We start from the raw sequence: 123383 nt of genomic DNA on the forward strand, positions 1-123383 counted from the left end.
CTACGATAGTCAGAAAGTTTATTTAAGAGCGCGCTCGTTAGTTGTACAAAACCATTCATTTTATACTAGCTCCTTACGCACATACTCTTGCACACAAACAGTAGATATCCTATGCACATACATACACACACAAACAGACTCTTTCCGCACATACTTTCACACACAAACATTAGGTATCCTACGCACATACTGTCTCACTACCCAGCCGACAGAGATTAGGGAGACCTTGGGACGTACTCCCTGTCCTCTCCCAATCTCTAGTCAGGTCGGCACCGAATTTTGCTCAGACAGTCTGTGTTTAAGATACTGTAGAGACATATTGTTTTACTGACTAAAACTACACACATCATTAATTATAACTTTATGATTCTAGTCAATTTCATACAATTATATGGTTTCAGGGTGGAGTATTCTAATCATTCATTTAAACATATAAATTCCAACAACAATAAGGGGGTGCTCCCTCTGCTGTTTCCTGAAGTCCACGATCATCTCCTTTTGTTTTGTTGACATTGAGTGAGAGGTTGTTTTCCTGACACCACACTCCGAGTGACCCAACCTCCTCCTTGTAGGCTGTCTCGTCGTTGTTGGTAATCAAGCCTGCTACTGTTGTGTCGTCTGCAAACTTGATGATTGAGTTGGAGGCGTGCATGGCCACGCAGTCGTGGGTGAATAGGGAGTACAGCAGAGGGCTGAGCACGCACCCTTGTGGAGCCCCACTGTTGTGTCAACGAAGTGGAGATGTTGTTTCCTACCTTCCCCACCTGGGGGCGGCCCATCAGAAACCCAATTTGCATAGAGCGGGGTTGAGACCCAGGGCCTCCAGCTTGATGATGAGCTTGGAGGGTACTATGGTGTTGAATGCTGAGCTGTAGTCAATGAACTGCATTCTTACATAGGTATTCTTTTTGTCCAGATGGGATAGGGCATTGTGCAGTGTGCTGGCGATTGCGTCATCTGTGGACCTGTTGGGGCAGTATACAAACTGAAGTGGGTCTAGGGTGGTCGGTAAGGTGATATGATCCTTGACTAGCCTCTCAAAGCACTTCATGATGACAAGTGAGTGATACGGGGCAGTAGTAATTTAGTTCAGTTATCTTTGCCTTGGGTACAGGAACAATGGTAGCCATCTTGAAGAATGTGGGGACAACAGACTGGGATAGGGAGCGATTGAATATGTCCGTAAACACACCAGCCAGCTGGTCTGCGCACGCGGCTAGAAATGCCGTCTGGGCCAGCAGCCTTGCGAGGGTTAACACGTTTAAATGTTTTACTCACATCAGCCACTGAGAAGGAGGGGGGGGCAGTCCTTGTTAGCAAGCCGCGATGGTGGCACTGTATTATCCTCAAAGCGGGTAAAGAAGGTGTTTAGTTTGTCTGGAAGCGTGACGTCGCTGTCCGTGGCTGGTTTTCTTTTTGTAGTCCGCAATTTCCTGTAGACCCTGCCACATACGTCTTGTGTCTGAGCCGTTGAATTGCGACTCCACCTTGTCCCTGTACCGGCATTTCGCTTGTTTGATTGCCTTGCGGAGGGAATAACTACCCTGTTTATATTCAGCCATATTTCTAGACCTCTTTCCATGGTTAAATGCTGTGGTCGCGCTTTCAGTTTTGCGCAAATGCCGCCATCCATCCACGGTTTCTGGTTAGGGTAGGTTTTAATAGTCACAGTCGGTACAACATCTCCCATGCGCTTCTTTATAAACTCACTCACTGAGTCAGCGTATAGGTAGATGTTGTTTTCTGAGAGTGACTGGAACATATTCGTGATCTTCCTGTCTGGGTTGGCGCCCCCCCTTGGGTTGTGCCGTGGCGGAGATCTTTGTGGGCTATACTCGGCCTTGTCTCAGGATGGTAAGTTGGTGGTTGAAGATATCCCTCTAGTGGTATGGGGGCTGTGCTTTGGCAAAGTGGGTGGGGTTATAGTGTCTCCTGACCCCTCCTGTCTCAGCCTCCAGTATTTATGCTGCAGTAGTTTGTGTCGGGGGGCTAGGGTCAGTTTGTTATATCTGGAGTACTTCTCCTGTCTTATCCGGTGTCCTGTATGAATTTAAGTATGCTCTCTCTAATTCTCTCTTTCTCTCTTTCTTTCTCTCTCTTGGAGGACCTGAGCCCTAGGCATGATGACTCCTTGCTGTCCCCAGTCCACCTGGCCGTGCTCCTGCTCCAGTTTTAACTGTTCTGCCTGCGGCTATGGAACCCTGACCTGTTCATCGGACGTGCTACCTGTCCCAGACCTGCTGTTTTCAACTCTCTAGAGACCGCAGGAGCGGTAGAGATACTATTAATGATCGGCTATGAAAAGCCAACTGACATTTACTCCTGAGGTGCTGACTTGCTGCACCCTCGACAACTACTGTGATTATTATTATTTGACCATGCTGGTCATTTATGAACATTTGAACATCTTGGCCATGTTCTGTTATAATCTCCACCCGGCACAGCCAGAAGAGGACTGGCCACCCCTCATAACCTGGTTCCTCTCTATGTTTCTTCCTAGGTTTTGGCCTTTCTAGGGAGTTTTTCCTAGCCACCGTGTTTCTACACCTGCATTGCTTGCTGTTTGGGGTTTTAGGCTGGGTTTCTGTACAGCACTTTGAGATATCAGCTGATGTAAGAAGGGCTATATAAATAAATTTGATTTGATTTGATATTCCAGTCTGTGTGATCAAAACAATCTTGAAGCGTGGCTTCCGATAGGTCAGACCAGCGTTGAATGGTTCTCGTCACTGGTACTTCCTGTCTGAGTTTCTGCCTATAAGACGGTAGGAGCAAGATGGCGTCGTGGTCGGATTTGCCGAAGGGAGGCCGGGGGAAGGCTTTGTAAGCATCGCGGAAGTTAGAGTAGCAGTCGTCGAGAGTATTACCCCTGCGCGTAGCGCAATCAATATACTGATAGAATTTAGGTAGCCTTGTTCTTAAATTTGCTTTGTTAAAATCCCCAGTGACAATAAATGCAGCCTCAGGATATATGGTTTCCAGTTTACATAGAGCCCAGTGAAGTACCTTGAGGGGGAATGTACACAGCTGTGACTATAACTGACGAGATTTCTCCTAGTAGATAAAATGGCCAGCATTTGATTGTAAGGAATTCTAGGTCGGGTGAGCAGAAGGACTTGAGTTCCTGTATGTTGTTATAATTACACCATGAGTCATTAATCATAAAGCATACACCGCCCTTCTTCTTCCAAGAGAGGTGTTTATCTCTGTCGGCGCGATGCATGGAGAAGCCCGGTGGCTGAACCGATTCCGACAACATATCCCAAGACAGCCATGTTTCCGTGAAACAGAGAATGTCACAATCTCCGATGTCTCTCTGGAAGGCAGCCCATGTCCGAATTTCGTCTACCTTGTTGTTAAGAGACTTGACATAGGCGAGTAGTATACTCGGGAGCGGTTGCCGATGTGCACGTCTACGGAGCCTGACCAGGAGGCCGCTCCTTCTGCGGCGCCATTGTTTTAGGTAGGCTACTGGGATTAGATCCATTGTCCTGGGTGGTGGTCCGAACAGAGGATCCGTTTTGAGAAAGTGGCATTCCTGGTCATAATGTTGGTAAGTTGACGTTGCTCTTATATCCAATAGTTCTTCCCGGCTGTATGTAATAACACTTAAGATTTCCTGGGGTAACAATGTATGGAATAATACATAAAAAAACTAAATATGCATATTTTCCTCAGAACTCGAAGCGAGGCGACCATCTCTGTCGGCACCATCTTGCCTATCATGACAATAAAAGAACTGGGAATAGAACAAAATTGAGACTTTAGAGGAAAGGATTAAAATAAGCAGATACTCCTTAAACATTGATAAAATACCTTAGAGTTGGGTAGTTTGCAGTCACATCAACTTCTGTCAATCATGTGTTGCTGAGAAATTACTTTGGATTGAGTCTCCGAACCGAACAAAGCCAAAACCCTTTGAGTTCCCAGTCTTAACATCTCTTTTGATCTGCGTGCAGAGAGAGAGAGCGAGAGAGAGGTATGATTATTGACATACATGCTACCTCCATGAAGTACATCAACCATTAAACAAAATGTTGATTAGGTTGGGTTACCTGCACCATGATGACTTCTCCAAAAGTGGCGAAGTAGTCTTTCAAATCTTGCTCAGATGTTTTCCAAGGCAAACCAAGAATAATGAGGTCTGATGTTTATCTCGATACTCCTCTTCATTTAACCGCAGAGGCAGCAGCAGCGGGACTCTAACCCGGAAGCTTACAAGAAATCCTGCTATGCCCTGCGACGAACCATCAAACAGGCAAAGCGTCAATACGGGGCTAAGATTGAATCATACTACACTGGCTCCGACGCTCGTTTTATGTGGCAGGGCTTGCAAACCATTACAGACTACAAAGGGAAGCACAGCCGTGAGCTGCCCAGTGACACGAGCCTACCAGACGAGCTAAATCACTTCTATGCTCGCTTCGAGGCAAGCAACACTGAGGCATGCATGAGAGCATCAGCTGTTCCGGACGACTGTGTGATCACGCTCTCCGTAGCCGACGTGAGTAAGACCTTTAACCTCTCTAGGGTGCGTGAGACGGTAGCGTCCCACCTCTTCAACAGCCAGTGAAACTGCAGGGCGCCAAATTCAAAACAATAGAAATCCCATAATTAAAATTCCTCAAACATACATGTATTTTACACCATTTTAAAGATACACTTGTTATAAATCCAGCCACAGTGTCCGATTTCAAAAAGGCTTTACGACGAAAGCAAACAAAACGATTATGTTAGGTGAGTGCCTATTCACAGAATAACACAGCCATTTTTCCAGCCAAAGAGAGGATTCACAAAAAGCAGAAATATAGATAAAATTAATCACTAACCTTTGATAATCTTCATCAGATGACACTCATAGGACTTCATGTTACACAATACATGTATGTTTTGTTCGGTAAAGTTCATATTTATATCCAAAAATCTGAGTTTACATTGGCGCGTTACGTTCACAAGTTCCAAAACATCCTTTGATTTAGCAGAGAGCCACATCAATTTACAGGAATACTCATAATAAACATTGCTAAAAGATACAACTGTTATGCGTGGAATTTTAGATGCACTTCTCCTTAATGCAACAGCTGTGTCAGATTTCAAAAAAGCTTTACGGAAAAAGCAAACCATGCAATAATCTGAGTCGGCGCTCAGAGCCCAATCAAGACACAAATATATGCGCCATATTGTGCAGTCAACAGAAGTCAGAAATAACATTATAAACATTAACTTACCTTTGATGATCTTCATCAGAATGCACTCCCAGGAATCCCAGTTCCACAATAAATGTTTGATTTGTTCCATAAAGTCCATCATTTATGTCCAAATTATTCCTTGTTGTTCTAGCGTTCAGTACACTTTCCAAACTCACGACGCGCGGGCAAATCCAGCGGAAAGTACGGACGAAAAGTTTTAAAAGTTATATTACAATCCGTAAAAACATGACAAACGAAGTATTGAATCAATCTTTAGGATGTTTTTAACATAATTCTTCAATAATGTTCCAACCGGAGAACTCTTGTCTTCAGAAGTGCGATGGAACAGAGCTTGCGCTCACATTGAACGCGCATGGTCAGCGCATGTTCAGGTCATGGTAGACCTTACTCAATCCACTCTCATTCGGCCCCACTTCACAGTAGAAGCATCAGACGAGGTTCTAAAGACTGTTGACATCTAGTGGAAGCCTTACCAACATTATCAATATCCCACTGTATTTTCAATAGGAGCTGAGTTGAAAATAGACCAACCTCAGATTTCCCACTTCCTGGTTGGATTTGTTCTCAGGTTTTTGCCTGCCATTTGAGTTCTGTTACACTCACAGACATCATTCAAACAGTTTTAGAAACTTCAGAGTATTTTACATCCAAATCTACTAATAATATGCATATTCTAGCTTTTATGGCTTTGTAGCAGGCCGTTTACTCTGGGCATGCTTTTCATCCGGACGTGAAAATACTGCCCCCTACCCCAAATAAGTTAAACAGGTCAACATACACAAGGCTGCAGGGCCAGACGGATTACCAGGACGTGTGCTCTGTGCATGTGCTGACCAACAGGCAGGTGTCTTCACTGACATTTTCAACATGTCTCTGATTGAGTCTGTAATACTAACATGTTTCAAGCAGACCACCATGGTCCCTATGCCCAAGAACACAAAGGCAACCTGCCTAAATGACTACAGACCCGTAGCACTCAGGTCCGTAGCCATGACGTGCTTTGAAAGGTTGGTAATGGCTCACATCAACACCATTATCCTAGAAACCCTAGACCCACTCCAATTTGCATACCACCCAAACAGATCCACAGATGATGCAATCTCTATTGCACTCATCACTGCCCTTTCCCACCTGGACAAAAGGAACACTTATGTGAGAATGCTATTCATTGACTACAGCTCAGCTTTCAACACCATAGTACCCTCAAAGCTCATCACTAAGCTAAGGATCCTGGGACTAAACACCTCCCTCTGCAACTGGATCCTGGACTTCCTGACGGGCCGCCCCCAGGTGGTGAGGGTAGGTAGCAACACGTCTGCCACGGTGATCCTCAACACTGGAGCTCCCCAGGGGTGCGTGCTCAGTCCCCTCCTGTACTCCCTGTTCACCCATGACTGCATGGCCAGGCACAACTCCAACACCATCATTAAGTTTGCAGAAGTCACAACAGTGGTAGGCCTGATCACCGACAACGACGAGACAGCCTATAGGGAGGAGGTCAGAGACCTGGCCGAGTGGTGCCAGAATAACAACCTATCCCTCAACGTAACCAAGACTAAGGAGATTATTGTGGACTACAGGAAAAGGAGGGCCGAGCACGCCCCCATTCTCATCGACAGGGCTGTAGTGGAGCAGGTTGAGAGCTTCAAGTTCCTTGGTGTCCACATCAACAACTAACTAGAATGGTCCAAACACACCAAGACAGTCGTGAAGAGGGCACGACAAAGCCAATTCCCTCTCAGGGAACTAAAAAGATTTGGCATGGGTCCTGAGATCCTCAAAAGGTTCTACAGCTGCAACATCGAGAGCATCCTGACTGGTTGCATCACTGCCTGGTACGGCAATTGCTTGGCCTCTGACCACAACGCACTACAGAGGGTAGTGCGTACGGCCCAGTACCTTACTGGGGCTAAGCTGCCTGCCATCCAGGACCTCTACACCAGGCGGTGTCAGAGGAAGGCCCTAAAAATTGTCAAAGACCCCAGCCACCCCAGTAATAGACTGTTCTCTCTACTACCGCATGGCAAGCGGTACCGGAGTGCCAAGTCTAGGACAAAAAGGCTTCTCAACAGTTTTTACCCCCAAGCCATAAGACTCCTGAACAGGTAATCAAATGGCTACCCGAACTATTTGCCTTGTGTGCCCCCCCAACCCCTCTTTTTACGCTGCTGCTACTCTCTGTTTATCATATATGCATAGTCACTTTAACTATACATTCATGTACATACTACCTCAATTGAGCCGACCAACCAGTGCTCCCGCGCATTGGCTAACCTGACCATGCATTGATGCACCTGAGTTTGCTGATGCAGTGGCACTGGACTCTGACCCTGATTAATAGTCTGGGTCAGCACAGAGATGAGGCTGTGTGCAGCCGAAACCACCTCTGAATACTCTCTCTGCTGAACACAAAGTAAACATTAGCTGGATATAGGGGAAAAGCGTCAAATGACTTGACCACATTTGAATGCATCTAGCTTAAATAGCCAGCTAGTCCAGAGGGAAATTGAGAAACAATCAGATATATTTCAACGTATGCTTTCCGTTAACCAAGTAGCTGTTCATAAAAGGCGAAATGTGATTTCAATCTCATGATGTAAGAGTATCGTTGTGTCATGGTGGATACATGTAAGCTAGCTAACTGGAGACATTCGTGAGGGTCTAAAATCACAATGGCCTATTTCGACGTGACTTGGTTTAGGACAACCCTACCACCTGGCAGTGGCTAGCTACAGCCTGGTAGCGAGTAGTTACGGGCACGCAGTGTCTTGCGATTTATTCAATTTGGCTAGCTAGTCAGACAACTTAAGCCAGCCGACTAAACTAGTTAAGTAACGTACTTCAAAATTGTAACGGGTCAATATATGAAGTGTATCTTTATACAATACATTTCAGGCAAGATTGAGTCTAGGCTTCATGTATTGTTATGGGAAAAGCTATTTAGGGTTTTAGCCGGGGGGGGTTTTCTCTCTCTCTCACACACCTTTCAATACGGCTGGCAGTGACTAGCTGTAACTTAACGTTACAGGCATGCAGCCTTGCGATTTAATTCCATTTCCATTTGGCTAGCTAGTCCGACACCAAAGCCTGCCAACTAAGCTAACGTAATTCACAATTGCAAGTCACGGGTAAATAATGTAGGGATATTAGAAGCGTGTCTATCTAATACATTTAATGACAAGCCATCTAACTACTTAAGTAAACATATAAATTACCTGTTGCCCAAAGTTTGGGTAACTGGTTCGCCATGTTTAGAACATGCGGGCACAGGGGTGAAAGATTTGGCGAGTAGTGGTGATGTCAGACCGTCTGGTTAAGTAGCCAATAGAAAAAAGGCCTGTCTATCATGTTCATTGATGGGGTTAAGATGAACCGTCACTCCAAAACTAGTGGACCAATGGACACTCATTGTCTCCGCCTCCCTCTAAACCTCGCCCTTCACGGAAAAATGGCAAAACTCGCAATTGAAAATACTGGCAGTGAAAGCAAAGTAACCCTTATTTTACCAGGTAAATTGACTGAGAACACATTCTCATTTACAGCAACGACCTGGGGAATAGTTACAGGGGAGAGGAGGGAGGATGAAAGAGACAATTGTAAGCTGGGGATGATTCGGCGGCCATGATGGTATGAAGGCCAGATTGGGAATTTAGCCAGGACACCGGGGAAAAAACACCTACTCTTACAATAAGTGCCATTGGATCTTTAGCGACCACAGAGAGTCAGGACACCTGTTTAACTTCCCATCCGAAAGACACAGGGCAATGTCCCCAATCACTGACCTGGGACATTGTGATATTTCTTTAGACTAGAGGAAAGGGTGCTTTCTACTAGCCCTCCAACACAACTTCCAGCAGCATCTAGTCTCCCATCCAGGGACTGATCAGGACCAACCCTGCTTGGCATCAGAAGCAAGCCAGCAGTGGGATGCAGGGTGGTATGTGGCTGGCAATACAAGTAGGTTAACCAAAAGGTAGCAAATGCAGGCAAGAGGGTAAGCAAAATGGATTTAATAGAATTGGTTACTGGGAAAGTTTAACCAAAAACTATTTTTGTATTTGTTTACAGTACAGTAGGCCATTCGTGAACTTCAACATGACTGATTCAATTCAGAAATCACTTAGATCTTAAATTAGTGTTAAATACAAGTAAAGCCAAGCTCAAGCTGTTCTCTAGGTCACGAAATGTTGACCCTGAGGACCTGCATATTTGGCCTACAAATGGAAGCCAAATTGAGCTTGTTTCTCAATATAAGTACCTGGGTGTCTGGATTGATGACAAGTTGTCCTTTGTAACGCATATAGAAAATCTGACTAAGCTAAGATCCAAGATTGTTTGGATCTTACATGCCTCAGTATTGAAAAACAATGCTTCTCCCTGTATTGGATTTTGGTAATATTGTTTACATGCATGCGGCAACCTCTGTTTTAAAACCCTTGGACGCAGTCTTCCATTCCACAATACGTTTTATCACGGGGGACAATTTTAGGACTCATCATTGTAGTCTGTATAAAATGTGGGACGGACCTCTCCGTCTGTAAGAAGAGAGCTGCATTCTCTTTTATTTATTTACAAAGCAATCTGACAGAAACTCCCTGCATATGTAACTTCATTAATTAAGTTAAGAATCATAACTTACCAAACCCGTTCTCAGGAATGGATAACACTAGAGATCCCTTCAGTCTCCACAGATTTGGGAAAATCTGCATTTAGTTTTTTGCCCCTAATTTGTGGAACAATCTGCAGAGTTCACTGCAGTTACATGTGCTGGTGCCACTCAGGCAGTTTACATTATTGATTGAGGACCTCTATGTGATTGGTTTTATTAAACATATTTTGGTTTATTGTGTGCTGAATTATATTGTTTTATTATTATGTTTTTATTGTAAAATAGATTTTTAATCTCAATGTGACTCCCTGTTTAAATAAAGGTGAAATAAAATAAATACAATTACAACTGTAGCAGGCCAATCCTTCTTCTGGAAGTATGCTGTAGGCTTTTGTTTCAGCCCAGCGCTAACACACCTGATTCATCTTATCAAACCTAATGATTTGATAATAATGTGTATAATTGCTGGGCTGGAATAGAATGCCCAGCCAGTAGATCAGGGAGTGGAGCAGGGTTGGCCACCCCTGGACTTTTTTGTTCACTCGAAATTATGCTTTAATAATAACAGCTTACTTTTACTAAGATGTCTAACATTTACAAACAACTTCGATTATTTGTACATTTAAAAAGAAAAATGATATTTTCATTCAATGTTGATTCATTGAAATATTTAAACTTGTATTAATTGTTAAATTATAAACATTATTCAAGATGAACTAGTGTCCATATTCATTAATTAGAGATCACAATTCTGCAATAAAAAGGTGTGAAGGATATCTGTCTCTAATTTGTCTGTTTCCGTGTTGCTTTCTCAAATGAACATGACCTTTTCATCCAGTTGTGAGCTCTTCAAATCGGTTTTATTTGATTATCACTGTCTCAGAATATCAGCCATGTGAACAAAATTTGCAAGTTAACATAATGTATCACCAATGCAGCCATAGGCCAGCAGTATGATGGCCTAACTGGCATGTACAATCAATGTGCCCCTTGTCATTCTACATCTGAAGAAGAGTATAGCTAAACTCACATACTTAGCATATTTATGAGCTGGCTATATGTTCTCAATTTAAAATGAGAGTGGATAAACAGCGAACAGTGCTTTCTTAATATGTGCATGAGGGGGCACACATTAAGTGTGTGGAAGAGCTGGTCATGTCTAATAGTTATCTATGGGACTGATACCAGTGTGGAGGAGCTGGTCATGTCTAATGGTTATCTATGGGACTGATACCAGTGTGGAGGAGCTGGTCATGTCTAATAGTTATCTATGGGACTGATACCAGTGTGGAGGAGCTGGTCATGTCTAATAGTTATCTATGGGACTGATACCAGTGTAGAAGAGCTGGTCATGTCTAATAGTTATCTATGTGGGACTGATACCAGTGTAGAAGAGCTGGTCATGTCTAATAGTTATCTATGGGACTGATACCAGTGTGAAGAGCTGGTCATGTCTAATAGTTATCTATGGGACTGATACCAGTGTGAAGAGCTGGTCATGTCTACTAGTTATCTATGGGACTGATACCAGTGTGGAAGAGCTGGTCATGTCTAATAGTTATCTATGGGACTGATACCAGTGTAGAAGACCTGGTCATGTCTAATGGTGATCTATGGGACTGATACCAGTGTGGAAGACCTGGTCATGTCTAATGGTGATCTATGGTACTGATATCAGTGTGGAAGAGCTGGTCATGTCTAATAGTGATCTATGGGACTGATACCAGTGTGGAAGAGCTGGTCATGTCTAATAGTGATCTATGGGACTGATACCAGTGTGGAAGAGCTGGTCATGTCTAATAGTGATCTATGGGACTGATACCAGTGTGGAAGAGCTGGTCATGTCTAATAGTGATCTATGGGACTGATACCAGTGTGGAAGAGCTGGTCATGTCTAATAGTGATCTATGGGACTGATACCAGTGTGGAAGAGCTGGTCATGTCTAATAGTTATCTATGGGACTGATACCAGTGTGGAAGAGCTGGTCATGTCTAATAGTGATCTATGGGACTGATACCAGTGTGGAAGAGCTGGTCATGTCTAATAGTTATCTATGGGACTGATACCAGTGTAGAAGAGCTGGTCATGTCTAATAGTTATCTATGGGACTGATACCAGTGTGGAAGAGCTGGTCATGTCTAATAGTGATCTATGGGACTGATACCAGTGTGGAAGAGCTGGTCATGTCTAATAGTTATCTATGGGACTGATACCAGTGTAGAAGAGCTGGTCATGTCTAATAGTTATCTATGGGACTGATACCAGTGTGGAAGAGCTGGTCACTTTTAAAGGACTTTGTGAATGATTACCTTGACAATAGGATGATTTAATATTGTCTTGCAGAGAAGTGAAAGATGTTTGTAATGATTTTCCCTGTGAGTTTCCTCCTAATACAGGATTTGTGTGGTATTTCCAACACAGAGATGCATCAGCAGGATGAGGGACACTCGGGCGTCAATACATTAAGCTCTCTCTCTACACTATGCCACAATCAAAGTAGTTGTTGGTTTTGTACGTCTGCTCCATTCACATCAAGGGCAGGTATTCCATTAGAGTATTCCTTTTAACCAGAGTGACATGTTGGGTATATGGAGAGATGTTATTGGTACTAATTGGGGTAAGAATGTTGAGTATCAACATGCGAGAGTACCTACAAGCTGAGAATGCCGACGGATTATTTCACTTAAGTGAAAAGCTGAGGACAGGGGAGACTGAAGATCTGACTCCAAGCATAACATTTTGATTTGTTCTCTGAATAAACCTATTTTCCTCTCCCTGATTTGGAGTTTGTGTTATTGAAGAACAACATAAATTGCTGACAGTGGCTTGTCATTGTTGATAGACAAAAATATTTTTTATGAACTGTTGCGTTTATATTTTTGTCCAGTGAAAGTTTTACTACTTAACCAAAATGGATCTCCATTCCCATATCCTAAATGTATCACCCTCCCTAACAAAGTATACATAAAGGCTTACAAAACTCAGGAAAAATTAACAATGAAGAAGGCGATTGATTGCATTTTGCTGCTCAAACCTGTAGGCTGTGACAACTGCTTATCCTTGTAGCGTTATATGCATTCACTCTGTTAAATATATGCATATGTAGATATATACACACACAAAGTCATGAGAAAAAATGTTTAAAAGTCGTAATTTTATTATGTTTCATTTTTAGAGCCAAGGGCCTTTATCCTTATTTTCTCAGATCGTCATCTAAAGGGAGAAAAATCACAGGTTTCTTTTTTTCTTGATGGTATTGAATTCAGTCGTGGTGATAACATCCTTTACCCCCGGAGTTGGGGGTGTCACTAGAGGAAACGTCCCTGGCCTTGCTTCTCTCTCATCCATGCCTGGATCCTCTCCTTCAGTTCAGGGACTGTGAATAAAGACACAGCAAAACGTGACCACAAACCCCTGAGGACCTTAACAGTTAATAAGGTGTACTAGTAGGACATGTTGCCTAAAAGAAAATGGAAAATAAACAGACTTAAATTGCAGTTAGATTGCTGGTCCCCTTCTTTCATTCTTATGTGACCAGCTCTTGACTGGAAGACCATGCTGTGTGTGTACATACGTGACTCCAGCATGCTTTCGTTGAGAGGCTGTCTGTTAAAGGGGTCAGTTGGGGAGTTGAGAAGGTGGCGGAGGATGATGGCTCGGTCCATGATGTTCCCAGAGGGCAGTATCACAGGGTCAGTCATTAATGTGTCCATCAGAGGGTCTGTGGACACACACGTACACAGACAAAAACAAAAGATAAAATGACATTTTATCTTCAATTAAAATTAAATTCATAAAATCAACATATACTTTCCTCTCTTCAGACATTGTTATTACGCTCTCTGCAATTATTTTTGCATGCAAGTTTCTATGCTAAAAATAAAGCAGACTAGAAATGCAAAAATAAATCTTAATTAAGATAAGGCAATTATCTTTAAATTAAAAGTTGGGTCCTATATTTAGAGGTTGCTGTACTGTAGTAGAGGGTTTTATATGTTACACGTGAGGACGGTCATGACTGGCCTGTTCAGGTCATGTTACCATGGATCACCGTCCTACAGAGACATTTCTCACTGCCGCAGAGGTGGGGGTTTATGACACCTAACGCCCACTGTAAATCTTAAGGCAACAGACGAATCCTTTGTCCTCTCAGTATGGAGGATTGGAATGTGTGAGTGGGTCCTATGGAGAACCTACCTCAGGACGGTAACATGCAATAAATGGACTCCGGGACAATATATTCCATCAGACAAAATGTTGGTAACAACGATAGATGGAATATGAAAATGAATGTCGTTTTTGTTATGTTATTAAAAGTTAAGACGACATTATAACAAAAACTTAACTTGAAGAGTTTATAATAGTACCCAATGTTTGCATACTGTGCATTGTGTGGAAAGTTTCCAGATCAAATATGTTTTTGGTAAAGATGAAATGTGAAGTTAGTTGTCTAAACCGGATCTGAGTAAAATCCATACCTTGCCTCGTAACTAGATACGCCATAAAGACGGAAACGCCCCTTTGTGACCCGGGGGTATAAAACATGTGAACAGACTAGGTGACCACGCGCTGCAGCCAAGGTCCACGAGTTGTCGCAACCCCAAAACGCAACACGAGAAGATGAGATGAAAGACGGCGCAAAGTACAGAGAGATCCTTGATGAAGTCCTGAGCGCTCTGGAGCAGGTTTTCAAGACAATGACCCTAAGCACAGAGCCAAAACAACGCAGGAGGGGCTTCTGGACAAGCCTCAATGTCCTTGAGTGGGCCAGCCAGAGCTCGGACTTGAACCCGATTGAGCCTCTCTGGAGAGAACTGAAAATAGCTGTGCAGCAACACTCCCCATCCAACCTGACAGAGCTTGAGAGGCTCTGCAGAGAAGAATGGGAGAAATTCCACAAATCCAAGCTTGTAGCATCATACCCAAGAAGACCCAAGTCTGTAAATCGCTGCCAGAGGTGCTTCAACAAAGTACTGAGTAAAGGGTCTGAATACATATGTAAATGTTTAATTTTTAAAATATATTTGCAATAATGTCTAAAAATCTGTTTTTGCTTTGTCATTAATGGGTTTTGTGTGTAGATTGATGAGGGGGGAAAAAAACAATTGAATCCATTTTAGAATAAGTCTAACGTAACAAAATGTGGAAAAAGTCAATGGGTCTGAAAACTTTGAATGCACTGTAATTTATAGTATTCCGAGTGATGCAAGGCTCGCTACCTTGGCTAGACCCATGGAATAAGCTTATGGGCCTATAGCATTCATATGACAATGGAGTCGGATTGAATATTATGGTCGTATTACTCTTATAGTAATTTCGGATATCCTCAGTCGGAGTGGATTTTCACTGTATTACAACGGCACACTCCATTCGAGCACTGCGGATAGTGAGGCATATTTATAAAATGTTTTATTTAACCTATATTTAACTAGGCAAGTTAGTTAAGAACAAATTTTTATTTACAATGGTGGCCTCCCCCGGCCAAACCCGGACCACGCTTGGCTAATTGTGCGCCACCCTATAGGACTCCCAATCACTGCCGGGTGTGATACAGCCTGGATACGAACCAGGGACTGTAGTGACGCCTCTTGCACTGAGCTGCACTGCAAACTGACTTGAAGTCAGCTCATTTGACCGAAGTCCTGGACTCATGGAAAAATCCTACGGACATTCAGAACATTGCGGACAGATATGTAAGGTACAGAACAGACACAGTGCTGTAGCAGGCCTAATGTGGAATAGAGGACTGTGACCAGTCTTAGTAATTTAAGTCTTACTACGACGTTGCATCCAAATGAACATGCCACTGCGGTCAGGGGCAATTAGTAACACAATAAATAAAATCTATATGTTTTGTTCCAAAACTTGCCAGTTTGAACACTAGAAAGTGAATTTAAACACTTGCGAGTTTGAACACTGGAAAAGTTGAACACTTGCCTTTAAACTCGTCAGGTGCGTCACTGTAGTCCATTTCGGACTGCGAGTTCCTGGCGACTATCTCCTCCACCTTCTCCGATAGCAGCTTGAATTTTTCAATGGTGATGGTGGACTTGATGCCGGCTTTCTTCATCTTGGAAATCACTTCCTCAAAGAGCTCTCGGCTGTATGACCGCTGGAAAGGGGGAGAGAAAGAACACCATGTAAGCCTGTGGAGTATGTATTACTACACACCATAGCAAAACGTTCTGCAACAGTAGATCCCTCCACGCTTTGGCCTGTTTGGTTCCTAGTGAATACATCCCTGAAAAGGGGGGGGGGAAGGGGAGCAAACAAACAGCCTTTCGGGGGAATTTTCCGTGAGAGGCCTAAGGATGTTCCAAATTATAACTACATTGAGATGTCAGCATGGTCGGTACTGACAGAACAGTCACTAGCACTGCTATTTCTTCCCCAGGCTTTGTATTGTGCTAACAACCATGTGCCTTGAATTTCATAATCAATTAAGTACTTTACCCAAACCTGGTATAATGACATACACTCCCCTCCATATGTATTTGAACAGTGAAGCAACATTTTTTTTACATTCGGCTCTACACTCCAGCATTTTGGATTTGAGTTCAAATGTTTCATTCGAGGCAATACAGAATGTCAACTTTAATTTCAGGGTATTTTCATACATATCCGTTTTAATGTTTAGAAATTAAAGCACTTTATGTATCCAGTCCCCCAGATGAAGAAGTATTTGGACAAATTCACTTACTGTATTAGTCAAAAGCTTAGTATTTGGTCCCATACTCCTTGCTTGTGACTACAAACTCGGATGCATTTGCGGTCTGTTTTGGGTTATGTATTGCCCAATAGTAACAATGGTGAATGGAGTATTTTTTTTAAATAAGTGAGTAGATAAGACATTTCTGAACACTTCCAAATGAATCCTGATAATACCAAAATCCTGAATAATGAGTGAGATGCCGTTCAGAGGCTACAACAAAACACACTAAACTCTCAGCATTACCAATAACAGGGGAGAGGTAAGCACTTTTTGGGGGTATGATCTTTGTGCCTCTAACTTTCTCACTCATCATTATCCATGTGTTCAGAAATACACTACCGTTCAAAAGTTTGGGGTCACTTAGAAATGCCCTTGTTTTTGAAAGAAAAGCTCATTTTTTGTCCATTAAAATAACCTCAAATTGATCAGAAATACAGTGTAGACATTGTTAATGTTGTAAATGACTATTGTAGCTGGAAACGGCTGATTTTTAATGGAATATCTACATAGGTGTACAGAGGCCCATTATCAGCAACCATCACTCCTGTGTTCCAATGGCACTTTGAGTTAGCTAATCCAAGTTGATCATTTTAAAAGGCTAATTGACCATTAGAAAATCATTTTGCAATTTTGTTAACACAGCTGAAAACTGTTCTGATTAAAGAAGCAATAAAACTGGCCTTCTTTAGACTAGTTGAGTATCTGGAGCATCAGCATTTGTGGGTTTGATTTCAGGCTCAAAGTGGCCAGAAACAAAGACCTTTCTTCTGAAACTCGTCAGTCTATTATTGATCTGAGAAATGAAGGCTATTCCATGTGAGAAATTGTCAAGAAACTGAAGATCTCGTACAACGCTGAGTACTATTCCCTTCACAGAACAGTGCAAACTGGCTCTAACCAGAATAGAAAGAAGAGTGGGAGGCCCCGGTGCACAACTGAGCAAGAGGACAAGTACATTAGAGTGTCTAGTTTGAGAAACAGACGCCTGCCATGTCCTTAGCTGGCAGCTTCATTAATAGTACCGCAAAACACCAGTCTCAACGTCAACAGTGAAGAGGCAACTCCGGGATGCTGGCCTTCTAGGCAGAGTTCCTCTGTCCAGTGTCTGTGTTCTTTTGTCCATCTTAATCTTTTATTTTTATTGGCCAGTCTGAGATATGGCTTTTTATTTGATTAGTCCACATTTTAAGTTTTTGGTTTCAACCGCCGTGTCTTTGTGAGATGCAGAGTAGGTGAACGGGTGATCTCTGCAGAAGCATGAGGAGGTGTTATGGTGTGGGGGTGCTTTGCTGGTGACACTGTCTGTGATTTATTTAGAATTCAAGGCACATTTAACCAGTATGGCAACCACAGTATTCTGCAGTGACAGAATACTGGGGTTCTGGGGTTAATGGGACTATCAATTGTTTTTCAACAGGACATTGACCCAACACACCTCCAGGCTGTGTAAGGGCTATTTGACCAAGAAGGAGAGTGATGGAGTGCTGCATCAGATGACCTGGCCTCCACAATCACCCAACCTCAACCCAATGGAGATGGTTTGGGATGAGTTGGACCGCAGAGTGAAGGAAAAGCAGCCAACAAGTGCTCAGCATATGTGGGAACTCCTTCAAGACTGTTGGAAAAGCATTCCAGGTGAAGCTGGTTGAGAGAATGCCAAGATGGTGCAAAGCTGTCATCAAGGCAAAGGGTGTCTATTTGAATTAACTCAAATATAAAATATATTTTTGGTTACTACATGATTCCATATGTGTTATTTCATAGGTTTGATGTTCTCTCTATGAAAACAGTAAAATAAAAACCCTAAATGAGTAGGTGTGTCAAACTTTTCACTGGTACTGTTGTACCCAACATCCGACCATTGAGCAAGACGTGGAATAGAATCAAATTGTGAAAAGCCACCCACGGAACCCCACCCCAACAACCGGTATACAGTATCAGTTCTCTGTCTGACAAGTAGTATGGAGCTGCGGCTTTGAGTATTGCTTCTTTATCCTATGGGATGTACTGCCTTGTGAATCTGGTGATGTTTTTTTTTCTGCCTGTTCAGAGAAAATAGCCATTGAAGTTAATTGCATTATTTACCATGAATTAGTGTTAAAGTACCAGGTTTTGCCCACTAACTAGATGCCAATGTTCCTGCTACTGCCATACCCTTTTATCAATTTAGCTGGTCTAGTGTTTATTAAATGGATCACAACATTTTCTTTGGAACTTGGGGTCGAAAACCAATGGCTTTTGCTCATGATGAAAATACATTGTGTGGTCATCCTCACAAGTCAAGCCAGTCCTCAATGAAAGCAATTCAGTTTGCCCCTTTCTGAAGCTGGGTGTACACTACACGACTTTGGCACCGATTTAGCAGTCCCGACAAGATTTTGAGATGGGAGACAACATCCCTGTCTTTGCCTACTCAGGGAGCACGGCCTTCACAGACACTCGTTTAATGTGAGCAGGTCAGAGACGCAATCGGAGGGCTACCGATCTCGTCTTTGAGCAGTCCCAGACGTCCGAATATTTTCAAACATTTGATTTTATCGGCACCAAATCTGCAATTCTCTTGTAGTGTGAGATGTGCAACGACAAACTGGTACTGGAGTAAAACGTGCTTTTATAAGCCCAGTCATTGCGCAACAAATAACCATTCTAAATGCAAACAAGTGACAAACATTTGAGGGATGGCCACGATTTAAAAAAGCGAATATTTTTGGTTCTCAATCTCAACTCGTAATTCAAGCGTCTTAGTCAACAGTAGGCAGGCTAACAGCACATCACCCACTACTTTGCAACGTGAGCTTGAGGCAGTAGAATTGCTTGAAAGCTGAACGTTTTACTTTAAATTTCTTTGCTTCAAAGTAGCCTAGCGAAAATCCAACCATAGATACGTGAAGGCAATTTCTTTTATAAAGACCCTCATGCCATTAACCATAAATGTTTCTTTAGTTGTCCAGAAGACAAAGCCACAATCCTAGTCATATTAGCAACCCATCCTAGTTGTTGCTATTAGATTCCCCACCTTTTAAAATTCGAATAGAGATTTCTCTCTCACATATGGAACCACGTACTGTGCGCTGTTTAGAACTGCATTTTCCCACCAACTGCCTTTTGGTAAATGTGAAACGTATGTTTTATTAGCAGCTTCATTACAGGAGTTGCATGTTCAACAATTGGCTATAGCCATTTGACTAAGATGACAGGCTTGCTATTGTTGCATGTTTCCATTAAGCTCTTAATTAAAAATGTCAGTTCCTTGTATGCATGGATAGTAGGCCATTTTCTGTTGGTCACATCATTTTACTGTTCGAAATTTTGTTGACCAGTTAATGAGGGTTGGTTAGTCGGCGGCAAATTGACCGACATTTTCATCTCTAATTATAAAGCATTGCATGGCAGTCATTTTTATCAATAAAACTATTCTAAAACATAGCGATATGTAGTGTGATTAGTGACATTTACCATTAAACCCAACATTACAAAACACTATACTGTGGGTGTTTGGGACTTTTACCATTATTCAAGACCATAATATTGAAACCATTAGAACTGCTGTAGCCTAACGGTTTGCTTTAAACACACACAGATGGGCCGTTTCCTGGAGACAGATTAAGCCTAAGAGAAGGACAAACTGAATTGCCTTCATGGAGGAATGGCTTGAACTGTCCAGAACAGAATACGGGAGGCGCACAGTACTACATAGAGCCATGACTACATGGAACTCTATTCCACATCAAGTAACTGATGCAAGCAGTAAAATTAGATTTAAAAAAACAGATAAAAATACACCTTATGGAACAGCGGGGACTGTGAAGCAACACAAACAAAAGCACAGACACACACATACAAACGGATTTTGTGTTGTAGATATGTGGTAGTAGAGTAGGGGCCTGAGGGCACACACTTAATGTGTTGTGAATAGTATTGTAATGTTTTTAAAATTGTATAAACTGCATTAATTTTGCTGGACCCCGGGAAGAGTAGCTGCTGCCTTGGAAGCAGCTAATGGGGATACATAATAAAACACAAAAAAAATGAGGATGACCACACAATGCATTTTCATCATGAACAAAAGCAATTGGTTTTCTATCCAAAGTTTAAAAGAAAATGTTGTGATCCATTTTAAACCCAAGAGACCAGCAACATAGATAAAATGGTGTGGCAGTAGCAGGAACAGAGGCATTTAGTGGGCAAAACCTGATACTTAACATTCATTTATGGTAAATAATGCAAGCAAGTTCAATGGTAAATTTCTCTGAACAGGGGGGGGAAAAACATCCCCAGATGCAGAGGGAATACATTACATAGGATGAAGAAGCAATACTCCAAACCTCAGCTCCATACTACGTGTCAGACAGAGAACTGTTACTGTATACTGTTGGGGTATCTGTGGTCTTTGATCATTTTCCTGGATTCCTCATATCTTACTCATTGTTAGGAAGAATTATGGTCCAAATCGGATGTTAGGTACTATAATTATTGAACATTATATTATGAATCCTATAAATTAAAAAAGTCAAATTTGGGTGCAATCAATTAGCTTAATCAGAGATCAAATTCAATATAAACAAAACAATGTTTCATGAATGTTAATCTTATCGGTTTCTAAATACAGAAACTATTTCAGAAAAATCTGAGATGGTGGGTGTTGAGATCCTGTTTGAGGTGTAACGACCCTTGGGGGACTATATACAGTGCCTTCAGAAAGTATTCATAACCCTTGACTCATTCCACATTTTGTTGTGTTACTGCCCAAATTCTAAATTTATTAAATATATTTTCTCACCCATCTACACACAATAACCCCCTAATGACAAAGTGAAAACATGTTTAGACATTTTTGCAAATATATAGGAAATTAAATACACAAATATCTAATTTACATACGTATTCACGCTCCTGAGTCAATACTTTGTAGAAGCACCTTGGCAGCGATAACAGCGGAGTCTTTCTAGGTAAGACTAAGAGCTTTCCACACCTGGATTGTGCAATATTTGCCCATAATTCTTCAAAACATTATTCAAGCTTTTTCAAAAATCGGTTGTTGATCATTGCTAGACAACCATGTTCAGGTCATAGATTTTCAAGTAGATCAAAACTATAAACTCAGACACTCAGGGACATTCACTGTCTTCTTGGTAAGCAACTCCAGTGTAGATTTGGCCTTTTGATTAGGCTATTGTCCTTCCAGTGCCTTGTGGAAAGCAGACTGAACCAGGTATTCTTCTAGGATTTTGCTTAGCTCCATTAAGTTTATTTTTTATCCTGAAAAACTTCCCAGTCCTTAACGATTACAAGCATACCCATAACATGATGCAGACACCACTACGCTTGAAAATATAGAGAGCGGTACTCAGTAATGTGTTGTATTGGATTTACCCCCAAAATACACTTTGTATTCAGGAAAAAAAGTAAATTGCATCTTTGTAGTGACTGGGTGAATGGATACACCATCCAAAGTGCAATTAATAACTTCACCATGCTCAAAAGGATATTCAATATCAGTTTATTATTTTACCCATCTACCAATAGGTGCTCTTATTTGTGAGGCATTGGAAAACCTCCCTGGTCTTTGTGGATGAATCTGTGTTTGAAATTCTCTGCTCGATTGAGGGACCTTACAGAAAATTGTATATGTGGGATACAGAGATGAGGTAGTCAATCAAAAATGTTGTTAAACACTATTATTGCACACCGAGTGAGGCCATGCAACTTATGTGACTTGTTAAGCACATTTTTACTCCTGAACTTATTTATGCTACCCATAAAAAGGGTTTGAACACTATACATATTAGCTCAAGACAAACTTTTCATTTTGAATTAATTAAATGAATTACTAAAAACACAATTCCACTTAGGCATAATGGGGTATTGTGTTTAGGCCAGTGACAAAACATCTCAATTTAATCTATTTTAAATTCAGACTAACACAGATTTTGGGGGGGAATAAGTCAAAGGGGTATGAATACTTTCTGAAGGCACTGTACATGAAGTGCTTTCATTTCTAAAGTTTTTATTTAATTTAAACTTTATATAACTAGGCAAGTCAATTAAGAACAAATTCTTATTTACAATGATGGCCTACCCCGGCCAAACCCTCCCCTAACCCGGATGACACTGAGCCAATTGTGACTCCCGATAATGGCTGGCTGTGATACAGCCCAGTTGTGATACAGCACGGGATCGAACCAGGGTCTGTAGTGATGCCTCTAGCACTGAGATGCAGTGCCTAATTCATACACCACATTATGTGTTACATCCTGAATTCTAAATGTTTTACACACAATACACATAAAATAAATCTAATTTACATAAGTATTCACACCCCTTTGCTATATGACACAACAAATTGTTATTTTTATAAATTTGCAAAAACTTCTAAAAATCTGTTTTCACTCTGTCATTATGGGGTATTGTGTGTAGATTACTGAGAAGTTTTTATTTATATAATCAATTATAGAATAAGGCTGTAACGTAACAAAATGTGGAAAAAGTGAAGTGGTCTGAATACTTTCCTTAGGCACTGTACTGTATCTGTGGAAGGGTCTAAACAATTTTTAGAGTGTTGGAAGTTTCCAAGAGCACAGTGGTCTCCATCATTGGAACTAGCCAGACTCTGCCTAGAGCTAGCCATTCGACCAAACTGAGCAACCAGGCAAGGAGGACCTTGGTCAGGAAGGTGACCAAGAACCCAATGACCACTCTGACAGAATTACAGATTTCATTGGCTGAAATAGGAGAACCTGCCAGAAGGACTACAGTCCTTTACCAATCTGGGCTTTATGGGAGAGTAGCTGTCGTATAGAGCCAAATAAAAAAATATATACTTTACTGTGGGAGGGGAGTGTAGGTAGGTGTGTAACTATAGAAATTTGAGTCAGTAGAACTGTTTTTACTTCCTGATTCACTGCTATGGGTACACTCAATATACAGTCAGGCTGCAGTAAGGTCTTTCCTGCAGAGTTATTTTAATGTATAAAGCTCTTTATTTATCAATGCTTAGGGTTTAGTTTAGATGAGATTAATGTATTCGTCATAAATGTTAAATCTTTCTGGTCATACATATATACATAAAGTTATACAGTATATAAAATACAGCAGAGCATCCATACAAAAATGTATTGGGGCCTACTTCTACTCAGACATGGGTTCAAATACTTAATTTTTTTTGCCAGATGGGTGGGGTTTGCAGTTTTGGGACTTTTCTATTTGAAAACCCAGATATGCGACTACTACAGTTTACCTGGTCGTCGGCGATGGCCTTGGCGAAGCGGGCACAGTCAAGTTGCAGGTAAATGTCAGTAAGCTGGTCTAGGAGCTTCTTGGGCTCAAAACCGTACTTCTCTGGGTTCTCCACCTTCAGGTCCCGGCACTTGGGCCCGCATAGCTGCTGGAGGTTAAAGTTCAGCATGGCCGCCAGACGAGGCCCCAACTCCTGGAACGCACAAAGCAGGAAGTTCAGTCACCAGGAATAATATTTGTGTATCTACGTCGATGAATAGGAATGGTTTAAGGTTACTATTGAAGTAGGCTTTACACCGTACAGACCTTGACATTAAGGTAAATTTGCCAGTGGCACACCGGGCCAGTACCTAGTGAAAAATCCTGGCTAACTAGGTTGTCTCTTCTTTCTTCAGTCGGGTGCTGCGCTATATTCTGTTGTGTGAACGATAAGCTGAGCCCTGGATACAGCAGCCACTATTACTCCAAACGCGCATCACTCGTTCGCTTACAGCCAGTAGTGATCCGACCCCACCCCCAAAAAACTTTTCTAATCGGATCTACATGATTCACGTAGGTCACCAATTTTGGATTCAAAATGGAGAATTTCTCAGAAAGGTGACTAGCTTGCATCCCTGTTATTGCGTCAGACATTGGGAAGATTGAGAAGGATTAAATACAAATACCTTTTCTCTGTTTTGGAGTTTGAAAATGTGCTGGCCAAAGCTTGATTAACTGGCCCGGCGAGCTTGGCAGATGTGGAGCACTGCAGTAATATTTTTTCACAGTGCAATTTGTCCCATGTACAGTTGAAGTCGGAAGTTCACATAACGTTTTAATGACCCCAACCTGAGTGTTTCAACCACTCCACAAATTTATTTTTAACTTCTTATGGCTGGTGGCACTATTGAGTAGCTTGGATGAATAAGGTGCCCAGAGTAAACTGCCTGCTACTCAGGCCCAGTTGCTAATATATGCATATTATTAGTAGATTTTGATAGAAAACCCTCTGAAGTTTCTAAAACCGTTTGAATGATGTCTGTGAGTATAACAGAACTCATATGGCAGGCAAAAACCTAAGAAAAAATCCAACCAGGAAGTGGGAAATCTGAGGTTTGTAGTATTTCAACTCATTGCCTATCAAAGACACAGTGTCAATGGGGTCATATTGCACTTCCTAAGGCTTCCACTAGATGTCAGCAGTCTTTAGAACCTTGTTTGATGCTTCTACTGTGAAGAATGAGGGAAAGAGAGCTCTTTGAGTCAGGTGTCTGGCATGAGCTGATCACGAGCTCTCCCGTGAGTGACCTGCGTTCCATTGCATTTCTGAAGACAAAGGAATTCTCCGGTTGAAACATTATTGAAGATTTATGTTTTATGTTATGTTAAAAACATCCTAAAGATTGATTCTGTACATCGTTTGACATGTTTCTACGAACTGTAATGGAATCAAGGCGCGAACAAAAAACAAAACAGTTGTATCTTTTAGCAATGTTTATTATGATTATTTCTGTAAATTGATGTGGCTCTCTGCAAAATCACCGGATGTTTTGGAACTACAGAACATAACGCAACAATGTAAACTGAGATTTTTGGATATAAATATGAACTTTATCAAATAAAACATACATGTAATGTGTAACATGAAGTCCTATGAGTGTCATCTGATGAAAATCATCAAAGGTTAGTGATTAATTTTATCTATATTTCTGCTTTTTGTGACTCCTCTCTTTGGCTGGAAAAATGGCTGTGTTTTTCTGTGACTTGGCTCTGACCTAACAATCGTTTGGTGTGCTTTCGTCGTAAAGCCTTTTTGAAATCGGACACTGTGGCTGGATTTACAACAAGTGTATCTTTAAAATGGTGTAAAATACTTGTATGTTTGAGGAATTTTAATTATGGGATTTCTGTTGTTTTGAATTTGTCGCAGTGCAGTTTCACTGGCTGTTGACGAGGTGGGATGCTAGCGTCTCACATACCCTAGTGAGGTTAAGGACAGCAAAGTCGAGGTATTGGAGTGGCCATCACAAAGCCCCGCAATCCTATAGAAAATATGTGGGCAGAACTGAAAAAGCGTGTGCGAGCAAGGAGGCCTACAAACCTGACTCAGTTACACCAACTCTGTCAGGAGGAATGGGCCAAAATGTGGGAAGCTTGTGGAAGGCTACCCGAAACGTTTGCCACAAGTTAAACAATTTAAAGGCAATGCTACCAAATACTAATTGAGTACATGTAAACTTCTGACCCACTGGGAATTTGATGAAAGAAATAAAAGCTGAAATAAATCACTCTACTATTATTCTGACATTTCGCATTCTTAAAATAAAGTGGTGATCCTAAATGACCTAAGACAGGAATTTTTTACTGGGATTAAATGTCAGGAATTGTGAAAAACTGAGTTTAAATGTATTTGCCTGGTGTTTGTAAACTTCCGACTTCAACTATATTTTGTGCTGCTGCACAGCAATGTTCTATTCTCGGAAGAAAAACAAAGGGGATGATTGCGACCACTTAGTAAACAAAAAATGTAGACAAATGAATGTTGGGCCTTACTTTTCCCATCACGGCACTCTTGAAGAAAACGGATGAAGGCACATACCAGGCCAAAACCCTTTGGCGTTTGTTTTTCAGGTTATTTATATTTCTACCGTAATGCCAAGACAATAAACACTTTTTAAATCAAGAAGTTATTCCCTGCGTTTTCTTCAAGAGTGCCTTGATAGTGAAAAGTAAACCACACAATACATTTTTCTACATTTTCCGTTTACTAAGTGGTGGCCATCATCCCCTTTGTTTTCCCGCCAGTCATAGGATACCCTTTTCAAAGAGGCCTTAAAATGTTTCATTCATTCGAGTAGAACAGCACATCGTTTCTTCTTCTCAATGTTCTATTGTTGTTGTCGGCTGCTGTATGTGGCTATGTTGACAGCCAGTAAAAGTCATGCAAACCTCATCTTTGTCAAAAACAACATTTGTAAATGGGGTGTTCTAGAGCCCCTCTCTGCCTTTGTAGCCTGGAAAAAGAGCATGATTCAAATGTGTATTTTTTGTCCTGGTCAGAGTGGTACTCACGGGCCGGAGGAAGGGCTTCTGGACCTGCTTGGTGAGGATGTGGAACATGTCGACCGTCTCTGTAGCCAGGGCCAGGTAGGAGCGTGACACCCGCTCATCCTGGGTCAACTGGGACTGGCGGCTCTGCTGCTGCTCCTGAGGGAGAAATGGAGGAACTCAGTGTTTCAGTCTTAAGGCACTACAAATGAGCTTCGTAACACATTTATAAGCACTTCACAACCCATTTGTTTACTCCCCAGAAATTCCGTACTGACCCTGGGAAGCTGATCCCACTGCTCCTTGTTTTTAACCTCCTCCTGGACCTCGTGGATGCGCTTCAGGGACTCCAGGCTCTCGTCCAGCAGGAAGGTGGTGTCGTTGATCAGCATGTTGATGTAACGCACAAACTGTTTCCCGGAGCTACAGGGGAACAAACAGATGTATTGATTGACTGGGAGGCCTGTGGAAGCCACACAGAAAATTCAATATGAGTCTGAACTATTTCCGAGAACATTTTACACGCAGCATACAACCATGACCGGACGGTGGACACCTATTTAGACCAGGCCGTCACCATAAAAGTAATTCATGAGATGAATACTAAGCTTTGATTTTAGCCCACTTACTTGAACTCTTCCAGGAAAGTGCCATGGTGGCCCATGTTCTGCCAGAGGCTCTTGAAGATGGTGCTGATGTGGTAGCGGATGGTGAACTTGTCATAGAACTCGCTGGTGGCACCGGTGTGCTCCACGTCTGCGGGAGGGAGGATTTACTCAGTCAGTTGCCTGTGAGAATCAGTCCACTTAACATTTTCAGACAACTGAGTCGAGCCAAACCGTACTACACATCCACTGTAGTTGATGGAACCAAGACCAAATGTGAAAAATAAAAAAATCCAAGCCAGCACAGTTTATTGCCGCATAAACTGGATCCCCCCCGCACCAAGTGGTCTCACCAGTGTAGAACTTCATGAGGGCCGGGACCAAATGTTTGACGGACAGTGGGTGGTTCTCCATCATCTCAGAGATGCGCTGGGTGCGCGGCTGCACAGCTGGGTTGGTGACAAACAGAACCTCCACCAGCTTGGCGATCAGGTAGGGGTTCCGGATGTAGTTCTGACTGCAGATGAACACCACCAGGAAGGTGACAATGTTCTGGACGCAGGGCTCATACAGAACCTGAGGGGAATACCTGGCAGGGCATAGAAAATGGATGCTGACTTTCAGTCAAAATCCATTTCTCAGAAGATGCATTATTTTACATAAAAAAAAAAAGGTAATTTCTATATGACCCCCATTCAAACACCCTCTTATTTAAAAGTGTTCTGCAGATATACCCTTGTTAATTCATAATGTGTAAGCAGCAATTTGGGAGGGGTGTTAATTAAAATGTATGTAATTAATCTTTCCTTGATTTCTTGCTTCCTCTCTGCTCACCACCTACTCATAACGCACTGGAGAAGAAGGTCTGGGGGGAGGGACCTTTGAACTTCTCCTGCAATGCGGTTTGAGAAGGTGCAGAGAGGATGCGAGGAAATGAGGGGAGACTAACTGAGAAAAAGTCAAACAGAGGAAACTTGTCCAGGGAGGAAGAGGGTCCCCCTCATGCATGTATCAATACAAGGAAAGAGAATGTCCGCTGCATGTCAGGGCCAGGAGTTTCTCTGGTTGGGTCAGATCGTTAGGAAATCCTTCTGGCCCTACTTATATCACATCCCTTTGAAGTGACCATTTATACAATACTCCAATAAATGTTTTAAAGATAAGACTGAAACATTTGCTTCAGGTAAAACAGGGTAAATTAACACGATCAATCCCACTCTGGTGGTCCCCATTATAGTCTGTTGGTCAGGATTGGCTAAAGCTCCAATGAAGTTGTTTTAGGAGCCAATCAAAACGAAGGATACAGCAGCCCAGTTTTTATGACATAAAAGAAAAACTTTTAACACCCAAGTTTGTAGAAATGTTTTTGTCTTTGTCTGGCTCTGCACTATGTAATAATTATGAGCATCGATCTGTCGACTTACTGCACAACAAAAAGCAGGAACTCAGCCACATCTTCAATGTAAAACTCTGGCAGAGCAGCAAAGCTTTTGGGGATCTCGGGATTCAGTGGTAGAGTTATGCTGCAAAAAGGAAAGAAGGAATATAAGGGAGCGTTATTGACCTACTTAATGCAAGTCACAAACAATACAAACAATAGCTCAATTGCTCAGTTGTGCACCAGGGCCTCCCACTCCTCTTTCTATTCTGGTTTATTCTGGTTAGTTTACGCTGGTTTTGTGAAGGGAGTAGTACACAGCGGTGTACAGGATCTTAAGTTTCTTGGCAATTTCTCGCATGGAATAGCCTTAATTTCTCAGAACAAGAATATACTGATGAGTTTCAGAAGAAAGGATTTTGTTTCTGGCCATTTTGAGCCTGCAATCGAACCCACAAATGCTAATGCTCCAGATACTCAACTAGTCTAAAGAAGGCCAGTTTTATTGCTTCTTTAATCAGAACAACAGTTTTCAGCTGTGCTAACATAATTGCAAAAAGTTTTTTTTTTTTAATGATAAACTTGGATTAGCTAAAAACGTGCTATTGGAACACAGGAGTGATGGTTGCTGATAATGGGCCTCTGTACACCTATGTAGATATTCCATAAAAAAATCTGCCGTTTCCAGCTACAATAGTCATTTACAACATTAACAATGTCTACACTGTATTTATGATCAATTTGATGTTATTTTAAAAATGGACAAAACATTTACTTTTCTTTAAAAAACAGGGACATTTCTAAGTGACCCCAAACTTTTGAACGGTAGTACACACACAGAGCAAAAAAAGAAACGTCCTCTCACTGTCAGCTGCGCTTATTTTCAGCAAACTTAACATGTGTAAATATTTGTATGAACATAAAATTCAACAACTGAAACAAACTGAACAAGTTCCACAGAGATGTGACTAACATAAATGGAATAATGTGTCCCTGAACAAAGGGGGGGGGGGGGGGGTTCTTGCTGTGACGTTACCCCACTCTTTCACCAAGGCACCTGCAAGTTCGCGGACATTTCTGGGGAGAATGGCCCTCACCCTCCGATCCAACAGGTCCCAGATGTGCTCAATGCTCTTCGCTGGCCATGGCAGAACACTGACATTCATGACTTGCTGGAAATCACGCACAGAACGAGCAGTATGGCTGGTGGCATTGTCATGCTGGAGGGTCATGTCAGGATGAGCCTGCAGGAAGGGTACCACATGAGGGAGGAGGATGTCTTCCCAGTAACGCACAGAGTTGAGATTGCCTGCAATGACAACAAGCTCAGTCCGATGATGCTGTGACACACTGCCCCAGACCATGACGGACCCTCCACCTCCAAATCGATCCCACTCCAGAGTACAGGCCTCGATGTAACACTCATTCCTTCGACGATTAACGCGAATCCAACCATCACCCCTGGTGAGACAAAACCGCGACTCGTCAGTGAAGAGCACTTTTTGCCAGTCGTGTCTGGTCCAGTGACGGTGGGTTTGTGCCCATAGGCGACGTTGTTGCCGGTGATGTCTGGTGAGGACCTGCCTTACAACAGGCCTACAAGCCCTCAGTCCAGCCTCTCTCAGCCTATTGCGGATAGTCTGAGCACTGATGGAGGGATTGTGCGTTCCTGGTGTAACTCAGGCAGTTGTTGCCATCCTGTACCTGTCCCGCAGGTGTGATGTTCAGATGTACCGATCCTGTGCAGGTGTTGTTACACGTGGTCTGCCACTGCGAAGACGATCAGCTGTCCGTCCTGTCTCCCTGTAGCACGGTCTTAGGCGTCTCACAGTACGGACATTGCAATTTATTGCCCTGGCCACATCTGCAGTCCTCATGCCTCCTTGCAGCATGCCTAAGGCACATACACGCAGATGAGCAGGGACCCTGGGCATCTTTCTTTTTGTGTTTTTCCAGAGTCAGCAGAAAGGCCTCTTTAGTGTCCTGAGTTTTCATAACTTTGACCTTAATTGCCTACCGTCTGTAAGCGTCTTAATGACCGTTCCACAGGTGCATGTTCATGAATTGTTTATGGTTCATTGAACAAGCATGGGAAACCGTGTTTCAACCTTTTACAATGAAGATCTGTGAAGTTATTTGGATTTTTTACAAATTATCTTTGAAAGACAAGGTCCTGAAAAAGGGAGTTTATACACACAAAATATATGGGGAATTGGGATGATGCAGACTATTACATTGATGAAGCCACAATCTGCAATATTAAAGCTGATCTATAAAAAAATAAAATACAAACTTACAAAGATGAGGAAGTTGATTCTAATATAAAAATAAACATCTTTGAATTCTTAGGTTAGTAAGAATCATTTCTCCAGGTAGCCTACTTTACTTCGTAATATAACCTTATATTACAGCATTAAAACAGTTCCCGATTGTGGCATAGTAACTTACTGTGGGTAGGCAGGATCCACCATGCGTAGGATGAGCTGAATGACCATACTGTAGAACTGCAGACATCTGCGTAACAGGTTCTCATCCAGAAGACCCGCATCGGCACAGGCTTTGGAGCACACCAGTTTCTGTCAGGGCCAAAGATCACAAGATCGACGGTTTCTACTGAATATTGTCCTTCACTCGTTGTGACAAGTTAAGATGTTGAATTTTCCTGTCTGCAATACTAATTTCAGCATAAAGCATGTATCAAACAACACAAAATGGAAGAACATTTGGAAAGAAACTATGACGCACTGGATAAATGTTGCGTTTTCTATTGTTTTTGCAATTCGAATTCACCAAAGATGTATCACGTATGAAAAGTAGAACACAAGCATATGGGAGAATTGGTAAAGTTCCATACGACTGAAAAACAAAACAAAAAAACCACACATTTTTTTCAGTTAAAGTTACCAAACCTTGAGCTGGGTTTTGCATCTCTTCAGCATCTCTCGGTGTCGGCTGGCCAGGGGAGAGTCCTTCCACTGGCTCTCACTATTCTTCAGCTCTTCCACCGTCCTGCCACGTCAAACAACAGGGTCATCTTCATTAGGGCACATCATAGCAAAACTGATAACGAAAAAAAGCCTCTCTATTGGACCACTTCAAACTGACTGTGTGTGTGTGTGTACCTGTTGAGCTCGCGAATGGCTCTCAGCCTGCGGATGTAGCGTCGGCAGCCTGGTAGGATGGACAGGTGGTGGGTGTGCAGCGTCAGAAAGAAACACTCTGTGGGGAACTTGGGATCATAGAACTTGGAGGGGTCATCTGTCGATAAAAACAATTAGGACAACATATAGGACAATTTCAGGTAGGTGAATGGCACATCCAGTTAGTCAATTTTGCAGGTAATAATAATTATAATGAATCCCAATTAGCAGACACTTATCCAAAGCGACCTACAGTCATGAGTGCATACATTAACAGGGCATATACAGTTGAAGTCGGAAGATTACTGTGTTAACGAGAGAATCACTGTCATGTCAGCTGGTCCTTTTGTGGCAGGGCTGAAATGCAGTGGAAATATTTTTGGGGGATTCAGTTCACTTGCATGGCAAAGAGGGACTTTGCAATTAATTGCAATTCATCTGATCACTCTTCATAACATTCTGGAATATATGCAAATTGCCATCATACAAACTGAGGCAGCAGACTTTGTGAAAAATAATATTTGTGTCATTCTCAAAACTTTGGCCACGACTGTAGACTAGGGTTCGTGCAGATAGATCTTACGACTTTCAGATGAGACTGATAGAAGGTAAAGAATAATTAATGACTGATTGATAACTGAAATGTAACAGATCTTTAGATCTCTAAGAGTTCATTGGGAAGACGGAACTCCTTAAATAAACTTCTCCGTGGTGCCCCAGGTTGAGTTAATTGTTGCATTATTTTATTCAATCACGTAATCAATTAAACGTTAGGTAATCAATTTGATAAAATATGCCATCACATTAATTATACTAAAGACACATCCCAGAATTAGTTCCATATGGATTGATTTGAGACTGGTTCAGCCAGCAAGCAGACACCAGCTAGCTAACGTTTGCTAGCCAATTTCCGTGCACATTTCGAATTTCATTAATACTGATTCTACCACTGCTAGATGTACAATTAGGTAGTGAAGACCTGCTCATGAAATAAACATCAAATATTTGTTACAGGTTTAGTTTTAAGGTGAGATTAACTCAGACTTGAGGATGTAAGGGGGTTCAGTGGACGATGTCATCTTGATGACATTTTCTAATGTTAAGAAAGCATATTGTAACCAAAGTTCTTTTTCGCTATCCCAGGAGTATTTGCAAGTTAGACAGATCAGTGCAGACGGCTGTCGCGCTGATCTGACATGAGACCATGGCGCTTATTAGACTTGGTTTCAATGAGAAAGACAGATCTGTAACTCACATTCCTATGTGCATTTGGTTGGGTCGTGAACAAAGCTACATATCGCGCCTTTAAAGATGCATTATTGCTTATTGCAGTTAACCACAGAAATACTTTGTTTTATGCAAACAATAGGCCTATAAGCTTTTGTTCATGTGTGGAGAGGTGTGCCCTTTCCCCTATCCATTTAGGAGACCTATGTTGGCTCAAGAGAACCCCTAGAGGCAAACGTTCTGTATAGCCATTAGCAGTGTGCCTACAAATCTTCAGTGTTTCTTTGCATAATCTCAACCAGACCTGTGTTCAAATGGCATTTGTTTTCTTTCAAATGCTTAGCTGTGCTCGATTGAGCTTGCCTGGCACAACAGAACCAATTGAATAGTTCCAATCTTTTGGTACTCTGGGCCGACTCAATCCAATGCTAAAGCATTTGAAAGGAAACAAATACCAATTGAACCCAGCTGTGATCTCAATGAAATACATTCCCCATCATCATCATCATCGTTGTGAGGGCCCTCAAATCCTCAAAAAGTTCAGCACTGCCCTCGATCGCATGGCGCTACAGAGGGTGGTGCGGACAACCCAATACATAATTTGGCCGAGCTCCCAGCCATCCAGGACCTCTATATCAAGCTGTGTGAAAGGAAGGACCGGAAAATCGTTAAAGACTCCAACCACCCAAGCCAGACTGTTCTCTCTGCTTCCGCACGGGAAGCGGTACTGGTGCATCAATTCTGACACCCAACAGGCTCCTGAACAGCTTCTATCCCCAAGCCATAAGATTGCTAAATAGCAAAAAGAATGGCTTCACGGACTATCGGAGTTTACCCTTGTTATATTTTTGCACTCACAGGACTCTACACACACACACACAACATGCACTCACATAATTTATGCTGCTGCTACTCCGTTTATCATATCTTCTGATGCCTAGTCACCTTACGTTTACACATATCTACCTCTATTACTCCAGTATCCCTGCACATTGTTAATATGGTACTGAACTGACCCTGTATATATATTCAGAGATTCAGATTGTTTAATAGTCACATGCACAGGGTTGCAGGTGCGACTGCAGGGTACAATGAAAATCGTTAGGGGGAGTAGCGGGGGGGGATTGTCCATAGGGGGAGTAGCAGGGCGAGGGTGGAGCAGGTAGCCAACTATTCAGCAGCCTGATGATCTGAGGGTAGAAGCCATTGGACAGTCAGTTTTTGCCATGATGTTCCTGTACTGCCCGTGTCTAAATGATTGAAGCGAGGAGAACAAGGTGGCTGGTGATCTTCTTGGCCTTCCTGTGACACCTGGTGTTGTCGGTGTCCTGTAGGCCAGGCAGCGTGCACCCACCCAACCCATCGGCTGCACGTATCACCCTCTGGAGAGCCTTGCGTGGAGGTGTAGTTGCCGTATCAGGCTGTGATGCAGACCGACAGTGTTCTCTCCATGGTGCTCCTGTAGAAGACCGTTTGGGCCTTCGGGGACAGGCCAAATTTCTTCAGCATCCTGAGGTTGAGGAGTCGCTGTCGTGCCTTCTTCACTACGGTGTCCGTGAGGTCAGACTATTTCAGCTTCTCCGAGATGTGTACGCCAAGGAATTTGAAGTTATTGACCATCTCCACAGCGGCCCCGTTGATGAGGATCAGTGTGCTCAAATCTTGAGGAAAAAGGTGTCGTCTGGTAGGTTGACGTTGGTGACCGTGATTCTCTCGTGTTCTTATTTCTATTTCTGGTGTGTTTTTGTTCTACCTTGTCATTTTTTTGTGCTACATTGATATTGATTACTACATTGTTGGGTTTGGAGCTTGAAAGAAAAGGCATTTCACTGTACACTTGAAACATTATTATGACGACAACGGTGGTGTCCACATAGATAGAACAGAAAAATGGAGCTGACAAATTGTTCCATTCTGATGCATAGGAAATCTATGACATCGGGCATATTTACTGTTATATTATCTGTGTGTGTCCACTCACGTATCTCGGCCAGCCAGGTGTTGAGCTCTTCCATGGTGGCCTTGAGCCGGGTCTCCTCACGGCTGACCTGCAGGCGGCAGCGTGGGTCGAAAATGTAGTACGGGTCCACCGTCTCCAGCTTGATCTTCATGCTCAGCTGTTGCAGCACCGACAGGAAGTTAATCATGAAGCCGTCCGTGGACACCAGCTTGTCGTCTGTCTGCGAGAGTATGGGAGGAGGTGGGAGGGGAACATATGACATATAATATGAAATAAAGAACTGCTCAATAACTCCCTTAATAGTTCTGTTATTTAAGGAGTGGGGCAGTCCCACTCCTTTCATATGTATTTGTATCCGATATGACAGTGAAAGAATTACAGCAAAGGTGGGGGGGGGGGGGGGGGATTGCAGTGTGTGCTAGAATAGCAGTGGGTCTCTTCAGACATTCTAGCTTGAAATGGTCACATTAGAAACCCTCAATACAGATGCTTTACAGATTAAATTAAAATAGGATCAATAAGCCTTTTACCTGCATCTGGGCTTTCTTCACATTGCGGTTGACCAGAGCTGCCATATAGTTGAGCACTACCTCTCTTGTCTCTCCATTTAGTAGGATGTTGTGGAGAATCTTAAACAAGTCACCCTGACAAAGAAAAAAAATGTAGGGTCACAACCAAACTTAGGAGCACAATGAAAAATATTTGAGTTAACAAAGCTAGAATCCTGAATTGTTCTCGGCACACTGGTGCTCCTAAATAAAAATTCCAGGTCGCACAGTAAAATATTTAGCCGCATATGCAAGTACAATGGTCGCACTGTACAGCCCTGCCAGGTGGGTGGGACTTACCCGGGCTGACTCCAGGTAGTGCTGCAGGGTTTGGCTACCCACGCGAATGTTCTCCATGGTGATGGCTGGGCCCGAGAAGTACTTGTCACTCACTTTGGTCTGAGTAGGAAAAGACCCCAAACAAAGTAATTTTTTTGCTGGTAAAATACAATGGCAACATAATATAAACTTGTCATGGTCATTTGTATATCTGTGAGCAATTAATAAAAATAAAAAAAAGCATTTTGTGAAGTAAACTTAGGCAACACAACAGGAACCACCAAAAAGATGTTAATCAGCAAAATTGGTGAATTCACAAAATTCCAAGGGACAAGCACTGCTGCTGGGCTACATTCCTTTTCGTCTTTTGGCCAAATTACATTGAGTCACACAAGCACACATTCATCTAGCTCCAGGGTGAAGTTTCCTCAATGTACAGATTTAGGATCAGCTTCCTCTCCCACAATTCCAACCTTAACCATTAGAGTAGAAACTCAATACTGACCCAGGATCAGCATCTAGGGGCAACTTCACTCTACCCCTATTACTCACGTCATCTTCTGCAAAGACCGACAGGCTGAAGAATGCTCCCAGGAAGGACAGTCTCTGAACCTCTCGGCCCATCCCCGGGCCCAGAGACTTGGGACACCACAGGGACAGAGATGTCATCTGGACAGGACACACACGAGACAGGCACATAAACTCAGCAAAAAAAATAAACTCACTTTTTCAGGACCCTGTCTTTCAAAGACAATTCGTAAAAATCAAAATAACTTCACAGATCTTCATTGTAAAGGGTTTAAACACTGTTTCTCATGCTTGATCAATGAACAATAAATAATTAATGAACATGTGTAGGAGTACATGAGATACATATATAACATATATACGTATAGGACAGCACATAGATGTATAAGCTAGCTGAACATTAAAAATAGACAATTGGACACTGGGGATAGGGGAGAACTGAACAAGGTGTACATTGACACATTGATGGAGGGAGGTGACACATTATGCTGACACGCTAAATAGTAGAGGGACCCATGGTCAGTTGCTTCTAAAAACCTATAGGACAGAATCTGCTGATTCCAATAAAGGCAAGCTGAACAGGGAGTACATTGACACATTAATGAAGGGAAGTGAGACTTTATGCTGACAAACTAAAAAGATAGAGGGTCCAGCCACCATTATAATCTAACTGAAAACAGATATGGGCGTTATAGGGCATGAACCAGTAGGAAGCTTGAACTAAAAGATAATGGTGGTGAAGGACTTGGGAAATGAAGGGTCATTTGCATAAGGGATGGACATAGTACTATGTGTGTATAAATAGAGTAGCTGGAGTTCTGAGAAAGGGTGTGTTCCGCGGGACATTCCAGCTGGCTATACAATTGTATTAAAAAGCATGTTTGATTTTACAAGTTCTTGTAAGCGTTATATTTGAACTGATTTTCCACGACACATGCACCTGTGGAATGGTCGTTAAGACACTAACAGCTTACAGACGGTAGGCAATTAAGGTCACAGTTATGAAAACGAGGGACACTAAAGAGGCCTTTCTACTGACTCTGAAAAACACCAAAAGAAAGATGCCCAGGGTCCCTGCTCATCTGCGTGAACGTGCCTTAGGCATGCATGAGGACTGCAGATGTGAGGAGGCATGAGGACTGCAGATGTGGCCAGGGCAATACATTGCAATGTCCGTACTAAGACAGCGCTACAGGGAGACAGGACGGACAGCTGATCGTCCTTGCAGTGGCAGACCACGTGTAACAACATCTGCACAGGATCGGTACAGCCGAACATCACACCTGCGGGACAGGTACAGGATGGCAGCAACTGCCCGATTTACACCAGGAAAGCGCAATCCCTCTCACATCCCTCTAACATCTCACAGCAAGAACTGGTAAATCTGGTACAGTCCATGAAGAGGTGATGCACTGCAGTACTTAATGCAGCTGGTGGCCACACCAGATACTGACTGTTACTTTTGATTTTGACCCCACCTTTGTTCAGGGACACATTATTCCATTTATATTAGTCACATGTCTGTGGAACTTGTTCATTTTATGTCTCAGTTGTTGAATCTTGTTAAGTTTGCTGAAAATAAACGCAGTTGACAGTGAGGACGTTTCTTTTTTTGCTGAGCTAACATGGTGACTATTACATTACTAAGGCATACTTGATTGGTAACGGCAGTCACCAATACCACTACCCTGACAATTCAAATTGCATGTGACCTGTACAACACCCCTTCACAATGTGAAACAATGTTTGTGTCTTCTGCCTATTGTAGATCTTTGTAACGCAACCCAGCTCAAGCTCATGAGGACACCACCTATGCTTTTTTCTCACCAAGGCACTATTACGAATGGAATTGCCTTACATCATGGTTCGCACTGATTTCAAACTCTGATGGGCACGATTCTAGTGTCGCTAAAAACAGTATAAGCTTAGTGCCGTCGGAAAGTATTCCGACACCTTGACTTTTCACATTTTTTTTAGGTTAAAGCCTTAAAAATTATAATCCCTCAGCAATCTACAAAAACAACATATTTACATAAGTTTTCAGACCATTTTCTGTGAGACTCGAAATTGAGCTCAGGTGCATCCTGTTTCCATTGATCGTTCTTGAGATGTTTCTACAACTTGACTGGAGTCCACCTGTGGTAAATTCAATTGATCGGACATTATTTGGAAAGGCACACATCTGTCTATATAAGGTCCCACAGTTGACAGTGCATGTCAGAGCAAAAACCAAGCCATGAAGTCGAAGGAATTGTCCGTAGAGCTCCGAGACAGGATTGTGAGAAACAAGATTCTCTGGTCTGATGAAACCAAGATTGAACTCTTTGGCCTGAATGACAAGCGTCACATCTGGAGGAAACCTGGCTCCATCCCTACGGTGACGCATGGTGGTGGCAGCATCATACTGTGGGGATGTTTTTCAGCAACAGTGACTGGGAGACTAGTCAGGATGGAGGAAAAGATGAACGGAGCAAAGTACAAAGAGATCCTTGATTAAAACCTGCTTCAGAGCGCTCAGGACCTCCGACTGGGGCAAAGGTTCACCTTCCAACAGGACAACGAACCTAAGCACACAGCCAAGACAACGCTTCGTGGCTTCGGGACAAGTCTCTGAATATCCTTGAGTGGCCCAGCCAGAGCCCGGAGTTTAACCCAATCGAACATCTCTGGAGAGACCTGAAAATAGCTGTGCAGGAACACTACCCATCCAACCTGACAGAACATGAGAAGATCTGCAGAGAAGAATGGGAGAAACTCCACACATACAGGTGTGCCAAGCTTGTAGCATCATACCCAAGAAGACTCGAGGCTGTAATCGCTGCCAAAGGTGCTTCAACAAAGTACTAGTAAAGGGTATAAATACCCAATAAATTAGCAAAAAAATTATGAAAAACCTATTTCTGCTTTGTCATTATGGGGTATTGTGTGTAGATTATGTTTAAAAAAAAGATATACATGTTAGAATAAGGCTGTAACCTAAAAATGTGGAAAAAGTCAAGGTGTCTGAACACTTTCTGAAGGCATATATTCCTTATTTACGCATAAGGGGATTTTGTCTATGTCCCAAAGGGCACCCAATTTCCTTTATGGTGCAATACTTTTGACCACAGCACCACGGGACCTAGTGAAAAGTAGTGCACTACAAAGGGAATAGGGTTCCATTTGGGACGCATCCTTTGTCTTCCCATGGGGAAGAAGAGAGGAACTATGGAGGAGATTGTTAGCTAATTCTAAGGGGTGTAACGGTGAACCTATAGTTCGGGTACGTATTGTGGTTTTGGGGTCATGGTTCGGTTTCGGTACAGCGGGAAAATTAAATGTCAACAGTTACTGTAGTTAACTTATGTTTATTTAAGAAAATACAAAGTGTTGATAATCCTAATTCTATATGGTTACGAGTCATAATGCCTGATGAGAGCACAATCAAAAATCCCAACACTTTGTATATTTTTACATGAAAAAACAAACAATTACTCAACACTAAAATAAAGTGCAATATGCATGTGAAATCAATGTAAACATGGCTATGACATTGTATTGGCCTGTGCTAGAACGTTTTCTAACAAAGAAAAATCATAAAGGGGGTGATTCTTTTGCACCGTACTTCTACTTTCCCACTCTGGGGTAATGAGATGTCACTTAAGTAGCACTGTAGCCCTGGAGGGCCATCCATCTGTAGTAAGCTCAACACACGGTGCATTGGCCAATTCATCGATTTTGCTTGATTATATAGAGCGGGTAGTACCAGTTTGCTGAAATGGGTGCGAGAGGGCGAAGTTTGTATCGTGGCTCGCGCACTTTCACGAGGTGCTGAAACCCCCTATTCTTCTCAACCACTGAGAATGGGCGCATATCCACGGCTATAAACATACCTATCGCTCTTGTAATTTCTTTGACCCGGTCAGAATCAGCTGCAAAGGGCTGCTTAAATGTATGGGGAATATGTGGTTGTGTGGTTGTTTTGCATTTCTGTCTTGGTAGGAATACTGGGGTGATGTCGGCGTAAATGTGACAACATGTTTGAGGTCTCTCTGTCCATCGCCGTAGTAATCTACTGGGAAGCCAAAATGTTCCCAAACGGAAGATTCTCCTGGTTTATCTACCTCACCACTCGCCATCGTACAGAACAAGTTCCCGGCTGCACCTCACGAAAGGCCAGCTTGAAGTGCCACAATTAAGATTTAAATGTTGATTACAACGTGCGCATAGGCTCTAGTTGTTTTAACGGAAAAGCCTGAAATTTATTTTAGATCAGATTTACTCAAGTAGCATACAATGCAGCGAAGGCATAGCCTCTAGGCCTAGTGTTTAATGTTTTTATGTATTAATTCATGTTCAGTGTGGACCGAACCGAGGTCCCTGTACTGAATGGTTTAGTACGAAAAAAAGTACCTTTAAACGCCTACAAATTATGTAATAGATGAAGAGATAAGAACGATGTCTCAGTCTCTACGAACATACTCACCAAATTGCACATGGGGTGAGTCTTCCCAAACTTGATCTCACAGAGCTCAGCTAAAGCCTGTAGAAAACAAAACACGTCGTAAGTGAACGTAAATAAACACCCATCCAAAATAGCCTCATAACATTGACCATTGACTGTTAAATGACCATATTCAAATGTGACCTTCAATTAAGTTTCCGTCACCTGGTGTAAAAAAATAAATAAATACCCGATGTCATCTTATGGCACGTGTGTTGTTACCCAGCCTTGAGTTTGAGTACTGGGAGCCATAGAAATGTAATTACTAGCCACTCAGACCACGGCAATTTGAATGGAACCCACGTGCACACTCAATATTGCAACCGGTCCACCAATAACAGAACCATTGACTTCAATGGGAAAATTCCCATTCTTGAATATATATTTCTATGGTGGGAGCCTATAAGGTTCGCTCAGGGTTTACTGGCTCGTCACGCTAGCAGAGGTTCAGCCATACCGGGAACATAATCCATTTGGCACATCTCAAACTCCCCCCCCCCCCATCAGTTAAATAGACAGGCTCTCTCACAGGCTGCACTACTTCTCCGCTGCCACCTTACCATGAGGGGGAACTTAAAGTTGTCACTGTCGAAGGAACATTCTTTCACAGCCAGAGCCAGCCCTTGAAGGATTGGAACGAAGATCTGAAAGACACATAAGAGCAGGTGAGCAAATGAGGATTGCACCACAGTAAAGATAGCTGAAAATCAACATGGTGAAATGTACAGGATAACTTGGTATAATAGGGGGGAAAATCGTCTGCATTTCACATGGATTTTTCTCAAGTGTTTGATCGAATTCTCAATTACCAAATGTTTTCTAATTGACCTTTAAATGATTGGTCTTACCTATTACTAGCTTGGACAACGTCACACTAATAAAAGCATAGTCTGTGTGTCATTCAGTCTGTCGGTTGAGCCCACCTGTCTAAAGACCTCCTCCTGGTGGGTCATGCAGGCCAGCTCCTGGATAAAGCCATACGGCAGGTTTCGGCACAGCATGTAGGGCACCAGCAGGGACTGCTGCAGGGGGCTCCTGAGTGGAGGGGCAAGGGGAGGAGGAACGCTTTTACTCAGACACACAACCTGAACCATGTCACCTGGCCAAATACTAGTTTGAGACCAAATTAGGAGCGTATTTTGAATAAGAAAATGTGCATTGTATTCTTGTTTTCTACCATTTAACAATTGGCAGAAGAGGCATTCTTACAAAAGCCTATTTTATACTGTACGTATGTTTGCGCCGAGTTACTAAAAGCGTTGAGTTACTATAACGAACATATTAAAAATATTTCAAGAGCAGCTTTTTCCATCTTCATAACACTGCAAAACAAATCTGAAACTTTGTCAGAAACTAATCCATGCTTTTGTCACTTCAAGATTAAACACTGCAATGCTCTACTCTCCAGCTAGCACTAAATAAACTTCCGCTAGTGCTAAATACATCTGCTAGAATCTTGACTAGAACCCCAAAATGATAATCTAAATATATCATTTTACTCCAGGGCTAGCCACTCTACACTGGCTTGATGTTAAGGCTAGGGCTGATTAAGGTTTTACTGATAATCTCATTACATTGACAAGCTCTTACCCATCTCTCCGATTTTGTCCTGCCGTACATACCTACATGTATGTGTATGCTGCAGTCACAAAACGCAGGCCTTATTGTCCCTAGAATTTCTAAGCAAACAGCTGGAGGCAGGGCTTTCTCCGAGAGATCGCCATTCTACTTATCCATGTGAGAGACGCAGACTCGGTCTCAATCGATAAGTCTTTACTGAAGACTCATCTCTTCAGTAGGTCCAATGACTGAGCAGTCTGGCCAAAAGGTGCTAATGTGAACGGCAAGGCATTGGAGTGACGAACCACCCTTGCAGTCTTTGCCTGGCCGGCTCCTCCTCTCTCCACTGGGATTCTCTGGTTTGCTAGTGCTCTCTCATGCCGTCCCTAGAAGGAGTGCATCACGTCTTGCCCAGCTTTTTTCACTATACTCGACTTGAGTGGGTAGTCACTGACATCTTCCTGTTCGGTCACGCGCCCCCTCGGGCTCGTGTGGTGGGGGAGATCATCGAGGGCTGTACGATGCCTCATCTCAGGGTAGTAAGTTTGTCTGTTGATATCTCTCTGGTGGTGGGAGGCTGTGCTTCGGCAAAGTGAGTGGGGTTATATTCTGCCTGGTTTGTCCTGTCCAGGGGAATTGTCAGACGGGACCACGGTGTCCCCCGACCCCCGTCTCAGTATGTATGCTGCAATAGTCTACACAATATATACAAAAGTATGTGGACACCCCTTCAAATTAGTGGATTCGGCTATTTCAGCCACACCCGTTGCTGACTTGAATGAAATTGAGCAACAACACAGAGCTTAAAAATAGTCTGTCCTCGTTTGCAACACTCACTACGGTGTTCCAAACTGCTTCTGGAAGTAACATCAGCACAATAAATGTTCGCTGGGACGTTCATGAAATGGGTTTCTTTCGCAGAGCAGCCGACAGAAAGCTAAGATCACCATGCGCAATGCCAAGCGTCGGCTGGAGTGGCGTAAAACTCGCTGCCATTGGACTCTGGAGCAGTAAAAACACGTTCTCTGGAGTGATGAATAACGCTTCACCATCTGGTAGTGCGACAGGCGAATCTGGGTTTGGCGGATGCCAGGAGAACGCTACCTGCCCCAATACATAGTGCCAACTGTAAAGTTTGGTGAAGGAGGAATAATGGTCTGGGGCTGTATTTCATGGTTCAGGCTAGGCCCCTTAGTTCCAGTGAAGGGAAATTTTAACGCTACAGCATACAATGACATTCTAGACAATTCTGTGCTTACAATTTTGCGGCAACTGTATGGGGAAGACTCTTTCCTGTTTCAGCATGACAATGCCCCTGTGCACAAAGCAAGGTCCATACAGAAATGGTTTGTCATGATCGGTGTGGAAGAACTTGACTGGCCTGCACAGAGCCCTGACCTCAACCCCATCAAACACCTTTGGGATGAATTGAAATGTCAACTGCGAGCCAGGCCTAATCGCCCAACATCAGTGCCCGACCTAACTAATGCTCGTGGCTGAATGGAAGCAAGTCCCCATAGCAATGTTCCAACATGTGGTGGAAAGCCTTCCCAGTAGAATGGAGGCTGTTATAGCAGCAAAGGGAGGACCAAATCTATATCAATGCACATGATTTTGGAATGAGATGTTCAACAAGCAGGTGACCGCATACTTTTGGTCATGTAGTGTATGTGCCGAGGGGCTACGGTCAATCAGTCATCTCTGATGTATTTCTCCTGTGTGATCTTAAGGATGCTACCTCGATTTCTCCAGACTTTCGCTCTTCCTTCCCGGAGGACCATACCTCAGAACTACCTGGCCACTCCTGACTGTCTTAGTCCCCAATCCACCTGGTTGGGCTGCTGACCCAGTTTCTGCTGTTCTGACTGCAGCTATGGAACCCTGACCTGCTTCTGCCTCTCACTATACTATGAAACAAAGATAAATTATATAAAGGATGATAGTAAAAAAAGCATTGGAGCACCTTCAATGAAATTTTGGGCAAAAAGGCAAACTCAGCTCCAACATTCATTGAATCAGATGGCTCATTCGTTACAAAACCCACTGATATTGCCAACTATTTTAATGATTTTTTAAATTGGCATGATTAGCAAAATTGGGCATAACATGCCAGCAACAAATGCAGACACTACACATCTAAGTACAGCACCAGTCAAAAGTTTGGACACAGCTACTCATTCAAGGGTTTTTGGTTATTTGTATTATTTTCTACACTGTAAAATAATAGTGAAGACATCACAACTATGAAATAACAAATAAGTAATCATGTAGTAACCCCAAAAAAGTGTCAAATCAAAATATATTTTTGATTCTTCAAAGTAGCCACCCTTCGCCTTGACAGCTTTGCGCACACTTGGCATTCTCTCAACCAGCTTCACCTGGAATGCTTTTCCAACAGTCTTGGAGTTCCCACATATGCGGAGCACTTGTTTGCTGCTTTTCCTTCACTCTGCGGTCCAACTTACCCCAAACCATCTCAATTGGGTTGAGGTCGGGGGATTGTACAGGCCAGGTCATCTGATGCAGCACTCCATCACTCTCCTTCTTGGTCAAATAGCCCTTACACAGCCTGGAGGTGTGTTGGGTCATTGTCCTGTTGAAAAACAAATGATAGTGGGACTAAGCGCAAACCAGATGGGATGGCGTATTGCTGCAGAATCCTGTTGTAGCCATGCTTGTTAAGTATGCCTGAATTTGAAATAAATCAGAGAGATGTCAGCAGCAAAGCACCCCCACACAATTACACCTCCTCCATGCTTCAAGGTGGGAACGACACATGCGGAGATCATCCGTTCACTTACTCTGCGTCTTACAAAGACACGGCGGTGGTAAGCAAAAAGCTCAAAGGACAGATTTCCACCAGTCTAATTTCCATTGCTCGTGTTTCTTGGCCCAAGCAAGTCTCTTCTTCTTATTGGTGTCCTTTGGTAATGGTTTCTTTGCAGCAACTCGACCATGAAGGCCTGATTCATGCAGTCTCCTCTGAACAGTTGATGTGTGTCTGTTACTTCCACTCTGTGAAGCATTTATTTGGGCTGCAATCTGAGGTGCAGTTAACTCGAATGAACGTATCCTCTGCAGCAGAGGTAACTCGGTCTTCCTTTCCGGTGGCGGTCCTCATGAGAGCCAGTTTCATAGCGCTTGATGGTTTTTGCGACTGCACTTGAAGAAACTATCAAAGTTGTTGACATTTTCCGGATTGACTGACCTTCATGTCTTAAAGTAATGATGGACTGTCGTTTCTCTTTGCTTATTTGAGCTGTTCTTGCCATAATATGGACTTGGTCTTTTACCAAATAGGGCTATCTTCTGTATACCACCCCTACCTTGCCACAACAACTGATTGGCTCAAACACATTAAGAAGTAAAGAAATTCCACAAATTAACTTTTAACAAGGCACACCTGTTAACTGAAATGGATTCCAGGTGACTCATGAAGCTGGTTGAGAGAATGCCCAAAGTGTGCAAAGCTGTCATCAAGTCAAAGGGTGGCTACTTTGAAGAATCTCAAATATAAAATACATTTTGATTTGTTTAACACTTTTTTGGTTACTACATGATTCCATATGTGTTATTTCATAGATTTGATGTCTTCACGAATATTCTACAATGTAGAAAATAGTAAAAATAAACCCCTTGAATGAGTAAGTGTGTCCAAACGTTTGACTGGTATATCTGACCAAATTATGAAAGACAAGCATTGTACATTTGAATTCCTTCAAATGAGTTTAAAAGACTTTTTTAAAAAGTATTGTCTATCAACTATGACAAGCCACCGGTGTCTGACAACTTGGATGGAAAATTACTGAGGATAATAATGGATGATATTGCCCCTCCTATTTTGCCTTAACTTCAATGTAAGTCTTCTAGAAAGTGTGCGCCCTCAGGCCTGGAGGGAAGCAAAAGTAATTCCGCTACCTAAGAATAGTAAAGCGCACTTTACTGGCTCAAAAAGCCGACCAATCAGCCTTTAACCAACCCTTATTAAACTTTTGGAAAACATTTTGTTCGACCAGATGCAATGCTATTTTACAGTAAACAAATTGACAGACTTTCAGCATGCTTATAGGGAAGGGCATTCAACAAGCACAGCACTTACACAAATGAATGATGATTGGCTGAGAGAAATGAATGATAAAAAGATGCATGTAAATGGCTCAAAGTGGAGGAGAGATTGACTTCATTACTACTTGTTTTTGTAAGAAATGTTGACATGCTGAATGCACCGAGGTGTTTGTTTAAACTACTAGCACACAGCTCGGACACCCATGCATATGTCACCAGAGGTCTCTTCACAATCCACAAGTCCAGAACAGACTATAGGAGGCGCACAATACTACATAGAGTCATGACACAGGAGCTAGCACACAAACTCTAAACACACGGTGTAATATTGTTGTATGATGGTATTCTACATTTTAGATATGAAGTGGTAAACTAATGTTATGTTTAATCTGTAATTATGTGTTGGATCCCTAATAGATACAAATACTCTGTCTGAATGCTCGGCTATGAAAAGCCAACTGACTCCTGAGGTGCTGACCTGTTGCACCCTCTACAACCACTATGATTATTATTTCACCCTGCTGGTTATATATGAACGTTTCAACATCTTGAACAACAATCTTCACTGACATAACCAGAAGAAGACTGGCGACTCCTCAGACCCTGACTGCTCTAAGTTTCTTCCTAGGTTTGCGCCTTTCTAGGGAGTTTTTCCTAGCCACCATGCTTCTACATCTGCATTGCTTGCTCTTCTGAGTTTTAGGCTGGGTTTCTGTATAAGCACTTTGTGACATCTGCTGATGTAAAAAGGGCTTTATAAATAAATTGTACTGATTGACTGCGTCGATCTACTAAACTGAGGCTACACACGCTTGCGACTATGCAAGCTGGCCATTTTGCGTAGCTAATTTTCTTTCTTGCAATGCGTATTGCGTAGGATATAACTTAGGCTTTACTCAGACACACAACATACCTGGAACGAGTCTCCTGGCCAATACTATTTGGAGGAACAAACTTATTATTGACCAAATCCTTGCGTCATATACTTGTATTCTGCCCTTTAACAAGTGGTAGCATGCATGCTAACTAACTTGCTCAGAGAATGGTGAGAGGAAACTCTAGAGTGTGGGAGCAAAGGTGTAAAAGGCATGGCAAAATAATGTGTATATGTGAACCCAATGATAAATGAGTTGCTATGGTGCTCGAACAGTAGCTCCTGCTAGGGGTGATGAAATAGCAGACAAAAAGAACAAAACATGTATTTTCCATAGTTTAATTGCTGTTTTCTTCCATGTGTCTACGAGTAGATAATTGGGCTGTAAAAAAATATCTATTTGAAATAAATGGGTCATCTGAAACGAACATGCAACAGACCTAGACAGCTAGACACTCCTATTCAATGGCAGGGGAAACACTGATGAACAGAATAATAGAAATGACTGTATTATGACCACAGTATTGGAAGAGGTCACATGTGACAAGGAAGGTGTCAGACTGACCTGGGCTGCGTGAGGGCGCCCTGAAGGACAAGAGCGGCATGGGAAATGCACTGTGAGCGTATGTTGCTGAGGAGCTGGCTGACACCGGGGTGGCTGCAAATCTGAGAAGACAAGAGGAGGAGAGAGAAGTACAAGTTCAGTTTGTTTCGACACCATCAGGGCTGCTCATGTCAAGGTGACACTGTCTCCACATTCTTCTGCAGAATCATAATTTGGTCACAGAGGAGTGGCGCTTCCTCTCATCGTGAGCGGCATTGTGGTTAGGGCTGTTACGGTGACCGCATTACCACCACACCGCTGGTCACAAGTCATGACCGCAGTCAAATTCCATCTCACTGTTTAGTCATGTAACTAGTGTTAGGTTCTTATTTTTCTGAGTAAATAACTCACGGACACTAGAGAAGCTTAACCAAGTTGAATTCTTTTAACATTTCTCTCCATCCCAGTTATATACATCCCACTTTAGGACACTCCTCCTTCTCTCTCCAATCCTTACATCTTATGGTTCAACAGAAAGAAGGTAACCAGATACTAAACCCTGATCACTCCCCTAGGGGAATTGACCTCAACCCCTCCTTCCCCCAGTCCACAGATGTCTATCTGTCTCCCCTATCTCAACCGTTCGTTGCTCTACTCCCTTCCACCCAACGCATTCCAAAGCTATCCGTCTTCCCACAGAGAACCATTCACTTGACACACAAACCAGTCTCTTCCTATTCAAGGCTCGATCATTTATTTAATATCTCAATGTTCAAAGTTTAGCCGATTACAACACTAGGCTTCTCCAAAACTGTGCTCTGATGCTGCTGGTGGTCATTAGTAGCCTACCAAACTTGCTAACTGCCTGGTACTCAGCACTCTATTGTCTCTCTAATCACTGTGACATCAATGCAAATGTTTTCGAAAATCTAAATCAAAACACTTCATGAGAGCCCATGAGCTCATGTTGCGTAACATTTCTATAGGCTATGCAATTGTCTATAGAATGTATTAAAAATCAAAACCTATACCCCAACGTTTGTATCACAACTAAAGTTGCATAAATAACTAAATTAAGCATATAGGAGGACTTGTTTCTTTTCTTTAGACCTGTCTAAAATAAATAATGGATTTATTGCGATGGTGTAGGCTATATTACATGTATTTATTAGACTTTTTAAAATGTATATGTTCCAAAGGTCAGCATCAGTGGCTTGTAGGCTGTGCGTGGAAGCCAGGAGATGCTAAATGTGTTTATGTTCATTAAAAAGGTAAATTACCGTGAGACCGGCAGTTATTAGCTTAACAATCACCGGCTGACAAAATGTCATGACCGCCACAGCCCTAATTGTGGTCAGGCTCTTTGAACTCAATTGGGTATTACCTGATTTGTGTTGCGAGGGGTTTATGTTCATGTATATTGTCCATCTCTTTTAAATAACACGCATTTTAAATCAGAAAAGAGCGTTCCGATGTGCAAATGTAACTTTGCCTAATCTCAGGACAAGGTTTTAGGCATAGCACACCACGCATGGCAGAAAAGTAAGTATTGTTTGGGGACACTATCTTAAAATGGTGTTTCCAAATGCTTCAAATAGTATGATAGAAACCCATCGCTATATTATTTTTTGGACGATGTTACTTTAACTCCCATGTAATGGTTGGTAAAATGCAACAACAAAAATGTTGTGCTAAGTAGCGTTAGCTAGCACTAGTGGGCTGTACCTGTGGCAAAACGCCGCTATTTTTCATCCTATAGCTTGTTCTACATCTTATTTTTAAATTTGTGAACCAACATGTTTTCAGTACTTCTATTTCCATGACTGATCAAAACTAACTTTCTCATGCGCTCACTTCTCTCTGCCGCAGACAAATAGTGAGCAAAATGTTTGGAACATCTTCTAAATAGAAATCGTAGTATCGAATCGCAATAAATAAAAATCGGCACCGAAGTACGGTGATAATATCGTATCGTGAGGTCCCCGGCAATTCCAAAACCATACTTCCAAATGAGTAGATACCACATATGTTCGGGGTGTTTCCAGTTTACCTTGGGCGCCTTACTTTCCTCCATGCCTGCACTGTCGAAGCGCTCGATGAGGTAGTTGAGCATCTCAGTCTCCATGCACGCCTCGATGGAGAAGCAGTCGCTGCAGGATTGCGAGTCCATTCCCCCTGCAGACACACCCAGACTACACAGAGAGACGGAGGGTAAAACAGAGACAAAGTCATTACATTTAACAGAACAGGAGCAGAACCAGGGCACCATAAGAAACAAGCCGCGTAGACAAATGTGGTAAATAAGCGACCTTTCAGGTTCTCCTGAAAGAAATGTCAAACGTTAGCTACAGTACTGCAACGTAGTGTTTCAGCATTTTTTATCCACAACTCTTGAGTTTGAAATCTAACTAACTTAACTCTTCGATTTGACAAAATTCCTTCAATAATTTCCCTCAATAGCAGTTTGAAGTTTGGTCGTGTTTAATAGGGCACGCAACGGAAAACCTTTTGCAACCTTTTGTTTCTTTTTGTTCAACTCCATGTAGTCGCTTGCTCCCTCCTGGTTTGTTTCAGTCCATTTTTAGTTAATTTTCTTCCATTTGGTGCCTAATGAACACAATACAGGTAATGGATTCTACAGAGATATCCATTGACCACAAGGGTTCACAGGTGTCTAAGCTAATGCATTGCTAGTGGTCTGTTTCAGAAGACAGACCGGTGGGTAACCTGTGAGCATCTTCACACCACCACAAACCTCTGGCTATACCGTTAGTCATGTAATCTACAGTTGCAGACATTAAAAGTTAATTTTTTAAAAACAACATTTACACAGGTTTTTGTGACAAACTATCGCTAGGAGACACCAGGGCTGCATTGCACACGTGTTCTGCCAATACCGCAGAAATCAAAATTTTCAGTGACTGCAGGAATAATGTGGATAATTATTCTGCCAAAGGGTGCTTGACAGATTTCTAGCAGAGACTTGAATGCACAGAACGGAGAACTGATTGTCTTGTGATATTGGTTGAGAACTTGCACTTTCAATCCAGCAGATTGTTTATCCGGGGTGCAGCAAGCAGCATTTGCAGCAACAGACACCATCTGAAGACAAGATCAAACCTGTTGTCGTCTTTGATCTGAATTATGTTTGCAGAAAGATTAAACAGCGTCTTTGACATGTACTTCCAAGGCTTATTTGCCTGGTCTTGACAAACAGGTCTAAACTTGGATCCTTTCCACAAATTTGACAGGCCTAATTCACAGGGAAATTACAATCCTGGGCCAAACTCATGCTGATTATTTCCAAGACCTTCAGGATCCTAGTGCTTGAGTACCTGATATCAGGCTACTTACTAACTGCAGTGCTAGCCTAGTCATAATTTTGTTTTTGTTCACTTAACTGCAATTCAGACAACAAAGCTGAGTACCCTGCCTCAATCTGTACTGAAATAAACTAGTTCCAAAGTTGAGCACCCTGCCTCAATCTGTACTGAAATAAACTAGTTCCAAAGCTGAGCACCCTGCCTCAATCTGTACTGAAATAAACTAGTTCCAAAGCTGAGCACCCTGCCTCAATCTGTACTGAAATAAACTAGTTCCAAAGCTGAGCACCCTGCCTCAATCTGTACTGAAATAAACTAGTTCCAAAGTTGAGCACCCTGCCTCAATCTGTACTGAAATAAACTAGTTCCAAAGCTGAGCACCCTGCCTCAATCTGTACTGAAATAAACTAGTTCCAAAGCTGAGCACCCTGCCTCAAACTGTACTGAAATAAACTAGTTCCAAAGCTGAGTACCCTGCCTCAATCTGTACTGAAATAAACTAGTTCCAAAGTTGAGCACCCTGCCTCAATCTGTACTGAAATAAACTAGTTCCAAAGTTGAGCACCCTGCCTCAATCTGTACTGAAATAAACTAGTTCCAAAGCTGAGCACCCTGCCTCAAACTGTACTGAAATAAACTAGTTCCAAAGCTGAGCACCCTGCCTCAAACTGTACTGAAATAAACTAGTTCCAAAGCTGAGCACCCTGCCTCAAACTGTACTGAAATAAACTAGTTCCAAAGTTGAGCACCCTGCCTCAATCTGTACTGAAATAAACTAGTTCCAAAGCTGAGCACCCTGCCTCAAACTGTACTGAAATAAACTAGTTCCAAAGTTGAGCACCCTGCCTCAATCTGTACTGAAATAAACTAGTTCCAAAGCTGAGCTTCAAATACAGCCGAGGCCTGTAAAATCTGCAAGTGTTTACAGCCTCTACATTTCTCAACCTGTCCCTGCTGCAGCTAGCCTGCAGTGGTTTAACTCTGGTTACGTCCCAAAGGGCATCCCATTCCCTATATAGTGCACTACATTTGACCAGGGACCTGGGGTTCTGGTCAAAATTAGTGCACTAAGTTGGGACGCAACCTCAGCGGTTATTGGCTAGGCTTGTCACACTGCTGAAGCATGCCGTTTAAATATATATATTTGTTTACTTAACTAGGCAAGTCAGTTAAGAACAAATTCTTATTTACAATGATGGTCTACCAAAAAGGCAAAAGGCCTCCTGTGGGGACGGGGGCTGGGATTAAAAATACAAAATTAAATATAAAACCTCTCCAGAAAGGAGAGACAGGTTAAAAAGTTGGTGATAGGCTTGGTGATGATATGGGCCACATACGTGTGTACGTGTGTGCCGAGCCTTTCGCCAAATGCAATTCCTGAGGTGGAGTAACTCTGCAAGATCGCAGCCAAACCAGGGGCTGAACCTGTTTTTAATTCTCATTTTCTTTATGGGGGCGTGTTAACAATACCACTGAAAAAAAGGTCCAAGCATCTTCGCCAAGGGGATCAAGCTGATTCTATACCATTTTACAGAGGCCAGGTCATGAAGGAAGGCTTGCTCATTAAAGTTGTTTAGCAAGCGTCTATGACAAATCAGGACAGGTCGTTTCACTGAGCAGCCATTACGAACACAGGCTGTAAAACAGTGATCACTAAGGTCATTACAGAAAACACCAGACTGATACCTATCAGGATTATTTGTGAGGATAACGTCGAGGAGAGTAGCCTTATCTGGGTGTTTGGAGTCATACCTTTGTGGGATTGGTAATAATCTGAGATAGATTTAGGGATTCCCATTGCTTTAGGACTCGGTCAGGTTGTTTAAGCATGTCCCAGTTTAGGTCACCTACCAGGACAAATTCAAACTTAGTGTAGGGCCAGGAGAGAGCTTAGGAGAGAGCTTAGGGCAGGTAGGGTACAGGCCAACCTGCCGGTGAGTCTACTGAACACACAGGCCATGCAGCGGTGTCTACCTGGACCCAAACTGAAACTGCGAAAAATCCTCCTCCTGTTCATCCTCTTCGTCGCTGCTGTCCTGAGACATGTCAGAGAGGGTGAAGAACAGAAAGGAGAGGGGGCTGGCGTGGAGGAAGGAGGGATAAGATAGGTGGTCAGGGTGGAAAAACACGAAGACTAAGATGGGGATTTGATGGACAGTTTAGACACACAGGTCATATATAAGAGAGGGTGGGGTAGGGAAGGAAGAGGGTAGCACTGAGGAAAGGACGTAGGAAGGAAGTGATATGACTAGCACGCCTTCTCTCGGGCTTCAGCTGAACCCTGATTGTGATTCACTGTGGAATAAAACACCAGACCACTCCCCTAGTGCTGACCTTATTCCATGTCCATCAGTACATGTTATATGAAGATACAAGGACACATGGGCTCCTACAGCTCCCATAGACAAAGAGTACCAAAGCTATGCTTCACACAAAAAACATGCAGGACAAGCAATGCATTTGCAAGCAAAATAAAGGGTCTTTCTCCTGGTTTCTCAATGACACTGTTCCAGCTCCAAGTTTTGATTCGTCAGAACTGGGCCATTGTCCCAACACTGAGCATTTTATTTACACATACACAAAAAAAATTTATGGCAGCGATTGTAAATTGTTCTAATCAGAGAATTGAAGGTTTGTGGGTGGGAATTATATGTAAACCTTTACTCTGACTTCTTCCCCAGACACAGATTAAACCTAGTCCTGGACAAAAAAGCAACTCAAATGGTGAAACTCCATAGAAATGCATTTTTAGTCCAGGACTAGGCTTAATCTGTGTCTGGGAAAACGGCCATATTAATTTACGCAATAGGCCTACAAGAGGTACTCAGGTCAAGTGTTATATTAGTACCAGACGAGATTTGGAGGGATGCCCCACGAGACTAGTATCACCCACCAAACAAAGGCTGCGTCCAAAATGGCACCATACCGTATTCACTATAGGCCCTGGTCAAAAGTAGGGAACTATACAGTAAATAGGGTGCCAATTGGGGGACACACACCAAGTGTCTAGTGGCACATTTCAGGAAGTGGCATGCAGCACAAGGGAGTACGTTTAAATTCTAACTTGGTGGAAAGGGCTTTACTTCTCATTTCATTTGACAGCGTATGCAACCACCTTTAAAATCTACAGAGCAAGCTTTTCAGTTCATACCCCAATCCAATCGTGTTAGGGGGGATATATCATGGGCAGCGGAGGATTAATGTTTTAGTAAGGTAGCTTGTTGCATGTCACTCTGTCACACAGGTGGTTGAGGAGGTACCTAGAAGGGATCCGGGCAGCTTGTCGGGAAGCTGCTCTGGGCGAGGTGGGCACCAGAGGGAGTGGCATGGAGCTGGGCGGGCGAGGTCTGGGGGAGGGAAGGAGAACCGACTGGGGAGTGGTTGGTAGTCTTGGGGCTGGCGCCTGGGACAGGGCGATGGGCGGTACTGGGAAACATGCAGGGACAGTGCCAGGGACGGAGGAAAACCCAGCGAGGCTAGCCAGAGTGGGGCAAGGGGGGGTGGAGAACCCTGAGGGAGAGGTGACAGAGTAGGGCCGGTAGCGCTGGGAGACGGGCAGGGGGGCGGAGAGAGAGAGCCTAGAGGAGTTGGCCATAGTAGGGGGACTTGGGGCTACCATTGGATGTGGGGAGGAGGGGGTGGAGGCAGGTAGAGATGGAGAGGTCATCCTGGCTGGGTTCAAAGCCAGTGGGTGTGGACTACACCCGTATAGGCTGTGGACAACATGGCAAAACAAAGGGGTTATATAAAACTTAACGAAGAACACAGAACGATACCATGACTGTGCCAGTTCAAAAAAGACAGCACGTCCTACTGAGTAGGCCTCAATTACAAGAAAGGGAACAATTCAATCTCTGTCAATTTCAATATCGGAATTCCATTAGACACTATTTTGAATGGATTCCATCAGGGTGTCTTGTACAATTTCTAATCAGAGATTGAGTTAAATGGCACTGGTTGAATTTGAACAACCATATGTGCAAATGGTAAGTTTAGGCTGAGCTCCAAATGGCACCCTATTCCCTATACAGTGTACTACTTTTGACCAGAGCCCTATGGGAGCTAGTCAAAAGTAGGGGAGCTCTATAGGGAATAGAATGCCATTTGGGACACAGTCCTACTGTATTTACCCAGGACTGGGGGCTAGTTGTGGGGTCATTGGGCGTACTTGCCTGGACAGAGAGCTGGCCCCAAATGAGCCTGCAGAGGTGGCCATGGGACTGCCGCCCTGGCTAGAGGGCTGAACCAGCGTCAGGTGGTGGTCGGGAGATTTGGCAGCAGCAATTGGCTGGGACGTGGCAGTCAGGCTGCCGAAGGGGTTGTGGATGTGCGACATGGTGGACATCATGAGAACCTCCATCAGGATCTGGCCAATCAGGTCTTTGAAGTCAGAGTAGACTGGGAGGAGGAAGAGAAATAGCACACACACATTTAATTTGTGACTTGTCATTGCAGTGCAACGTACAATAGTATACATGAGAGAAAAAACTATTTGCATTTCAATTTAATACATATTTTCTTCAAATTTCAACAGAAAGGATGGGTTAGAGATACATTTTTTATAGCTGTTGCATTCAGATGCCAATATCATAAAGCACTAATCTAGGACTTTTCTGCAAAAAGCTATACAACTGAAGGAGAAAATCATATCAACTCCCCTGCATCTTTGCACTACCTTCTTTGGGGCTGCTCTGGTGGAACTCTGCGGCAAGCGAGGGGAGAAAGATGACATCTCTGTCCTGCTCCTTCCAGGAGACACGCAGGATCTTACAGATGAGCTGCAGAGCCTGCTCTTCAGAGACATCTGAGGTTTCAGCGGATTCCTGGGACAGGCACACCCATGGAGAGTTACAAGGACTAGCTAGAGCGGACAATGCTGTTCAAGTGACAGGTGGACCTGCGGTCATGTTGAGTTTACCGATAGGCGGTAAAAATCGACATTTACATACCCTTGGGTAAATGCAGGGGGATCAGGGTTCAATGTGTGAAACGAATGCCAAGAGGCCGACATGTGAACAAATTTGGATTAACATCAACCAAGTGACAGTCCATTCATCTTAAATCATACTATTGGGGTTAGCACAATGGACAGAGCTGTCGTCTGGAGAACACAGTAGGGCAGGGCCCATCAATGTTCACGTTCAGGACCTTGGACAGAGAAATACTTCATTTAAACATGCCGTTAACTTTTTCATCGATCTTCACCATTTCCACTTCGTTACGTTATAGCTTTATTCTACAATGGATTAAATAAATAAAAATCCTCAATCTACACACAATAAACCATAATGACAAAGCAAAAACTGTTTTTTAGAAATGTTTACAAAAACTATTCAGACCCTTTGCTATCAGACTCGACATTGAGATCAGGTGGATCCTGTTTCCTTTGATTATCCTTGATGTTTCTACAACTTGATTGGAGTCCACCTGTGGTAAATTAAATTGATCGGACACGATTGGGAAAGGCACACACCTGTCTAAATAAGGTCCCACAGTTGACAGTGCATGTCAGATCAAAAACCAAGTCATGAGGTTGAAGGAATTATCCATAGAGCTCCGAGACAGGATTTTGTTGAGGAACAGATCTGGGGAAGGGTACCAAAACATTTCCAAGAACACAGTGGCCTTCAACATTCTTAAAAATAATTAGTTTGGAACCAACAAGACTCTTCGGGCTGGCCGCCCGGGCCATACTAAGCAATCGAGGGAGAAGGACCTTGGTCAGGGAGGTGACTAAGAACCCGATGGTCACTCTGACAGAGATCCAGAGATCTCTGTGGAGATGGGAGAACTTTCCAGAAGGATAGCCATCTCGGCAGCACTACACCAAATCAGGCCTTTATGGTAGGGTGGTCAGAAGGAAGCCACTCCTCAGTAAAAAGGCATGTGACAGCCCTCTTTGAGTTTGCCAAAAGACACCTAAAGGACTCTCCGACCATGAAAAACAAGAGTCTCTGGTCTGATGAAACCAAGATTGAACTATTTGGCCTGAATGCCAAGCATCACGTTTGGAGGAAACCTGGCACCCTCCCTACGGTGAAGCATTGTGGTGGCAGCATCATGCTGTGGGGATGTTTTTCAGCAGCAGGGACTGGGAGACAAGTCAGGATCGAGGGAAAGATGAACAGAGCAAAGTACAGACCGATCCTTGATGAAAACCTGCTCCAGAGCGCTCAGGACCTCAGACTGGGATGAAGGTTCATCTTCCAACAAGACAACCCTAAATACAGCCAAGACAACGCAGGAGTGGCTTCAGGACAAGACTCTGAATGTCTTCGAGTGGCCCAGCCAGAGCCCGGACTTGAACATCTCTGGATAGACCTGAAAATAGCTGTGCAGCGACGCTCCCCATCCAACCTGACAGAGCTTGAGGGGATATGCAGAGAAGAATGGGAGAAACTCCCCAAATACAGGTGTGTCAAGCTTGTAGCGTCATACCCAAGAAGACTTGATGCTGTAATCGCTGCCAAAGGTGCTTCAACAAAGTACTGATTAAAGGGTCTGAATACTTATGTAAATGTGAAATTTCATCAATTTTAGATGAAGGCTGTAACGTAACAAAATGTGGCAAAAGTCAAGAGGTCAAAATACTTTCTGAATGCACTGTATATTTACCAGTAAGAGATTATCCAATTGATGAGTTCAGCCATCTTACACAATTGAACGCATGGAAATATAATGCCTTTGAATTAATTAGTTTGAAGTAAAATTCACTCGATGAATGAGCCTGTTTCTGTGAAGCAAGTTTGGTGAATTTAGGAAATATTTGACAGAAAAACACCACCCTTTTAAAGAATTCAGAGTGAACGATAGCTCCAAAGAATGCCAAGGGTTAGATCTGAGCTCGTTCAGATGAGAAATCAGGCCTGGGCCAAAACCAGGAAAACTGACTGTAGTGGACTGGCAATTTTTCAGACAATTGAGAAACGTATGTACTATCTCAAAAAAAAAAAAAATGCTAAATCAAGCTACTGTTTAAGCTCTCTCGGACTGCTGGTGATCCTCTTCTTACCTGCCTAAGCAAGTTCTGTCTGACTCTGGCATAACTGAGAAGGGGATAAGTGACGTTTTAAAATCATTTTATCTCTGCCGGCTTTTTATTTGAGAGAAACGGTGGCTTTTGACAGTCAAATCGACTGCTCTTCCCTCTACCAGCCTCTCAACGGTTAACACGTCAACTCATAGTAAATTGCTGAAAAGAAAACAGATTCACCATCTGCTGTGCTAGATGAAATGCTTGATCCAATTTCCCCCCGATTGCTGAATCATTAACCCATATTTTTGAGCTGATGATTATATCTAGTACTATCCCCAGGTTTGGAAGCCGGCACACTACCCCATCACAAAAGTGGTGACCCTTGTGACCCAAATAATACATCAAAAAAATATAGAATAAAAATAACCCTATTTCTAAACTGTCTTGCCTCGCTAAAATATTAGAATCGTTGATTAATTCTCAGCTAAGATCTTTGAAATGTATTCTAAATGTACATCAGTCGAGTTTAGACCAGGTCATAGCACTATCTCTGCGGCATCCCTAATTACAAACGTGGTTATTTGTATGGATAAAAAGCAACTGTGCTGCCCTCTTCATGGATCTTTCGATACGGTTGATCACGCACTGCTAATTCAGAGGCTTTCCTCATTTGGCCTGGACCAGGCTGCATGTAACTGGTTAAAAAATTAGATGACAGATATAACTCAATGTGATATAACTCAACTGATGGTGTTAAATCAGGATTACTGGATATTACGATAGGTGTCCAGCAGGGGTCAATTTTGGGTCCTATATTTTTTACTGTTTACATTAACAATATTAACTTGTCTGTATAAAAAAATGATGATACTGTTGTGTCTGCTCTTTCCCCCACAGTTGACCAGGCTCCATCTGAACTACAGTCTGCCTTCATTGTATTATGATACTGTTGTGTCTGCTATTTCCCCCACAGTTGACCAGGCTCCATCTGAACTACAGTCTGCCTTCATTGTACACTGCTCAAAAAAATAAAGGGAACACTTAAACAACACAATGTAACTCCAAGTCAATCACACTTCTGTGAAATCAAACTGTCCACTTAGGAAGCAACACTGATTGACAATAAATTTCACATGCTGTTGTGCAAATGGACTAGACAAAAGGTGGAAATGATAGGCAATTAGCAAGACACCCCCAAAAAAGGAGTGATTCTGCAGGTGGTGACCACAGACCACTTCTCAGTTCCTATGCTTCCTGGCTGATGTTTTGGTCACTTTTGAATGCTGGCGGTGCTCTCACTCTAGTGGTAGCATGAGACGGAGTCTACAACCCACACAAGTGGCTCAGGTAGTGCAGTTCATCCAGGATGGCACATCAATGCGAGCTGTGGCAAAAAGGTTTGCTGTGTCTGTCAGCGTAGTGTCCAGAGCATGGAGGCGCTACCAGGAGACAGGCCAGTACATCAGGAGACGTGGAGGAGGCCGTAGGAGGGCAACAACCCAGCAGCAGGACCGCTACCTCCGCCTTTGTGCAAGGAGGTGCACTGCCAGCGCCCTGCAAAATGACCTCCAGCAGGCCACAAATGTGCATGTGTCTGCTCAAACGGTCAGAAACAGACTCCATGAGGGTGGTATGAGGGCCCGACGTCCACAGGTGGGGGTTGTGCTTACAGCCCAACACCGTGCAGGACGTTTGGCATTTGCCAGAGAATACCAAGATTGGCAAATTCGCCACTGGCGCCCTGTGCTCTTCACAGATGAAAGCAGGTTCACACTGAGCACATGAGCACATGTGACAGACGTGACAGAGTCTGGAGATGCCGTGGAGAACGTTCTGCAACATCCTCCAGCATGACCGTTTTGGCGATGGGTCAGTCATGGTGTGGGGTGGCATTTCTTTGTGGGGCCGCACAGCCCTCCATGTGCTCGCCAGAGGTAGCCTGACTGACATTAGGTACCGAGATGAGATCCTCAGACCCCTTGTGAGACCATATGCTGACAAATGCACATTTGTGGCCTGCTGGAGGTCATTTTGCAGGGCGCTGGCAGTGCACCTCCTTGCACAAAGGCGGAGGTAGCGGTCCTGCTGCTGGGTTGTTGCCCTCCTACGGCCTCCTCCACGTCTCCTGATGTACTGGCCTGTCTCCTGGTAGCGCCTCCATGCTCTGGACACTACGCTGACAGACACAGCAAACCTTTTTGCCACAGCTCGCATTGATGTGCCATCCTGGATGAACTGCACTACCTGAGCCACTTGTGTGGGTTGTAGACTCCGTCTCATGCTACCACTAGAGTGAGAGCACCGCCAGCATTCAAAAGTGACCAAAACATCAGCCAGGAAGCATAGGAACTGAGAAGTGGTCTGTGGTCACCACCTGCAGAATCACTCCTTTTTTGGGGGTGTCTTGCTAATTGCCTATAATTTCCACCTTTTGTCTATTCCATTTGCACAACAGCATGTGAAATTTATTGTCAATCAGTGTTGCTTCCTAAGTGGACAGTTTGATTTCACAGAAGTGTGATTGACTTGGAGTTACATTGTGTTGTTTAAGTGTTCCCTTTATTTTTTTGAGCAGTGTATTATGATACTGTTGTGTCTGCTATTAGACCCATGGTTGACCAGGCTCCATCTAAACTAGTCTGCCTTCATTGTACAACAAAATAATTCTACTGACTTTCTGCTTGCATTTTGTATTTATATTTTGATGTGTATTTTCTGTAACTCATCTGTAAAAGAGACCTTGGTCTCAGTATGACTCCCTGATGAAATAAAGGTTAAATAAAAAGACATTGATCAAGCCCCTGTGCTTCACAGTTGGGATGGTGTTCTTCGGCTTGCAAGCCTCCCCCTTTGTCCTCCAAACATAACAATGGTCATTACGGCCAAACAGTTCTATTTTTGTTTCAGACCAGAGGACATTTCTTGATCTTTGTCCCCATTGCAAACCGTAGTCTGGCTTTTTTAATTGTGTTTTTGGAGCAGTGGCTTCTTCCTTGCTGAGCGGCCTTTCAGGTTATGTCGATATAGAACTCGTTTTACTGTGGATATAGATGCTTTTGTACCTGTTTCCTCCAGCATCTTCAAAAGTTCCTTTACTGTTGTTCTTTGGATTGATTTGCACTTTGCACACCAACGTACGTTCATCTCTAGGAGACAGAACACGTCTCCTTCCTGAGCGGTATGACGGCTGCATGGTACCATGGTGTTTATACTTGCGTACTATTGTTTGTACAGATGAACGTGGTACCTTCAGGCGTTTGGAAATTGCTCCCAAGGATGAACCAGACTTGTGGAGGTCTACACTTTTTTGTCTGAGGTCTTCGCTGATTTCTTTTGATTTTCCCATGATGTCAATCAAAGAGGCACCGAGTTTGAAGGTAGGCCTTGAAATACATCCACAGGTACACCTCCAATTGATTCAAATGATGTCAATTAGCCTCTCGTCAGAAGCATCTAAAGCCATGACATAATTTTCTGGAATTTTCCAAGCTGTTTAAAAGGCACAGTTGACTTAGTGTATGTAAACTTCTGGCCCAATGAAATTGTGAAATAATCTGCCTGTAAACAATTGTTGGAAAAATGACTTGTGTCATGCACAAAGTAGAGGTCCTAACCAACTTAACAAAACTATAGTTTATTAACAAGAAAATTGTGGAGTGGATGAAAAATGAGTATTGACTCCAACCTAAGTGTACGTAAACTTTTGACTTCAACTGTACATACCCCAACCAGAAGCCATGGACTACAGGCAAAATTTGCACTGAGCTTAAGGCTAGAGCTGCCGCTTTCAAGGAGCGGACTCTAACCAGGAAGCTTATAAGAAATCCCGCTATGTCCTTTGACGAACCATCAAACAGGAAAAGCATCAATAGAGGACTAAGATCTAAATCATACTACACCGGCTCCGACGCTCATTGGATGTGGCAGGGCTTGCAAACTATTACAAACTACAAAAGGGAGAGCTGAGAGCAGAGAGCTGAGAGCTGCCCAGCGACACAGGCCTACCAGACGAGCTAAAAAAAAATGATATGCAAGTAACACTGAAACATGCATGAGAACATCAGCTGTTCCGGACAACTGTGTGATCACGCTCTCCGCAGCCGATGTGAGTAAGACCTTTAAACAGGTCAACATTCACAAGGCCGCTGGGCCAGACGGATTACCAGGACGTGTACTCCGAGCATGCGCTGACCAACTGGCAAGTGTCTTCACTGATATTTTCAACCTCTCCCTGTCTGTGTTTAATACCAACATGTTTCAAGCAGACCACCATAGTCCCTGTGCCCAAGAACACTAACGTAACCTACCTAAATGACTATCGCCCCGTAACACTAACGTCTGTAGCCATGAAATGCTTTGAAAGGCTGGTCATTGCTCACAACACCATCATCCCAGAAACCCTAGACACACTCCAATTTACATACCGCACCAACAGATCCACGGGTGATGCAATCTCTATTGCACGCCACACTGCCCTTTCCCACCTGGACAAAAGGGGCACCTATGTGAGAATGCTATTCATTGACCACAGCTCAGCGTTCATCACCATAGTGCCCTCAAAACTCATCAATAAGCTAAAGACCCTGGGACTAAACACCTCCCTCTGCAGCTGGATCCTGGACTTCCTAACGGGCCGCCCCCAGGTGATAAGGGTAGTGAACACGTCCACCACGCTGATACTCAACACGGGGGCCCCTCAGGGGTGCGTGCCCACTCCCCTCCCGTACTCCCTGTTCACTCATGACTGCACAGCCAGGCACAACGCCAACACCATCATTAAGTTTGCTGATGACAACAGTGGTAGGCCTGATCACCAACAACGAGACAGCCTATAGGGTGGTGAGAGACCTGGCCGTCTGGTGCCAGGACAACAACCTCTCCCTCAACATTTTCAAGACAAAGGAGATGATTGTGGACTGCAGGAGGACTGAGCACGCCCCCACTGACATCGACGGGGCTGTAGTGGAGCAGGTTGAAAGCTTCAAGTTCCTTGGTGTCCACATCACCAACAAACTAACATGGTCCAAGCACACCAAGAGTCGTGAAGAGGGCACGACAAAACCTATTCCCCCACAAGAGACCGAAAAGATTTGGCATGGGTCCTCAGATGCTCAAAAGGTTTTACAGCTGCACCATCAAGAGCATTAAAGTGGAAAAATTGCAAGATTGTTATAATACTTTTATTGCATTAAATGGTTGTTTTATGCAGCAGAATAGAATATTCTTCTAACTATTGTGTGTGTGTTCTACTGAGGATGGGCCTCTGGGAGATAACTGACATAGGAAATGTACACTGTCTTTTGGGTGATAAAACCTAAAGAGCATGTTTCTCTATACCGTACCAGGGAGAGATGTTTGGAGTCAGAGGACCAGACACTGGTCTCTATACAATGAAAACTGTTGACACAGCAGATACTGTCTGCTATGTATTATAGGTATCTTACAAACAGATCTTAACCTTGTGAGCCATTCCATATATCGGTTGATCGTCATGTAGGTTGAAAGAGGTGTATCTTGGCTATAAAAGACCTTTGTACTTTTGTCTCGGGGCTCTCCACGAATCATCTGAGCGTGAATCGTCGACCAGCCATGACCAGCCATCATTATTGTAGAGCACTCAATCGATTCACTTTATATGTGTGCATTGTATTGACCTGCTCCCTTATTAATAAGTGATTAAAGTTTTAGTTTAAGTATAACTCTGACTTGTGTGATAAGTGTCTCTCCTCATTTGATAGTGAAGAAATGAACCACCACAGCATCCTGACGGGTTGCATCACTGCCTGGTATGACAACTGCTCGGCCTCCGACCGCAAGGCACCACAGAGGATAGTGCATACGGCCCAGTACATCTCCGGGGCCAAGCTTCCTGCCATCCAGGACCTCTATACCAGGCGGTGTCAGAGGAAAGCCCTAAAAATTGTCAAAGACTCCAGCCACCCTAGTCGTAGACTGTTCTCTCTGCTACCGCACGGAAAGCGTAACCGGAGCGCCAAGTCTAGGTCCAAGAGGCTTCTAAACAACTTCTATCCCCAAGCCATAAGACTCCTGAACAGATAATCAAATGGCTACCCAGACTATTTGCATTTCCACACCTAGATAGCTAACCGTACGCTTTAACTTGAAAACGACAGACTAAATTAGAAACGTGTCATATCTGAAAATGTAGCTAGCTAGCCTCTTACCTGTATACATGGATGGACGCCACTCCCTCTGTCACAGATGCCATTGTTGCCCTTAGTTTGAATATGTATAAAATACCTGTCTCCGTATTACAATAGTCTTGTGTGTGTTCTCTTTTTGACTCCCTCTGCATATTTGCAATCAAAACGCTAGAATTTTCTCCATTAGCTATCATACTCTAATTCCACTGATTTCAAAACTCGGTCCTCCAGAAAGTGGAGACTGAGGTACTTATTGTTTGAGCCAATGCACAGAAACAATCTAGCCACATTTTTTTATTCACGTGCTATAAAGATAAAACACCAAGTAAAAATATATTTTAGGTACTGAACTAAATGTCAAAAATAAATAATAATAATATCACAATAGGAATGTGACCAAAATAGCTTTTTACCACCTCAGGAACATTGCCAAGGTGCATCAGTTTCTCTTTCTGGCTGAAACAGAGAGAGACTCTTCCATACTGTTATTACAAGCAGGCTTGCCTCCTGTAATGCTCTGTCTGGCCTACCCAAGAAAGCCATTGGTCAACTGCAAACCATACAGAATGCTGCAGCATAAAGAAATCCTAGACTGTGCACCGCAATATATGTCAGACATGCTTTTAAGTTATGTACCCAGTAGGTCACTCAGTTAAAAGGACAGTGCCAGAGGACCTATCCCAAAGCCTAGGACCAAGAGGCATGGAGAGGCAGCCTCTGGAATAGCCTGCCAGAGAACTTGAGGGGGGACAAAACTGTGGAAACATTTAAAAAACAGATCTTAAAACATTTTTAGCTTCGCTTTCCTTGGGGTCCTTTTAAGTCATTCAGTTTGTCTATTTAATCGTATTTTTGTTGTGCAGTAAATATTACTTTAATTTTAGTTTTTTCCTGTGAACATTGTGTTACGTTACGTGTTGGAAATGTGCTGTATAAATACAGCTTGATTTGATATAGCCTCGTTATCTATTACGTTACGTGTTGGAAATGTGCTGTATAAATACAGCTTGATTTGATATTGCCTCATTATCTATTGTGTCCTTTACTTATATTTGTTCTTAACTTTACACTGTTGGTAAAGGGCTCATAAGTAAGCATTCACGGTAAATCCTACATCTGTTGCATTGACACGTGACAAACACACATTTATTTGATTTGGAGTACATGAATCCCCAGCTCATTTGGTCCAAAGTATTGATATACCAACTCGCACCAAAACAGAAAAAGAGTTCTGTTATCTCCAATTCATTTGGCAGACCCTTTTCATGATAGAGGCTGCGTCTGAAGGCTCTGGTCAAAAGTAGTGCGCAATAGAGGGTGCCATTTTGAACACAGCCAAAGAGCGACTGATCAAAGTACATACCGGAAGGAAGAGGGTGGATTGGGAGCCCTGCCTACCTTTTCAGCCAGGTTCCTCCTCTCCCTGCGGTCACTGTCCTCCACCTCCATGTTCTCTATCCCTGAGTCCACATCCACTTGGGATATGCTGCTGGGCCACAGAGAGAGAGGGGGGGAAAAGCAACATGGTCAATGAATTCATCCCTGCATCAAATCACAGTAACAGGCTATCAACTGTACTCTACCCACACAAAAGGACAACACACACAGTGGCGAAGAACAGTTAAATGCAGTGGGTGGCCGTCTTATCGCAACACTTGCCGTCATTTTCTTTTAACCTCTAAAAGTCTATTAGGGGGTATATACAGTGCAAAGTATTCACACCCCTTGACTTCCACAATAATCAAAAAAATGTAAATATATTTTGATATATTTAACACTTTTTTGGTTACTACATGATTCCATGTGTTATTTCATAGTTTTGATGTATTCACTGTTATTCTACAATGTAGAAAATAGTAAAAATAAAGAAAAACCCTTTAATGAGTAGGTGTTCTAAAACTTTTGACCGGTAGTGTATTTTCCTAAGAATGTTAGAGTAGGGTGAATCCCTTGTAGGCTCTTGAATCAGGTCCACCAGCACCAATGACGAACGTCCTAACCCAGGGATAATCAACTAGATTGTCCAATCTTGACTGGTACTGAATATTTATACCCCCCTCCAAGGAGGCGGAGTCAACTCCTTGCACATCTAGACGGACAATACATCTGTTGTTCGTCAGTATTAAATGGCGCCGGAGAGTATGGCTGCCGTTTCATGGGTTCTTAACCAACCGTGCTATTTTGTTAGTTCCTTCGCATTTTTTGAAACTTATTTTTTTGTACATAATGTTGCTGCTACTGTCTCTGATGACCGAAAAGAGCTTCTGGAAATCAGAACAGCGCTTACTCACCTTGAACCGGATGAAGAATCTTTTTAATGAGTTGGACGAGAGCGATTTACTCCAGACACCCAAAGAGGCCCTCATCCCAGTCAATCGCTGGAGAAAGAGACGGAAAAGAAAATCGGGGTGCCTTGTGAGGACCCGCCGATGAGTGGCAAATTTGCCCTCGCCATCCGTACTACTGGCCAACACACAATCGCTGGAAAATAAATTGGACGAGCTTAATGCAAGTATATCCTACCATCGGGACAATACCGTAATATCTTGTGTTTCACCGAGTGGTGGCTGAACGACGACGTGATCAACATACAGCTGGCTTGTTACACACTGCATCGGCAGGATAGAACAGCAGCCTCTGGTAAGACAAAGGGTGGCGGTCTACGTATATTTGTAAACAGCTGGTGCACGATATTTAAGGAAGTGTCGAGGTTTTGATCACCTGAGGTAGAATATCTTACGATAAGCTGTAGACCACACTATCTACCTAGAGAGTACCTGTATTTTTCGTAGCCGTCTACATAACACCACAGACCGATGCTGGCATGAAGAATGCACTCAATGAACTGTATACCGCCATAAGCAAACAGGAAAACGCTCATCCAGAGGCGACGCTCCTAGTGGCCGGGGACTTTAATGTAGGGAAACTTAAATCAGTTTTACCAAATTCCGATCAGTATGTTAAATGTGCAACCAGAAAGGAAAAAATCTAGACCACCTTTACTCCACACACAGAGGTGCGTACAAAGCTCTCCCTCGCCTTCCATTTGGCAACTCTGACCATAATTCTATCCTCCTGATTCCTGCTTACAAGCAAAAATTAAAGCAGGAAGCACCAGTGACTTGGTCTATAAAAAAAAGTGGTCAGATGAAGCTAAGCTACAGGACTGATTTGCTAGCAGACTGGAATATGTTCTGGGATTCTTCCGATGAAATTGAGTAGACCACATCAGACACTGGATCATCAATGATTACGTCATCCACACATTGACTCTCATACCCCAACCAGAAGCCATGGATTACAGGCAAAATCCGCACTGAGCTAAAGGGTAGAGCTGCCGCTTCCAAGGAGTTAGACTCTGACCCGGAAGCTTATAAGAAATCCCGCTACGTCCTCCGACAAAAATCAACAATCATGCAAAGCATCAATACAGGACTAAGATCGAATCATACTGCACCAGCTCCGCCGGTCGTCGGATGTGACAGTCTGCTTTTAGTCACCTGAAGGTAGGACAGCCGTGGATTAAAAAGAAGCGAGGAATTCGGCCCGAGGTCAGGTCATATGAAGTGAGAAGGAACTGGAGCAGGTTAGGACCTCAGACCGGGGCGAAGGTTCACCTTCCAACAGGACAACGACCCTAAGCACACAAGACAACGCAGGAGTGGCTTCGGAAGAAGTCTCTGAATGTCCTTGAGTGGCCCAGCCAGAGACCAGACTTGAACCAAGTCTAACATCTCTGGAGACTTGAAAATAGCTGCGCAGCAACGCTACCCATTCAACCTGTCAGAGCATGAGAAGATCTGCAGAGAAGAATGGGAGAACCTCCACAAATACAGATGTGCAAAGCTTGTAGCATCATACCCAATAAGACTCACTACCGCAAGGTCTTCACAAAGCACTGAGTAAAGGGTCTGAATACTTATGTAAGTGTGATATTTCAGTTTGTTATTTTTAATAAGTTTGCCACAATTTCTAAAAACCTGTTTTGACTTCGTCATTAGGGGGCATTGTGTGTAGACTGAGGGGGGAAAAACGATTTAATACATTTTAGAATAAGGCTGTAACGTAACAAAATGTGAAAAAATTCATAGGGTCTAAATACTTTCCGAATGCACTAAGAGTAAAGTCTTTTGTCTATAATGTTTTCTTCCATTGTGTCGGACTACCGTAAGCTAGCTATCGCCATTTGCGCCACCTAAATGAGGACCTTAATAAAAATAACACACGTAGTAGCTTAAACTGACGGATTTTGATTGGGATTTTTAAAATTATGTTACTTGATTTATGCACGGACAATTCTACATGTTGAATTGCCACTATTCGGCGACACCCAGCAGTTGATTGCTTGCGCACTGACCTTCCACTGGTTTTAACTGTTCATCTGCAAAGTTTTGTCCTTAAGACCTGCTATTACTGGAATGTTCAGGAAAACAAATCCTTAGGCCTCTTTTCTGCATTTAAGTGCTTTCATGTTTTGTGCCATTCCGCTCATCTTACACACACACACACACACACAGTATGTAGCCATAAGCTTTCGGGGTTAGCTTTGATGTCATCACGCAACAAACGTCATCAGAGCACGCAACAGAACAGTGTACTGTCTACACTCGGTTTGTTGTTTTATGAAATAGTTTTGATTAAATGTTTCTTATCATAGCTAAAGTTTTTATTGCTACAGATTCCGTGATGCGGTTAGCCTTTACAGCTGGGACTGCAAGTTTGTGTTCCGGATCCCTGTTAAGTAGGAGTTAGCTGCTAGCCGTCATGAAAAAGGAGCAGGCTAATGCTAGCAGTGCAAGCCCACCTGTGTTTTTATCCACGGCTGGGCACAAATTATTTAGGTGCAAGCCGATTTCCACACAATCGCAAGATGATCGAACAGGGATTGGTCTGCCATAAATGCATCACCTTACTGAAGAGATCCTCCGGCTGCTCGCTCGGCTGCGAGAAAAGCATAACCTTCTTTCTAAGTTCACCGACCTTGCTATAGCCCAGACAAACTGAATCTCAGTTATAGCAAAGCTGTTGATGAGTAAGGCAGCATTGATCTGTCCCAATCCAACAGATGTTCAGCTCAACTCAGATAAGATCCAATCCAGCTATCAAATAGCTTTGCCCCGCTTGAGACGGACGTACCAGCCCCAGGAGTCAGCACTGGGAGTATACCACTAAATTATTCAACACCCTCATTTGCAGAGGGAAGGGAATCATTTTCGCTGGCCCCCTCGTGTTATTGAAAGGGTTCGGAACATTTTCCCAGCAACAAACTGTTTTAGAGACTGAAGAACAGGGTCCGGTAGTGCTCCAGTCCCAGCAACATCAAACTGTTTTAGAGACTGACAGACAGGGTCCGGTAGTGCTCCAGTCCCAGCAACATCAAACTGTTTTAGAGACTGACAGACAGGGTCCGGTAGTGCTCCAGTCCCAGCAACATCAAACTGTTTTAGAGACTGACAGACAGGGTCTGGTAGTGCTCCAGTCCCAGCAACATCAAACTGTTTTAGAGACTGACAGACAGGGTCTGGTAGTGCTCCAGTCCCAGCAACATCAAACTGTTTTAGAGACTGACAGACAGGGTCCGGTAGTGCTCCAGTCCCAGCAACATCAAACTGTTTTAGAGACTGACAGACAGGGTCTGGTAGTGCTCCAGTCCCAGCAACATCAAACTGTTTTAGAGACTGACAGACAGGGTCCGGTAGTGCTCCAGTCCCAGCAACATCAAACTGTTTTAGAGACTGACAGACAGGGTCTGGTAGTGCTCCAGTCCCAGCAACATCAAACTGTTTTAGAGACTGACAGACAGGGTCTGGTAGTGCTCCAGTCCCAGCAACATCAAACTGTTTTAGAGACTGACAGACAGGGTCTGGTAGTGCTCCAGTCCCAGCAACATCAAACTGTTTTAGAGACTGACAGACAGGGTCTGGTAGTGCTCCAGTCCCAGCAACATCAAACTGTTTTAGAGACTGACAGACAGGGTCCGGTAGTGCTCCAGTCCCAGCAACATCAAACTGTTTTAGAGACTGACAGACAGGGTCTGGTAGTGCTCCAGTCCCAGCAACATCAAACTGTTTTAGAGACTGACAGACAGGGTCCGGTAGTGCTCCAGTCCCAGCAACATCAAACTGTTTTAGAGACTGACAGACAGGGTCCGGTAGTGCTCCAGTCCCAGCAACATCAAACTGTTTTAGAGACTGACAGACAGGGTCCGGTAGTGCTCCAGTCCCAGCAACATCAAACTGTTTTAGAGACTGACAGACAGGGTCTGGTAGTGCTCCAGTCCCAGCAACATCAAACTGTTTTAGAGACTGACAGACAGGGTCTGGTAGTGCTCCAGTCCCAGCAACATCAAACTGTTTTAGAGACTGACAGACAGGGTCCGGTAGTGCTCCAGTCCCAGCAACATCAAACTGTTTTAGAGACTGACAGACAGGGTCTGGTAGTGCTCCAGTCCCAGCAACATCAAACTGTTTTAGAGACTGACAGACAGGGTCTGGTAGTGCTCCAGTCCCAGCAACATCAAACTGTTTTAGAGACTGACAGACAGGGTCTGGTAGTGCTCCAGTCCCAGCAACATCAAACTGTTTTAGAGACTGACAGACAGGGTCTGGTAGTGCTCCAGTCCTCTCTGTCAATATAACCAACAGAGGAAAGCATATCAACTCCTGTAGAAATGGCACTAGGGTTATTGTGAGTAACCTAATTTATGTTCCTTTAACTCCGCCTTCTCGTGTATTTATACAACATCCTACCATTCTGATAGATAAGAGACGGTCAGAAAAAGTGGTTGTAACATTATTAACTGGATTGTTAAGAATTTGGCCCACACTCATTGAATACGGCACTTTTAAAATGTTACAGCAATCACTAATAAATCCATTCTTGTGAATGACCTCATTACTGAGTGCAAAGTTGATCGCATGTTTCTCACTGAAACATGGCTGTCAGACTGAAGTGCCGTTCTTATTGAAGCCTCCCCATCGGATTACAGCTTTTCACTCTACTGTTATCAGAAAAAAGGAAAAGCTTTTATTTTTTTACTAATACACTCCGCTATAAGGCCATCTCATTTGGCAACATGCCATACTGTTTACATGTCAGCCACCAGTGCTGGCTCTATCCCTGTATTGGCCACCAAAGCAATGCCTCACCTAACTGATTTGTGGTCGCAGGATTAGAAGATTGTTATATTTATGCACCAAATGATTGTTTTATGAAATAGAGAAAGGTTCTTAGGACCCACTCTCTCCCTTTCTGAGTTAACTGAGAGGAGTCTTTTTGAAGCGTGGGCTGGCAACTGTTAAAGAGATGGTTTCCACTCTAGCTTCCTGCAGATAGTCTGGGCGTATGGTCAAGGGAAATTGTTTTTTCCTAGAGACAGCTTGAGCTGACAATGGCTTGGTGATAAAAACCTAAAGTTGTCATCCATTGACAAGATGTGGTTTGTGTGACTCGAGAGCGAGCGAGAGCGAGAGAGAGAGAGCGAGAGAGAGAGAGAGAGAGAGAGAGAGAGAGAGAGAGCCTGGAAGAGTTTAGAACAATGCCTCATTGTCTCATCTTCCTGGCATCTGGGAAACTAAGCCGGGTTGGGGGTAAAACACCATCCTGTGTAGATAACCAAGGTGGCTTAAGAGAGTTGGAACTAAGTCTGACTAAGCATTTTTAGGTCCTATAAAACATCTGTTTTTTTTCATTATCAGTTAGGCTCTCGCCAAAACAGTCGATGGTTTCATTATTGCAATAATTAAATCCATATTGAATAAATATGATTGTTCGAAGAAATGTCAAAGTCTCTCTCACTTGAATAGAATATTCCACCACATTTCTCTGAACTATTGTCCTTGAGAACTAGGATAAAATAATTCTGTTGGGCGATTTTAATATTCATGTTGACAAAGAGACTGACACCAATGCCATTGAATTTATGAATCTTTTGAGCTCTATGGACTTTATCCAACATGTTACTGGGCCCAACCCTAACTTCAGCCATACTCTGGACCTGGTTATTACCAAGGAGCTTTCTATTGACATATCCTCTATTGTTGATGTTAGTTTATCTGATCACCATGCTGTATTTACTACATTGTTGCCCATAGCCCAAGGTAATACTGAACAAATTATTTAGAAACGCTATCTTACCTCTGAAGTTGCTAAAGATTTCTTTTTTTGTGTGTGTATGAATAATACACCATCACCTGTTCTGCCTTCCTCGTGATGATTTAGTTGAGAACTTCAATAACAAATTAAGGGCAACCATTGATGCCATAGCTCCAGTAAGGTTGAAAAAGGACACATCCAAACAGAAAGCCCTGTATAGGACACCAAAGCACTGCCTCACTTAACTGATTTCTCAGAACTATTGTCCATTGTCCTTGAGAACTATGATAAAATCACAAATGAGTGAGGAAACAAAATCAACTAAAAACAAATTGCAGAAAGGCAGAACGTCAAAGTTGCAGGTCCATTATGATATTCTGAGCAAGGCAACTTGGCATATATACGGCAATTAGAAATGCCAGATGGGCACATTTTTCAAACTTGATCATTAATAAATCAGAATCATTTGAGTGCTATTCAACCATAGATGGCCTGATAAATCCTACGTGAACTTTACTCCACATCTAAATGTGATGAGTTTGCTGCATATTTCAGAGATAAGATAAAACATTAGGCTGGGTACCAGTCAAGCAAGACCTGATGAGAAGTTTGATGTTATGTGACCTAGCCTGCCACGCAAAGACACTATGGAGTTACTTTCCCTGCTTGAAACATGCTCAGGAAAGTGATATCACAACTTAAGCCTTCTACCCGCCTTCTCGATCCTATCACCAACACCTTCAGAACAGCTTTAAATTGCATATTTGAAGAATTGCAAGCTATTGTTAGGCACTTTCCACGCTGCACTAACAACTGCTATGGTGACACCCCTTCTGAAGAAAAGTAAATTGATTATTCAGCTCTGAGCAAGTGTCGGCCAATCTCCAACCTTCCATTCTTAAACTAAATTATGGGAAAATTGGTTTTCAAACAGCCAAATGTATTTAAAAAAAAAATCCAAATCTGTTTTCTGTGCCCACCACAGCACAGAGAGCCTTAGTTAAGGTAATTTACAACTTTAGAGCCAACAGATGCCAAACAGCTCTCTGTCCTTTTACTATTGGATTTAAGTCCTACATTCAACACTGTTGACCATGATGTCCTTCTGGACAGACTGGAAAGGTGGGTTGACTTCGCCAGTCCAGTTCTACATTGGTTTAGGACCTATTTAACCGCTCAAGGGTTTATCCACCCTTGGTGTACATAACTCAGAAAATACATATCCCGTGGCGTCCCACATGGTTCGGTACGGTTCAGTAGGTTACCCACTGGCAGCATTATCAGAAAGCACGGCATTGATTTTCAGATTATACACAACTTTGCATTTGTGTCACCAGAGGATTTTAGCTCCACAAATAAGACTATTAGTGATTTAAATACTTGAATGGCTCACAACTTCCTCCAGCTAAATCAAGACAAGACCAAGGTACTTATTATTGGAGTTAAAGGACAGAGAAAGAATCTTCACACAGGAATGTGAACAAAATAGCCTTTTAGCACCTGAGGAACATTGCCACGGTGCGGACGTTTCTCTCTCAGGCTGAAAGACTCACCCATGCTTTTATTACAAGCAAGCTTGACTACTGTAATGCTCTTCTGTCTGGTCTACCGAAGAAAGCCATTGGTCAACTGCAAAACATACAGAATGCTGCAGCACAGACAATGACTTTGACCAGACCGCACGCACACATTACACCGTTTTTAAAGTCTCTGCACTGGCTGCCTGTGAGTTTTAGAATTTATTTTAATATTTTGTTTAACGCAATCCACGATTGTACACCCCAATAGATGTGTATTTATTAGGGATCTCCATTAGCAGCAGCTACTCTTCCTGGGGCGCAAACACATTAAGGCACTTACATTACATATAAAACAAAGTCTAACAAAACAGCCCCCCCAATGTTAGACATTTCTCTCAGCCAATCAGTCATTTGTGTAAGTGCTGTGCTTGTTGAATGTCCCCTACAAGCGTGCTGAAAGTGTTGTCAATTTGTTTACTCTAAAAATAGCATAGTATCTGGTCAAACTATTTTTTCCGGAAGTTTACTAAGGGTTGTAACAGGCTGTTGGGTCAGCTATTTAAGCCAATAAAGGGGGCTTTACTATTCTTGGGTAGCGGAATAACTTTTGCTTCCCTCCAGGCCTGAGGGTACACACTTTGTAGTAGGCTTAAACTGAAGATATGGCAAATAGGAGGGTCAATATCGTTCACCATTATCCTCAGTAATTTTCCATCCAGATTATCAACAATGACAAGCCACTGGGATCTGACAAACAATAGTTTCACCTCTTCCACACTCACTTTACAGAATTCAAAAGTACAATGCTTGTCTTAACATCATTTGGTCAGATTAACAGTACCAGTCAAATTGACACACCTACTCTTAATATCCTACATTGAAGAATAGTGAAGACATCACAACTATGAAATAACACATATGGAATCATGTAGTAAGCAACAAAAAAAAGTGTTACATCAAAATATATATTTAATACTCTTCAAAGTAGCCACCCTTCGCCTTGACAGCTTTGCACACTCTTGGCATTCTCTCAACCAGCTTCACCTGGAATGCTTTTCCAACAGTCTTGGCGTTCCCACATATGCGGAGCACTTGTTTGCCGCTTTTCCTTCACTCTGCGGTCCAATTTACCCCAAACCATCTCAATTGGGTTGAGGTCGGGAGATTGTACAGACACGGCGGTGGTAAGCAAAAAGCTCAAATTTTGCATCATCAGACCAAAAGGTCAGATTTCCACCAGTCTAATATCCATTGCTCGTGTTTCTTGGCCCAAGCAAGTCTCTTCTTCTTATTGGTGTCCTTTGGTAATGGTTTCTTTGCAGCAACTCAACCATGAAGGCCTGATTCATGCAGTCTCCTCTGAACAGTTGATGTTGATGTGTGTCTGTTACTTCCACTCTGTGAAGCATTTATTTGGGCTGCAATCTGAGGTGCAGTTAACTCTGCTGTAGAGGATATGTTCATTAGAGGTAACTCTGGGTCTTCCTTTCCTGTGGCGGTCCTCATGAGAGCCAGTTTCATAGCGCTTGATGGTTTTTGCGACTGCACTTGAAGAAACTTTCAAAGTTCTTGACATTTTCCGGATTGACTGACCTTCATGTCTTAAAGTAATGGACTGTCGTTTCGCTTTGCTTATTTGAGCTGTTCTTGGTATTTTACCAAATAGGGCCATCTTCCGCATACAACAGCTACCTTGTCACAAAGGATTGGCTCAAATGCATGAAGTAAAGAAATTGCACAAAATGTACTTTTAACAAGGCACACCTGTTAATTGAAATGCATTCCTCATGAAGCTGGTTGAGAGATTGCCAAGAGTGCGCAAAGCAAAGGGTGACTACTTTGAAGAATCTCAAATATATTTTGATTTGATTAACACTTTTTTGGTTACTACATGATTCCAGGTGTGTTATTTCATAGTTGATGTCTTCACTATTATTCTACAATGTAGAAAATAGTAAAAATAAAGAAAAACCCTGGAATGAGTAGGTGTGTCCAAAGTTGACTTGTACTGTACATGGATGTGTAGTGTCAGCATGTGTTCCTGGCATGTCATTCCTAGGTTTGAAAATATATATAATTAAAGTAGTTGGCAATATCAGTGGGTTGTGTGATGAATGAGCCATCGGATTCAATGAATGGAGCAAAGTTTGCGTTTTTTCCCCAAAATGTCATTTAAAAAGGTACTCCAAAGCTTGTTGCTATCATTCTTTAAAGGATTTATTTTTGTTTCAATGTGACTAAAAACATGAGGTAGACGTTGATCCCTCACACTTTCTGTATGATTGGCAATAGCATGATATATTTTTGAGTCTCTATATTTCTTCCACATCCTACCTAATCCACTCAGAACTGAACGGCTTGGCAGTATAGGGGCTAAGGGTCGTTTTGAAAAGATCGATCCGAGGTGCTCACCTCTTTTCACAGGAGGCAGTGTCGATGTCCATACTCTGAGATCTGGATAGACTCTGGGTCTCCAGGCTGTTGGAGGGAGAGCTGGAGAGGGAGCTCACACCCTCGCTGCTCTGACTGCGGTACACCACACCTGAGACAGGAACGACAGGAAGAAAAAACAAATAAGGGCAACAGAATGAAACCATTTTTTATTTTTTTCAAATGGCACCCAATTCCCTGTATAATATAGGCCGTGGTCAAAAGTAGAGCACTACAGTGCATTCAGAGCTCTTAACTTTTTCCACTGTCACATTACAGCCATGTTCTAAATATATATATATATGTATTAACACACAATGACAAAACAAAAACAGGTTTAGAAATGTCAGCAAATGTATTAAATAAAAAAACTGACTTTATACATTTACATAAGCATTCAGACCCTTCACTCAGTCCTTTGATGAAGCACCTTTGGCAGCGATTACAGCCTCGAGTCTTCTTGGGTGTGACCCTACAACCTTGGCACGCCTGTATTTGGGGAGTTTCTCCCATTCTTCTCTGCAGATCCTCTCAAGCTCTGTCAGGTTGGATGGGGAGCGTCACTGCACAGCTATTTTCAGGTTCTCCAGAGATGTTCGATCGGGTTCAAGTCTGGGGCCTGGCTGGGCCACTCAAAGACATTGAGACTTATCCTGAAGCCACTCCAGCGTTGTCATGGCTGTGTGCTTAGGGTCGTTGTCCTGTTGAAAGGTGAACTTTTGCCCCAGTCGGAGGTCCTGAGCGCAGTGGAGCAGGTTTTCATCAAGGATATCGCTGTACTTTGTGCTGTTCACCTTCCCCTCGATCCTGACAAGTCTGGCAGTCGCTGCCGCTGAAAAACATCTCCACAGCAAAATGCTGCCACCACCATGCGTCACCGTAGGGATGGAGCCAGGTTTCTTCCAGATGTGATGCTTGGCATTCAGGCCAAAGAGTTCAATCTTGGTTTCATCAGACAAGAGAGTCTTGTCATGGTCTGAGAATCATTTAGGTGCCTTTTGTCAAACTCCAAGCTGGCTGTCATGTGCCTTTCACTGGGGAGTGGCTTCTGTCTGGCTACTCTACTGTAAAAAGCCTGATTGGTGGAGTGCTGCAGAGATGGTTGTCCTTCTGGAAGGTTCTCCCTTCTCCACAGACAAATTCTGGAGCTCAGTCAGAGTGGCCATCGGGTTCTTGGTTACCTACCTGACCAAAGACAGCTTTTAGGAAGAGTCTTGGTGGTTCCAAACTTCTTCCATTTAAGAATGGAGGCCACAGTGTCTCGGAGCTCTACGGACAAGTCCTTCGACCTCATGGCTTTTTTTGTTTTGCTCTAAAAGCATTATCAACTGTGGGATCTTATATAAACAGGTGCGTGCCTTTCCAAATTATGTCAAATCAATTGAATTTACCACAGGTGAACTCCAAATCAAGTTGTAGAAACATCTCAAGGATGATCAATGGAAACAGGATGCACCCGAGCTCGCAGCTAGATATTGTATAACTAGTAAGTTAACTGTCCAAAATGTGCTAAATGCTGTGCAGTTGTGCATTTGGGTTGCTCATTTAGAAACTAGTTAGCTGTCTAGCTAAGTGGTTAGCTTCTTCCAAACCAAGTTTCGCTTGGTAACAGCAGAGAATCCCCTCCTGGATTAAGAGTCTTGATGTCTAATATTTGCTTTGAGGAAGCAGCAAACTGAGTAAAAAATGTTGTGTTACTAGTATAACTTTATGAGCTGGGATGTCTGTCCTGAAAATACTTTAGGTCAGATTCTATAAAATGTTTGCAATGCGCTCATCAGCATTCTCTATGGGATTTTACATGTACTTGTTAGCATTACTAACCTTTAGATTACAATAGCACCCCTTGTGTTCAGTGCCGGGTATTACTGAATATCCCAGCATGGCACGAGGTTCGGTATGAAGGTATGACAATCTGTATACCGCCCAAGCCTAGCCTACGGTCAAGTTAACAGGTTGTTAGCTAGCTAGGTAACATGATTGAACAACATTTGTTATCAAAGGAATAATTAGCAAACCGGGATTATAATTATTTTTTTTAAAGGTCAACAACTTGTTTTGTGAAATTATATCAAATGGGTACAAATAACAATAGAAAGAAAAAAGCTCTCCAGTAAAGAGTAAATTGTTTAATGTTTAAGCTAGATACAAGCCGTTTTTGCTGTAAAGCTGCAAGCATGCCTCTGCTCCATTTCCCCCCCTTGCAAAGTCTACTCAGACTGGTTATAACAGGTGATGAAATGATACAATACATCAACTTCGCTCGCTCTGCTCCAACGTAACAAATCTAACAATAGAAGGCTCAGCAGGGTCTGCCAGTATGGCTAAATTGTATTATAAAAACTGATGAAGAAATATATGCGCAGGAAGAGCAGACAGAGAGAAGCAGGTGAGTGTAGGGGATGCGCTGGCTGATTACAGCTGCCACATGTGATATGCGCATGAAATTGAAGTGGATATTATTGGACCGGCACATTCAAGAGACTCGTGGCTCTTGCTGCAATTCAACTGAATTTATAAACAGAAAAAAAGAAAACAAAATGGATAGTATCATATGAAACGGTACAACGGTGTTCTAAAATGTTGGTATTAAAAGTATCATGATGTTTTGGTACTGGTATAACGTGTAACACTAGTGGAAAGTACACATTTGTATATAAGCATGTTCACGCAATACAACATGGCTAAGAAGTGAAGTATTTTGTTCTAGTGGTGCTTTTTACTAGCCAGTGACGTCTGTGAACTTGACCCATTTTCCTAATTATGGCTGACAACAAAAACACAGGCATTCTCTGCATGTAGAAGGCTGAGGCTGAAACATCCATACAGGGCAAATAAAGGAATTTTATTGAAGTTTAGCCTCATGTGTGCTGTCCATTTAATTCACTATTTAGCATACACCAATGCCTTTACACCAAAAAATAGCAGTCTGACAAAACTTGTTTGGCTTCCAACGTAGGAGATTGTGTGAAAGCTAGCTAAATAACGCACTATAGAAATTCAGCCAAAAGACTGAGGCTTTGCTGAACGTTTTGATCAATTGTAGTCGTCTTTGAAAGGGATAGCGCTGTCCTGGCAATTAAGCCCTTTTTTCTACTTCCCCAGAGTCAGATGAACTCATGGATAACATCTTTATGTCTCCGCATGCAGTTTGAAGGAACTTGTGTGCAATGACTAAGTCCATGGGAACAGCTAGATAGTTAGCAATGGCTCATGAAACGACCTTCAACTTCCTTCAAGCTACACGCAGAGACAAACAAATGGTATCCATGAGTGCATGACAAGTGTTTCTGGGGTTATCCCTAAGATCTGGAAAACGGCACAAGTCCTCCCTCTACACAAAGGCGGCGATCCTTCCGACCTGAATAACTACTGTCCAATTTACAAGCAATCTTGCCTTGCCAAAATGTTTGAGTCCCTGGCCAACTCTCAGCTTAGAACTTTAACTCATACAATTCTAACCGCTTCAGCGGCTACACTTGTCTTGGATGTGCTATATTGTTTAGACCATAAAGAACATTGTGCTGCCTTATTTATTGACCTGTTGAAGGAGTTTGATACAGATGGCCTTACTTGTCTGAAATGGGCCTAGATCAGGCATCTTGCAATTGGTTCAAGAACTAATGGACAGTTTCCTCAATATTATGAAAGGTGTGCCGCTGGGGTCGATTTTAGCCAGAGGACATACGCATTTGCACATTAAAAGGTGACCAAATTGAGCAATATCCCCATTATTAATACTTGGGTATTCTGATTTACGATAAGCTCTTTTAAAACAATGAAAAACAGGGGGGGGCAGAATTAAGATAAACCCTATTTCAATAAATGAAACCAGCCTCACTTTGAAAAGAAGAAGGCAGATTGTTGCTTGAACACTTCTCCCAGCACTTCATTATGGTGATATAATCCACATGCGGCAGCCTCCGTTTTAAAACCTTTAGACTCAATCTATTACTCAGCACTGGGGACAATTTTCATACACATCACTGCATTTTATCTAGTTCCATTGGCTTGGAGTCTCTGACAGAAGGGCCCAGAACTGGATGCTTTTTGGTATATAAAGCAGTTATTTTCAGACCCGCTCTCTGGACTGGCTGGTTCTGGCGGTCCCACGGGTCTCCACAAAGCTGAGGGAAAATGCTTTTAGTTTTCATGCCTCCAGCTCGTGGAATAGCCTTCAGGCCACCTTGAAGCTGAACTTGCTGGTCTCCATTGGACAGTTTAGATCAATTTTGAGGGATATAATAGTTGAGTCATCTTTTGTATTTATTGTAATGATGTTGAATTGTGTGTTCATGTTCACAGAGCTCCCTTGAGAATGAGACCCTGGTCTCAATGGTGTCCCCTCTTCTAAATAAAAGTTAAACAATTTAAAAAAACATATTGGACTCTGGGTAAGTAGAAAAAGGGCATAATTGCCTAAATCTCACACTATCCCTTTAAACATAATCTGTCTGTGCTCATACCAGAGGCGCCCATAGGAGAGGTGGCGGGGGTGACACTCTGGACATTGAGTCCCAGTGCGTGTGAGGCAGCTGGTGGAAAGGGCTGGGGTGTGGCCCCTGAGGTCCCAGGAAGGGGCCCAGGGGGGGTCTCTCTCTGTGGGGACGTCAGGGGAGTGCTGGGCTGGGATGTTTGTCCTCCTGCCAGTCTTGCCAGTCTCCTCCTGCGGATCTGCAATGAACAGATGTTAGTTAGACTGAATCATCATTAACTATCTACCGGTATAACAGACCAAATATGAGAGACACTCAGGGATTTTTTTTTAGAAACCATAATGATTAAATCAGTGTGATACATATTTAGTATACATAAAACATGTGGATTAAATCATGGGTAACGTTACAGTATTAATACTAACGAATAGCTAGCTGGATAGGGAATTGTAATATTGACGTTTTTAGATCTTACATAACTAGCTAGCCAGCTAGATTGAAATTAATACGGTTTAGGCTCATTTATCTTCACTAACGTTACCATTACAGCAAACAAGAACGTTGGCTAGTGAGCAGCTAACTGACTATAACACCGGCTAGCAGGTAAAACGGTCATATAAATCTAGCCACCACTGATCGAAAATGGCATCTAGCTAGTTACAGAACTAGTTAGATACCTAATCGGCACGCAGCTAAACTGGCTTGATTGGGTTGCACATGGTGGCCTTCTGTGTTAGTTACTGTTAGTTAATATGTTATCTAGCTAGATTAGGTGGGCTAACTAGCTAAATATCCAGTATTACGATGGTATGTCCCATTAATAGACGTCAAGGTATCCAACCCCTTATTATTATCGAAAAGGCTCGTGTCATACGAAGATGCGTGTTGTTAGCTAACAATTACATCTGCGGATCCTCAATGCGTTACGTTACAGACTCAGCTAGTTAGCCAAGCTAATATCAGCTAGTTAGCTAACGTTAGGCTTTGAAAAGATAACGACATGGTCTTGCACAGATAATCACGACCACAAGCAGTAACTTTCGTTGACACATATTGTATCAAACTAATTGTAGTTTTAACAACATTTAGACGTTACCTTACCTCGTCGGCACTCAACTCCATCGTTTATCCTTTACTTTCAGCTAGCTTTAGCTTACCTATTGTGCCAGCCAACTAGCTAGCTTTCTATATAATATACACAAATGTGCATAGTCTAACTCGTATAACAAATAGCAGTTTGTATTGATTGTCATAAATTTAAAAAGGGGAAAAAACAGTTTCCTACTAAATGTGTTATCTATTCAAATTCTACGAAGAATGAAACAAACATAAAAGTATTATTAATCAAAACACGAAGGTGGCCATTTTTATCAGGTGTCACATGACTGGGGACTCAACAGAGAGGAAGAGGCAAAGCAAGAGGGTGTACTCCGCACAAAAGCTGTCCACTAAAATAAGACCACGAAGTGAGGAATCAATGAGTGTCGAATTTGATCAACACAATTTTTTACTTCACATTTTCTACGTGAGGCTTATTTGATCGAATAGAAGTTTCGTAATGTTTAGGTTGTTATGAATGCACTGATATAAGTGGACGCACGTGGCATTTCGGCAACATAAAAAAACGACTTTGTATCGGAGTTGTGCCTGTTCTTCACTGTGAGATTCTGCCCGCTCATTGGCAAGAACGGTCCCACCTGATCTCGACTCCTCCAGCTTGCCTTCTATCTTTGAGGACATGTTTTTTAATTGTTAGAGTGGTTACTCGACTATCTTGTCATTATAATAAATAATCTTTGGTCACACTGAATAATCACTGTTACACTGAATTGTGAAAATTGTGTAATTATGTGGGTTGAATTATATTTTGCAAATTGTATTTGGGCGACTGGTAGCCTAGAGGTTAGAGAGGCGGGTCAGTGATCCACGTCACCGGTTCGAATCCCTAAGGCCCTTCATTTCACCCCTAAAATTGCTCCATGTGCACCCTTGCTTCAACCTCTGTGTAAGGCCTATGCATTTTTTTTCAGAGGGTAAGGGACAAAGCACAACACAAGTTTCCATTTGTGTACAATGGAAAAAAAGTAATCTTCCTCTAATCTTGACATCCTGCCCTGTTTTGGGATTAAAATAAAGTGGGACAGAGGCAGGTAGGCATACAGGCTGTGCGTGCCCCTCATGCTCTACAAACTATGCGTGCCCCTCATGATCTCCAAACTATATGCTATATAATTACTGGTAATTAACACAGGCCTTGTATTGCCAAATCTAAGGGGACTGCAGATGTGAATGAGCTGTTAGCTAACTGGTGCAACTCATCACTTTTCACTTCAAAAAAATGTATGTTTTTGTTGTATATTGTCCCTGTCCAAATAAACTAAATAAATGACTGCTGCTAATACAACAACCAGTCCTGGCAGTCAACTTTCACTACCATATTCTCATCCATCCTGGTCATGGTCAGTGGTACAGGGGTTTGAGACAAAAGTGATAGCCCAGACCAGTCTGCTACAGGTAGCACTAGTCACCTGCAGGAAGAACATTTTCAGAGAATGCATACACTCAAATGTCTACACTCAAACATAAACCCTGTTTATACCTGGTGCTGACATGGGTCTTTTTTCCTGATCTTGTCTACATTCTGATTGGGCCCACGTTTCCAGAAATGTGTCTACACATGGTATTAAAATATGTCTGTTATCCGTCTACGGTGTCTGCATTGTGACCAGATTTCCTAATCCCTCCCTTTATGCAAATTACATCAGTTATTCTTTCAAAATAATATTTATTTATTTTAAGGTAGATTAATTTATACCTGGCGCTCCAAAACCCATTTGTCCGGATCTTGTTCACATTCTGATTGTGCCCACATTTTCAGAAATGCGTCTACACATGGTATTATGATGTGTCTCATATCCATCCACTGTGTCCGCATTGTGAGCAGATTTCCTGGTCCCTCCCTGTATGCAAAATATTAAACAGCGATTCTTTCACAATAATACTTATTTATTTATTTTAAGACAAATATTGATGACATAATTGAGGAATGGGCAACTCCAGTCCTCGGGGGCCTGATTAGTGTCATACTTTTGCCCCAGTCCCAGCTAACACAACTGACTCCAATAATCAACTAATCATGATCATCAGTTTAGAATGCAATTAGTTTAACCAGCTGTGTTTGCTAGGGATGGGTAAAAAGTGTGTCAGCACCCCAGCCTCTGAGGACTGGAGTTGCCCATCCCTGCCATAAGTCACCGTCTACACACAATGCGAGTCTGACGACCTCCGGAGGTGGGCAGGATGATCTGATCACAATCAGATCAAAATGTGTATTTTGACTGTCTACACCTGTCTAAAAATGTGGGCACAATCAGAATGTGGATAAGATCAGGACAAAGGATGCAAATTAGAACCAGATATAAACAGGGCTATAGACACCAAAACCTTTGGCTGCTGCTATTCATCCCTATTGATCATAGGCTACACATGAGCTCATGCTCACAATGCAGTGAAAAGAGTGAGTATTTTAAGTGCATTATAAAAATACATATTTTAGACATCAAAGATGTTGACCTCACATGCATTTTAGGTGCTGAATAAAAGGTATTTTTAGGTACTGAATGAAAGGTAAATAATATGTATTTTTCTGCCATTAATTCTATGGCCAAATTTCAACTGCTATATATTCTAAATTAAGTTAATTGGATAGAAGAGCCAACTGAAAAGTACAACAAATATGTATTATTGCTCCCACTTAGCAAAACTACTTTTCTAAAGCTTTAAAACTGGCAGCAATTATGTTTAAATTAATACAACATTTAGAGGAGACCAACAGACCACTTCGACTTCAATAACATTCTGAGTAACGGATACAGAATTGTTTTTCTTATTTTACTGTGATATGTTGTTGTTGTTTATCTAACTTAGTTGAATGCACTGTCTGTAAGTCACTCTCGATAAGAGCATCTGCTGCATGAACAAAATGTAAATGTTGAAAAATACTTGCCAAGTATGCTGGTTATTATGCTAATGAGCTCTGCCCCCAAACAAGTACACATTTGGTGGGTGCGGACCAGATCCAAATTTGAACGAATCATAGGTGTGAACATCACACTACAGTACGGCACAGTTTAGTACAGTAGAGCACAGTATAACATAGAAGAGTACAGTACAATATGGTACGTTATGGTATGGTACAGGACAGGACAGTAGAGTTTTATTCAGTAGAGTACAGTAAGTACATTTCAGTACAGTATGGTACAGTACAGTACATAGCCTTTAATTCATTAAAATAGAGTACAGTAAAGGACAATACAGTAGTGTACAGTAAAGTATAGTTTAATTCAGTAGAGTACGGTATAGTATGGTACAGTAGAGTTTAATTCAGTAGAGTCGAGTACAATACAATAGAGTAATGTAGGGTACAATACAGTACACTTTACTGTACTCGTGTGCTCTACTGTATTGTACTCTACTGTACTATACTCTACTTTTCTTTACTGTACTGTAATGTACTCTGATGTGCTCTACTGTAGTATACTGTGCTGTACTGTCCAAACTTGTGAAACATAGATGGCAATGACCAAATCCGGTCTGAACCAAATCTGAAACAATTATAGATGTCTATGTCTGGGCTAAATCAAGTCCGGTCCGGACCAAATCTGAACGTCTATGATTGTGCCAAATATAGGCTGGTCCGGACCCGATGTCTCTGGACATCTATGATTGGTTCAGATTTGGTCCGGACCAAAGAAAGACGTCGCCTGACGTCAAATGCTTAGTGGGGTATGATTTATGGAGAGTCAACACTAATTGACAGTGATCAATTTTCACATTCGTATTTTATTTTTCATAATGTAAAAAATCATACTCCATATTATATAGACGATTTGTTGAATTTTATTCACAAGTTAGAACTGATTTTTGCAGCAAGACAAATGACTTCGGGCAAATCAAATCCAGTTGTGTATACATTATTCTTAGATCCACACAATGCCTCGTGGCATTTGGAAGACCCATTTTCGACCAAGCTTTAACTTCCTGACTGATGTCTTGAGATGTTGCTTCAATATATCCACATCATTTTCCTTTCCTCATGATGTCATCTATTTTGTGAAGTGCACCAGTCCCTCCTGCGGCAAAGCACCCCGACAACATGATGCTGCCAACCCGTGCTTCACGTTTGGGATGGTGTTCTTCGGCTTGCAAGCCTCCCCCTTTTTCCTCCAAACATACCGATGGTCATTATGGCCAAACAGTTCTATTTTTGTTTCATCAGACCAGAGGACATTTCTTCAAAAAGTACGATCTTTGTCCCCATGTGCGGTTGCAAACCGTAGTCTGGCTTTTTTATGGCGGTTTTGGAGCAGTGGCTTCTTCCTTACATTTGTACCTGTTTCCTCCAGCATCTTCACAAGGTCCTTTGCTGTTGTTCTGGGATTGATTTGCACTTTTCGCACCAAAGTACAGTGAGGGAAAAAAGTATTTGATCCCCTGCTGATTTTGTACGTTTGCCCACTGACAAAGAAATGATCAGTCTATAATTTTAATGGTAGGTTTATTTGAACAGTGAGAGACAGAATAACAACAAAAATATCCAGAAAAACGCATGTCAAAAATGTTATAAATTGATTTGCATTTTAATGAGGGAAATAAGTATTTGACCCCCTCTCAATCAGAAAGATTTCTGGCTCCCAGGTGTCTTTCATACAGGTAACGAGCTGAGATTAGGAGCACACTCTTAAAGGGAGTTCTCCTAATCTCAGTTTCTTACCTGTATAAAAGACACCTGTCCACAGAAGCAATCAATCAGATTCCTAACTCTCCACCATGGCCAAGACCAAAGAGCTCTCCAAGGATGTCAGGGACAAGATTGTAGATCTACACAAGGCTGGAATGGGCTACAAGACCATTGCCAAGCAGCTTGGTGAGAAGGTGACAACAGTTGGTGCGATTATTCGCAAATGGAAGAAACACAAAACAACTGTCAAACTCCCTTGGCCTAGGGCTCCATGCAAGATCTCACCTCGTGGAGTTGCAATGATCATGAGAATGGTGAGGAATCTGCCCAGAACTATACAGGAGGATCTTGTCAATGATCTCAAGGCAGCTGGGACCATAGTCACCAAGAAAACTATTGGTAACACACTACGCCGTGAAGGACTGAAATCCTGCAGCGCCCGCAAGGTCCCCCTGCTCAAGAAAGCTCATATACATACCCGTCTGAAGTTTGCCAATGAACATCTGAATGATTCAGAGGACAACTGGGTGAACGTGTTGTGGTCAGACGAGACCAAAGTGGAGTTCTTTGGCATCAACTCAACTTGCCGTGTTTGGAGGAGGAGGAATGCTGCCTATGACCCCAAGAAACCATCCCCACCGTCAAACATGGAGGTGGAAACATTATGCTTTGGGGGTGTTTTTCTGCTAAGGGGACAGGACAACTTCACAGCATCAAAGGGACGATGGACGGGGCCATGTACCGTCAAATCTTGGGTGAAAACCTCCTTCCCTCAGCCAGGGCATTGAAAATGGGTCGTGGATGGGTATTCCAGCATGACAATGACCCAAAACACACGGCCAAGGCAACAAAGGAGTGGCTCAAGAAAAAGCACATTAAGGTCCTGGAGTGGCCTAGCCAGTCTCCAGACCTTAATCCCATATAAAATCTGTGGAGGGAGCTGAAGGTTCGAGTTGCCAAACGTCAGCCTCAAAATCTTAATGACTTGAAGAAGATCTGCAAAGAGGAGTGGGACAAAATCCCTCCTGAGATGTGTGCAAACCTGGTGGCCAACTACAAGAAACATCTGACCTCTGTGATTGCCAACAAGGGTTTTGCCACCAAGTACTAAGTCATGTTTTGCAGAGGGGTCAAATACTTATTTCCCTCATTAAAATGCAAATCAATTTATAACATTTTTGACATGCGTTTTTCTGGATTTTTTTGTTGATATTCTGTCTCTCACTGTTCAAATAAACATACCATTAAAATTACAGACTGATCATTTCATTGTCAGTGGGCAAACGAACAAAATCAGCAGGGGATCAAATACTTTTTTCCCTCACTGTACATTCATCTCTAGGAGACAGAACGCATCTCCTTCCTGAGCGGTATGACGGCTGCGTGGCCCATGGTGTTTATACTTGTGTACTATTGTTTGAACAGATGAATGTGGTACCTTCAGGCGTTTGGAAATTTCTCCCAAGGATGAACCAGACTTGTGGAGGTCCACAATTGTTTTCTGAGGTCTTGTCTGATTTCGTTTGATTTTCCCATTATGTCAAGCAAAGAGGCACTGAGTTTGAAGGTAGGCCTTGAAATTCATCCACAGGGACCCCTCCAATTGACTCAAATGATGTCAATTAGCCTATCAGAAGCTTCTAAAGCCATGACATAATTTTCTGTAATTTTCCAAGTTGTTTAAAGGCACAGTCAACTTAGTGTATGTAAACTTCTGACCCACTGGAATTGTGATACAGTGAGTTAAGTGAAATAATATGTCTGTAAACAATTGTTGGGAAAATGACTTGTGTCATGCACAAAGTAGATGTCCTAACCGACTTGTCAAAACTATAGTTTGTTAACAAGAAATTTGTGGAGGGGTTGAAAAATGAGTTTTAATGACTCCAACCTAATTAGACTATGATCACGTAGGAGATGGAGAAAATACTGGCGTTTGATTGCAAATATGCAGATGGAGTCAAAAAGAGAACACACAGAAGGCTGTTGTATAAAACACATGTCTCCAGATTAAAACGTCAAACTAAAGGCAACCATGGCCTCTGTGACAGAGGGAGAAGCGTCCATCCATGTGTATGGGTAAGATGGTCTAGCTAGCTACATTTTCAGATATTACACGTTTCTAATTTTGTCAGAAAGTAGTTTTGATTTCAAGGTAAAGTGTACCGTTAGCTAGCTAACTAACGGCACGTGTAGGATCTGTGTAGTTATATTGTTTGTATCTTAGAGCCATTTGCATTGCTAGTTGAACCTGGTTGGTTAGCTACCTGCAGATTCATGCAGGGTAGTAACGTTATCAGTTCGGATTGTGGTTCATTGTTTAGCTTGCTACATGTCTAAACAAAAGACTCCACTATGCAAGTAACCATTTCAATAGAATGTTCATAATGTCATTGCGACAACTGTCGATAGTAAATTCGTAAATTCGCTCTGGCTATTTGCTCCGATTTCAGAGCCCTCTCATCTGAGTGTGCCAGAGCGCAGAATAACTGAGGAATTTACGAACGTTCAACACCATGGCTGTGGATCTAAGAATAATGTATACACAACTGGATTTGATTTGCCCGAAGTCATTAGTCTTGCTGCAAAAATCAACACGAGCACTGAAGAGCCATGGTGGAGGATGTGGCAGTGGTATTACCTGCTGGTCATCTGTTATCTTTTCCAGACCTAGGTCCTGGTGAGGAAGAGGATTAATGCCTGGGCTGGCTGTACATCATAGGCTGCAGTCCACCTCTTCCATGCAGAGCACTGAAGAGCCATGGTGGCGGGTGTGGCAGTGGTATTGAGCCTGAGCTGAGGTTTCTAAAGTTTACTTAAACACATTTTACTATTTATTTTTATGCTCTACTATTTTCCACTTGAGGCAACCTCAGTCTTGCAAATGCTGATTCGCCTCAGTCAATTGGACGCAGTATTTGCAGCATACTGCAGTTATATTGCAGTGTACTGCTGTTATACTACACTCTGACTGCAATCTTTTTTAATAAATGGGGCCTTCCGTAGATGCCTTAGTGTCACATCCGTTGTTAGGAGACCAAGGTGCAGCGTGGTAGGCATACATTATACTTTTATTTTAAATGACAACAAAATACAAAAGAACGTAAAGCTATATGCCGTGCAGAAAGCAACTACACACAAACAAGATCCCACAACTGAAGGTGGGGAAAAATGGCTGCCTAAGCCTCTGATTGGGAACCATGCCCGGCCAACAAAGAAATAGACAAACTACAATGCCCACCCAAATCACACCCTGACCTAACCAAATAGAGAAATAAAAAGGCTCTCTAAGGTCAGGGGGACACACAGAGGGACTTCCATCTGGTTTTGCGCAATTCAACATATATGAAGAGTAAAATATACATGAATGCTAACCAATAGCAAAACATTTATTTTGTCATTACAGGTGCTTGGCATCTGGAGACTCTATTTGCAACCTGGCCTTTACCTATCTGCTTGGATTCCAGACAGTGTCTCAGTGCATTATGGAGACCTGTGGGGCCATATAAAGGAGGATGCTGGCAACCTATCTGCCACGACCCACTGAGGAAACCTGTATCACATCCGACCGTCCATAGGGCCGCCCAGCATCGTCTGGGTTTGGCCGGGGTAGGCCGTCAGTGTAAATAACAATGTGTTCTTAACTGACTTGTTAAATAAAGATACAAACTTCTCAAGACTTTAGTATTTACTTTATTGCAACTATTCTTACTCACAAGTAAGCATTTAACGGCAATGTCTACACCTGTTGTATTCGGCGCATGTGACAAATAAAATGTGATTTGAGAGGTACATTTTAAAGGACTAGTAACTGTCGAGCTCTATTAGGTCGTTTCATCGTACGACTCAATATCGCCACCTACCGGCCTTTGGGCTACATGCCAGTGAGAGTTTATCTTTGACTGTGTTCATAAAATGTGAAAATCAGAACGATCTTAATCTATATATTTATTCTAGAAACGTTTGCATACAATATAAACTACAGTAGATAAACTGATAGACGACCTACCTTGACGTGGTGTCTTCTTCAGTGTGTCCAATCGATTCGCCATGGTGAATGAAAATCTGCGAATATTTTCCTGGGTGGAACTATTAGAAGCACAAGACATGTTTACGCCGGACTTTGAATTCGAAGCACACGAACGCGAAAAAAAATAAGAAAAACTGTTTCGCAGGCTAACACGGTTATAGTGGATGAATGATCTTACTTTTCTTTATTTGCCTATAAACTATCGTAAAATTGTATTTTTGGCACTCAATTGAACCCTTTCACTTCAGCAAGCAAACTTCATTTTGTTACTTTGGCCTTTTTACCAAGCGAACTGCGGTGCAGCCAGCAACAAACATGAACGTTGATACTCCACAGCCAGTCATAACAGGGGGCTCTTCAAATTCCTCGACATCCAATAATTGCCTCACTAACAACAATGCAGCAATTAACGTCAGCAGCATACCCTCGGTTGCCATAAGTAATTGTAAGTATTCAGACGAGTTTTGAGGTTATGAACAGCTTTATGAGCTGGCTTAATACATGGTTACACGAATTAATGGTCTGCTATCTACTGTAGTTATGTTAGAACTTTTGTCGACATTTTTGAAGTACAGTAGCCCACACCATATAGCCCTGTGCAGAATGTGAGAACCATCTTAGAGCTAGCTCTGTTCATTGCTTGCTGCTATGTGAAACAACGGCTTAGACCACTGCTGGACCTTGGCTATCAACATATTAGCTACATTTAGAAAGATATTAAACCATGTATTTCTCTTTATTTGTTTCAGCCCCAACCACAGCTGCCATGGCCACACCATCTGGCACATCCGTGTCCAACGGCGTGTATGTGCCTAGTGGCATTGCCAACGGCGATGTGAAGCCTGTAATCACAACCACACCACTGGCTGACTTTCTTATGCAATTGGAGGACTACACTCCTACAGTGAGTCAAACCCCCTTAATTGGAGTAATGTTAGTTCAACAAAATGTACATTACTTTTTTCACATACCTAGGCTGATGTCAACAGTCGCTTGGTCCATATACATAATGCATATTTGGGTTATGTAGTTAACAGGTGCCTCTGATTCACTTAGCATGTAAATCCTCTGGTGTCAATTGTGAGATGCTAGTGTACCAAAAAAATAAAAATACGCATTGCAATGACTTCAGTTCAACCTCTACCATGTTTTTGCCAGATCCCTGATGCGGTGACAGGCTACTATCTCAACCGGGCCGGCTTTGAGGCGTCTGATCCGCGAATGTAAGCATGTCTCTTAGCTCCTTAACTGCCAAGAGTCCTCTCCATCTATTTCAGCTTTTACACCAGTTCAATTCAATATTAACTCACGTGAGCGCCAAACGTAAACATTATTTATGTCCATCATTTTCAGAATCCGTCTAGTCTCCCTCGCGGCTCAGAAGTTCATCTCAGACATCGCTAACGATGCCCTGCAGCACTGTAAAATGAAGGGAACTGCCTCAGGGAGCTCCAGGAACAAGACAAAGGTTAGTACATTTCTAACCTAACGTTGCAGGCGTAAAAGAAACACATGAGCAGCGTTTCTTTCTTACTGGTCCAGATGAGAGAAAAACGGTCGGGGGAGGTTCTCTAATGCCCTGTTCAACCAATCCACCAATCCAGTAAATGTAAAGAAGTTAAGATGGAGTGTCGCCTTGGTTAACGTCCAAAACCGGATGTCTCGTCACAGGTTCTTTTTCCATTTCCCATGAAATGAACACATGAACTGTTGTTAATGTGAGATGCACAAGTATGAATGCTGTTTGGATCTTTTTGATTGGTTTCTCACTCTGTCCTCCCACCTCTTTCCTCCCAAAGCAAGACAAGAAGTACACACTGACCATGGAGGACCTCTCCCCTGCCCTTTCTGAGTATGGCATCAACGTAAAGAAACCTCATTACTTCACATAGGAAATTGGTCTTACACTGTCGCAACCCCCTACGATCATGGTTCTTAAAGATGTCAGTAGAATATTCATTGCAGTCACTGTTCTGTTAGTATTTTTTTTTTTTAAGTAGAGCATACTTTGCTTCATGTGTAATTTTGAGCTACTATTTTATTGATACAAATAAAATGTTCAACAATTACTTATTTCTGACTTTATTGCCTTTTTGTTTATGTAGTCTGGTGATAACAAGGGGAAGAGTTGTTGGTAAAATATTTATCAGGATGGTGTAACAGTACTAAAAATAGTATTTAACCTTAGGTTGAGTGGGTGCAGTCGGTAATAGAGAGAAAGACAGTGTATTTTTGTAGGCACTAACTCCGCCAAGGTTCGTTGGACAAAGCCTATGAAGAAAATGAATGGTGTTTTTGGATAAATGCTGAAAATAAGGTCTGTGGTATACACAGGCTTAGGAGATTTTATACATTTTGTTTAATGAGATCATCTTAATCAGCTAACATCACTTTTTGTGAATTGAAGAATGTATGTAATAGTAAGAAAACAATACATAAAGGTCATGTTAACTGACTGCTATTATATCATAGCACAAAACTTATAAGATCTCCTATGCCTGTGTTAACTTAAGACCTTATTTTAGGCGTTCATATCGAAACTGTTCTTTCACCACTCTTTTTTTTCACATAGGGATGGCTGAAGAAACCAGAGATAACTTGTTTTCGGACTACAAGCTGGCGAACTCTATATTTGTCCTTGGAAGTCAGCCGTAGTAAATGTCCACCCATGGCTACCGTAGATTTAGGAAGCTCGGTTCTTTTTGAATTATAAGTGACATGCTTTCGTCTAACCACTGAGTAGTTTCACTTAATAACCTATTGCTTTACTTGTGAAAGTAAATCACAATGAATGTTTAGCCCTATAATCCCAACAACTCGATGGTGTTCTTTGACGTCACCATTGGAGGACAAGTAGTTCTATTGCTTTCATAGCTATGAAATCCATTGTTCCTGTTCCCAAGAAAGCTAAGGTAACTGAGCTAAACGACTACCGCCCCGTAGCACTCACTTCCGTCATCATGAAGTGCTTTGAGAGACTAGTCAAGGACCATATCACCTCCACCCTACCGGACACCCTAGACCCACTCCAATTTGCTTACCGACCCAATAGGTCCACAGACGACGCAATCGCAACCACACTGCACACTGCCCTAACCCATCTGGACAAGAGGAATACCCATGTGAGAATGCTGTTCATCGATTACAGCTCAGCATTTAACACCATAGTACCCTCCAAACTCGTCATCAAGCTCGAGACCCTGGGTCTCGACCCCGCCCTGTGCAACTGGGTCCTGGACTTCCTGACGGGCCGCCCCCAGGTGGTGAGGGTAGGTAACAACATCTCCACCCCGCTGATCCTCAACACTGGGGCCCCACAAGGGTGCGTTCTGAGCCCTCTCCTGTACTCCCTGTTCACCCACGACTGCGTGGCCATGCACGCCTCCAACTCAATCATCAAGTTTGCGGATGACACTACAGTGGTAGGCTTGATCACCAACAACGACGAGACGGCCTACAGGGAGGAGGTGAGGGCCCTCGGAGTGTGGTGTCAGGAAAATAACCTCATACTCAACGTCAACAAAACAAAGGAGATGATTGTGGACTTCAGGAAACAGCAGAGGGAGCACCCCCCTATCCACATCGACGGGTCAGTAGTGGAGAAGGTGGAAAGTTTTAAGTTCCTCGGTGTACACATCACGGATAAACTGAACTGGTCCACCCACACAGACAGCGTTGTGAAGAAGGCGCAGCAGCGCCTCTTCAACCTCAGGAGGCTGAAGAAATTCGGCTTGTCACCAAAAGCACTCACAAACTTCTACAGATGCACAATCGAGAGCATCCTGTCGGGCTGTATCACCGCCTGGTACGGCAACTGCTCCGCCCACAACCGTAAGGCTCTCCAGAGGGTAGTGAGGTCTGCAGAACGCATCACCAGGGGCAAACTACCTGCCCTCCAGGACACCTACACCACCCGATGTCACAGGAAGGCCATAAAGATCATCAAGGACAACAACCACCCAAGCCACTGCCTGTTCACCCCGCTATCATCCAGAAGGCGAGGTCAGTACAGGTGCATCAAAGCAGGGACCGAGAGACTGAAAAACAGCTTCTATCTCAAGGCCATCAGACTGTTAAACAGCCACCACTAACATTTAGCGGCCGCTGCCAACATACTGACTCAACTCCAGCCACTTTAAAAATGGGAATTGATGGAAATTATGTAAAAATGTACCACTAGCCACTTTAAGCAATGCCACTTAATACAATGTTTACATACCCTACATTACCCATCTCATATGTATATATACTGTACTCTATATCATCTACTGCATCTTGCCATCTTTATGCAATACATGTACCACTAGCCACTTTAAACTATGCCACTTTATGTTTACATACCCTACAGTACTCATCTCATATGTATATACCGTACTCTATACCATCTACTGCATCTGCCATGCCGTTCTGTACCACCACTCATTCATATATCTTTATGTACATATTCTTTATCCCTTTACACTTGTGTGTGTGTGTAAGGTAGTAGTTGTGGAATTGTTAGGTTAGATTACTGTTGGTTATTACTGCATTGTCGGAACTAGAAGCACAAGCATTTCGCTACACTCGCATTAACATCTGCTAACCATGTGTATGTGACTAATAAAATTTGATTTGATTTGATTTGAAATCCCAGAGATATCAAGTTGGCTAGCCATCCAGCATTAGCCTACCGTACAGTGTGGGAAAGCTAGGCGCTAGCTAACTTTGTCCCAAAATGTGATGACGAATCTAGCAAGCTGGCTAGCTATCACATTGAGGCTCAAAAACAACTTCCCATATAATATCTATACAAGTGGTCTTGAGCAATGGATAATGCATTGCTAACGGTAAGTGATAGCATTTGATTTGTAACGTTAGTAGTTAGCTAGCTAAAGGATAGCTTGCTTGAAGACGAAGGTCGACCATAGCCTCTGCGAATCCAAGAGTGGAAGACCCCTCTCGTCTCTAAACATGTAGGCTCGCTTTTTGTGAACAGTAGTAATGGGTTATTCGCGAACGAGTCGGCTCTAAGAGCCGGCTCTTGTAGCTGAATGTTGGGAGCCGGCTCGCATATCAGAAGAGCCGAATCTATCTTTAAAAATATTTTAAAAATAAGATATGAATAATCAAAAGATTTAAATTCATAGAATTAACTAATTCAAAGAACGAAAAAATAATATAGGCCTAAATGCTCAAGCACACACACATTTGTTCTGACTGCTCAGACTAACAGCCTCACCTGTTGTTCCTGTCAATCAGACACACAGTGTCAACCAATGAACCAAAGATGCGTGAGGGAGGGCCAAGCCAACTCACTCACAGTCACATACTTAGCAGCCGAGGAGAGAGAGGAAGGACAGCTGTGAAAACAACAGCTGGAAAATGAGTCGGAAGCACAGTAGCATTTGGATGCATTTTAATAATGTAGACAATAATAGAGCACAGTGTAGAATTTGCCAAAACAAAATCTCATATAAAGCCGGTTCTACCAGTTAATGCCAAAGTCTATGTCTGTAGCAAAACAAGGCAAAATTGATATTGCATTGGCTAAAATGATTGCCACCGATTTCCAGCCATTTTCAATTGTGGAGGACAGAGCTTTTAGAAATTATAGCAATAGTCTAAATCCAATGTACACAATTCCAAGCAGGAAAACCTTTTCAAAATCACTTATTCCACAACTGTATGAGAGCACACAGGCTTCAGTGCTGCTGGTTGTAACATGGCAATAAAGAAGAGAGAGAAAAGAGGGACCAGTTTCATGTTTTAAGTGGGATGTTGCAGTTTTGCACATTGTTATTTATTTTTCTTTGATATGGTGCAATATTCTAATATGTTCAGATTGTATTCGTTTTGAATGGTTAGATTTATATGCACTTTGTTCATATACATTAAAAAGTTATACTTTAACTGCAAATGTTTAATATAATTATTTTTAATAACAAACCAATACATTTTTAAATACATTGTAGTGAAGGTTGAGTATGATTTAATTTAATTAGAATTGTTTTAACACCAATCATAGTCAAACTATCGCAAACTGACTTGAAAAAATACAACCCAAAAAATTTTAAGAGCCGTTTGGGAGCCAAAAGACCTAGCTCTTTTTGGTGAGCTGAGCCGAACGAGCCGGCTCACTGAAAAGAGCCGGAATGCCCATCACTAGTGAGCAGTCCCATCAAAAGTCAGACTGAATAAACTTTACCTTACCTGTTTGTCTGCTGATTTTGCCCTCATGTAGGAGGTAATCTGATACAAAATATCCACAGGGAAGTGTTATTAGCCCGACTTTCAGTACACTGGTCTGCTGGGGCGGCAGGTAGCCTAGTGGTTAGAGCGTTGGCCAGTAACCGTAAAGGTTTCTGGATCGAATCCCCAAGCTGACAAGGTACACATCTGTTGTTCTGCCCCTGAACAACCCACTGTTCGTAGGCCGTCATTGTAAATAAGAATGTGTTCTTAACTGACTTACCTAGTTAAATAAAGGATAAATAAAAAATGTGGTTGGTAGTTCTGTTTTTTATATATATATAATCGGAAAGTATTCAGAACCCAATCTTTTTCTCATCAGCACAATACCCCATAATGACTACGCGAAAACAAGTTTTTTTTATTTTTTATGTTTGCAAATGTATAAAAACAGAATGATCTTATTTGCATAAGTATTCAGACCCTTTGCTATGAGACCCGAAATTGAGCTCAGGTGCATCCTGTTTCCATTGATCATCTTTGATGCTTATACAACTTGATTGGAGTCCACCTGTGGTAAATTTAATTGATTGGACATGATTTGGAAAGGCTCACACCTGTCTATATAAGGTCCCACAGTTGGCAGCGCATGTCAGAGCCAAAACCAAGCCATGAGGTCAAAGGAATTGACCGTAGAGCTCCGAGACAGGATTGTGTCGAGGCACCAATCTGGGGAAGTGTACCAAAACATTTCTGCAGCATTGAAGGTCCCCAAGAACACAGTGGCCTCCATCATTCTTAAATGGAAGAAGTTTGGAACCACCAAGACTCTTCCTAGAGCTGGCCGCCTGGCCAAACTGAGCAATCGGGTGAGAAGGGCCTTGGTCAGGGAGGTCACCAAGAACCCAATGGTCACTCTGACAGAGCTCCAGAGTTCCTCTGTGGAGATGGAAGAACCTTCCAGAAGGGAAAGGAAAGGGGGCTACCTAGTCAGTTGTACAACTGAATGCCTTCAAATGAATTGTGTCTTCCGCATTTAACCCAACCCCTCTGAATCACAGAGGTGCGGGGGGCTGCCTTAATCGACATCCACGTTCAGAAGGACAACCATCTCTGCAGCACTCCACCAATCAGGCCTTAATGGTAGAGTGGCCAGACGGAAGCCACTCCTCAGTAAAAGGCACACGACAGTCCACTTGGAGTTTGCCAAAAGGCACTTAATGGACTCAGACCATGAGGAACAAGATTCTCCAATCTGATAATGCCAAGCATCACGTCTGGAGGAAACCTGGCACCATCCCTACAGTGAAGCATGGTGGTAGCAGCATCATGCTGTGGGGATGTTTTTCAGTGGCAGGGACTGGGAGACTAGTCAGGATTGAGGGAGAGATGAATGGAGCAAAGGACAGAGAGATCCTTGATGAAAACCTGCTCCAGATTGCTCAGGACCTCAGAGTGGGGCGAAGGGTTACCTTCCAACAGGACAACAACCCTAAGCACACAGCCAAGACAATGCAGTAGTGGCTTTGGGACATGTCTCTGAATGTCCTTGAGTGGCCCAGCCAGAGCACGGACTTGAACCCGATCGAACATATCTGGAGACCTGAAAATATTTGTGCAGCGACACTCCCCATCCAACCTGACAGAGCTTGAGAGGATCTGCAGAGAAGAATTTGAGAAACTCCCCAAATACAGGTGTGCCAAGCTTGTAGCACCATACCAACAAAAACTCAAGGCTGTAATCACTGCCAAAGGTGCTTCAACAAAGTACTGAGTAAATGGTCTGAATACTTATGTAAATGTTTTATTTCCGTTTTTTTTATTTAATACATTTGCAAAATGTATGAAATCCTATTGTGTGTTGATTAATGGGGGGGGGGGGGGACTATTTAATAAATTTAAGAATAAGGCTGTAACAAATTGTGGAAAAAGTAAAATGGTCTGAATACTTTCCGAATGCACCGTATATACTGATGCCATTTGACAGTGACAAACACACGATATGGCTGAGCCTAAACGAACCACAGCTGATTTGCAAGGAAACGTGCCTTTGTACACTACATTTGGTTACATTCGGCCATTATTGTTGACATATTGTGCATCACCTGAAACGCTTGAAAGGATTGAAAATTACAAGTGACAACCTACTAGCGCCGCAAAAAATTGGGTAAACAACACTTTCCACCTCATACTGACAAAAGAACAAACAGCATGTACAACTGGTTAAAAAAAATCAACAATCTGGCTGGTGGAGACTATTACGTCTTTTTTAGGGCGACTTCGGTCAGACTGATAATCCATGGAGTAACCATGGTAACAGTGATGTTTAGACTAAGTCGACTAACGTTCGCTAACGTTAGCTAGCTATACCCTATGTAAACATCTGTGTTCTAACAATTTACCTGTACCCCCACATATTGACTGGGTACCGTTACCCCCTGTATATAGCCTAATTGTTATTTTGTGTTATTTTATTTTTCACTTTAGTTTATTTAGTAAATATTTTCTTAACTCTATTTTCTTAAAACTGCATGGTTGGTTAAGGGCTTGTAAGTAAGCATTTCACGGTAAGGTCTACACCTGTTGTATTCGGAGCATGTGACAAATAAAATGTGATTTAACAATCTGGCCTGTAGTTATAATGTGCAACCCCCAAAGGAGAAAAGCAACCAATGTTTAAAAACATTCCGTTTTCCGTTTAAGAAACATTCTGTTTACATTCCGTTTAAGAAACATTTTTCAACAGAATCAGCGGAAAGAAATCACCCTTGATCACCTGCAAACACAGTTCACTTTCACATACAAACAGTATGATCACTTTGCTCGTTGTATAATTCTGAATCCCATCTACGCACTATCCTCCTCACACCTTTTTCCTTCGCTTGTGGACTTCAGTGCGCAACACAACAACTGTCTGTGACCAGGTGAAAAAACCTTTCCAAGCCCAACCTTCATATCATTACCGCTACACACAGCCTACACTGTTGTCACCATATTAGCTAATAGTCAACATAGCTTTTAACTTGACTTGGAAGAATTCCAGTGTTGGATAGCCATAGCCAGCTAGCTAACCTAGCATCGCTCTCTGTTTGAGCCAGGTGCTTGTGTAGGTTTAACTAGATAGCTACATTTGCTAAGTGAAAGTGAGTTAACTTTGAGTCAACTGCCCACCACATTTTAAGCACCGCAATGCTAGCTAGCTGTAGCTTATGCTTTCAGTACTAGATTCATTCTCTGATCCTTTGATTGGGTGGACAACATGTCAGTTCATGCTGCAAGTTCATGCTACCCCATGGTGCTACCCCAGAGAGTGCTGTTGAGGCTACCGTAAACCTTCATTGCAAAACTGTATTTTAAACAATTATTTGGTGACGTAAATATGCAGTTGAAGTCTAAGACCAAAAGGCTTCTACTCTCAAGCCATAAGACTGCTGAACAATTCATCAAATGGCCACCGGACTATTACATTGACCCCTCCCCCATTTGTTTTGTAAACTGCTGCTACTCGCTGTTTCTTATCTATGCATAGTCACTTCACCCCTACCTACAGTTGAAGTCAGAAGTTTAAATACACTTATGTTGGAGTCAGTAAAACTCGTTTTTCAACCACTCCACAAATGATTTTGTTAACAAACTATAGTTTTGGCAAGTCGGTTAGGACATCTACTTTGTGCATGACACAAGTCATTTTTCCAACAATTGTTTACAGACAGATTATTTCACTTATAACTCACTGTATCACAATTCCAGTGGGTCAGAAGTTTACATACATTAAGTTGACTGTGCCTTTAACCAGCTTGGAAAATTCCATAAAATGATGTCATGGCTTTAGAAGCTTCTGATAGGCTAATTGACATATTTTGAGTCAATTGGAGGTGTACCTGTGGATGTATTTCAAGGCCTACCTTCCAACTCAGTGCTTCTTTGCTTTATATCATGGGAAAATCAAACGAAATCAGCCAAGACCTCAGAAAAAAAATTATAGACCTTGTAGTCCGGTTCATCCTTGAGAACAATTTCCAAATGCCTGAAGGTACCACGTTCATCTGTACAAACAACAGTACCCAAGTATAAACACCATGGGACCACGCAGCCGTCATACCGCTCAGGAAGAAGACGCGTTCTGTCTCCTAGAGATGAATGTACTTTGGTGCGAAAAGTGCAAATCAATTCCAGAACAACAGCAATGGACCTTGTGAAGATGCTGGAGGAAACAGGTACAAAAATATCTATATCCACAGTAAAACGAGTCCTATATCGACATAAACTGAAAGGCCGGTCAGGAAGGAAGAAGCCACTACTCCAAAACCGCCATAAAAAAGCCAGACTAGGGTTTGCAACTGCACATGGGGACAAAGATCGTACTTTTTGAAGAAATGTCCTCTGGTCTGATGAAACAAAAATAGAACTGTTTGGCCATAATGACCATCGTTATGTTTGGAGGAAAAAGGGGGAAGCTTGCAAGCCGAAGAACACCATCCCAACCGTGAAGCACGGGGGTGGCAGCATCATGTTGTGGGGGTGCTTTTCTGCAGAGGGACTGGTGCACTTCACAAAATAGATGACATCATGAGGATGGAAAATTATGTGGATATATTGAAGCAACATCTCAAGACATCAGTCAGGAAGTTAAAGCTTGGTCGCAAATGGGTCTTCCAAATGGACAATGACCCCAAGCATACTTCCAAAGTTATGGCAAAATGGCTTAAGGACAACAAAGTCAAGGTATTGGAGTGGCCATCACAAATCCCTGACCTCAAACCTATAGAACATTTGTGGGCAGAACTGAAAAAGTGTGTGCACGCAAGGAGGTCTTCAAACCTGTGTAATGTAGTCTGTGTGTAGCTGGTGTAGAGGAGTCAGGCGCAGGACAGCAGATATGAGTAAATAAACGTATTTTACTCAAAATAGACAAATAGAATACAAAATAAGCGAGCCCACATAAGCGGACCGTATTACATAAAAACAATCACTCACAAACAAACATGGGGGAACAGAGGGTTAAATATTGAACAAGTAATTGGGGAATTGAAACCAGGTGTGTAAGACAAAGACAAAACAAATGGAAAATGAAACGTGGATCGGCGATGGCTAGAACCCCGGTGACGTCGACCGCCCAACGCCGCCCGAACAAAGAGAGGGACCGACTTCGGCGGAAGTCGTGTCAACCTGACTCAGTTACACCAGCTCTGTCTGGAGGAATGGGCCAATATTCACCCAACTTATTGTGGGAAGCTTGTGGAAGGCTACCCAAAACATTCGACCCAAGTTAAACAATTTAAAGGCAATACTACCAAATACTAATTGAGTGTATGTAAACTTCTGACCCACTGGGAATGTGATGAAAGAAATAAAAGCTGAAATAAATCATTCTCTCTACTATTATTCTGACATTTCACATTCTTAAAATAAAGTGGTGATCCTAACTGACCTAAGACAGGGAATTTTCACTAGGATTAAATGTCAGGAATTGTGAAAAACTGAGTTTAAATGTATTTGGCTAAGGTGTATGTAAACTTCCGACTTCAACTGTGTATTTAGTATAGTTTTATCTAAAAAGGAAAACATTGTTTCTTTATTTTTATGAAATTCACTGAGGAGGATGGTCCTCCCCTTCCTCCTCTGAGGAGCTTCCACTGGTGTTTAGTAATGGCTTGGAACAAATGCACAAACTTAGGGTCTCCTAGCCTAGTCAGCGTTACGGCTGTGACGGTAATTGAATAACAGTGTAACTGATGGTTATGGATGAAAATAAAATAACCATTAAACCATTTACATAGGCCTACATTCATTTTAGGATTTATTAACTTTCTTTTCATGGATATAAACTTGACCTAATAGCAGGAGTGTTTATTAATGATTATAAGCAATTGTTTTGCTATCTTAGGCTGTCTATTAAACTTCGTATGCTGTCCATAAATTTCCTCTTCTTTCCAACTGTCCTTTGCTCAAGCAGCTAATCTGCTAGATGAGCAGGAGTGTAGAGCACTATAAGCTAAACTCAGCAAAAAAAGAAACGGCCCTTTTTCAGGACGATGTCTTTCAAAGATCATTTGTAAAAATCCAAATAACTTCACAGATCTTCATTGTAAAGGGTTTAAACACTGTTTCCCATGCTTGTTCATAAACAATTAATGAACAATTAAACAATTAATGAACATGCACCTGTGGAACGGTCTTACAGCTACCCCCCCCCCCCCCCTTCTTTCAATTTCCGCCTGAAGACACCTAAAATACAACATACATTAAAAAAAATGGGAGAAAAAAATATATACATTTACAGAATAACATGGGTAACTATTTACACACTTTCAATATTTGGAAGTCCCTCAGTCCTCTATCAAATCAAATCTATTTATATAGCCCTCAATTGTAAATATGAACAGTTTACCTCTAGATGGCCCGGGAGGTGTGGAGCCAGAGACAGCAGGGGTCCAGCTGGATGAACCAGCTTCAGAGGGGGATGGACACACGTTGGGGATGGACACGTTGGCGGCAGACACAGAGTTGAGGAAGCATGCGCTGGAGGAAGTATAGCCAATGTGTACTTTACACATTTCATTACATTTTTATATATTGCAAATAAAATGTAAAAACAATCACAAATAATATTTTATATTATTAATTTCAAACAATGGCATTAGCATGAGAAGAACTTACCAGTCCAAAACAATGTCCTCTTCGTTTGAGTCATTCCATTTGAGTCATGGTCGCTAACTGAGTTGTCTTCCAAAAGCATATGTTTCACTTTCACGATCAATTTCCTCTATAATTGTGTCTACATTCGTATATCTAGTCTTAGATTTAGCTTTCCCTGACTTATTCGCCATGATTTTCGATATATAAACATCTGAAGATGCTTGTTACCGAAACAGTGCTGTGCGTAATGAGTTTGGCTACTTCCAGTATGAAACTTCAATGGCGAATGACGATCTTTACGCCGGAGTTTACTACATGGGTTGGTCTTCCAAAACACAAACATTAGATATTGCCGTTTACCTCTGCTCATTGGCTATCTACCCAGCTAGATTTCAAGACGATCAGTGGTCATTGGGTTAAAATACAGTCAATCAACAAAACAGCAGTCATATAATTGGTGCACAATGAGGTAGTTACTTGTTGTCTTCCAACCATTTTTTCGGGTCAATACGTCCCGCGAAATGACCCAACAAGTTTGGTTGTGTTACAAACAAACAGTTGATTGCAAGGAAACCATACATGACTGGATAAAGTCAGGTTTAGTCTGTGTATTTACGTCGAATGTTTCGTCGAAAATTGAATGACACGAAATTCAACGAGATAAGCGTTCACAAAATGTTTCGTGTTAGGCTATAAAAATGGATTTAACCGAACAAAAGACCATTCATTGTGTAACAATGAGCCTTGGGATTGCAAACAGAGCAAGATCTTCAAAGGTAAACGATTTATTTCATTGCTATCTGTGATTTTGTTACGCCTGTGCTGGTTGAAAAAGTAGTTTGGTATGGGGCTCTGTGCTCAGATAATCGCATCGTATTCTTTCGCAGTAAATCCTTTTTTAAATCTGACAACGCAGTTGGATTAGCAAGATTCTAGGCTTTTGAAGCATGTGAGACACTTGTATTTTCAGGAATGTTTAATATGACTATTTGTGGTGATCACCGTATGTTGTCGAATTCATCCGGTATCCGTAGATAAGAGAAGTTAAGACACTAACAGCTTACAGACGGTAGGCAATTGAGGTCACAGTTATGAATTCTTAGGACACTAAAGAGGCCTTTCTACTGACTCTGAAAAACAACAAAAGAAAGATGCCCAGGGTCTCTACTCATCTATATAAACGTGCCTTAGGCATGCTGCAAGGAGGCATGAGGACTGCAGATGTGGCCAGTGCAATAAATTGCAATGTCCGTACTGTGAGACGTCTAAGACAGCGCTACAGGAAGACAGGACGGACAGCTGATCGTCCTCGAAGTGGCAGACCACGTGTAACAACACCTGCACAGGATCGGTACATACGAACATTACACCTGCAGGACAGGTACAGGATGGCAACAACAACTGCCCGAGTTACACCAGGAACGCATATCAGTGATCAGACTGTCCGCAATAGGCTGAGAGAGGCTGGACTGAGGGCTTGTAGGCCTGTTGTAAGGCAGGTCCACACCAGACATCACCGGCAACAGCGTCGCTTACGGGTACAAACCCACCGTCGCTGGACCAGGACTGGCAAAAAGTGCTCTTCACTGACGAGTCGCGGTTTTGTCTCACCAGGGGTGATGTTTGGATTCACGTTTATCGTCGAAGGAATGAGCGTTACACCGAGGCCTGTACTCTGGAGCGGGATCAATTTGGAGGTGGAGGGTCTGTCATAGTCTGGGGCGGTGTGTCACAACATCATCGGACTGAGCTTGTTGTCATTGCAGGAAATCTCAACGCTATGCGTTACAGGGAAGACATCCTCCTCCCTCATGTGGTACCCTTCTTGCAGGCTCATCCTGACATGACCCTCCAGCATGACAATGCCACCAGCCATACTGCTCGTTCTGTGCGTGATTTCCTGCAAGACAGGAATGTCAATGTTCTGCAATGGCCAGCGAAGAGCCCGGATCTCAATCCCATTGAGCACGTCTGGGACCTGTTGGATCGGAGGGTGAGGGCTAGGGCCATTCCCCCCAGAAATGTCCGGGAACTTGCAGGTGCCTTGGTGGAAGAGTGAGGTAACATCTCACAGCAAGAAGTGGCAAATCTGGTGCAGTCCATGAGGAGATGCACTGCAGTACTTAATGCAGCTGTTGGCCACACCAGATAATGACTGTTACTTTTGATTTTGACCCCCCCTTTGTTCAGAGATACATTATTCCATTTCTGTTAGTCACATGTCTGTGGAACTTGTTCAGTTTATGTCGCAGTTGTTGAATCTTGTTATGTTCATACAAATATTTACATACTGTATGTTAAGTTTGCTGAAAATAAAACGCAGTTGACAGTGAGAGGATGTTTCTTTTTTTGCTAAGTTTATATGGCGCTAAAGTAAAAACAATCATTTGTGTGGACTTTTTATACAAATAATTTTTCAACAGCCGTGGACAAGGTTGTTTTGGCTCTTACGCCTATAAAGCGATAATGTTGTGTCAAATGGACAATGCACCAATCCTCTCCAACCTGGCATGGTATAATTTGATAAGGAGTCTTTTCTTAATATACAGAATAATAATTGCTGATCAGGTCCGGTCCTGGCCGATATGCCATCTTAGACAAGACCCCCCAAAATTACAGCACTCCTATCCCCGCGAAGTAGAATAGTAGCTTCGGCTATAGTGTTGGCCCGCAATGCACTTTTATGAATGCCCATGTGGTAGCCTACCGTTTGTAAAACAGGCAAATTACCATTAATCCCTGTCATTTGGTTATATTAATTTCTGTTAATGCATGTATTAAGTACAGTAATTTACTGTTTTCATTCTCGGAGTGGAAACGTAGTTTGCAGATTTCACAACCTGCTACACTTCTGAGAAACAAGTTTTGATTTATTTAATCATTTACATGTTCCATGTGAGCAAACGGAGCACTCACAGACGTAAGTACCTGGCCTGCTTTCACTTCATGTCAAAAGAAGGAATGTGCCCAGCTGGGCTTCTGTCATTTTTTTCTTCACCTCACACAGTAAGTCAACAAAGTGTTATTATGGTATTTTCATCCATCCAAATAATAACAGTTCCTCACAATATTTGAAAAATATTTCCAACACTCCCCTTCGATAATCAGCGTCGCTGATAAAAAGGTTATGGACATGTTGCATGTATTTGTTTCTATTTTAATGATTGTTAATTTCATCTCCATACTATTGCATAGCTGGCCCCTTCATACTTTCCTTGTCAGTTCATTATCTTATATCATACTTTCGGTAGGCCTAGGTTTTTAATGCATTTTAAGGAAAGGAGAAATATTTGCTTGTGTCTGAAATATGCTGGTGGCTTTGATTGACGGGTGCTTTTACAGGGATGTGCATATGTGTGTTTGCAGATTCTCTCTATAGGCCTATATGTCCTTTCAGAACGTTTCCTAAAGTATCCTGCCTGGACTCCATCTCTTTAAAAAGAATCAAACGCTCCTGTCATGATTTAATGTTGTAAAAGGCCTATTTTATGTAGCTTAGGCTACATTATTTATCTCTTTGAATAACATATGCCACTGCCATCAGCAGCAGGGTTTGTGATGTTGTCCAAATGTTTCCGGAAAAGTGGAAGAAAACACATCGGACTTCATTTGAATGGTTTTGTGCGTCGAAATAGGATCTGTATTTAATTTCTTTATATGCAGAAAAGCCAACAGGCAAGGACAAGGTAGGGGGATACACTACATGACCAAAAGTACGTGGACACCTGCTTGTCGAACATCTCATTCCAAAACCACATTAATATGGAGTTGGTCCTCCCTTTGCTGCTTCAACAGCCTCCACTCTTCTGGGAAGGCTTTCCACTAGATGTTGGAACATTGCTGCAGGGACACACACACAGGCAGCATACGTGGCAGCAAAAGGGCTGGACTCTGTCATCACATTTGATGACAAAGTAGATTTTTTATTTTGTGTAGGGTAGTGTATCATTATGCCAACACTAGGGGCTCAATTCATTTTGGTACAGTAGCTGTCTATTCTCATGGTCAGTTATAACCACAATGATTTTACATACCAGAATAACCTGTCAGTGTCGAGTAGTCTCCCCTCATTGGTGTATCTACCTACTGTTACAGAGAAACATGAAACTCGAGGAGTGAGTGAGATATACAGAGTTTATTGATCGAACATTGAAGAAGCATACAAAGTATGCTACATAAACTGTTGCAGGTCCTTTTTATGTCCATGTCCTTGCATGTGTGTGAGAGAGTGAAAGTGTCAGTGTGTGTGTGTGGGAACAATGTGGTAGCTTAAACTAAGGTCAATAATTATTGTAATTACATAGGCTAGGCCTACTAACTAGGTTCTCTGTAGAATGTAACAGCATAACTGTTGTCATCGGTGTTCTTAAAGGAAAGATTCAGCCATTTTTAATGTTTTAGGGCATCTCTGATGTTCTATTGGTTGCTGGGGTCATTTCATGTGTATCTGAGCTCTTGCCGTTCACACAGGCAGAAATACAGTCAGTATGATGTAGCATTGTGATAAAGCCGCTCGCACTAAAACAGGAAGTTAATAGGAAGATGATTTTTAGATTGCTAAAACAATCAATTCAATTTGGGACGATGTCATAACGCGGGAGGTTGTCTTCTCTCGCATGACCCATTGATAATATTTTAGCAATATTCCTACCTTCAGAAATGTTTAATTTAACAGAGGGTCCACCAAAATTCTCCTATTTTTCTGCCTCTTCAGTCCAGGGTGCATTGCATGATGCTGCCCAGTGGCTCATAGAATGGAATGGTGAGAGACTTTGTTGGAAATGAAGGAAACGATCCTCTCCCCAAACTTCTTGGGAGAGGATCGCCTAATCTTAGAGGTTAAGGGGAAATGCTGTTTTATGAAAAAACGGTAACAGATGGAGGTAGTGTTGTCATGATACCAGAATTTCGCTTCGATACCAGATTTAGTATGACAATACTCGATACCAAAATGATACCACTGCAAAAAAATGAGGCATATTAGCCAAAGTCATAGAATGACACTTGATCCAGATATGTAAACTCAGCTACTGTCCCAGACCTGCTGTTTTCAACTCTCTAGAGACCGCAGGAGCGGTAGAGATACTCTTAATGATCGGCTATGAAAAGCCAACTGACATTTACTCCTGAGGTGCTGACTTGCTGCACCCTCGACAACTACTGTGATTATTATTATTTGACCATGCTGGTCATTTATGAACATTTGAACATCTTGTCCATCTTCTGTTATAATCTCCACCCGGCACAGCCAGAAGAGGACTGGCCACCCCTCATAGCCTGGTTCCTCTCTAGGTTTCTTCCTAGGTTTTGGCCTTTCTAGGGAGTTTTTCCTAGCCACCGTGCTTCTACACCTGCATTGCTTGCTGTTTGGGGTTTAAGGCTGGGTTTCTGTACAGCACTTTGAGATATCAGCTGATGTAAGAAGGGCTATATAAATTAATTTGATTTTGATTTGATTTGATTCAATCGTTGGGCATCTTTTGAGTTCAATATCATTCAATTTGAACATTTTAATGTAAAAAATTTGAGACAGCCATGTATGCATTAATGAATCAATTATACAATCAATTTGACTTTGGCTTTACCAATCTAACTACAAAACAACAATAGTAATAATTTATTTGAATGGTAAATCTTCACTGATAAACCAGGTGAATCAAGATGTAACCTAGGTCTATTCACAATACAGGTGAATGCATATTATTCAATAGGAGTGATGCATGCATTGAGCTTGTTTTAGCTAATTTCACAGGGCTACAGATGACAAACAATCCCTCCCTTTTATGACTTATTTTATTGGCAACTGCTAGGAGAACATATTGTATTGTACTGATCAACAACATTTGCACAGAAGAAGCACACTTCTTTTATAAAAGTGTGCACTGTCTCTTTAAGAAAGTAATGCTGTCATTCACACGGCAGAATGTGGCTGTGGAGTCGGACTTTGTGGCTATGGAAACCAGACTGGAGCACCTGGAAACCATGTGTTTGATGTATTTGATACCATGCCACTGATTCCACATTCCAGTCATTACCACGAGCCCGTTCTCCCCAATTAAGGTGCCACCAACCTCCTGTGGTAGGCTTACATTGCGATTAATTAATTCAACTATCACACCTGTGCATATTATATTAAATATGAACACTGATGTTCAGGATAACATGGCTTTATATTAGTTGATAACTAATATTGAAAAGGTGATATGATGCAATTTAAGCCAATTTGTATATCACTTATTCATAATTTATGCTAGGGTTCGTGCTGATACCCAAGGGTTTGCGACATTCAGTAATGAGAACTGATGAGGTAATTATAATACATTAATAAGCACTGTTTTGAAAATAATCATACATTAATAAGTGACTGTTTTGACAATATCTGAAGAGTTATATTCGGGAAATTGACACTCTATAAACATATTTTCCGTGGTGCCCTGGCATCCTAATTGATTAAAGTAGTTTAATGATTAGTTTAATCGCATAATTAAATTACACATAGAGAATTGATTTGATAATATCACTTGTCACTTCCTCCAGTACATCTTGTTCTGCAAATGTTTTATGTGTACTATGTTGTCAACAAAGTCTAGGTCTGCTAATTGGGACCAGAGGATCCAAGGTTTTCTCCTGTGGTGGTTTCCTTCATTATCCAGTTGACTGCCATTGGAAAGAGAAGGGGGAACCACAGGCAGCCATGTCAAACTTCTGTGTTTACAGGGAAGCTATCAGTGAGGTGTCCATTGTGTATTACTCTGCAGGATGACTGTAGGTATAACTGTTGGGTGATGTTGATGATCGTCTTTGTAGCGTAGTCACGATACCAAAATTCTGACTTCGATACCAGGTTTAATATCATGATACTCGATACCATCATGATACTCGATATCAGAATGTTACCACAACATTTAAATAAAGCTGTATTAGCCAAAGTCCCAGAATGGCACTTAAACTCAGCTACTGCTCTGTTCAATTGTTGGGCATCTTTCGTTTGCATAGAAGAAGCAATCTCTTATTTTATAAAAGTGGGTGCTGTCGTGTAAAATTGCATAATTAGTCATGCTATCCCGTGTTTTACTGCTTAAAGAATAGTCTCTTGTTATATGCTAGTGTTTTTTCTAACTTGATACAAACTTGTCTTGGTGTCACTTAGTCATAAGACTGGGCTTACAGCTAAGAGATGTTTGGGTGCGACCGCAGCATGTGAAATCCAGTGGGTTTACTATCTACAGAAAATCACATGTACGGAACCTTGTGTCAGGACCCGGTGCGAGAAACAGTCACTAATAATTGGCAGAACCCAGAAGATGAGGCAGACACAGCAGTACTAGAGATGGTGGTTTAATAAAAAATAGATATCTTCCAAAATACAAAAGAAAATCCACAAAGTGGTAAAAACAGCAAGGGAAAAAACAAACCTCAAAAGACCAATCCAAAAACACACGAGAACAAAACCAGAGAACCTCTGGAAAATCCAACAAGAGAAAAATGTTCACAAAGGCTGGGGCTGGGTGCTAACATACAAACACTGAGCAAGGAACTAAGGAACACACAGGGTTTAAATACTAACAAGGGAATGACTTACAGGTGCAAACAATAATTAGGGCAAGAAAAACAAAAGGTACAAAAAAGGTGCAAGGGGGACATCTAGTGAACAAAACCAAACATTCCTGGCCAAAACCTGACACCTTGCAGAAAGGAGTACAATATAGTGTTTGTTGTTGTGAATGCAGGTAGACGGTTAAGCCCTTGGGCTATCAACCTTGTCCTATCTTAAGTTTACACAGACAACAAATGACCTTTTATACACTATCTTCTGACTGCCACGAATACAGAAAAGGGGTTGTATGTATTTTCTCTATAAAGGCATTGAACCGGCACTGTTTGTTGATCCTTTTCAACTATGCGCTGTTGAGTGGGTAGTTGATTCTCCATTTTTGCAAATCTCATGATAAAGTGTTTGAAAGAATCTGCAGTCTCTCTTCCCTTGGATTAGATATTCCACGACAAATTAGTGACAGTGGTGGGATGCTAACTCCGCTTGCAGATTGCTCCCAAGAGACCTAGGTTAAACTGTGCACAGGGGCTCCGTTAGATGTTAGATTTCCCAAGTTCTCTCACGTCACCCCGCTCCTCCGCTCTCTCCACTGGCTTCCAGTTGAAGCTCGCATCCGCTACAAGACCATGGTGCTTGCCTACGGAGCTGTGAGGGGAACGGCACCTCCGTACCTTCAGGCTCTGATCAGGCCCTACACCCAAACAAGGGCACTGCGTTCATCCACCTCTGGCCTGCTCGCCTCCCTACCTCTGAGGAAGTACAGTTCCCGCTCAGCCCAGTCAAAACTGTTCGCTGCTCTGGCACCCCAATGGTGGAACAAACTCCCTCACGACGCCAGGTCAGCGGAGTCAATCACCACCTTCCGGAGACACCTGAAACCCCACCTCTTTAAGGAATACCTAGGATAGGATAAAGTAATCCTTCTAACCCCCCCCCCCCCTTAAAAGAGTTAGATGCACTATTGTAAAGTGGTTGTTCCACTGGATATCATAAGGTGAATGCACCAATTTGTAAGTCGCTCTGGATAAGAGCGTCTGCTAAATGACTTAAATGTAAATGTAATGTAAATGTAATAAAACGGAGCAGAGGGGGACCCACCTTGGACCTGCCGGGAGTGTCAGTCAGTAGATATGTCATTCCGGACAGATAAGAGAAATTCAGGGTGAGACTGGTTTTCTTTTAAACATCATAGAAAATCCTGTTCTAAGAACAGGTTGTGCACATTATGTATTTGTTGTAGCAAAGACACCCCGAGTTAGAAACTTTGTGGTAGCAGAGTTATTTCTGAATAGGGAAAGTCCTAGACCCCTGTTGAAGCAGGGTGACCCTGTAGGAGCAGGGGACATCTCCGATTGGCATCTTTTTGTTGAAGCAGAAGTAGGGGTTGTGTTTCTCTGTTGAAGCAGAGAAACAGCCATGGGATGATATGACACAGTTAAAAGCTATGTGATTCCAGGTCACAATCCTGAGAAAAAATACAAATATTCCCACAGGTACATTTTAAAAACTTTTTTTTTTAAATAACAAAAAATATACAAAAATATAAACATTGTAAAAGAGTAATTAGTAATCAGTGTACTGGTAAAACAGTTGGTTATGATTGGGAAACCAGCTATAAAGTTAAACCCTACACGGAAATGTGCATAGGAGGAACTACCATGTGGGTACAACATTTAAAATTACATAGAGTAATTAAAAAAACATTTTATGGAGTAGAAATGACTCTTTTCAAATTAGAAAGGAAGACATTCCTAACCAAATACTGTTTGTTTTGTGTGTCTGTTTTTGTTTCCAGAGTGTGTATTAACAAGAGATGTATATTATGGACGGACAATCAATCAATCAATCAATTTTATTTTATATAGCCCTTCGTACATCAGCTAATATCTCGAAGTGCTGTACAGACACCCAGCCTAAAACCCCAAACAGCTAGTAATGCAGGTGTAGAAGCACAATGGACCCTATCAGCCCGACTGGCTGCACTGTGTGACTGAATAAAGGAACACACATTCTCCAGTAGTTAACTGGCAGACGTTCTAGTATTGGTTCTAATACAAGGTATCAAAACCGTTACCAATTAAAAGGCACAAGAACCATAACTACTCTCCAGGGAAGTGTGTATCATTACTTTAGATAATGGTTAAATTGGCATATATTAGAGCAGTGAGTGAGTAAATCTAAACACAGGCCACAGCCAGGAAGAGGTCAACTATAGCAAAGCCATAGAGGCACTAAAAGAAGAGCAAGCATATTCTACCAATTCGGCTAGAATATGGGGAGAATTGTTTTTATTTCAGGATAAAATTCGGCAGCATTTCCCTGCTGATGGAAAATTCAAATCTAATAAAGAATTCAGATGCTATTGTGAGTTGGCACAATGACATGAAATGAAAGTCTAAGGCTCAAAAAAAAAAAAAACTTTTATTTAACGAGGTAGGGCAGTTGAGAACAAGTTCCCATTTACAACTGCAACCTGGCCAAGACAAAGAAAAGCAGCGCGACACAAAACAACACAGAGTTACACATAGGATAAACAAAAGCACAGTCAATAACACAATAGAAAAATCGATATCAGTGTTTTGATGTCACCGTTCTATAGGCAGAGGAGAAAAACCCGATAGAACCAAGTTTCGTAAATGTACTCAGCATAACCGCACTAACCTTACTAAACTCACCAAAAAAAGAAACGTCCCTTTTTCAGGACCCTGTCTTTCAAAGATAATTCATAAAAATCCAAATAACTTCACAGATCTTCACTGTAAAGGGTTTGAACACTGTTTCCCATGCTTGTTCAATGAACCATAAACAATTAATGAACATGCACCTGTGGAACGGTCGTTAAGACACTAACAGCTTACAGACGGTAGGCAATTAAGGTCACAGTTATGAAAACTTAGGACACTAAAGAGGCCTTTCTACTGACTCTGAAAAACACCAAAAGAAAGATGCCCAGGGTCCCTGCTCATCTGTGTGAACGTGCCTTAGGCATGCTGCAAGGAGGCATGAGGACTGCAGATGTGGCCAGGGCAATAAATTGCAATGTCCGTACTGTGAGACGACTAAGACAGCGCCACAGGGAGACAGGACGGACAGCTGATCGTCCTCACAGTGGTAGACCACGTGTAACAACACCTGCACAGGATCGGTACATCCGAACATCACACCTGCGGGACAGGTACAGGATGGCAACAACAACTGCCCGAGTTACACCAGGAACGCACAATCCCTCCATCAGTGCTCAGACTATCCGCAATAGGCTGAGAAAGGCTGGACTGAGGGCTTGTAGGCCTGTTGTAAGGCAGGTCCTCACCAGACATCACCGGCAACAACGTCGCTTACAGGCACAAACCCACCGTCGCTGGACCAGACAGGACTGGCAAAAAGTGCTCTTCACTGACGAGTCGCGGTTTTGTCTCACCAGGAGTGATGGTCGGATTCGCGTTTATCGTCGAAGGAATGAGCGTTACACCGAGGCCTGTACTCTGATGCGGGATCAATTTGGAGGTGGAGGGTCCGTCATGGTCTGGGGCGATGTGTCACAGCATCATCGGACTGAGCTTGTTGTCATTGCAGGCAATCTCAATGCTGTGCATTACAGGGAAGACATCCTCCTCCCTCATGTACCCTTCCTGCAGGCTCATCCTGACATGACCCTGCAGCATGACAATGCCACCAGCCATACTGCTCATTCTGTGCATGATTTCCTGCAAGACAGAAATGTCAGTGTTCTGCCATGCCCAGCGAAGAACCCGGATCTCAATCTCATTGAGCACGTCTGGGACCTGTTGGATCGGCGGTTGAGGGCTAGGGCCATTCCCCCCAGAAATCCCCCAGAAATGTATTTGTGTCTGGAAGTAGCAAGCAAACTAGCCAACTTTAGCCAGTTAGCTTGGGTGCTTGACTGCCTTTGTGAGGTCAGAGAACTTGGATCAACCCTGCTCCTTGGCCAGAGCGGGCAGTGTGTGCTCTAAACAGTTCAAATTTCCAAAACACACAAAGTTGTAAAATGTCTAACTAGTAATTTGTTATGCTAACAAGCTAGCAAGAGGCTGCATAGCAACAGCATCAACTTCCAGTAGACATGTAAAGCTCAACTGAAAGGTTATCGTTTGGTTACAATATACTAAAATGAACTAATAGTATATAGTATGAAGTATATACTCATCAAGCATGTAGTATATGGTATATTAGTATGGGTATTTGAACACAGCTTGGGTATGTGAGTATATTGATAGAATGGGTACGTCTGCTTTGATGGCAGGTTGGAAACCAGTTATCAGCATGGATATTGCAGGGGTAGCAGAAAAATACCGAAGCCTAGTGTGTGGTGCCATTGGTCATTCAAGAAGTGAGTGTAGGGGCAATAAAAAATGCACTTGGTTCGTAGAACCGGGGTTACATCAGTAACCTCTGGTAGCCGCTAGATGTCATAAAATACCTTTTCATGACAGCAGCCAAGCATTGATGATCATGTCACCAGAATAAGGCCCTCAATATTTATTGGAAATGAGCATCAAGCTCATCCACTTACTTTCACCACTCTGTGAACTTACTTTCACCACTCTGTGAAGTTCATCATAATTTATTTAATCTGTAGCCTAATAAACTGCATGCTTTCCAGACAAGTCGTAGTGGGACGACCATACAAAGTCATCGCGTGACTCCAAGTTAACAGTGGTGGAAAAGTGCTCAAGTAAAAGTCAAGATACCTTAATATAAAATGACTCAAGAAAAAGTGAAAGTCACCCAGTAAAATACAACTTGAGTAAAAGTCTAAAAGTATTTGGTTTTAAATATACTTAAAGTATCAAAGTAAATGTAATTGCTAAAATATACTTAAGTATCAAAAGTAAAAGTATAAATCATTTCAAATTCCTTATTTTAAGAAAACCAGGCGGCACCATTTTCTTTTTTTAAATTGTCTTTTTACGGATAGCCAGGGCCACACTCCAACACTCAGACATAATTTACAAAGGAAGCATGTGTATTTAGTGAGTCCACCAGATCAGAGGTAGTAGGGATGACCAGGGATGTTCTCTTGATAAGTGCATGAATTTGACTATTTTCCTGTTCTGCTGTAACGGCAGTCTATTTCTTCCTCCTCGGACGAGGAGAGGCGAGAAGGATCGGAGGACCAATGTGCAGAGTGGTAAGTTTCCATGATTTTAATATACACGAAAACAAGACACGATACAAAATAACAAACGAACTAACCGTAACAGTCCCGTGTGGCACAAACACTGACACAGGAAACAAACACCCACAAACCAAACGTGAAACCCCGGCTGCCTAAGTATGATTCTCAATCAGGGACAACGATTGACAGCTGCCTCTGATTGAGAATCATACCAGGCCGAACTCAAAATCCCAACATAGAAAAACACACATAGACAACCCACCCCAACTCACGCCCTGACCATACTAAATAAATACAAAACAAGGGAAATAAGGTCAGGAACGTGACACCTGCTAAGCATTCAAAAGGTAATGAGTACTTTCGGGTGTCAGGGAAAATGAACGGAGTGCACCTCGTCTAGCGTATTTTGTTTTGTCGACATATGGAAATGTTACTGATAAATGTTCTGTTTCCATCGAGCCTGACGTGCCATTTTTTTATTCGACATGTACTTTACTCACATATAAAGGTTGGATGGAAACCTGGTTAATGATGATTTTATTTTCTACACACAGAATATCATATACAATGATTGCCTATGACCTTGTGAACTTCCCAATACATTAATACATTCAGTCACTTCAAACTATACTTCCTTTAGATTGAAGTACTGTCAGACTGATTTGTAATAGACTGTCATAGCCCCAATTGAAAAAGTTAACATTGGCCATTGATTACACCCCTTTTTTTACATGGTGCAATTTAAAAGAAACATCAAATCAGGGTCGCAGGCCCAAAACAATGGAGAACCCCTGTACTAGCCCTATGCACGTATCACTGGAAACATACTGCATCTTTAAAATGTCAGTCAATCTCAAAGCACTGTCCTGACTGCATGTCTCATCATTTTGTTTATCATTGACATTATTAATCATGTTATTTTCAAGCAAGTTTAATGCAGTAATCTTACCTGTGGTTGGACACAATTCTGGACCTTAACTTGTGCGTCTCAGTATTGAAGCAGGAGCTCTCAACCAGATCACAATGAGCTGGGGTTTTGTGGCCATAACAAGCTTTCATTTCTTCCCCCCTCAAAGATATGCAGAGAGGAGACTCTGTACATACATGGGGTGGACTGACTCTGATGGCCAGTACTATTGGGTGGGTGAAGGAGTTTCTGCAGGGATGCCTTGGGTACAAACAGCTCTTTCAGAGGGGCTGAATGTCCTCCCTCTCCACCCCCCCCCCCCCATCCTCCACCCCCACAGCGCAGTGACAGTCCGGTATGTGTACGTTTCATCCACCAGCACCACACTCTGAGTGTGGGCAGACAGAGACCTAGCCCAGCACAATCCACACACACTCATTAAATGATGCGATAGATTACCATGAATTACAGTACAACAATGATTCTCCTCACGTCTCCATACCGGTTAGGCTAGATGCTATATACGGTATTTGAATAAGTTCCTGTAAGTAGGGAAATGTAGGCCCATTTGTTTTACGCCCATATACCAGTTAGTAAATCGTAACTTCAAGATCTGACCAGAAACAAGGGCGTAGGAGCCGGGGGGGAAGGGTAGACACATGCCCATGTTAAAACCAGGTAAAACGGTTCCCCCCAATAATACAAATAATAATCTGCAAGAATTTTATTTAGAAAAATGAATCCCCAGATTCGTTGAGGGACTCTGATTTTGAAAAGGCCTCTGCTGCTGGAATGTGTCACTTCCCCCCGCCCCCACTAAATGCTTCATTGTCACTCTCAGTTGTTACAAGCAGTCTGGCAGTGTGTGTAGCACCCCCATCATTACTCACTGCACCGGGTAAAGTAATTGTTGTTGGTAACAACAAAGTAAGTTTAAGTAAAACCTGTATGAATGAGAATAAACTTTGATATGTTAGAACGAACGTGAGCAACTAAAACTTTATCTTGGCTAGTAGCTAGTTGGCTTTACAGGTTTTATCTAACTAGTAAAATGTTTTTAATTTTTTGTATTATTTTTTTGTGTGGCGTGCTAAGCCTTTGCTAGACGTTTATTATCTCACTTTTTTTTTGCCGATAATTATAATTTTTTTAAACTCTAGAAAATAAATGAAATTGCATGCATTGGTTTCGAAATTGCATTGATATTCACTGCAACGTTGTAGTTCCCAAGGTATATCAATCCTGATTAGCCAATGGGCTTTCATGATTTTGCAGGAGTTTCATATTATTAGTTCAGCGCAAGACAACCCCCCCTCGCCTCTCCCGCCAAATTCAAAACCAAGGCAGCACTGAAGATGAGAGATTCGTTTTCACATGGCTAACAGCTAGTAAGCCTTCTTTTGTTATTTAAAAAAGTTCAGGGAGCAAAATGTCATCAGCAAAGAAAAAGAAGGCAGGTGTCCGCTCATTTATTGCCTCTTGGACAAAGGAATATGGGTTTGTTTTGCTGAAGGACTGGTCTGTTTGTGCTCTCTGTTGTAAAACTGTTGTTTGTCGGACATGAAGTGTACAGCATTATTTTGAAACGAGACATGAGAAAAACTTCAAGGATGAGTACAAGGCTGAAGGAATCAATAAGGCAGTGTCCAGGTATGACAAAAGCAACAGAGGTTTTTCTTTTAATTTATTTTACCAGGCAAGTGAGTTAAGAACAAATTCTTATTTACAATGACAGCCTACCCCGGACAAACCCTAACGGCGCTGGGCCAATTGTGCTCCGCCCTATGGGACTCCCAATCACAGACGGTTGTGTTACAGCCTGGAATTGAACCAGGGTCTGTAGTGACGCCTCTAGCACTGAGATGCTGTGCCGTAGACCGCTGCACCACTCAGGAGCCCGCCCCTATAGGTGAGCTACAAAGTTGCACAGTGCATTGCTAAACATGGAAAACCATTTACTGATGGGGAATGTATCAAGGAGGCTTTCCTCAGTAGTTCGCAGGCCTTATTTGATGGATTGCCTAAGAGACACAATCATCTCAAAGATAAAAGACATGCCTGTGTCTGCCAGAACTGTTGAAAGGTGCGTTACCGAGATGGTTGAAAATGTAAAGGAGCAGCAAACTGTAGTCAATACAAAGCAGCAGACTTTGACCGCACTGAAGTCTAACAAAACAGCCCCCACAATCTTTTTATCATCAATTTCTCTCAGCCAATCATCAGTCATTTGTGTAAGTACTGTGCTTGTTGAATGTCCTTTCCTGTAAGCATGCTGAAAGTTTGTCAATTTGTTTACTGTAAAATAGCATTGTATCTGGTCAAACACAATTTTTTCCAGAAGTTTACTACGGGTTGGTAACAGACTGATTGGTCAGCTATGAGACAGTAAAGGGGGCTTTACTATTCTTAGGTAGCGGAATTACTTTTGCTTCCCTCCAGGCCTGGGGGCACACACTTTCTAGTAGCCTTAAATTTAAGTTATGACATATAGGAGTGGCAATATCGTCTGCTATTATCCTCAGTAGTTTTCCATCCAGGTTGTCAGACCCTGGTGGTTTGTCATTGTTGATAGACAACAATTTTTTAACCTCTTCCACACTCACTTTACTGATTTCAAAATTACAATGTTTCTCTTTCATAAGATATACTTGGATGTGTAGTGTCAGCATTTGTTGCTGGCATGCCTAAGTTTGCTAATCGTTCCAATGAAAAAATAATTAAAAGTAGTTGGCAACATCAGTTTGCCCATATATCAATTTAAAATTTGCCCATATGTAAGTTCAAATTTGTTTGTATCCCTTTCAAAAAATTCACTAGAAATTGGCATTTAAAAGCTGTTTTTCAACAACATTAAATCTGGATCCCTGTAGCAAAATGTCAGAGTCGCTCCTACACCCCTGACTGGAACTAAAGGGGACTTGGTACTAGGGTTGTAACCATATACCAGTATTGTGATACTCAGAAGTATCATATCAAGCAAACAAAACGTGAAGCAGACTTAATTTATTGAGAACTGTAGGCTAATGTTAAAAACAAACAGCCTTATGGAGTCACATTTGTTTATTTCCCAAGCTGTACCACATTTGACATAAATCAGGTTATCAAAGAGCCATGGAAAATTGAGTATGGTGACAACCGTACAGTTAGTACTACTTAAATGGGCAGTGCAATTAGAAGTGATTTTCTTACTATAAAAAAAAAAAATGTTTTACACTATGAGGTCGAAATAACACTGAAATTGTGGAAATGATGGTAATGCCTTTTTTGTGTAAGAGCTGTTTTAAAAAATGCCTGGAATTTCAGCCTGTTAAAGTGGGATGGAACTTTTGGCCCACACCATGATTTCACAATATGATCTGATTATAATAGACCAATAACTGACCATCTGGGTAAGAGGTTGTGCTCTAGACCATCCTATCAGCCAATCAGGGCTTTGTATGTAAATCTTCATATTTTTTTTCCTAACGCCCACACGATCCAACTGAGCATTTCAATGGCCAAAGTAGGCTCAGGGAAATAACTGATACAAAATATATTTTGGAGTTATTTTCATCAAATAAACACTAATTTATTAGACATTGATGAATTTTTTAATTAAATTACAAACACTGCATGGGGGCTTTAGTTATCCAAGGGGAATCCACGTGTATTCATTAAAAACTTCTTCAAATGTAGGGTTCCCTAAATAGGGGACTTTGATATAAAAAAAAGTATTCAATGTCGCCAAAATGAGAACAGTAGCCCCTATTCATGAATACAGGGTGTCTCCTGAAAGCTGGGGATCTTAGATTTCTAGATAAACCATACAATCTTTGGTGCGACTTAGTACCGTATATGGGCATTAAACCATAAAAGGGCAGGCCACACTCACGAGCCCATTTCAAGATAGCTGAGACTGACGGTCTGTTGGTGTGGAGAAGCTAAAACTATACAGCTAAAACTATACAAATCTTGAACAACGTTGGTATGTGGTGAAAGTGTAGACTCCACAGATGATAAGGATATGTTATCTGTTGGCCTGTGACTTATCAATATCGATTCACAGCCCAGAGAGTCAATGAGTTAATTTTATACTTTGTTTTCACTAAACCACAAACATTTTACAAGGTAAGTTTCAATTTGGTCTGTGTTTAAACTAGAGCTACATGAATCGTTAGGTTCTTACGAACAAAAGTAGCCTATTGTCAATGTTCTCCAATGATGTATGGCTGAATTAGAACATCAAATGTCCACTCAGTGACTACATCTTTGCACACCAACAGTGTGTTGTTTTTGTCATTTTTTAAAGCCAGGTATACTGAGAAAGAGGCTTTGAAGGAAATTATTAGTGAGTCAGACACAGATGGGGTCTCGAGTGGCGCAGTGGTCTAAAACGTCACCGCAGTACCTGGTTAGAATCCAGGCTGCATCACATCCGGCTGTGATTGGGAGTCCCATAGGGCGGCGCACAATTGGCCCAGCGTTGTCCGGGTTTGGCCGGGGTAGGCCGTCATTGTAAATAAGAATTTGTTCTTAACTGACTTGCCTAGTTAAATAAATACATTTAAAACATGGTGGGAATGACCTATGACATGGGCAGAGAAAAAAAAATTCTAGAAGGATTGGATTCCATTTTAGAATTTTTTTGTTGTTGATAGTTTACTATATGTATTTAGTATTTTTTTTATATAGTTATAGTCTGCTTCTTTTTGTTTTGTATTTACAGTATAGCAGTGTCCTGTCCTGTGTAGCCTATATCCTGTGTGAAAGAAGATGCACTTGAAGGAAACGTCACGATGGGCGACATGCTATCGTACATTTCCCTGGTGATGTACATGGGACTGGTGAAGGTATAAGACTAGTTGACTAGTGGAGCAAGTCTCCGCCCTACCGATTCAAGTTCCCCACCTCCATCATAAGTGAAAACCTTTTCTTTGCCATCAACCGTACTCTTCACATGAGTGACCCACAGAAGGATGGGGAGAATGAAGGGGACTGCAGGGTATGATTGTATCGCAAGAGTCAGGCCTGGTAAAATGTATCATGTATATCTGTTTTCATAATTTTTATTTTAAATAGTTCTTATTAATGTGGGATCTTTTATGCTTATTCAATGTGTAATTCATTCGGACACTTTGGAGAGGTTGAAATGACATCCCTTACTAAAACGTCTGTAAAGTTTACATTGCTTCTAGAATAATTCCTCATATAAAACCATGAGTGTAGCTTAGAAATACAAATAGCTAAGCATGGGGGAAATATGACTGAGGGCAAAAATGGCTTTCAAAACCAGATTGTGATGCAAGGTGATGCTTTCATTATATGACCATTGTGGTCTCTCTCCTGTCCATGTTTGCATGTGGAGTGTTAACACAGTCATCAACCCTTTTCAAACGACCAGCCTTAGACTTACTGTTTTCCAGGAAGTTGGGAGAATGAAGGTAGAGCTCTTTTCCGGTTGTGGTTCCCAAGAGGGCAGAGAACTAATATAAAGCACTAAGAGATTTTTTTATTTATTTATTGAATATTCGAAACATACAATATACTTGCAGTGAAGCCGCTCAATAACTACATCATACCAGTCATCTAACAGATTCCCATTCAGAGCGACAAACAGAAGCATCCAGGGTCAATGCCTTGCTCAAAGGCATGCTGACCGATCTACCACCAGGCCAAAAAACGTGAACCCGAACCCTCCAAGATCCCCCCACAGTTCCCCAATAGCTGTCCCTCAACCATTCGAGACCCCTCCCACACTCCCCAGAAAAAAGAAAAAAAAATACAATTAATTCCATTCCCCATCCCCAAGAACCCCCCAAAGCACCAAAAACCAAGAGAATGAACTAAAGAGAAAAAAGGAAAAGACAGAAGAAAACAGCAAACAATCCAAAAAATTATAATAATCAACTTAAAACAAAGGACATCAAGGACAATTAAAATCATAACAGCAATGTCAACTGTATATGTTTGTGTGCATGTCTGGCACTATTACATATACAGTGGGGAGAACAAGTATTTGATACACTGCCGATTTTGCAGGTTTTCCTACTTACAAAGCATGTAGAGGTCTGTAATTTTGATCATAAGTACACTTCAACTGTGAGAGACGGAATCTAAAACAAAAATCCAGAAAATCACATTGTATGATTTTTAAGTAATTAATTTGCATTTTAATAAAAATATGTCAATCATTATTTGAATATGTTGATAACCCATTGTATAAAAGTGATAATGTCCTCGAAGCCGGTGTTTGGAGGATATATTGGCATGCCAATATATCCTCCAAACACCGGCTTCGA

General features: G+C 42.3%; 2 protein-coding genes and 1 long non-coding RNA gene across 8 annotated transcripts; 2 read left to right on the forward strand and 1 right to left on the reverse strand.

The window, feature by feature from the left end:
• Nucleotides 1-12955: 12955 nt before the first annotated feature.
• LOC139542041 (ubiquitin conjugation factor E4 B-like) lies at nt 12956-82326 on the reverse strand. 6 transcript variants are annotated; one of them, XM_071347018.1, is made up of 29 exons: nt 82031-82326; nt 80960-81167; nt 76476-76605; nt 65848-65935; nt 55985-56132; nt 55482-55707; nt 54570-55022; nt 53284-53388; nt 50037-50178; nt 48008-48108; nt 41867-41978; nt 41504-41587; nt 40926-40982; nt 36485-36601; nt 35954-36052; nt 35636-35749; nt 35127-35325; nt 31901-32036; nt 31688-31787; nt 31227-31354; nt 28825-28923; nt 27754-27989; nt 27425-27551; nt 27074-27218; nt 26820-26954; nt 23770-23961; nt 15758-15932; nt 13395-13541; nt 12956-13196 (listed from the first exon to the last, which is right to left on the reverse strand). In XM_071347018.1, the coding sequence occupies exons 1-29, from the start codon at nt 82049-82051 to the stop codon at nt 13129-13131; spliced, it is 4092 nt and encodes a 1363-aa protein (XP_071203119.1). In that variant the 5' UTR covers nt 82052-82326; the 3' UTR covers nt 12956-13128. The 6 variants fall into 6 exon arrangements, with proteins under 6 accessions (XP_071203119.1, XP_071203118.1, XP_071203121.1 ...); XM_071347017.1 differs by having other exon boundaries at nt 65848-65938; XM_071347020.1 differs by having other exon boundaries at nt 65848-65938; nt 82026-82326.
• A 6057-nt stretch (nt 82327-88383) lies between these two features.
• Nucleotides 88384-90348, forward strand: LOC139542042 (uncharacterized). Its single transcript, XR_011668459.1, has 3 exons — nt 88384-88748; nt 89338-89470; nt 90076-90348. It is a non-coding gene; the product is annotated as an uncharacterized lncRNA (long non-coding RNA).
• Nucleotides 90349-90749: 401 nt separating this feature from the next.
• LOC139542043 (transcription initiation factor TFIID subunit 10-like) lies at nt 90750-92772 on the forward strand. Its single transcript, XM_071347024.1, has 5 exons — nt 90750-91144; nt 91449-91603; nt 91858-91922; nt 92053-92167; nt 92499-92772. Exons 1-5 carry the CDS (start codon nt 91015-91017, stop codon nt 92589-92591), a joined length of 558 nt encoding a protein of 185 aa, XP_071203125.1. The 5' UTR covers nt 90750-91014; the 3' UTR covers nt 92592-92772.
• Nucleotides 92773-123383: the final 30611 nt, after the last annotated feature.

This window comes from Salvelinus alpinus, chromosome 17, assembly GCF_045679555.1.
Source record: "Salvelinus alpinus chromosome 17, SLU_Salpinus.1, whole genome shotgun sequence".
Taxonomy (NCBI): domain Eukaryota; kingdom Metazoa; phylum Chordata; class Actinopteri; order Salmoniformes; family Salmonidae; genus Salvelinus; species Salvelinus alpinus.

Excerpts from the sequence above, each read along its gene's own strand:
- LOC139542041 (XM_071347017.1), bottom strand. The coding sequence starts at position 82,051 with ATGGAGTTGAGTGCCGACGAG. Across the intron at positions 36,602-40,925 it reads CTCACCCCATGTGCAATTTG|ATGACATCTCTGTCCCTGTG; the intron begins GTGAGTATGTTC and ends TGTCCTGTCCAG. Across the intron at positions 35,750-35,953 it reads ACTACCTGGAGTCAGCCCGG|GGTGACTTGTTTAAGATTCT; the intron begins GTAAGTCCCACC and ends TTTCTTTGTCAG.
- LOC139542043 (XM_071347024.1), top strand. The coding sequence starts at position 91,015 with ATGAACGTTGATACTCCACAGCCAGTCATAACAGGGGGCTCTTCAAAT. Across the intron at positions 91,604-91,857 it reads TGGAGGACTACACTCCTACA|ATCCCTGATGCGGTGACAGG; the intron begins GTGAGTCAAACC and ends TGTTTTTGCCAG. Across the intron at positions 91,923-92,052 it reads GAGGCGTCTGATCCGCGAAT|AATCCGTCTAGTCTCCCTCG; the intron begins GTAAGCATGTCT and ends CATCATTTTCAG.